This window comes from Eptesicus fuscus, chromosome 11 (assembly GCF_027574615.1).
Source record: "Eptesicus fuscus isolate TK198812 chromosome 11, DD_ASM_mEF_20220401, whole genome shotgun sequence".
Lineage (NCBI taxonomy): Eukaryota > Metazoa > Chordata > Mammalia > Chiroptera > Vespertilionidae > Eptesicus > Eptesicus fuscus.
The window spans coordinates 59,614,958-59,756,863 of record NC_072483.1 but is presented as its reverse complement, the minus strand read 5'-3'; the positions used below and the strand labels follow the sequence as shown (position 1 = coordinate 59,756,863).

General features: G+C 48.2%; 2 protein-coding genes and 1 long non-coding RNA gene across 6 annotated transcripts; 2 read left to right on the top strand and 1 right to left on the bottom strand.

The window, feature by feature from the left end:
* Positions 1 to 32,115: 32,115 nt before the first annotated feature.
* On the top strand, positions 32,116 to 104,367 carry LRRFIP1 (LRR binding FLII interacting protein 1). 4 transcript variants are annotated; one of them, XM_054723434.1, is made up of 25 exons: positions 32,116 to 32,530; positions 45,855 to 45,941; positions 51,562 to 51,579; positions 54,660 to 54,707; positions 56,242 to 56,286; positions 56,835 to 56,885; positions 58,134 to 58,172; positions 61,867 to 61,926; positions 64,263 to 64,325; positions 66,695 to 66,772; positions 69,191 to 69,256; positions 73,033 to 73,110; positions 79,334 to 79,369; positions 79,743 to 79,868; positions 81,413 to 81,484; positions 83,058 to 83,228; positions 84,119 to 84,211; positions 85,280 to 85,372; positions 86,898 to 86,990; positions 88,545 to 88,686; positions 98,854 to 98,903; positions 100,095 to 100,212; positions 100,858 to 100,937; positions 102,227 to 102,331; positions 103,531 to 104,367. In XM_054723434.1, exons 1-25 carry the CDS (start codon positions 32,465 to 32,467, stop codon positions 103,639 to 103,641), a joined length of 1,989 nt encoding a protein of 662 aa, XP_054579409.1. In that variant the 5' UTR covers positions 32,116 to 32,464; the 3' UTR covers positions 103,642 to 104,367. The 4 variants fall into 4 exon arrangements, with proteins under 4 accessions (XP_054579409.1, XP_054579406.1, XP_054579407.1 ...); XM_054723431.1 differs by lacking the exons at positions 51,562 to 51,579; positions 54,660 to 54,707; positions 58,134 to 58,172; ... (10 more) ...; positions 102,227 to 102,331; positions 103,531 to 104,367 and adding an exon at positions 90,907 to 94,137 and having other exon boundaries at positions 32,259 to 32,530; XM_054723432.1 differs by lacking the exons at positions 51,562 to 51,579; positions 54,660 to 54,707; positions 58,134 to 58,172; ... (11 more) ...; positions 102,227 to 102,331; positions 103,531 to 104,367 and adding an exon at positions 90,907 to 94,137 and having other exon boundaries at positions 32,259 to 32,530.
* Positions 104,368 to 104,992: 625 nt separating this feature from the next.
* LOC129150755 (uncharacterized) lies at positions 104,993 to 108,839 on the bottom strand. The gene is made up of 3 exons (XR_008557498.1): positions 108,795 to 108,839; positions 106,479 to 106,681; positions 104,993 to 105,063 (listed from the first exon to the last, which is right to left on the bottom strand). It is a non-coding gene; the product is annotated as an uncharacterized LOC129150755 (long non-coding RNA).
* A 2,872-nt stretch (positions 108,840 to 111,711) lies between these two features.
* Positions 111,712 to 138,997, top strand: RBM44 (RNA binding motif protein 44). Its single transcript, XM_008138439.3, has 16 exons — positions 111,712 to 111,768; positions 116,118 to 116,207; positions 119,674 to 121,277; positions 121,547 to 121,605; positions 123,428 to 123,604; positions 124,054 to 124,237; positions 124,331 to 124,353; positions 124,471 to 124,555; positions 126,375 to 126,489; positions 127,584 to 127,712; positions 131,245 to 131,324; positions 131,452 to 131,522; positions 132,364 to 132,652; positions 134,994 to 135,142; positions 135,280 to 135,421; positions 138,518 to 138,997. Exons 2-15 carry the CDS (start codon positions 116,135 to 116,137, stop codon positions 135,401 to 135,403), a joined length of 3,162 nt encoding a protein of 1,053 aa, XP_008136661.2. The 5' UTR covers positions 111,712 to 111,768; positions 116,118 to 116,134; the 3' UTR covers positions 135,404 to 135,421; positions 138,518 to 138,997.
* The last annotated feature ends 2,909 nt before the right edge of the window (positions 138,998 to 141,906 follow it).

Sequence of the window (141,906 nt, the reverse complement as noted above, 5' to 3'; positions counted from 1 at the left end):
GTGTTTCCACCACTTCTTGGCCTGGGGAGTGAATGAACAGTTGCACCTAAAGAAACCAGGAGATTAGCGTTCATTATACTTTCACCTCCGTCACATAACTGTCCATTTTTCTACCCTTATCCTTGTGTCCTTTCATTTTTATTGCTCACTTTCTCTATGGCATCCCTTAGGCATGTGGAGGTTTCAGGTTGACACTCAGAGGTGGGATATCCATGTTGACTGAACAGCTGGTGTGACTCCTCCCTGGACGCCCTAAGACACTGCGTTAAGTCACCCCAGATACACTGAGAGCCGTTGCAGCCATGCAGGCTGGCAGGACCTCCTATGGGGACAGAATGCTGTCCCTGTGCCAGGTGTCAGGGCAGCCAATGGCCCGAGTGCTGTCGAGCACCTGAAAGGTGGCTAGTGCACCTGGGGAACTGCATTTTAAATTTCACTTGATTTTAATTCATTTACATTTAAAGAGCCACCTATGGCAGCGGCCCCCAGTGAGACAGCACAGCTTCAGAGCAGTGATAAACTCTTGGTTGACTATGTTGTCATAGAGGCACAGCCTATAACACGGAATTGTTATTGAGTCCCATGGGGCTGAATGTCACTCACCACCTGGCGTAGAAGGGGAGTGACCTGATGACCCGGGTGGCCGCCGGAACTGACCAGCATGGGAAACGTGCGGGTTAATGCAGGGAACTCCACCCGCCTTTTTAAGTTGTGTGGCCATAGGCATGTGAACGTGTCCAAATCTCCTTCCTTTGTCTGTAAAAGAGGAATATTCGAGGTGGGGGGTGGTCATAGCCAGGCTGCCTGGCACCTGTGGCTGTTCTCTCTAGCAGGAGAGGCAGTGCTGCTTGAAGGGTCAGCATGTGCCCCGGGGACAGGGGTGACACTCAGTCATCAGATGAGGGCTGAGAGGAGGGAAAAGAGAGCTGGCTGATGGAATTGGGGGGAAATACTAAAAACAAGAAAAAGAGAGAGGTCTAAAGGAACGATGTGAGGAAATTACCAGGAGGTCTGTGCCTGTGAGGAGGGGTACAGACCACCACTGGGTAAAGGAGCTCAGAGTCGAAGCACGGAGTGCCGCGTGTGGGCCACGTGTGGGCATTGCGTGGCAGACCTGTGGACCGGCTTCTTCCCTGTCACCGAGAAGAAGGGCCCTCTGTCTTCAATGCAACTTTTGCTTCTTGGTCTTGAACTTAAGACTCAATAGCGAGATGCCACCAGGTTTTTCGAGCTGTTGTCATGGCCAGGCCTGGGTGCCAGCCTGCGGTCGACTCCTGGGGGTCTCGATGGGCCTGCCTGCCCTCTCAGAGCGACCACACGGCCTGCCCGGCTTTAACCCGGGCCTGGAGCCCACACCAGAGTGAAGCGGCCACAGGGCTGTGGTGAGTGGTGGCCGCGAAGTCTCCCGACTCTGCACTTCATCTCCCGGGTTTTCCTCCTCCTCTTCTCTGCCGGTTTCCGAGCCTCACGTGCTGGACATTCGGGCCGAATAACTCTCCGATGTGGAGCTGTCCTGTCCTCTTTAGGGCATTTAACAGCATCCGGCTTCTACCCCCAGGAGTGACAACCGAAATGATCTCCAGACAGTGACAAACACCCAGGGCAGATGGCCATGGAGGACACTGCCCTGCGTGTCTGTCACTGTATGTGTTTGCGCCACTGGCCTCAGCTACCCACGCTGCGTCCTTTACACGAAGCGCCTGTCGGGTGCACGGCTGTCCTCCAGGAGGCCAGAAAGTGGGGCTGACCAAGCCACGTTCTCCCTCCTGGACTCTCCCCCCCAGGGGAGAGGAAACCTCCTGGAAGAGAGTGGGAGGGCTGAGTGCCTAGAAAGCTCAGGTGGGGCAGGGTTAGGGAAGCTGTGCCCTCTCAGGAAGCTGGGCATCAGCTGCCAGTGGGATTGCACTCTGCTGTGCCAAGTTGATGGCGGGTGGAGTGAGGAGAGGGTACAGAGGGGTGAATTGCAGGCACAGCAGTAACTTCTTGCTGCCTCTATGGACGAAGGTGCAGGTGGGTGAGAGGGGGTCTTTGAGTGACATCCTGTGGGGCCAGTGGCTCCTTTCTGCCTGTTGGAGACCCCCATTTCCCGGTGATCCTGTGCATGCCGGAGGCCAGCGGGTCGGCTGGGCCGGGAGCAGTGTGGAGACACACGTCTTTCTCTCCTGGAAAAGGCCGAGGCCCCGGGCGCAGGTGTGCTCCAGGGACAGCAGGCCAGGGTGGCATCCCTGTGGCTGCTGCTGGACAGCTGCTGAGGGCCGCCTCCACCCTGGGTCAGCAGCCATGGGGTTGCCTTCCGAGCCAGCGGGGTCACGTCTCCACGCTGCTCATGGGCTCTGCCTGATCCCTGCGGCCTGCACAGCAGGGAGTGGGCAGGAGACCAGGGAAGAGACAGTATTGTCAGGCTGCCTGGCCACTAAGCTAGGTGCTTCCACCCGGCCCTACCACCTTCCGGTAACCCTGAGGTGGCATTTCCATCGGCGCCCACTGGGCCAGAGAGGGCAGTAGCCTGGGAAGGGGCCAGGAAGTGATGCTTCTGTTCGTTTAAAAATCCCCGAAGCGCAGGGAGCCCCCCATCACTCAGTAAGTGCCAGGGTGTAACCGAGCTCCCTCCCAGCTTCACCTCCTCCCTGGAAGCCCAGGTGTGCTGCTGGAGGAGGGGTAAGGGAGCCCCCCTCTCAGCCTCACTAGTGCGGGGGGTGGGAACTGGTGGCCCATTAATACCCAGATCCCCTCCCCCCAGGGAGGCCCACCACCCAGATCGGAGGGCCTGGGTGTTGGACAAACTAAAAGACCAGCGACAGCACATTCACGGGATTAACAGTGCCCCCATATCTCCTGCCAGGCACGCTGCATGTTGCTTTTGCCATTCACAGCTGAACTTCTTAAAATAGCTGGCCGGAGCCCAGGACGCCTGTGCTGTAAGCGTGGCCTCTCTCCCTTCCTCCTGTTCCTGGTGACAGAGCCTGAAAACCAGCCATGTCCATGGGCTCGGCCCCATCCCCGAGGCCTCCATCCCTTCCCCGGCCCCCTGGCCCCAGGCTGCAGGATGAGACAGGAAGTGGCTACAACCACATGAATGTCCTGTCGCGATCCCCTGGGGGTGCAGACGTCCGGCCTCCATCTCCCTGTGAGTCTGAGGAGGAAAGCACCCCAGACGGCACCCCTCTCATTCACTGAGAATCCAGCTTCCGGATTCCTTCTGGTTTAGCACATCTGTTGTACTTGGATTTTCGGTTTTCGGGAGCAGTGTCACCATTTTAATGTATCTTTTCATTCCTAACCCCTGTTCTCTAACCAGCACGTGCAGTTAATGGGCTGCACTGGGCCAGGTGGGGGAGGGGCGCCGCAGGGGCCTGCTGTTCCATGTGGTTTAGTAGAGACAGAGTGACAGGCAAGAAGCATAACATGACTTAACCAGACACTGTATAGTGATAACTAATTCTGCTCATACCGTTTCCATGCAGCACTTAGATTTTTAAATTATTTCAGAAAAGGATACGCCCGGCCCTCAGGAGGGCTTCGCGCCCCGTCTTCGGTGGCGGGCAGCTTCCTTCTGGGCCCTCGGCAGGTTCATGCAGAGGAGTCATTTCTCCAAGAGACACACAGCGCAGGCCAAAGTGGGGTCACTGTGCCACTGAGCCATTATTTTGAGTTAGTAAAGCTATTGTAATCATCGTGACCTGCATGTCTTTTTCCACACGAACAACTGTAAACCTACGTTGTCCTCCCGGTATAAGCGGGCCCAGCTCTGCCACTGACCGGATCCTCCGCTGTCTCACAGCTTCGGTCTCTCACCTGTGGAGTGAGGAGAGCTTTGGCGGGGGCGGGCAGGGGGAGACTCGGGAGATGACACATGTCGGCTGCCGAGTTCTGGCCTCTCCGGTGAGGGCTCAGTCCCCTCGGGCCTCGCCTGGCCTCCTGGACGCCTCCCTGCCCACCTGTCTCCCACCCCGGCCGGAGATGGGCTTCCTTCACAGGCGTCCCCGGCTCTCCTGTCACACCTGTCACTGGGATGCTGTTCCTTCTCCCCGTCAGACCCTGCTGTCTGGCCGCACCAGCCCCGTCTCCGGGGGCCCGTACCTCCATGCGGGTCCCTGAGCGCCTCCTGTGGGATGAAGGTGGTGAGCACAGTGGGAATTCCCCTGCAGCATGGTGACCAGCATCTTCTCGTTAATATGAAAACCTGTGAATGTGGGGTTTCCTCCCAAGTAGCTTAACCTCCCTTTGTCAGAATTCACGTATGAATCGCGTGTCCCTCATCCTGAATCCTGATGCCCTTGCTGGCCGTCACAGGATCAGGAGACAGAATCGTCTGTCCTCGGATCGAAGACCCCGTCAGGGTTCATCAGCAAGAGGCCAGCACCACCCAGAAAGCACACTTGTCCCCGATGTCACACTGGTCGCTGCGTTAGGGGCTTTGAAACGTTGTCTCCTGGCATGATAGGATGCTTTTAGAATGGGGAACAGCATTGTGGGAAACTGCAAAACCAGTAAAATCAAACTTGCCTCCTAACTCCCAAGACGCGAGATATTTTGCACACCCTTAAGATCATCTTTAGAGTCCGATGGAGCCATTGCCATGTGGAGGGCCAGATGGGACTCTGGTCAGAGACTGGGTCCGGGCCCAGTGTCCCACTTGCTGGCTCTGCCACCTGGGACAAGCCAGGTGGCCTCTCTGAGCCTCGGTGCTCCCACCATAACATGGAGGTGAGGCGTGGTTGTGAGGACTCGATGAGGGGTTGAAGCATGATGCTTAGAACGGGGAACTCCTGCCAGTCATCGGGGCGTCCGGGCTCCTCACACACACTCTCAGGAACCTCGCAGGGTGCCGTTGTGGCCACGACCCACGGGTGTATTGTGGCCACCTGCCTGCCGAGGACTAGGAGACAGAGGCCTGGCTCCAGCCCAGCCCCAGCCCAGCCCCAGCCCCAGCCGCCTACCTGGGGGAGTGCAGGGCTGGAGCAGGGTCCCAGGGACGAGTCCTGCTCCGTGTTGACCTTCTGAACGAAAGAGGGATACACCTGCTTCATAGAGTTCACGTGAGGCCCAAAGGAGAAAGCATTTGAGATCGTGCCCACCAACCCTAAAGAGCTTTGCAGATATGAGAAAGCAGTGGTATTATGGACAGAAAAGGGTAAAATAAGTTCCAGACACCCACAGAATCCCAGCCGTTTGCAGCTGCTCCGGGTCGGCGAGGCCGGGCTCCCCGCCCGATGGCTGTGCGTCTTCTTTAGGAAAGGCAGCCTCTGTGTCTCTTGATGGTGACGTTGCTCCCTTCTCACATGGGAGGAGGAAGCAGGTGCGGGCCCGGCGTGTCTGTCAGGAACGGTAGGAGGAAGGGGTGTGGAGGGAGGCCCAGGAGCCATGGCCCCCTCCAGGCTTTCAGGCCCGTGTGGAGGTGAGGACGGAGTAGACTAGAGGCACCATGGATCCCCACAGGCTGGTCAGGGCTGGGCCTCCGGGGGCAGACACGGGGCCTTCCCCAGCCTTCCCCATCCTTCACGGACACCCTCTGCCTCTGATTCCCTGCCTCTGCCCCTGTGTGAGGCCACGTGGTGCAGGACGGCGATGCGTAGTGCAAGGCCCCGTCTCATGAGAACAGCTCCTCATATTTGCACATGTCGGGTCCCATCACTCACAAAAGGACGTCACTGAATCGAGCACTTTGAAGAGCAGTGGGAGCCCAGGCTCTCAGCCTCTATTGGACTTTGCCGTAGACAGCACCCCTGGGAGCACAGAGGCGAAGGGTGGTGTGATGCTGATATTCCCGAAGGCAGCAGCCCGGCTCTCCCGGCCCACCTGCCTTCGATGAGCCGATGCCGTTGGTGATTCTGTTGTTTAAATGGTTGAATTGTTTGTGCCCGGCCTGTGGCACTGTGGCACAGCAGCCCACGCGGACAGGACAGGTGGGTGCCATACTCCCGCGTCCACAGTGGGAAGGTCACAGAAAGGAGAGGGGACATGCCTGACGGGTCTGTTGGTCCGTCCTTGACTACTCACAGTCGTGCTTTACACACATAACACTTCGTAAGGTCCCGTTGGTGAAGGTTCCTGGCAGTGACAGCTTCACTATAAGTCTGCCCAGTTATTCTCCGTGGCCATCGGGCTGCCCCGGATTTGCCTTTTTCCCATTTGAATTCTCGCTTTAGTGCGGATCCTGGAAAGCCGCTGCGGGGCCATGATGGGATGGCCAGCGCCCCAGGCACCGGGCCTGAAACAGCAAACGCTGCCCGCAGGTCGGAGAGGAGGGGCTCAGGGGAGGGGCTCATCACAGCCTCCGGGGGACCTGCCCGGCAGCAGCATCTTCTCAGGGCTTCCCCGTCACAGCCTGGTCAGGGGCCAGGGTGACCTGCTGCCTGGTTTTCAGCGCTCCTGCCCTGAAATGGCACATCGTTCCAGGCACAGACGGCAGGGAGGATGCTGGGCAGGCTCCTGGGGTGGATGTGAAGGCCTTCGTGCCGAGTAGAAAAAGGATGAAGACTCCGCAACCTGTGCAGGGCTGGCAGGAGGAGGTGCCCTTACCCCGGATGGCGGATGGCGTGTGGCCGGTGGGGGAGCAGGGGCTGGATTCCACCCTGTTAGCCCCAGGGCTGGGTCTGCACGCCCACGGTGGCCCTGGTCCTGAAGGGAAGAGGGGTGCGGGAGGTGGGGGGAGACTTGCTTCCCATCCCCCGGCCAGCTGTGGCTGTAACTGTCCCAGAGGCTGGCCTGGCTGTGTCTCCCCTGAGACCGGGTAACGTCCCTCCCTGACGCCTCCGTGGGGACTTTCCTGAGAAGTTGGGCCGTTCTTGGAGCAGGAGCCAGCTTTGCTTGCGACGTTTCCCGACCTGGAGGAAGCACTTTCTCTTTTCTTTGATGCTCAGACAGACAAGTGCTGCCTCTCACCGCCGGCCGCCGGCAGCCGCACTAAACCTGGGGCTGAGTCTGAGTCTGGTGCACGGCCGCCGCCTCGCTTGGCCGTCTGTCTTTGGTTCTGATGTCACGCTTGTCTGTTCCCATGTTACGGTTTGTTTGAGGGACTCGCTGCTTTTCCATGAGCTGTGGGCGGAGGCCCTCGAATGTCCCCGGGGGACATGGCACTGAGGAACCGACCGGGAGGCCAGAAATAGCCATGGCTGCCCCCTCGCCTTCCCGGCAGCTGCCGGCCCTCCTGACCCCCGGGCCTCCTCTCTCCCTGCGAGGAGGTGGTTCTTTTCTGAAATGATGTGGCCGCACGTCAGAGGTGTTTCGTTCCAGTGTCCAGAGTGGCCGTTGCTGCCCGTATAACGGACACCCACAGCTCAGAAGGCCCAAGGCTCCAGTTCACCTCATAGGATGTTTGCTCTCTGAACTTGGAAAGTGACGGAACCTCAGCTTTTCTCTGCCTCTCTTGCCTTTGGGTAGCGAGTTGAAACCCCTTTTCTGAGAAACCCCCGCGCACCCTCATTTCCCCCGCCCAAGCAGTCCAGACGGGGGCCGGCGGGGGCGGATCCAAGCCTCATGGTCCAGAGAGGGTTCCTCAAAGCAGGGAATGATGACGGGGTTCCATGGAAAAAAGAAACCCCTGAAATCTAGCAATTTATTACCTGTTACCTCATTTTCTCAAATTCCCGAAAGACTCACAGCTTTTCAGGATTTTCTCTCTTATTCCCTTCTGGGTATATATTGTGGTGAGCTGTGTCGTTCAGGCTGCCCCTGAGGAATCCTCAAAGCAGGCGTCATGCTGACCCAGGGGTCAGGGGAGGAAGAGTGGGAGTTGGTGTTTAATGGAAACAGAGTTTCTATTGGGGAAGCTGAGAAGTTCTGGAGATGGATGGTGATGATGGTTGTACAACAGCATGAATGTACTTAATGCCACTTAACTGTACACTTAAAGATGTTAAATTTTATGTTATGTATATTTTACCACAAAAAAAAAATGGTAGGGGAGAAGGGACTGGACTGCAGGTGCGCAGTGGGGGTGTGAGTGCCAGAGGGGAGGTGGGGATGAGACCGTGGGGACCAGCAAGAAGTAAAAGAAAAAACAGAAAATGCGGGAGCTATTCTGCAGAGGAGTTTGGCTCTATAGAGGACCGAGAATACATAGGAAATGTTTCAAGGCTAAGAAGAGGAAGCTTGCTTTTGGCCATTTCTCCATGGTGACCTCAGAGGCAACAAAAAACTCCAGTCAGGAAGCTCTGGCTACAGCGTCGCTTTTAGGCGGGGCCTCGGGTGCCGCGGGGAGGCTCTGCAGCGCCCACCACACCAAGCGGATGACCCGAAGCAGATACCTTTGGCGTGATGGCAGCGCTCTAAAATTAGATGTGGCGATGGTTGCACTTCACCGTCAATTTACTAAAAATCCTTGAGTGGTACACTTAAAGTGGATGCATTTTATGGTGTGTAAATTACACCTCAGTAAAACTGTTAACACACACACACACACACACACACACACACACAACTGTGCTTCCCTGGAATCTGTGCTTGTCCCTTACACAGAGGCCCTGCCTGCTGCCCGCTGTCCCCATTTCACCAGGAGAGGAGCGTGGTCACGGGGAGTGGGCTGCGCCTCCCGTATCTGCCGTCTGTCTGGGCCCTTCACAGTGTAGAACTGGAGAGCGTTCTAATCTAGACGTGGTGACCTCATCGGAGGCAACTAAGTGGCCCAGCGAGTCTCGGCTCTACTTCTGGGCACCCATGATGAAGACTTCCCCGCAGGTGGGGGCCATCGAACTGATGCCAGCCGGTGACAGCTCCCTCAGCCGCAGCCATTCACTGGCCCTTGGACTGGGCAGCCCTTGAGGAGTCTTGGAGGGTGGGCCCTGCCTTCTCCAGCCCCGTCTGTCACTTGGGACAGACGTCAGCCCAAGCAGCAACAGAGGGTCAGCAGATAGGAACTTGGCAGAGCCGTCCCGCAAATAGCTCGGAGCCCTGCCTTCTGTTTCAGAGCCATTCATCACCTCACCCCTGTCTGTCTGTCACAGCCCTGCTGCCATGAGGACATGCCCACCGGGGTGCTTATTGTTGGGGAGGCATGCAGGCCTCCGTGATGGGACAGAGAGCAGCTGTTCCCACCCGGGTTCCGGCTCCATAAAGGGTACATATTAAGCAGCCTCACTGAGCTGTCTGCTCAGATCAAACAGGGACGGTTGCTAAGTGCGCTCCTAGATTAATAGCATCAACTCAAATGATCAAAATAACTTAGAACAGCTAGGGGTATTAGAGATTATTTATCTCCACCCCATTTCCTTTACTTGAAAATGAAATTCAGAGGCCCCCCCCATGGTGCACCCAAGGATAACACCAACTTAGGGTCCTGACCCAGGCGGGAGCCCACATTCCTGGTAGCCCCGGGCAGGACTGATTCCTTTACATCGGGCCCAGTGCCCCCGGGTCACTGTATTTAAAGGCTTCAGGGAGGGTGTTCTTGCCGTTCTGTGGTTCTGTAGCGTCAACAGGCCTGTCTGTTAGGGAGGAGATCATTTTCCACATTCGACATGAAAGCAACCTGACAATCTTGGGAAATCCATGAATGACTGTGACTCAAGCTGGAAGCAAAGTCTTAATCTAGAATGAAATTAATTTAGATGAAACTCTCTCAGCCTAAATAGTGCATGGAGTTCTTATCCACATAATTTTTTAAAATTCACATGATGCTTTATTTTAGTGTATTTTATTTTTTATTAAAATGTTTTAATGTTTCTGAGGTATTTGGTTGGTTTCAGTGTTTACAAGTGTCTTAAAATGTCAAAACTGTCTGGCACATACAGAACACTTGTTTGTTTGTTTTTTTATTGTTGATTTCAGAGAGGAAGGGAGAGAGAGTTAGAAACATTAATAAGAATCATTGATCAGCTGCCTCCTGCACGCCCCCTACTGGAGATCAAGCCTGCAACCGGGGCATGTGCTCTTGACCAGAATCAAACCTGGGACCCTTCAGTCCGCAGGCGAGGCTCCATCCACTGAGCCAAACCAGCAAGGGCCAGACCATGTTCTAACGCTAGTTTTTCTTTCACACTGTGAACCACTAATTTGAAAGCAGCACATGGTGGCCTCCCCCTCAAGGGTCCCTCAGTCTGAGAGGCTCAGGGCCGTGGGTGTGGCTCATACATCTCAGTCATTTTAAAAAGCATTTTTTTTTAATGTATAAGTCTACATAGGAACTACTCTTCTAGGGCATAACCATCAAAACTAATTGTTGAAATTGCAGTTGCATAACAAGAGGTTACAGTGATGTTGGTTTATTTTTTATTTGAGAGGACTCAGCCTCCGTCATGTTTTCATGGAGAGAATTTTTATGTTTAAAAGGAATATGGATGTTTGCAATTTTTCTAAGATGCTGAAATCATGGTGACATAGATGACTAAAATCTACACTGTTGAGCGCTAAATGGCATTTCGTTGATTCGTAAATTAACTACTAATCTGCCATCTTTGAAACCAGTGGGAGCACGTGGGCAGGTGGGCCAAGCCCACTAATGAAGGAAGCTGATCTGCTTGCTGGACACACAGCACATCTTTCACTGCATGATGTGATCTGAAAAACCACTGCGAGCAAGCCAGGAGCTCAGCAAGGTGGCCTCGTGTACGCTCAGAACCAGTGGCCTCCATATGTTCATGCCCTAACCAGTTAGAAGATAAAATGGAAGAAATGCCCCATTTTTAATAACTGCAAAATACATAAAATACCAGGAATAAGGTTAATAAGGAGTGCAGTTTATGTGAAGCAAACTTTAAAACAGTACATAGAGACACCAAAGATTTCAACAGCGGGAAGGGCATACCATGTTCTTGGATAGGGTGACTTAACATTATAAAAATACCAAGCCTCCTGACATTAGCCTACACAATGCAAGCCCCAGTAAAAAGAGCAAAACGATTTATTTTGGTACTAGACCACTTGTTTCTAAATTTTATATGGAAAAATTGACAAGCAATAATAACCAGGAAATTCCAAAAAGGGCAAATTAATGGGGGTGGGGGGTGAGGCACTGTGCCCAGGGACAGCTGCAGGAAGAAAGACGACAGCGTTCTCCTGTTAGCTCTGTCCACCACCTGCCCCAGGCACCTGTGCAGCCCAGAATAGGAGTCACCCAGATCCCTTTGGGAAAATGTAAGATGTGGCCGCAGACGGTGTGCCTCGGGTGACACATGACAGCGTGTTTGCGTTGGTTTCTGAGGCCGCCATGATAAACTGCCACATACCAGGTGGCCTAAAACAACAGAAATGCACTTATTCTCTCAGAGTTCTGGAGTCCGGAAGTCCAAAATCAAGGTGTCGGCATGGTGGTTCCTTCAGGAGGCGCTGAGGAAGGCTGTGCCTTGCCTCTCTCCTCGCTCCTGGTGGTCCCCCAAAACCTTCCGTGTCTTCATGGAGCGTTCTCTCTGTGTCTCTCTCCACACTTCTCTCTTCTTAGAAGGACACGGGTCATCGGACGATGGCCCACCCTACTGTGGTGTGACCTCAGACCAGCTTGAGTGCATCTGCAAAGAGGCCACTTCCAGATAAGGCCGGTGCGCAGGCTCTGGGTGGGCGTGGAGTTCTGGAGGACAGGGTCCAGCCTGCTCCCGTGTTAAGCGTCACGTGTGTGGATTCATTTTTCAGGGTTGGAATGTGTGGCACGTGTCATGTGCTCTTAAGCCCCTTTTTCAGGTCCAGCTACAAAACGATTTTTTTTTCCTTTCTCTTGTACTTGAAGATGTGTAACGGTATGTCGTAAACTGACCTGAAATATGTGTTTGTTCTGCAGCAAAATCCGTGAATAATGCCTTATAACTAGGGCAGTTCATGCTCCCATTCTCTATCTGGCTATTTATAGTGGGACCTATTTTTCTCTGGGTCAGAGTGCATTGGTTAGCATTAACAAGCAGAACTTGTTTAACAAAAAGGACTCAACAATGCTAAAGATTGTGGCCCTTCTGCGGATCAAGGAGCGGCATGACTTCCAGGCTCCCGATGACGAGGCTTGGGGAGGACCGTGCCATGTCCTGGTGCCGCTTATTGAGACTGGGGAGCTGGTGGGGAAGGCGGGGAGGGGAACAGGGAGAGTTGAGTCTCATTCTGGAAGTGTTGCCAGGGCAGGGAGTCCCCAGGCTGCGGAGGGAGGTGGGCAGTGTCGCATGCAGCAGAAAGACCCCAAGGGACTCAAGTAGAGAAGCCCCTGGAGCCTTGGGGACGGGAGGCCCCTGGTGGCTCAGCCTGAGCAGTTTCAGTGCCGTCGTGGAGGTGGAGGTGGAGGGACCACATAGACTGAAAGGACAGTGGGCTGGGGAAGGGCCCCAGGTTGGGGCTGGGCTCACGGCAGAGACCATGGCTCTCTCGGATGTGGTTCCATTTGCTCGTGTGCATCGTCTGGCTGCCACAGCTCTTGCTGATCGCTGCTGTCGGGGCTCCATGCTGCTGCTGACTCCCAGGAGCAGGTACGATTGTTGTTCCCTGAGCTCGGGAAGCACCTGGTATCCAACCTGTTTGCTATTTCGGGCAGCATCTCAGGCCACCTCCTGTGGGACACCTTGGCTCCGCCGTCCCAGCAAGACCACTTCAAGACGAGAAGGCTGTTCTGGGAGCCAAAATCCTTGTTAAAGGATGACTGGAATTTACCGAGTACTTGTTACATGCCAGGCCTTTTGCTTTCATCTTCCCAATACTACTCTGAAATGGGTGTGTGTGTGTGGCGGGGGAAGGGGGGAGCTAACAGACTCAGGGGTCACTGGCTGGAAAGTAAGGGGCTGAGCCTGCCTTGGACACCAGGCACCCGGATGCCAGGGTCAGACGCTCCCCCTAACGACACTCCCGTGGGAGCTGGCACCTGAGGCCCAGGGGCAAGGAGAGGAGGCAGTGGGCTCCGGGGCTTGGATGCCTCCTTTGGAAGAAGCAAGTGATACTCTGCGTGGGGGCAGAAGCTCCAAGGAGACAGGGCTTTATTCTACATGAAAAGGAACTTTCCAGAAAGGAACGCTGCTCTAAAATGGACTTCCTCTTGAAGGTGTGAGGGTCTGGTCTCTGGAGGTGTGTTTTGCTGCCTTCTTTGAAATTTTCTGCTTGAATGTTTAAAGTTTGAGCAAATATCATTTTACGTAAGTCATTCCAAATGTCCGCGATGGCTGGGTGGTGTTCTCTCTACGTTTGTCAGCCTATGTACTCCTCCCCCGTCCCCTCTGCTGTAGTGATCTGGGGACAGACCCCTGTTTAGTCATCTGCGTGCGTCTGTGGATGTCGCTGGAAGGGGACCGGCCGGGCTCCAGGCTGAGAGCGCCGGGGAGCCTGGCGCAGACGGACGTCCGCCTCCTCGCCTAGTTTTCCAGTGCATCGCGGAGCTTCATGGCCAGGAACCTCGTTCAGGAAGCTGACCTGGGGTTTTCTCTGGAAGCTGACCAACCGCTCCAGGCTTACGGCCGCCCAGGCCACTGTGCTGGGTCTGATGGTGACGTTTCTCACCTTAAAGCGTGTTAATGATTTGAATGATTCATGACACATTTAAATGAGCTTCTTCCTCTCCTGGAAGTAGCCCGCTTCTCTGCTTGCGGAATAAACCGTTTACTGAATCAACCGTTTACTCAGGCCCTGTGGCCCTTCTGCGGAACCAGGGAGGGCGTGGCTTCCAGCTCCCGAAGTTGACAAGACTGAAGTCTCAGTTTCTTACCCATGTTAAGGTAAAAGACAATAGTAATTTATATTTTAAAAAATGCTGATTTTCTCATTGACTGGAGTGAATTGTTCTCCTGATGTCTTTATATCTTAAAATAACTTAAGGAGCCTGAGATTTTGAACAAAACGTATATAAATGAAATAACGTGTAAACCTTCAAAACATAGGGATCCCAGCTCCCCCAGCTTTTAATTGGAAAGCCAGCCCGGATTGGCATCTGAGCTTCACATGAGGATGATTTGGTTCCCAGAAGTAGCTACAAGCCAAATATCTTCATTTAGTGCTTTGTTTATTATCAGCACAATATTTGTTTTTTAAATATATATTTTTAATATTTTTATTGATTTCAGAAAGGAAGGGAGAGGGAGAGAGAGATAGAAACATCAATGTTGAGAGAGACTCATTGATCAGCTGCCTCCTGCACGCCCCCTACTGGGGATCGAGCCCGAAACCCCGGGCGTGTGCCCTCCTGGTTCACTGGTCGGGCTCAGCACAACATGTAAAGTGGGATTTTTATTCTGAGGAACTCGCTTCCTGCCGTGGCGCTTCCAGGAGGCACTGCAGCCGTGAGCCGCGCTCTCCATAAACTTGGTTAACTGGGAGGCTGGACACACGGAACAGCGTCGCTGTGGGTTTGTGGAGGCTGAGACATTCTCTGCCGGGCTGGGCCGGGCCGGCTCGGGGAGGACGCAGAAGCCCCCAGCCTGGGGGTTGAGGCGCGTGATGCACCCCATGCTCGGAGCAGGACAGCCGCTCTTCATTGTTCAAAGGACCTCAGACTGTGGTCAGCACTGGCGTCCTTTGGGGCAGGGGCTTCATTTGCGGGGCTGCCTCTGACAGTCTTTGGATGGTAAATGCCGGGAGTTCCCATGACAACTCAGTCCTGCTCCAGTGACCCCTTACCCCGTGTGTCTTTGGTTCAAGCCACCCAGGAGCCCACAGCCTCCCGTGGAGATGCCTCGGGGTTCCAGCCACACCACCGACGAGCCACACGACTTGGGGCAGGCTATTGCGCCTTCTTGTGACTCAATATCCTTACTTGAAAAAGGGCTCTAACCCACAGGCTCGTGGTAAGAATTAAACAGTGTCCGGACCTGGCGCTGGCTGCAGAGCCTGGCGCAGGGTCGAGCAGGTGCTGGTCTGCACTTGAAGCCGGCCGTTCCAGGAGCAGCGCATCACCGTAGCTCCTGGTTCAGGTTGCTTTTCCAGCTGTTAGGCAGTCCCACCTGCTGGGTATTTTATCCTCTCTGAGCCCCGCTTCTCAGGCAAAATGTGAATGTGAAAGCATGAGCGGGTGGGGAACCTGGTGCTTGCCTCCAGGTGGCTCTCCTGAGCGGTAGTGTCAGTCACACTCGCCTCGTGTTGTCCTTCCCACCACAGGTGAGGTACTGTGATTAGTCTTAGCCTTTCTCAGTTGGATAGCGAAAAACTGGTGGCTCTTTCTTTCTTTTTTTAATACTCACCCGAGGCTATGTTTTTATTGATTCTAGCGAGAGAGGAACAGAGAAACATGAATGTGAGAGAGAAACCTCATTGCCTCCCATACATGCCCCAACCAGGGACTGAACCCACAAATCCAAGTATGTGACCTGACTGGGAATCGACCCCGCGCCCTTTAGGTGTATGGGATGACACTCCAACCAACTGAGCCACCTGGCCAGGGCTGATTCTTACGTTTTGAAGTTCTTTTTCAAATTGTGGAAACATATCTTGGAGTGTTAGCATTTATTTTTTTCAGTGACTGATGGATAACACATTAAGCCCTTTCATAGCTGTTGTAAGTATTTCTCTCATCGCCTCACCTGGAGCCTGTGCCCCTGAAATAGGTCCTCCACACTTTGTCTTCTAAGATGTGGAAGCCAGCCGCGTGTTGAGCAGATGAAGGAGAGTTGGAAGCTGGAGTTAGTGCGACCACATTGATGACTGAACCCTGGGTAAACCCTCAAACACATTCCACTCTTCCAAAAACAACAACAGATCATCTCCTTAAACGTGGACTGGCTGAAATAGTCGCCAGCGAGCAGAAGCCCACCGGCTGCCTTCACTGCCACCCCGTGTGAGGCGTGTTCATCCCACATGCAGCCTCGCAGTCACTGCCCTGAGTCAGCCCGAGTCAACTCCTGGCAGAGGTGAGGAGCGTCTGGACAGATCTGAATATGAGACAATGAGTCGTCTAACGAAGCCCAGCTGGGAGGAGTAGGCTTCCTGTGTTCTTGGACATTTGACAACTGGGGGTGGATGGTTAGCACTCTGGAAGGGAAAAGTAACGCATACTCTGAGGACTATTTGCCAGTTGGGTTTTGCACAGAGGAAAGGAGAAAGCCTGAAATGGCCCAGTAAGAGCGACTGGCTATAACCCAGCTGGCAGGGCGGAGGGGGGATTGTGGATGGAGGCGGGAGGGCTGGGGGCCGGACTCCAGGGCCAGGTGTAGAAGAGCTGGTGGACACTTCGGGGGACCTGGGCCTCTACCCTATTCTCAGCGGGGTGCTTTCAAAGGGTTCACACAGAGGCCTCACCTTGTCCCCTCCCTCTCACTCCTTGTTTCCCTGGTTTCTATCTGTGCTCCCCTCATCTGGCATGGTGTGGGGATATTTCTATTTTATGTCATGGTACTTATCTATATAATAAAAGGGTAATATGCTAATTAGACCAGGTCGACCGGAAATCCTCCAGTCATCCAGTCCTCCTTCCAGCCACAGTGGTGGGGGCCGAGGCAGAGGCGATTAGGGGCGATCAGGCAGGCAGGCAGAGGTGGTTAGGGGCAATCAGGCAGGCAGGCAGAGGGGTTAGGGGCAATCAGGCAGGCAGGCAGGTGAGCGGTTAGGAGCCAGTGGTCCCGGATTGCAAGAGGGATGTCCGACTGCCAGTTTAGATTGGAGAGGGTCCCGGATTGGAGAGGGTGCAGGCCGGGCTGAGGGACCCTCCTGCCCCCATGCATGAATTTCGTGCACCGGGCCTCTAGTCACAATTATAAGTAATTACTTATTGTACAATTATGTAACATCAGTCTCCTTCTGGAAGGTATGCTCACCCCTTGTTCACTGTTACACCTGTAGTAGGCATGTGGCAGGCGCTCAATCCTAGTTTGTTGATTGGATGAATGAATGAATGAAGAATGAATGAATGAGATTACACTGGCAGCAATAAGGGGACTGGGGGGGGTGACTATTAGGGATCATTCTAATAATTCTGAGGAGACATGCGGCCTAATAGTAGTCAGTGCTGAGGGGGTGCCCTGAGGTGCTATTAAGAGAGGATGTCAGCCCTAGCCGGTGTGGCTCAGTGGATAGAGCGTCAGACCAAGGACTGAAGGGTCCCGGGTTCAATTCCGGTCATAGGTTGGTTGCAGGCTCAATCCCTAACTCTAGTCAGGGCACATGCGGGAGGCAACCAATGAATGTATCTCTCTCACATCGGTCTCTCTCTCCCCCTCTTTCTCTCTCTTTCTCCCCCTCCCTCCCTCCCTTCCACTCTAAAAATTAATGGAAAAAAATGTCCTCAAGTGAGAACTGACCAAAAAAAAAAAAGAAAGAGACATTGACTAGATGGAGAGCTGAGGGGAGGGGAGGAGGGACGTTGTCTGAGAAGAGGGCCAGCCGCGGCACGGACGGCGTTGGCTGAAGCCAAGGCCCTGTGCTGCGCACCCTGCCACATTGTCTGATCGGGTCCTTACAGCAACACCTCCGGCTCTTACTGTGCTTGCCCGTCCCTCACAGCTCACAGATGAGGGTGGGGAGGCACAGATGTTATAACCTTGGGAGGAAGTACAGGAGACAGACTCTAGGGGGCGACTGGAGTTGTGTTGGATTTGTGGCGGAGGAGATGCCTTTGGGAATTCCGGGCAGAGATGTGCTGGAGGTGGGCGGAAGCTCGGAGAGGCCAGGATTAGAAATATAGCTGCAGGGCTCAGGGATGCATAGGTCATGGTCAAAGTGGTGGGTCTGACAGAGCCCAGGGAGCTCTGAAGATCACCCAGGGACCCTCACTTATGCCCCCGTGAGTATGGGGCCAGCGTGTGTGATGCCTATTTTCTGTGACATTTGGAATAGACCAAATATGATCCATGCAGGAGTGTCTGTTAATTCCGTTAAATGAGAGGTCTGTGCAAAGGCAGGGCCTTGGGTTAGATTTCCAGCACTCCCTGGACTTGGATAGGAAAAAAAGCAGCATTATCACCAATTATGAATGTGGGCCAGAAACTGCAGTGGGGTTAGAGTATGTGCGACTTTGTCACCGATAGAAACCCCAGGTGTTTTCACGACACGTCACAGTGGTTGTGGACAGCTGGGGACATCACTGTGTCGGTGTCACAGCAGGTGTGAGGCCTTGCCTAATGCATGAATAAAGACACATGTGCTGGTTCTAAGCTGGTGCCTCTCCAGGCCCTCCCGTCGTGCCCAGCCCTGAGATGCCCGGGCCGGAGCTGGGCACACCTCCTCTCAGCTGGCTGAGCCAGCAGGCACAGGGGAGGCGGTGATGGGGAGTGAGGGGAAAGAGCCTGCCCCTCCCTGTCTGCTTCCTGTTTCTGGAAGCATCACCCCAGCAACGCTCCTCGCCCCGGCAGCTGCAGCTGGTTCTGTTTCTAGTGTTTTCCATGCACTCAGAAACCATCTCCATCCTGCAGCCTGTCAGAGCTGTACCCCTCTCCCCCCGCCAGGTACAACAACCCAGCCCTGGGTGTTCCCACATTTGCCACCTCTGTGTCTCCTGAGTCCCCTTTGCCTTCTCAGCCATCCAGCCCGTGTAGTGGGTCCCTGTATTAAATTACTTCCGTTGCCCGGCCTGTGTGGCTCATGGTTGAGCCTCCACCTATGAACTAGGAGGTCACAGTTGGATTCCCGGTCATGGCATGTGTCTGGGTTTCGGGCTCAATCCCCAGTAGGAGGCATGCAGGATGCGGCCAATCAATGATGCTCTCTCATCATTGATGTTTCTGTCTCTCTTTCCCTCTCTCTTCTCTCTCTGAAATCAATAAAAACATACAAATAAATTAATAACTTACGTTAACATAACTGGTGCACTATCTTTTTCCCTGACTGGTCTCTGATGGATACAGTATATCACGATTTAAAGATGTATCTTGATAATGTGTGTCAGAATGATCCATTTCCTCTGTAACCCTGTGTACTTTGTTTTAAGCACTTAAAGATGTTATTCTGAGACTGGCCACAGGCTTTCCCAGCCTGCAGGGACACCTGTCCTATGAAAGTGGGGAAGAACTCAGAGTGGTCTCCCACGGAACTGCAGTGCCCCCCGCCCCCGTTAGCTTACAAAGCCCCCAGGAACACAAAACAAAAAGGTCATTGTTTTGCATTCATCCTTCCTTTCTTTTCAAATAAATGAACTTGGTGTTATTTCCTCCCCTTTAAAAATAGTACTTGCTCATTGAAAAAATATTGGAAAACAGAAAGGAAAATGGTTTTATCTATAACTTTATTATGATATAAAGACAACCATGGCTCTGTTTTGATGTATTTCCTTAGAATCCTGGCTGTTGTTATTTTTCATATATATAATTGGGGGCGGGGTGGTACATGTGTGCTCATGTACACTTACATGGTCATAAGCATGTGCGTTCTATTACATACTTGCTATAAACACTGTCTTTGTAGCTGGACAGGGTGCCATAAAGTTGATATCCCAAGGCTGACTTGGCCATTTTCTTATGATGGATGTAAAATTTTAATAATAAATTATTTTCATATTGTGGTAAAATATGTCTAACGTTACATCTACCATTTAACCATTTCTAGGTGTACACTGAGTGGCATTAAGGACATTCACATTGTTCTGCAGCCATCACCACCATCCACCTCTAGAATGCTTTTATATTCTCAAATTGAAGCTTTGTCCCCATTAAACCACAAGTCCCCATTCCCTCCTGCCCCAGCCCCTGGCGGTCACCATTCTACTTTCTGGCTCCATGAATTTGGTTAACGTATGTTTTTACTATTGTGTGTTGCTTTTCCAATAAAAGTTCATGGTAAAATGACTTACATGTATATACTAAATGCAAGCAGTGTTTGTCTGATTGCCTGCCTGCCTTCTTTCTTTAAAAAAAAATAAATAAATAACTTAGCCACTGCCAGCATAGAAAGCCACCTTGCCATTCCTCATTCTTATTTTTCTGAAGCTATCTGAAAATTCATGTAGGGTCAGGATGGCTAAAATCTTTCCATTTCTGTGGATTTCAATACAGATTGCCCATGGGAAGGAGATGGTTTTTAAACAGAGATGTGCTCTGCTCTGGTCAAATTCTCTGAAGATTTCTTTCCACGCCGGCTTTCTAATCTACCGTGTGGCCAGTCTCATGCGGAGACTGTCAGAGCTCACACCATCTCACTTCTGTTTTCTGGGGAAAACTCCACGCTGGTTTTCTCTTCCTCCTTTTGTGATTTTGCATAAACAAATGAGTAAATTGGATTTTTGTTAATTATTTTTTAATTGTGGTAAAAAGCACATATCATTAAATTCGCCATTTTTAAGTTGTGTAACTGTCACCACCCTTGTATCCATAGTTCTTTCCATCTTCCCAAACTGAAACGCTGTGCCCATTAAACACTAACTCCCCACTCCCCAGCCCCTGGCCACCGTCCTTCCACTTTCTGTCTGTATGAATTTGGCAGTTCTAGGTATCTCGTGCACATGGGATCATATAGTATCTGTCCTTTGGGTCTGGCTTCTTTTGCTTTCAGCACTTTTCCAAGGTTTCTCCCACATTGTGGTAAGTGTCAGGATGTCCTTCCTTTTTTAAAGCCCAGTAATATTCCATTGTATGGGTAGGCCACATTGTTATTCATTCATCTGTGGATGGACACTTTGGGTTGCTTCCACTTATAAAAGACTAAATTGTTTTCTGCATTTAATATTAATTATTAGACTTTTTAATGTGAATTAACATACTGATTACACGGGTACTAAAGTCCCTTTTTAACATTTTGATGCTGTGAAGCCAACCTGAAACCTGTACCCTAGGCTCCTTGGAAATGCTTACTTGTGGCCACCAGGGGGCAGTAGTTGAAATGTGAACACCTTCCCCAAGATCTATGTTTCCCTGATTTCTCCTGCTTCTCTCTGCCCACACCCCTTTGCCTTCTTCCAGAGATAAAGATGCTAAAAGGCAGAGTTCGTTCTACTATATTTTATTCTAAATGTAGGTCGAATATTTTAAATAATCATAGAACACAAGAGCTCAAAGCTTTGAATAGTTTTGTCTTTTTGATATTCTCTTAGTTGTTTCACTCTGGGCAGAAAATTTCTTCTTTTTCAAAAAACTATGCCATAGGAGAGTCTCTTCACCCCAAAAAGGAAGTTCTTGAGCTTCTATTGCCCAATACCATTCTTTGAAGACACAGCCATACCTCCTTATCTGGCAGGAGAAGTTCAAGTTCAGCCATCTAGATCATAACTCAACCAGGAAGTGACTGGGCCTGAAAGAAAGTAATTGTCACAAAGTTCGGGCCTCTTGTGCTAGAAAAGTAATAGGATCACTCCTACTAGAGCCTCGTGACTTAGACTTCCAGTTAGTATTTCAGTCGTGTGGGTCTAACGAGTTTATCTAGTCTCCTACACCAGGGTGCACAGAGCATGCTGTGGGTTCTGAGCTGCACAGAGGGAGGGTCAAATACAGCCTTGGGGGTGGGGCAGGAAGGCAGATAGGGAGGGGCTGGTTGGGACAAAAGTTAGCTCCCATGTCTCTTTGTAAGTGATGACTGGATGCATTAGCTTTAGATTAAACTCTCCTCAAACTGTTTTGTAAGAATGTGCATTCTTTTTTTAAAAAAAATGTTTTTATTGATTTTAGAAAGGAAGAGAGAGAGAGAGAGAGAGAGAGAAACATCAATGTGTTAGAGAAACATTGATTAGTTGCCTCCTGTACGTACCCCGACCGAGAACGGAATCCGTTGCCTGGGTATGTGCCCTGACCGGGAAAGGAACCAGCGACCTTTCCATGCATAGGACGATGCTCCAACCTCCTGAGCCCACTAACCAGGGCAAAAATGTGCATCTATAGACCACACATCTTCGCTACCCTTACAGCCAGCATGGTACTTATTCAAACGCTGATTACGAATAATCACTCACGTAACCCTATAAACTCTATGAACTTAGGGCTACTATTACTCACATGAGGAAGCTGAGACAGAGAGACGGGGTGTGCACCTGTCCAAGGCCAACAGCCAGGGTCAGGCAGAGGCTGTGCTGGCCCCAGACCCTGAGCTCAGTGTTCTTCCCTCTCTCCCTGCAGAAAACAATTGTATTCTAACACTAACAATAATTAACGCTCACTGACTTCCGTCCTATTCCTTCTCCAGGCCTCTGTGCTTGTTTATGTTTCATTGATCAAAATTAGATTCCAGCGCATAGGCGAGAGCGTCTTGTTCTGAGACTTGCCATTGGTTTCCTCTCAGGTGCCGTGTGTGGCGACCGACAGGAGGTTCTCTTTACAGGCCGTTGTGATGCTATTGAACATCCACCAAGCCCGTCCTGCCCTGGGTTATCACCGTGCAAGCACTCGCTCGCAAGCTGCTATGTCCCGTTCTTTCCCTAATTGCAGGGTATCCAGCGGAAGAAGATGGTAGGCCAGGCCCCTGTAACGGTATAATAATGGGAGTTCTGCTGCTCAGACGGGACAGCGAATCAGCACTGTAACTCCTGGAAAGTAGATAAAATGTGCGGCTACTTGCAGATGAGGTGCATGTCGAATCCAAAAATCCATCTCAAACTGCGAGTTCAGTAAAATACTTTGTAACGAGTGATATAAACAAAAATCCACAGCATTCCCATATCCCCCCATGATGGGTGTTGTTGTTTTAGTTAATAACAGCAAGAAGGTAAAATTCCATTCAAAGGAGCATTTAGGAATAAAGAAATAAGCAGGACCCCTTGAAAGTAATATAGTGTTACAGTTGTATAATATCAACTGCAAATGAAAAAGTAAAAAGATTAAAGGCATTTTCTTTCCTTAAAATAAAAAGAGAGAGAAGCAGGACCTCTATGAAGGAAACTAACAATGTACTGAAGGGCACATCCGGTTAAAAAATGGAGACAGAGCTTCCTCATTTCTGAATGAGAAGGCCCACTGTTGAAAGGATGTTACTTCATCCCCAAATAACTTGTAAATATAATGTAACTCAAATAAAATCCCAGTTGAGGGGAGAAGGCTGGTTCAGAGTTTACCAAGTAAACTCTAAAGTTAATCTGGAAGAATAAATAGTGAGACCAGCCAAGGAGGTTCTGGAAAAGAATAATGAGGGTGGTTTTCAACCTTTTCTGTAGCCTGCAGATTTCTCTGTTCAAACAAAAGCTTAGCTCCCTGTTCAGATACTGCCAGCGGGTCCTTTACTGCTTCCGGAATAAAGTTCAAGCTCCTTAACCTGAGTAGTACCTGTCTGTTTTTTAAAGAGCATTCTGACAAGATCTAAGGGTGTTCTGAAAAGCAATTAAATTCCCACACTTCCATCTTGTAAACAGAGCAGCTCTTTGTTTCTGCGTTTCCTTCCAGTCTTTGTGTGCGTAGGTTTTCACATAATCACAGTCAGAATGTAGTTGTCGGAGGACAAAACACCACACGCTTGGCTTTGGGAGTAGCAAGGGGGCAAAGCCAAAACTCTGGGCTTGAAGGTAGGCAGCTGCCCGGGAGAGGGCAAAGCTCCCCGAGCACCCCAAAAAATGCTGATGAAAGCCGTAAACCTAATCCAAGCTAATTAAGTGACGCCAGACTGCCTACGGCTTCCCAGAACCTGTATGTAAACTGTAATCCCAGAGTCCCTCATTTTGCAGGAATCGTAATCTGTGCTTTAGAATAACCCTGCAGGCTCGGTGAGGGCACCTCTTCATGCCAGACTGGGCTCCCATGTCACTGCCGTCCTGCGGGAAGCACAGGAAGCTGGAAGGGCCCCGGGAGTGCCCAGAACTACCAGCTAGGAAGTGTCAGAGCGGGGATTCCATGTAGATTTCCTCCCAAACCTCCGCTCTGGAGGGGTGAGGGCTTTGTGCAGCGGCCCCATTCTCAGTGTGGACCCTGCAGGTGGCCTCCAGTGATCAGGTCTCTGATCTTGTTGCTTACAGCCCACCTCTGCGATCACACACTCAGCCATGACATAACCTTGTAGCCCCTCAGCTCAGCTCCCTTCCCACCCTGTGGCCCCTTCCTATCCCTGAGGCTGGGGTGCCCGCCTTCCTGCTCTGCCTGACCCCTGACCGCAGTAACTCGGGGGCTCGGAGTTCTTAGATGCACTTGGGAGTTCTTCCGGAGTGAAAACTCGGGCCACCGAGATTAGATGATGTGTTGAAGTATTTCCACCTTGACCACCATCTCCGTGCATGTTTAGCTATGGGTTTGCATGACTTACCTGTACCAGCTGGTAAGTCAACCTGCTTGTGCAATGTGGGCACGTGGATAAAGGTGCAAGTCCCTGTAGACCAGGGGTCCTCCATGGGGACCATTGTGCCTCCCAGGGGACCGTTGGCAGTGTCTGGAGAGACGGGTTGTCATGACGAGGGTGGAGCATGCTGCTGGCACCGAGTGTGTGAGAACAGGCTGCTGTGGCTCAGAACAGGCGTCACAGCAAAGAATTATTGGCCCAAGAAGTCAGCAGTGCGAGGTTAAGAAACCTGCTCTGTGTTTGTATTAGAGTTTCCCTATAAAGTCTAATCCCACATTTAACAGGGGTGCTCCGTGGCAGTGGGGATAGGAGGACGGGCTCCAATGCCGTCTGAGTAGCTCAAGTCGGACCCCCTGGTGAGGAGAAGCCCTTGGAAAACTGTAGTGGGCTCGGGGCCACACCCCCCATGAGTCGAAGGCGGGTCCGAGCTGCTTGGCGAGGTCGAGTAAAAAGGTGCGTTTACTGGACCTCTCTGCTGGTACTCGGAGATGACGTGGTCAGAGTGGCTATTTGATCTCCAGTTATTCCAGAATTTCCACTCTCAGGCCAAACATGTCTCTCCAGACTGCCATTCTTCACTCGTCCTCAAACTTCCCTTGAAGATCATCTAAAATCTTCATTTTTCAAAGGTGAGGCTTTTATATTCTCCTCTAACGTCTTCTGCAAAGGTATCGATTTGTTCATACAACTGTTAATGGAGAAGGTGAACGACAGACCGCTCGTAATCTGGCCTCGAATGGTTGCTGACTTTTCTCTGAACTGTATCTCAGGGACTAGACTGCAGAGGGAAACCCCTCACACTGGGGTGTGGGCCTGTGTTGTTAGCTCTGTGCTAAAGGGTGTGGCAGTTGTTTTTTTCCCCTTTAGGAAAATTCCTTTTCTTAGAAAGAGGGCTATAGGGATGCTGTTGTCGGACTTGCACCCCATGGGAAGGAGGTTGCTCGCTCCTGGTGTCTTTGTCCCAGAGTCAGCTCGTCTTCAAGTCCAGCTGCTCAGCAAGAGTGCCTGGTTTTTTAAGCCTCGGAATTCATCATCAGTGCCTTTTGCTTTCCCTGTTTGCTATGGGGACCGCTGAAATTCAGATCACAAGGCCCTGTGTCCCCCACACTTCCTTTCTGTGAATGGCAGCTGTCAGTCACACCAGTAGACATGGACTTTCCAGCTAGCCGGGCGAAGGTCTGCGTCGGAGAGCTGTCTGTCCCAGAGCACTGCACTCACAGGCAGGCTTACTGAGGCCCCAGCCAAACGAGTGGGTGTTGCTTTCTTTTTTTAATCATTATTTTCTATTCCATTTGTTTCTCTCTTCTCAGTGGGGTGCCCCGTTGGCTGGTGAATACAGTCGTTGAGAATAAAGCCGGCTTTCCCAAGTCACTATCCATTCGGATCAAAGTCATCTTAAATGGACTGTTCTGAGGGCGTCTGTAGGTTGTTCTCTTTGGATGGTAGCTCATTTGGGGGACTTTTCAGAGTGCTCCTGTATGACTGAGAAATACAGAGTGCGTTTTAGTTGTTTTGTTCTCAGTAGTTTCAGAACATCATCAGCTGACACTCGCAGCGCACTGTGTTCGTGAGAGACTGACCTGGTTGGCCTGAGAGATGCCCTCAGGGGCGTTTGTGGCCGGTTCCTCCGTGACGATATATGGGGGATGTTTCTGTGATCGCTCTGGCCAGGCTTTAAGGACCCCAGTTCCGAGGGCCGGATTGGCAAACTGGGTACATTTGTTCTCCAGGTTGCTATGGACTCATTCCTGGACCCTTTAGGAGGTGAACTGAATTCCAGAGTAAAATCTATCAGAAATTGTTCTACATGTGGGTCCGATTTTACCCCATGGCCACATTATTGGGCTTGCTGGAACTCCACAGAAGGGTTCTGCTCAGGTTCTGAAAACTGTTCCCGGGCTGGGTCTGAGGCAGCTCTGTGACGGGTCCTTCCATTTCTGTTCCGCCTGCTGGTCATCCTCCCTCAGCTCCGGGCCACAGTCCCTGCTACAGACGGCACTTCTCATCGTCTGTCCTCTTCTGCCCACTTTGGCTTTCTCATCTCCATCTAGCTCAGAATCCTGGGAGTCCATCCACGCCCCCACCCTGCTCCTGCCGCCCCGTAGTCACGGGCCCCCCTCGGGCCCTTCCCACCCCCGCCTCACTGTTTCCTCTCTCCTTGGACTCCTACTTCTCAACCGCCAAGCAGGCGCCCCTGGGTCTTTCCCATCCTTACAAACAGACGGACAAATGAGCAAACCTCCATGCACCTCAAAGCCCTCCCCGAAGCCTGCCTTCCTCTCGGGCTGCAATCTACCATGTCGTTGAAAATGTTTCTTTGTAGAATTTTAACAGCAGAACGCAATAGCCCAGGCTTTTCTGGCTGCAAACTCAGCGCTGGCTCTTCACTTCACCTGCATTGTTCAGCTCCCTTGCTCACACCAGCCTCCGGGAACGTGGGTGAGAGCTGGCTGCCAGGAGACACCTCTGTTTTCTGTTTCTCTAACCATCCTGTCTGTCTTGGCTTGTTCCTGACATACCTCTTACTCAATAAATGTCGGCATCCAAGCCTCCTTCTCCTCCAGGCATGCTACCATTTTCATCATCATCTTACACCAGTCTGTGTTTCTGGGTAAAGTGCCCAGGACACCTGCACCCTGCTTTCTGCCACCAGCTCGGATTCAGTCCAATGAAAACTTCCATTCTTCACCTTCCTTAAAAAGTCCAAAGGGAGTTTCTTTTAAATCTGGATGAAGAAGTGTGGTGAGTTGCTGGGAGCTGAGTAGTCATTCCTGAAGACGTGCCACTTTTATTTATTTTTGTTTTTTTATTGAGAGAGAGGAAGGGAGAGGGACAGGGAGAGGGACAGGGGGAGAGAGAGAGGGAGAGAGAGAGGGAGAGAGAGAGAGAGAGAGAGAGAGAGAGAGAGAGAGAGAGAGAAGAGCGAGAAAGAAACATCTATGTGAGAACCAAACATCAACCGGCTGCCTCCTGCACGCCCCCACTAGGGATCGAGCCCACAACCTGGGCATGTGCCCTGACCGAGATTCAAACCGGCAACCTTTCAGTGCACAGGATGACATCCAACCAACTGAGCCACACTGGCCAGAGCAAGGCGTGCCCTTTTTAAAACAGAGCTTCCATTCCCAGTTGCTACAAAAATATGAAATAGTTGCGATTGATGAGAGTTAATGACGACCTACCGAAGTCCTCATTTTATTAGGAGAATCATCCATCCACCATCATATATGGAGTGGTGAGAACGTGCCCCCATACCGGAAGAGCCTCCTCATAGTCTGGGAGGAGGGGAGAGGGAGCACAGGTCATGGCCGCCCTAAGGATGAAGCCTGTGTGACATCCCAGCACAGGGGCGGGCTCAGTTAGTAGGAGCTGTAGAATGCTAGAAGCAAGCTCACTGTGCTTTTTAGCCACTCCTGCTCCCGGATGCTCTGTCCATGGAGGCGGTCAGGATCCTGGCCCAAGGATCAAGTTCACTGTGGGCCTGAGCTGGGCCAGCTCACCATGGTGTATAGCTTTCTCTGCAGACAGCGCCCCCATCCGACGTACCTACCAACGGCTCAGGTCTTCCTGGGTGTGGGCATTGCTTTGCCAAAGCCCTTGGTCCAGGCTAAGCTCAGGGAGGTGGCTAAGGACACTCCCAAGCCTGTCTGTTGACTGTTCCCAGTGAGGACCCCTGGCTGGCTGGGAGGGGGGAGGGACAGTTCTGTGTCAGACCGTGTCCTGGATGCTAAGCCCTTAGGGCCATGAGTGGGAACCTGGGTTAAAAGCCTGGCTTCATTCTTCCCACACGTGTCTGTGACAAGTTAGACAACTTCTGTGAGCCTCCCTGTATGGGTGAAGTGCTTTGTAAACTGGGGTGCAGTGTGCGTCTGGGTGATCATTTCATGAACATCTTTATAATAAAGAGTGGTTTTATTGTTTAATATATTTTTTTATTGATTTCAGAGAGGAAGGAAGAGGGAAGAGAGAGATAGAAACATCAATGACGAGAGAGAATCATTGATCGGCTGCCTCCTGCATGCCCCCCAACTGGGGATCGAGCCTGAAACCCAGGCATGTGCTCTTGACCGGAATGGAACCCAGGACCCTTCAGTCCACAGGCCAACGCTCTATCCACTGAGCCAAACCGGCTAGGGCAAGGAGTGTTTTTTCATACCAGTCAAAGGTTCCACTTAAAGTAATAATGTAACTGTCTGCAGAAGTAATAAAGTAATAATGTTACTGTTTGTAATATAGATAAGTTTATTCTGCTGTCATCAACATGGCTAGTGATTCATGGAAAACAGATGTCCCGGCTGTGATTTAGAAAAATGGTTTTGTGTCAGTTATCTGACTCATGGGGAGGTGGGGAGCCGCTCTGCCGGAGGACCTCTCAGAGGGTTTGTCTCTGTAGCTCTAGCACTTAGAACCAAACCACAGCAGGAGGCGAAGCTAGTGAACCTAGCAACCGACCAGCACCATGGAGACCAGTCAACCCAGCTTGGGTGTGGCCCCAAATTGGTTAAATGTTCTGGCATTTGCTGGTTAGCTAGGAGTCTCATGTTCCCAGAACAAAATGAGACCATTCTATTATTTTGTTCTTTTCTCAGGAAAGAAATAAAGTTTTGTACATCAGAGAACTGCTTTTTTTTTTAGATTTAGGACCTTTAATTTTGGTTGAGAAGGCACAAGCACGGAGGCTTTTAGGAATGCTTAAGACAGCCAGAGCTTCCCCCACACCTCAGGGGCCCTCTTAGCAGAGTCCCTGGGCTGAAATAGCGACTGTGTGTGAACAGGTCATTAACTGCTTGGCAGTGGAAGGGGCCGAAATTCAGAGTCCACCTGTTAGAAGTGGCATACTGACCAAAAGGAGACAAAACTGAACCCGTGGCATTGACCTCGAAGCTCTTTATGAAGAGACCCCAGGACCACGCTGGCGCGGTCCAGCTGGGTGGTCACCTTCTTGCTAAACACCCCTCCGGGCCATGCTGCTCACACCACACCGGGTTCTGTTGACCTTCTGAGGATGGAAACCCAGGGCTTCTTGTCTGGTTTCTTCTCACCTGATCCTCTCAGGTGGTTTTAGTTTTGTTTTCTTCAAGGTCAAGTGTTCATGTTATTCTGCCAAGATGCCTCCAGAGCTGTGAGAACTGGGATGAAAATGTTGTGCCCCTCCCTGATTCTCACGCAACACCATGTCCATTTGCACAGCCACGCCCCTTCCTTTGGCTTTCTAGTGGATTTCCCCAAGAAACCAAATTTGTGGGTTCCACCAGTCACTCATTAATCATCCTCACAAGTGGCCTTGCTATCAGTTAAAAATAAAAAGGAAAGGCTTGCCCTAGAAGGGGGCTTCAATGAGGGGCCCCCTTTTCATTAGAGAACTGTTTATATCAAAATTAACAGAAGGCAACTAGGCCCTCCCCACTTTATTCTTGGGGGCTGGGGTCTAAATAATAAACCCAAGAAGCGTGAGTTCAGCACTCCACCCATCATATAGACTGACATTGGTCCTAAGGTTTGAGACTCAGCCACGGCACAGGAATGGCTGGGCTAAAACACGTCAGATGTGGCAGCTTCCTGACTAGAACAGCGACTTTCAACCCATGTGCCACAAGAATTTTTAAAACCTATTTATCAAGGGTTTACCTATTTTCCCTTAGACTGTCAAATAAAAAAGTGACAACAGCCAACACAACAATAGCTGTCCGGTGCGAACGAATCAGTATTATACCTATTTTTTTGGTCAGATCGGCAAAAAAAAAAAAAAAAATAGTATTTTTTTTGTTGTGCCAAAGAAATTTAGTAATTAGTTTATGTGTGCCATGAGATGAAAAAGGTAGAAAATCGCTGGTCTAGAAGCAGGTTAGAATAGCAGTTTTCCCTAATATGCTACACTCAATGGAGTAAGACATCTCTTGTGCACCGACTATTATTGTTGTATTGTTATTGTATTGCTGGTAGTTTGTTCCTGGAACTGAAATTAGTCAGCTAGTTTCCGCAGCTCCTGTGGGGGCTCTGGGTTTGTTTTCCTCCCTGGGCTGCCCAGTCTGTCCTGGTCATGCCATTTGAGCCCAGGGTTGCCAGCTTCCTTCCTGCTGTGGAGTAAGGCCTGGGCGCCTTGGGTGGGGACTTCCTGGGAGCAGAGGGAAGAGAGTGGGCTCAGAGGCAGCAAGGCAGGCGATGGTGTGCATGTGTGTGGGTCTCTCGTCCTCCATATACCGCGGGCACTGGGGCATGTTTCAGATGAGACTGGAGATGCAGGGCAAGAGACTGGAGATGCAGGGCAAGGTAACTTGCTCAGCATCCCATAGTAAGGATCAGAGCCAGAAACTGGGCCAGATGGCTTCATTCCAGAGCCACTTAGCCCCTTCCCTCCGTGGCCCCCTGGGGTTGGGGGGGTGCAAAGCAGTTTTCCTCAGGAACAGCCGGCAGGTAGACGGGGCCTGCTCCATGAGCCCTGCTCTGGGACGTGTGGTCACAGGGTTTGGGTGGCATGTAGCTCTAACGTTTGCCTGTCTCGGTGGGAATATTCACACCAGTCTCCAAGAAGGCAGCTCCCTTAATGGCTGGCTATCATTCTCATCTGCAGAGTTGTTCCTCTACTAAAATTCAAATTGCTTTTTGCGATCAATTCCCCAAGTCCGATAGTTGTTCATGGAGAGCCGTGTAGAATTATTTTCTCCAATTCATTTAATTTCGTAGAGCCAAGAATTGTAATCCATGAATATATTTAAAAGTGTCAGAGCAAGGAAATCAGGTAATAAAAGGCATTTCAATCTCTTTAAAATTCATTTTTATGGGCCCCAGGATGCTACCCATCAAAGCTTGGCGCTGTTCACCTTAAGCAAGGTTGAAACCTGCGGAGTTTCTCCCACAGCGGCCACTCTGGGCCTTTACTCCGCCTCTTTTCTGTCGCCCCCACCCCTCCTAGGTTAGGCCCTCCGGTCCCGAAGAGCCTCCTCTGCCCCCCAGCCCTTCCTTCCCGAGCTCCTCCCCCAGAAGCCAAGGCACGTGCGCGGGGGCGCCCTGTACACAGTGGGAAGGTGAGTGGGAAGGTCATGCTCTAACGTGTTACCCAGAACTAGGTGGGGCAGGGAGTGGGAAATTGGGTGGTTGTAACATTTAAATGTGAATTTGTGGTCTCAATAATTCTGGAGCGGCCTTTTCAGAGAATTAGGCCAACCGACTCTGTAGGAAGTTCCCGTTTGGAGGCGGGGAGGTGGTTTTTCCGAGATGGGCTTTCAAACACGTGTCCCCGGGGCATGGGCCGGCAGGGGCATCCCAGGCGCCGCGGGCTCCGGGCGTGGCCAGAACAGGTAGACATTCTGGTGAATGTGAGCATTTCCTGTGGCTCCTGCCCGAGCCTGGCGAGGACTCGCGCTGCTTTGTCTGCAGGACTTTTAAAGAAGGAGCAGCGCGCGTTCTGCGTTCTGCGGCGGGAGGGCCGCGTGCTGGGAGGTTGGGTTCCAGACCCTGCACTGGGACGACTCCTCCCCACGCCCTCCCGGCCGGGCTCCTGCCCCGCAGGCCCTCCCGGCCAGACCCCAGACCACACGGCCCCGCCTCTGAGCCTCCGGATCCGCGCCGAACCGCTGGCTCCGCGTTCTTGGCCGCCCACGGCTTGCCGACAGGGAGGCGGGCGAGGGCGCACCGGCCCGGGATGCTTGCTCTCACCCCCGCGGGCCGCGCGCTTTTGTTGTCCTGGAAGCCGGCCCCTTTCGGGGTGACGCGTTAACGGGGCTCCCCGGCCGGCAGGTGCTGCAGGGCTCGGGCTGAGGTCGCCAGGTCCGTAGAAGCTCACTTTGGCCTGAGTTTGGAGGACGTCGCGGGGTGTAGCCCGCAGGACTGTAGCCCGCGGGAGCCGGCGGCGCGGAGTGCGGGGACTGGAATTGGGGGTACGGAGGCAGCTCGCCCCGCCCCCGCGCAGGCCCCGCCCCCCGCAGGCCCCAAGCGGAACCCTGCCCCGCGCGGTCCCTCACCCCGCCAGCTTTCTTTTCCCACAGCCTCTCAACTTGCCCTCCCCGCGCCTGTGGGCGGGGCCGGCTGGGGTCCTTTTTGCCCCCGCCCCCCCCGCCCCGCCTTCCGGTGGAGGCCACCGTGATTGATAACCGCGCAGCTGGGACGCGGGGAGGGGCGCGCACAAAGGACGGGGCGGGCAGGTTGAGCGGTGGAGGTGGAGCGCAGATGGGGGCGGGGCCGTCGGGGGCGGGGCGCGAGGGGAAGGCCGCTCCTCTGCCCCGGGGGCCCCCACCCGGGCCGGGGCCACCTGCGTCACGCCCATGCGGCCGCGCCCGAGCCGGGAAGCGGGGAGGGCGCCTCCGCCTCGGGAAGGGCGAGTCCGGTGCCGTCGCGGGGCTGTCCGTGGGCTGGAGCCGCCGCCCTCGGGATGCAGCTGAGCTGAGAGCCTGCGCCCGCGGACCCGAGAGCCCGCGTTCGCTGAGCGTCTTTCCTGGCGGTGAGGGGCGGTGGACTGGCAGCCGGCAGGATGACCAACCCGGCGGCCACGCAGAACAAGGAAATCGACTGTCTGAGTCCAGAAGCTCAGAGGCTGGTAAGAGGAAAACGCGTTTGGAAACTTCCGCTTCTGACTGCGAGCGTTTGGTCCTTGTTGTCGTCTAAGGTCCAGGGCAGTGGGCACCTTTGGCTGCACTGCTGTGGGGTGGGCTCCGCCTGGCCGGGGTCCCCTGAAATGAAGGCCCCCACGCGAGGATGTGCGGGTGGGAGCGGCCTGCTCTCCGTTCGCTTCGTTCCGCTCCTCCTGCGTGGAGAGCAGGTTTCATTGGACGGCGCCCCTCCCCAGGACGAAAGGACCTTGTGACCGGTTCTGCCAGCTGTGTGGCTGGGCGGAGGCCTGAGACCCGCGCTCTGTCTAGACTCTATAGACTCTAGTGTCTAGAGGGTCCCTCCAAGCTGGTAGTTTGGTATTTTACAAAATACAGCGCTAGAAACTGGTGTCCAGAGCCGGGGCCCTGGCCCTGGGGCTGGAGCCATCTGTGTCTGGGCGGTTCTGAGCACTTATCCTGCTCTGGACCTGCGACCCGAACAGGACTTCTCCACCTCCCCCAAGGACCCCATCCCCAGATAGACTCTGGCTGGTCTCCTGGGGTCTGGGGTCTGGACAGGACCCTGCAGGAATTCAGTTATCTGGCTTAACACTCATGGATGTGGGGTATTTGGGTTAAAATTGGGCTGGGGTGAGGTGGGGAAGGTTCGTAATTACCCACTGCCCCATGGCTTGTGGTTGGTCCTGAATATCTAAAGGTGAGAGGATGCACTTTGGAAAAGAAACATGTTAGGATGTTTGAAGTTTATACTACAGAGAACTTGAGCCCAAAACAATGACTCCTTCACCAGGTAGGAATTAATCACCTGCTGGGTGTTTGTGGGGATTCAAAATGAAAAGACTGCCCTTACCTTGAAGGAGTTCCCCAGTAGGTAAGCACCAGAGAAGTGCACACTTGGGAGTTAACTTCCTTGCTGAGGATGGTCAGGTGGGTTCTTAGTGCCCATTTTACTGTGCTGCTTCTGTGACCTCACCTAAAGCTGCCGCCGAGGGCCAGACCTTCGCCGCTGGTTCCTACCCCTTAACCCCGTCGGTTTCTAGGGGCCTGGGAACCTGCAGAGAGACCCTGGAATCCCCGTCAGGGAAGGGCCCTTGGAGAAGGAAGGGCGGAATGCTGCTAGAGGCCGGCGTTCCCGATGAGCCATTTAGGCAAGCCTTAGATGGCCAGGACGGGCGATGTTAATCCTGGGCGAGATTCTGGCTCAGAGGAAGGAACTCTGGGTGGGGACTTTTTGTAGAAGAAAAGAGTAAACGTAGAGAAGGAGGATGTGAGGAAGGGAGGGACCTGTCCATCAGAGGAACGAGTAGAAATAACACCTGGCTTCCGATCACTGCCTGAAAAGTCTCCTTAACCCTTCATGTAACATAACCCTTGATTGGGTCTGGCTGAGACGCCTGCTTCATAGAAATAGGGGAGAGGGGAGTCTGGACCGGGCCCTGAGTGAGAAGGTGCTCCATCCTCACTGGCCCACCATCCCCAGCCCCCTCTCCCCCCCCTCCCTCCCCCCCCCCTGCCCCCGTCCCCGCATCCAGCCACGTTCAGTCCGTGTGCTGCAAGACATTTTGAAACATGCAATACCTGTTTGATCAGGGGCACTGACCTGTTCTCCCTTAGATTATCAAATTTAAAAACAACAACAGTCCATACAACAATAGCCGTCCAGTGTGCATGAATCAAAAGCATACTTACATTTTTTTGTCAGATTGGCAGAAAATATATATTTTGGTGAGCCGCCAAAATTTTAGTAATTAATAAGTGCTGTGCCATGAGGTGGAAAAGGTTGAAAATCGTTGCCCTACCAATTCCAGGATCCAGTAAGTTCTGAAAACCAAAAGTTGTTGCTTTTTTTGGGTAAGTTTGTGGCAGGATTCATTTGGCAGTGAGACCTGCCCTGGCTGGTGGGCGACTTTTCAGTCTTTACCTCTGCGTGTGAACACGTCCATACTTCTCTCTGCAGCCCCTTTAACGGACTTGGTTAAAGGGTGTAACTCAGGACTGTGGCAGAATATATGGTGGCCGCATCTTACAGCCTTTCTAGTTGAAGTCTGACACATACCTGGTCCCGGGATTTCCGATAAGCAATTGTGACCCTGTGTGAAGGTTGTTTTTAGTAAATAGTAGCCAACACTCTTGGAGAGTGAGGTGGGGAGCCTTAGAAGGGAGTCTCCCCGCAGCCACCCTGGAGGCACTGTTCCGGCTGGAGGCCTCTGGGCTTCCATACTGTTTGTTTGGTTCCGGTTGTGTTCTCCATTAAGTGACCCTGTTGTCCTGGGAACTGGGGTCTGCAGTGGGGAAGGAGGGCTGGGGGCCACCCCAGTGTCAGAGGAGAGCCAGGGTTGGCAGGAGGAAGCAGAATTGCCAAGCTCCACCTCACCTGGCAAAGGAAACAGCAGGACGAGGGCAGGAGCCCAGCTCCTTCGTGATCGTCGGTGCCAGCCGTGGGAGGGGCAGTGTGGAAACCACGCACTTCTCTCACTTTTGTAACTTCCCATGTTTGAGAGGGGTTGTGTCACCTCTGGTGGCTTTCCACTTCCTGACTAGCATGAACTGACAAACATCAGTCCTGTCCGGAGAGAGGCTGTCCGGGTAGAGCGTGGGCACAGCCTCCCGAGCCCCATCTCACGTAGGTACCTGTGCCAGGGTCCCTACCTGAGTGGGAGTGTTGACGAAGGCGGGGACGAAGGCGGTGCCCTGGGGGCCGGAGATTTTTGAGTCCTGAGATCCCATGGTTTGTTTTAGATGGGGCACTTCCTCAAGCAGTCAAATTATAGAAACTCTAAGTTAGGTCTTTTCTCACATAGTAAGAGTGTCCCACGAGGGCAAAGATGAAGACTAAATTTCCCTTTTTCTTTAAGAGTTAGTTTCTGTGCAGCCAGAAATAATGTCACCGAGCGGAAGCCTCCTTAGTAAAAAAATTTTTAAACCCTGCAGTCTAAACTGCCACTTATGCTGAGCACAGGAAATCCAGTTATTTATAGTTGCAACACTGTTTTCTCTCGAAGCTGATTGGACTATTACCTATTGGAGTGAGGTCCTTATCTCGTTTGTACAGGTCTGTGAGGTTGCCGTTGGTATGATGTGTTTGCTCCTCAAAAGGCAATGTTCGAGAGGAATGCCTTATCCCTGAAAATTGGGCTGTGTGACTCAGAGAGGAAGCGTGTATGACTAGTTACTCACATGCCAGTTTCCAAAATCTCCGTTCGTGTTTACGAATGTTGATCCTGGAGGCCCGGGGCCCGTAGGTGTGAATTACTAACCTGTGAGGGAATACGCCGGGTATATCCTGCTGTAAGTTGGTTGTGGGGTTAGGCAGGAGAGAGTTTTTATTGCCTCACTGTTTTAACTCTATAGGGTTCTCTTTTTTGAATAAAGACACTTATTTTTATGGAATGGATTTACTAGGACTTTCATTATTCAAACTATCTAGATAAACTTAAGTAAATTAACTTCTTTCTCCTACGTTAAACAAAGGATTACTTTGACTACATCCAAAATTTAATCATTCACAATTGCCAGGCATATGACCGCAGACCAACACTGAAGTCCCCACCCCCCAGCCCAGCTCCAAAACAAATGAACCAAAACAAACCAGAACCCCACACACAGGTGTGTATTCAGGTGTGTGTTCCGAGACTCATTCATTCGTGGGGGCCAGGAGGGAGGGCAGCGTTTCAGTGGTTTCCTCCTTAAGGCTATAACTTCGCTTTAAAGCCATTTTGCCTTGAATCTGAAGAACAACTACTTTGTAATAGACACCTAATGTATCTTAAATGACTGTAGTGAGGATTTACTTTAAATTTTAACCCAAATCTTTCATTTCTATGTTAGTGGGGTAGAGCTTATGAAAGCAGCATCCTTTCTGATCCTCGCATCTTTTTTCTCATCTGTGGTACCTGGGTGTGTAGCCTTCCTGTCTCTGCTGCCCTTAACCCTGAGCTGAGCTGAGCTGAGCTGAGCTCACTGCTGGGTCTGCAGCTGTGGTACTAGTCACTGTAGGTAGCATTTCCCAATCCCCTCCCCCTCCCCCCGTGTCTGCCTTGCCAAGTGTTTCCTGTGGCGCCTTCCCCAGTCCTGGCCACCGCCTCATGAGGCTTGGTGATCTCCACTTGCAGATAAAGAGGAAACGGAAAGGTCAGGGGACTTTCCCAAGTCCCCACAGCTAGCAGGCAGGGGGCCCTCCGACGGAGCTGGTGCTGATAGCTGTCACCACTGTGTACAGCGCGTCAGGCAGGGTCTCAGGCCGGAGGCTGCCATGGGCTTCTCTGCAGCTCCCGGCCTCACACGCAGGATCGGGGCCGGAGGGCTTCTTTTTCCCGACAGGGCCCTTCAGATCCCAGCCCTTGCTTCTGAGTGCATATCGAGACCTCTTCATTGTAGCAAATGCTTCATTTCTATTTCTGGGAGTTTTCAAAACTTTTCAAAACAAAAGAACACTCGATGGACTGCAGTTTTCTAAATAAGGAAGAGAATACTAGTAACGGGAGCGCGGCAGACATTTCTCCTTTTTCCAGTTTGTGTGCTGGACTAACTTTGTCACTATCAGTCACTGTGTCAGCCCTCACAGGAACCCCGGGAGCTGAGCCTTTTCCCGAGTGGCTCCTCCCTAACCCCATGCCACCCAGACAGGCCCCTGGAGGGTGGAAATGATGGCTTCTCGTTCTTCCCTGGCGGGTTCCGGGACTGGCATTGGACACAGGGAAGGCTGTCAGTAGTTGTGTCCGGCTTAACAGAGGAAAGCGTGGTGCTGTGAGAGTCCGCCTTATTCTGAGAGGGAATATGCTTTGTGACACCTTGAAGGGGTGGGGTCTGCAGGGAAGACCCTGTGTGGAGCAGGGAGCAGGGAACGAGAAGGGGGAGGAGCCCAGATGCCTGGGCTGCAGGGAACCTGTCACCTGGAGAGCCACACAGGTGGGCGGGCTCCTCTCACCTGTCAGCCGCATGCTTGGTGATGGGTGGCCGTCATGCTCTTGTTGGTAGTTCCAGCAGCTCTTGTTGAAACTGTTGAAGGAAATGTGAACACACTCTTCTCAGAAAAAAATATTTCACATGTGTTCACAGCAAGAGGAGGAAGTGATTTTCATGGAGGGTAAAGTGATCAAGCGTCTCTACCCACCCTCAGGACTGTGCTGAAAGTTCCGAGTCATTGCACTCGATAAAGTAACATGAATAATTTTGTTCCTGGTTAATATAAGTTTGTTATTTTGGTATGTAGGGTACTTTTAAGAAGTTTGTTATTCTGAAACTTTTAAGAAGTTCATTATTCTGAGATTCCCAGTGGCACCATGGGGAGAGGTTGACAATGCTTGACCCCTGGTGTGGAGATGACCTTTCAGAGGCGACGGAAGCACCTCGAGGTGCCCAGCCCTAAAATGAGGGCTGATGTTGGGAAGGGACGCAGTTAGTCCGAGCTCATGTCATTGGTCAGGGGTAGAGCCCAGACTGGTGGCTCTGTCTTGAGACGCCCTCTGGACCGTCTCCCTCTGTGGAAACTCCAGGGGAGACCGAGAGGATGCAGTCTGGACAAAGGTGGCACCCATTGCTTCTTGGGCTGTTTGTCCAGGTCCCCCAGGAGCAGAGGGTGGGGTACCAGCTCCTCGGGGCCCAGGCCCAGTCACGATCAGCTTGGCGAGATAAAGGCCTGAGTTGCTTTCGATGGAAACATAGTGTTAAACTTCAACGAGTTAAACTTTAGTCTTTAACTTTGTGTCCTTCATTTCTTCAAGTAAAAATGATAAGTTGTGTCATGTTTATTTTGTGGCTTACTCACTGGCCTCCAGATCTGTGCCCTGAACCTGTGGCCACGCTGTTTGAACAGGTGTGGCCGAGCACCAGAGGTCCGGCCTCCGTTCCATTCCAGGTTTAAAGCTGTAGTTCGCGGCCCTGTCGGACCCCATGCCTCTTTTTTTATTACACATTTTTTAACATCTTCATTATGAACCTGAAATGAAATTCATTGATGGTAACATCTACCAGCATATATAATATCATGTTAATAGAATGTTTCACTAAACATTAAAAAGAAGCAAAAGGAAGGTAAGTTGCAACCCTGGAATGTGAATGCCAATGCCTAAATGCTGGTGCAGCCTTCAGATACATCCTAGCTGCAGAATGCAGACTGATACAGACACTCTGTCCTCACACCCAAACAGCTACCGGTGACTTGACATCCCAAAATTATGACTAACTCTTAGGAAAGTTCTGAACAAAATCAAGTGTAATCTTCCCTTGCTTTCCTGCTGATTGCATTCCCGGGATAGTCGATGCACGTTAAAACTGTGCAGAACACATTTTGAGTTTATGTGTAAGTTGGAATCAGTTTGTCGATCTGAAAGTGATCAAGTGCTGCTTCTGTCTGCCTGATGGCCAGTGGGAAAGGCCCTCGTTGTGCAGCCTGTCTCTGCAGGCTGGTGCCTTGCCCCTAAATGCCATTAGTACCCCCTCCAATCACTGTGAACCCCCCCCCCCCCAAACACACCACTATTTCCAAAATACTCTCTTAGAGTGGGCACTCTCCCCATGACAACTGTGCCTTCCCTTTGTGGCCATGGTCATAAATAGAGGCCCCCTCAGTGGCGGAACTTACTGTAGCTGCCTAAGCGAGGGTTTGGGGAAGATGAGGTTTTGAGACTGCAGTAAAATGCACGGTGGCAGCCCAGAGACATGGTGGGCGGTGGATACCTGGTACGAGGCCAGCGCCGGTCGCCGTTGGGGCGCTGCCGGCTTGGCGAGTTCCTGTTCACACGGGTGCAGGGGAACACTCATCGCCCAGTCCACTTGGTTGCTTTGAATAACATTATTTTTAGACTCTACTGCATGTGAGGGGCTGGGGGTTTACATAGAAAACAAAAGTTGGTGGCTGTTTCCTCTTCCCGTAGCAAAGGCAGCTCAGGAAAGGGCTCTGTCACAGCACTGTCTGCCCCGGGCTGGGAACGTGCCCCGCACTGTAAGTCCCTTAACGCGGGCCTGCACGTGTGATCTCCGGGGTCTCAGGCTCGCCCCGTTGGGACCTGTGTTCCTTTGTCACTACAGGGAGGAATCACATACGGACAGAAGTCCCCTGCTTGTTTCTGGAACAAAAGAGGTTTTGTCACCACTTCAGGCACAATATTCCTCTCACGTAGACAGGAGTGAACTTTAAATGCATCCTTAAGCTTCTCCTGGGAGATTGTAAACTGTAGCTATGGCATGTGGCCTGACAGGAATTCTGCTTGTTTATCAGAACTCTCCAACCTGGAGGCCAAAGTGGATGCGTATGGTCAGTATTAAGGCTTCATCGAATGCCGTGCAGATAACAAACTGCTCGTCTCTCTCAGCCCCACGCGGCATCATTTCCACTTGACATCTGAGGCAGCACACCAGGGAGGTGGCCGTCATTGAGTCCCGCGTGGGTGTCCAGGCCCAGTCCTCTCTCTCTTGATCCAGGTGGTGGTCTTCATGTGTGCCGACAGTTCCCTCCCAAACAGCTCCTGGAATGCCAGCGCCCAGCATCGCAGGGCCTTGCGGCCATGCGCACGCCAGTCACGTGCTGTGGGTGTCCCCGGGCTCTGCAGGGTGGGGAGCTGGCTTCCCCAGCTGTCATCGTGCTGCCTGTCCTGACCCCAAGGCTTTCTCAGGGCGGAGGAGATGGCGAAAGCACGTCTCAGCCCATTTCTGAAGAGTCGCCAAAGCTGAGGCTCATGAACCCCTCCATCTTCCACGTAGCACGTGAGCCCTGGGTAGCTACAGAGTCCAGAGCAGAGTGAGAGCTGGCTCTCTGACTGCGGGTGCGGTGCCGTAGGATGTAAATTCCGCACTGTGAGAGTCCCAGGGAAGCTCCGAAGCTCAGGACAAGTAGAGCCAGAGCCAGGAGTCCCTGACGAGGTGCGGGGCTCGCAAGGACGGAGCGAGTCTGCCTCCTGCCCTCACCTCTGTCCTCTGAGAGCCAGGACTCCTGGCCCACCGTGTCTCTGCTCTCTGAGGAGCAGCATGGGGGGCATCTGGGTAAACGGGTCGAGCCACAGGAGGGACACAGACGTCCCTGCGCAGGGTGCTGGGCAGCACTTCCTACCACTTACAAACCCTCCAGCACAGGCAGGAAGACGGTGTGACGGCAGCCACGTGCGAGCTCAGCGAGGGCACGGCACGCCTCTGCCGGGGTTCTCCCTGCGTCCTGGCCAGTTGCTTCTCTGTCTGGTTCTGCCCGGCCTCAGTCCCCAGCGGAGTCGGGCTCTCGCAGCTCCCTGACCCCGGAAAGGAGCAGCCCTCTCCTTCGGAGGAAGCTGTTATCTCTGGAATTCCTGGCTCGGAGCAGGCCTGTCGGAGCGCTGGCGGGACAGATGACAGATGTGCTTCTGATTGTTTATCCTGAGGCCTTTGTGTCCTGTTCCAGGGAAACCCACTTCCGCGCTGCGGTTGGGTTAGACCTGCAGGTCATCAACCCGTCTCTAAGGTGATGCCTGCTGTGCCGTGATTTCCCTGCAGAGCTCTGCAGCCTTGGCCCAGCCTGGCCCGGTCTGAGCCACACCAGAGGACAGGTCATAGGGAGCAGTGTCTCTCTCCCCAGCCAGCTTGTGCATCCCCTGGCCAGTCCCCTGGCCGATCGCATCTGTGGCCTCAGCTGGCCACTTGGAGGGCTGGCCTGAGAGACCCTGGCCGGGAGGGCTGGGCTGAGGCTTCGATCTGGGCTTCTCTGTGCACCGTTAGCATCCCTCACACCATCGTGTCAGAGTGCTGTCATATTTGTCTGTGGTCCAGTAAAATGTAAAAGTGGAACTTTGGAGTCAAAGGTTCCCATTTTTAGAATTATAGTGAGGCAGCTTAGGTGATAAATGGTGTCTTCTTATCCCAAAACCCAGGTCGATAAAGCTCTGCTGACTGGATTCCAGGCCAGGCCAGGAGGATCCTTGGGGGAGGGGCTGGCCGTGTCCCCTGTGTGGGGGATGGAACTCTGGCATTCCCGCCATTCCCAGCCGCACTGTGGGCGTGCCTGAGAGAGCCAGGGAGCCTGGATCTCCTCAGGGGAGCCCTGGCTGGTCAGTGCCTCCATCAGAGCAAAGAGGGGGCCTGGGTTTTCTTGGGTGCGGAGCACAACACTGCACGCTGTAGCAGCAGAACCCCGGCCACCTTCCAGCGGCAGTGAGCATGGTTTTGGTTTGGGGCACCTTCATTTTCTTCCTTCCTCTCCCCTTCACCCCCTCCCTCCTTCTGTCATCCCTACCCCCTCTTCCCTTCCAGGGCATCCCCCCCCCCCCCCCCCCCACTTGCTTGCTTGCTTGCTTGCTTCCTTCCTTCCTTCCAAAAATGTTGCTATTTATTTGAGAACTGTCAGACAACCAGACGTAATTGGGATGACAGAAAGCAGAGGTCCCCACACTTGAGCGGGGGCATGTGGAAGCCCAGATGGCTGCCTCCCCCCAGGTTCTGACTCAGGGGGCCCGGGTGGGGCCTCAGGTGCTGCATCTCCGAGGGGTCCCCGTGAGGCCCCTGCCCTGGGAAGGACACTGTGACAGCCATTGATTTAAAGAGCCCACGTCCCACCTCCAGCCCCAACAACCGTCCCCTTACAGCCATGTGGACCCCACCGTCCCCACCCAGGTCATGTTAAGGCAAATCTGAGCAAAACCATAGCATTTCATCCTCAATATCTGAATGTGTATCTCAACAAGGATGGTATTGGGCAGAGGAGGGAGGGTTCAGGGCCCAGACCTCAGGCTGAGGCGACGAGCTGCGGGCTTGTGGCCACTGCCTGCAAACAGGGGAGAGAGCGGCCTGGGACCCTGGGGCCACGCAACAGGCCCCGGTCGGGAGCTGCTGGGGACCAGAGCCTGGAGAGCCAGCAGAGGTCGGAGAACGAGCTTGGGAGAAGTCATCAAGGGAGCGGCCAGCACACTCCCACTGACGGCTGGCTGGGGGGTGTCACGGTCCTGTGTCTAAACTGTTTTTTTACACCCCGAGCAGTTTATACTTTGTCTCCTAAATTCCACAGATCCGTGTGCTTTCCTCCATTCGTGTCATCTCCCTTGAGATTGGGGGCTGGGGGCAGGTAACAGGGAGGCCATACCCCAACTCCAAAACCCCAGGGCCTTGGAGGTGGGAGGTGTGTCCAGGTTTTGGTGAGCATCCTATGCATGCGCCTCAGGGTGGTGGCCGGGTGGGGTTCTTCTCCAGGGTTGTCTGGCCTCTGGGACCACGTGGGTCTCTTTGGGACCGGGGGCCCCTGACCTCCCGCAGTGGCCTCACAGCTGTGCCTCATCCTTGGCCTGCGGTCCAGCCAGCCCCGCCCGCTCATGTTCACGGGCTCGTCCGTCCGCCTGCCCAAAAGCAGCCTCTTCTCACTTGCTGGGCTTCCCGCTGCCCTCCCCGCCCCTGTTCCTGCAGCCAGAGAGATCTTTCTAAGTCAGAAGTCAGGCCCTGCTGTGTCCCCGCTTAAAAGCCTTCAGTGGTTCTACATTCCTTCAAGCTAAGGTTCCAGATACAGGAGCTGAGGGTTGGGCCTGGACCCCGCCCTCGGGACTTCCCGCCCAGCCACAGGCCCTCGTCCCACACTCCCCGGCCCTGGCTCTCTCCGCTTTGCTCCCCGGGGTCTGGCTTAGGGCCTCTGTCCCCCAGGAAGCCCTCCTGACACTAGCGTTGGGGTAAGTTCCCTCTCCCCTCTCCCCTCCCCCCCCCACTGTAGCACTTGGCACTTGTTCACGGTCACCAATTGCTTCGTCTGCATCCCAAGACTTCCAAACCGCACCTTGAAGGTCCTTCCCGGGCCCTGGGCAGTGCGGTGAGTTCCTGTGGCCGGGCTGGTGACCTGGGCTGGTGACCTGGGCTGGTGACGGCTGGTGAGTGGTGGCCCCTGCAAGCGAAGTACAGAAAGTGAAAGTAGCATTTGGCTGTGACCTCAGCGTGCAAGTGTGTGTTGTACACAAGTGTCGACGGTGATGGATTTGCCCTGCACCGAGGAAGCGCTGGCCCCGAGGCCCGCTGGCCCCTGAACCGCCGTCAGCAATTGGAGGGCGGGGCCGGGCTCAGGCGACTGGAGGGGATGAATTTGGGTTTGCATGTCACCGTGGCGGACCGTTGCCATCTTGTATTTTGTTCATGTAAAGACTCGCTCATATCAGATATATTCTCACGTGAGTGATCGTTATCTCCTGTGCTCCGTTTCATGTTCTTGGCAATGTCAGCATCTTTGGATGAACCGTGCGGTGAGGACTCCCGCGTTTTTCTTGGAGGCATCTCAGGCTGGCGTTGGGGTTATTCTGCTGATAATAGCCTCATGCTGGCGAAGTTGCCTGTGCACGGGTTTTGTGCTGAAGGGCTGACCCGCAGGGGCCTCGGGTCCTCAGCCAGCGGCCCACAAGCATGATCCTTACCTCCTGCATCCTGAGTGCTTTGCTGTCCACGTATGAGTCATGTGGGTGCTGCATAGGGGGGCGATGGCCAGGATTTGAAATTGCATGGAACTGCACATTTATCTCCTTTCTAAATTATAATCTGTGGGCCAAGTTAATCTGTCTTTGGGGTTGGCTGGCTGTGTCCTTCTAAGGAATTTATTCTATAGCTTGGTTTTGTTCATGTGGTTCCTTTATCAGCCAAGCTCATGTCCTTCAGTCGGGGGTTGTCCTCAGGGACGGGACAGACTTGTCGGGCCGGACGTGAGGACCAGAGGCGACGGCGGACCGTGGCGGAAGCCCTTTGCTGGGTAGCTGGGGTCTGTTGGGACATCCCCGCACTCCTGTCTCCCTCTGCCCGCTCGCACAGCCCCTTCCTCTTTCTTACATTCCACCCCCCTTCTTCCTCCATGCCCTCCCTTCTCTTTCCCAGCCCCACCCACCCAGCTGGTGGGCTGTGGCCGCCTGGTCTGAGCCAGTGTAGACACTGAGCCCACAGGCTGCTGGGCGGCGGCCGCCCTCCGTGCGAACGTCCTCCTCTCGCTGGCCGGTCCATGGGGCTGGAGGAAGCACGTAGCCAGTGCCAGTCTAATGGGCCTTCCCTGCCCTCCCCTCCGGCGCTGCCCCTCACACAGTGTTCAGAAAATTGAAAACGGCAGTGAGGAATCCACGTGCTGACACAGCAGTGGTTCTGACACCTTGATTTGAAGGAACCACATGAACAAGCCAGTCAGCCACTGACAGCTCAGCTGTGTGGTCAGTTTTGCTCTTAGATGGGAATTTAGAAAGAAGATGAACTTAATTCCCTACAAGCCTGGGATGGGGTGATGGATTCCCACCGTCCAGACATGAGCCTGCCAGGCGGGAGCCCACCGTTGGGGAGACCCTGTGTGACTCGACACTCGGCCACCTCACTGCTCGCTGGCCCACCAACCACCCCGGAAGCCTGGTGCCATCCCCAATGGCCCCGTTTTAAGGTTCTTCAGGGGACAGTGGGACGGCTGAAAAATGTGTCTACAGCTCTGGTGGGAGAATTCTGAGGGTAGCCCCGAAAATTAAGTGGATGGAAGGTGGAATGTATTTGACACCAGGGGACCTGGACCCTGACACATTGTGCCACTCGCCTCCTGAATAGTGGGTGAGCATGAGGTTGCGCAGCCTGAAGCAGCGTTCAGGTGCCAAGCTCGCCGGCACTGGTTGGCAGAGTACGGAAAAACAGCCACAAGCTGAAAGATAGATTCCTCTTTAACGTAACACTTCCAACAGCTCTGGTCTTGGTCTTGAGAAAAGATGGCTTCCCAGCACTGCAGGTGTTGAAGGGGAAGCTGAGGGCAGCAGGGTTATAGAGAGGTGACCGAACAGGAGTTCTGGAAATCTGGGTCAGAGTCCCAGCCCCGTGCCCTCGGACATGCCTGGCAGCCTCTCCCAGCCTCCACTTCCTGCTCTGTAAAGGGAGGGATTGAACCAGTGACCCGTGGTCCCATCCTGCTCACATGTTTCGCTTCATGCATTAGTCTGTTGTATCTTCAAAGGAAGGCAGACTGCCCAGGCCTGCCACCTATGGGCTGGGTGACCTTGGGCAAGTTACTCACCTTCTCTGTGCCTTAGTCCCCTCATCTATAACCTGGTGACGTTAACAGTATCTACCTAATAGCGCTATCGGTGACAGTAACTGCTTAATAGAGCTATGCGAGGAGCACATGGCTAATATAACGGAAGCCCTTAGCATAGAGCCCACGGCATTTGGTAAGGGCTCCATAAATGGCAGCAGTCATTATTACTTGTAACTGCCACGACCCTTGGCCCTTTTAACTCTTACGAGTCTGCGATGGCATTCCCGTAGATTTGTTAACCTCTGAACAAGGTTTTCTTTCAGTAGCATCCTTGTTACCCAGGTACTTGGAAGGGGCCACTGGTCTGTGTTCTAACACAATTTCCGGGTGTGTTTCAGGCGGAGGCCAGGCTGGCAGCGAAGCGTGCGGCCCGCGCGGAGGCCCGAGAGATCAGGATGAAGGAGCTGGAGCGGCAGCAGAAGGAGGTAATGCCGACCTCTTCTTGGTTCTTTTCACGGGCGATTTAATGTTAGGTAGAGTGTGTGAGTCAGAGGCACCTGTCCATCCGACACAGCTCATGAGCAGAACGCACTTGTGCCTGTGACTTCTGTTCAAGGTCAGGCCAGGGAGGGTGCATAGCACAGATGCCAAACGTGCCTGTCCCCGAGGCCCGGCCTGCGGGATCCGGACTGAGCCACTTGCTTGCAGACTAGTAGGTCCACCCAGCCTGGCTTTCTGGCTCTGCACTTCAGGGTCTTACTTCTGAGAGAATCCCGGTCCTCTGAATTAAAAATAAGAAAGAAGAACAGACGATTATGTTTTTATACTAAACTGTTTTGTTTAAAAATGTTTCCCCTGTGGTTTTACACTTTCTTTAAATTATATCTTTATTGTTGAAAGTATTATGTAAGTCCCCTTCCCCGCGCCCCCCCCATTAACCCCCTTATAGCCCTTCCGCAGTGCCCACCCCAGGCCTTCACCACCCTGTTGTCTGTGCCCATAGGTTATGCATGGATTCGTACAGACTTCCCACCACCACCCCTTCCCCGGCTTTACACCTTTTAATAGGTTTCATGAAGCCTGAAGGCCCAGTGCAGTACAGAGCACAGAGTAAACGCCATGGATGCATAGCCAGGGAAGAAACGGCCGCCCTGGGAGAGTGGAGAGTGATGTGTTTACACACCTGTGAAAGGTGTTTGCTACTTATTTTCCTAATCTCGAGCTGGAGCCAGAAGTCATGTGGACAGCTGAGGGCTCTCTACCTGGCAGTGAGAGCTCTGAGCTTTTCCAGGGCTTTCCCATGACCTTGAGGTTATGGGGGAATGAGGGTCCCTCGCTGTGGGACCCTGTGCTCCTGTGGGCCACGCCCTTGGAGACCGTCCGCCCCAGGCCCCACCGAAGGCTCTGCTTCTTCAGAACATTTGAACGTAGTGTGTTGGAAAGAGCCGGCCAGCTGCCTTCCCCAGGGCTGGTTCGCATACACAGTCTTGCTTGGTTCGCTCAGGCACATTGTAAAAGTCCAGCCGATGTTTTAAAACTTGTGAGATTTCAGGGGAAAAAAAAATCTAGATTTCCAGTTTCTCTTAAAACCATTGCAGATTCTGCCACTTTCCTGTAGGGTGAGGCTCCAGACAGGGGTGACTCAGGGTCGCTCTCTGCCTGAGGGGTCTGTCACTCCCTGTGGAGGTGTGTCCCTGGGGGAGGGTCATGGCCAGAGGTGAATATGGGGAGGAAAACCATCCTTGTGGTTGGAGGAATAGGTAGAAGGTCATTAGAAACTCCAGCCCGGAGAGGTCCGGGTGAGAGGCCACCCCGCACAGCGTTGTTGGGAAGTGACTGTGTTGTAGGTGGTACTTGTGCTGTGTTTCTGTGTGAATATGGGCTAAACAAGTGTTTGCAAGTAGGTTCCCCTCCTTGTTGGAAATACGAATACAGTTGGAAGCAGTTCTGGTGTTCGTGCTGTAGAATTAACTGAGGACTTCAATTGTTTGTACTTTTTTCTCCTAATTCACCCGAAGAAGCGCGGGTTTAGCATTTTTCTCAGTGCCCTGCCCCCTAGAATTGCATTCATCATTTTTAAATTGGAGATAATGATTCGGACTTTGAAACTTCCTGAGGCCCGATGATTCTCTGGAAGCACCTTCCTGTCCGTTATCTTGGTTGAGGGCAAGGACTGGAACCTGATTAGTACCTGCCCACGAACTGGGGGTGGGGGAGGGGGAGGGGGTGTGTAAGCCTGACCTGAAGTGACTCTTGAGGTTCATGCAAAGAAGCATTTTCAAATCCGAAGTTAACTGTTTGGGCTGGGACGTGGAGACAGGAGCAGGTCTTGTTTAGCAGGCCCTCGTCACATCCTGAGAGAGTGTCACCCGAGCTTAGGAGCCGTCCTGACACCAGCAGCCTCTGCCCACTCGGACGGACTCAGGTATACATCGCAGTCTTTGGACGCCGCCCAATAGGATAGCCTGAACTAGAAGAACTGGATGTTTTAAATGACAAGTTGCTTTTTCAAACCACCTGGTGTCAGTGTCCCTTTAAATACTTCTGTTCATTCAGTAGACACTTGCAGGCCCCCTGGGAGCCCCTCCCCTCTGCTTTGGAAATCGGAATGGCAGCAGGGGGTCAGGGCGCTCCCTGGGTGGGCAGTGGTCATCTGGGCAGAGGGCCTCAGAGGTCAGGGTGCCCACACAGTGGGCAGAGGCCCATTCTCAGGATGCATCACCATTTGCAGAGGCAGGTGCCAGCACCAGGAGCCTCCCACCCTCTCGGTGGCTAATGGTTTTGATCGGCTTTTCCAGTTGCTCCAGTAGTTCCCAGTCCTTTTCATATCCAAGGTCTTAAAAGAGCTCTAAGAAGAATTTGCCCCAAGTTTTTGTTGCTGTGCCAGGTTTTGCCACGGTGATTGAGTTTCAACACGGGATCTCCCCTCCTCCCTGAACTGTCCCCTGAGCTCTGTTGTTGGGGCTGAACCAACAGCTCAGGAGAGAGGGGACAGTGAGTCTTCGGGGTGTGACCTTGGTGTTCGTGGTGGTGTTAGTCATCAATTTTATAGCTTTTCTCACATGTAAGAGAAAGTGACTTTCACCAAGTATACAGTGTAACATTTGTACAAAATCAAGATGAAAATGAGTTACAATGTATGTCAGGCATGTCAAACTCGTGGCCGGCGGGCCGCATGTCTTGGCCCACCAGCCGCAAGTTTGACATGCTTGTGTGCGTACATATCTGTCTTCCCAATTATACATTTAGATAAAGTACATCCTCTCCTTATTTACAGACAGAGTTAATTTAAATGTGCACTTGATAACCTAAGCAGGTTTTTTGCAAAGTTCTTGATTTAGAGAATAAAAATGAAGTGGAATTAAGCCAAGAAACCATGTGTTTGAATGGCCTCCTTTAAACACCCAGCCCTGTTTCTTTGTTTGAGTCAAAGGAAGTCATCTTCTGTTTCATTTTAATTCTACAGCCTAAGACAACCCCAGCTGTTAAGTCCCGGCCCTTTAATTTTGGAAATGCGAAAGGGGCCTCGGTGGCTGTCACACAGGGCCGGGCACCCCGAGGACAGCAGGGGCTGGCACCTGAGCGTTTACAGGGCCCAGGACCCGTGAAGCCTGGCCTGCCCTCGGGTGTTTGGTACCTGCTAAGGATCTGGGGCTTTGCAGAGAAAAGCTGATTAAAGCCTGGGAAACCCGGTTAAAAACGCCGCCGTTGCCTCCCTCGGTCATACACACACGTCTCATTGGGTCAGTAGGTGGCATTGCGATTTGAAATTCCTCATCGTAACGGTGTGTTTCACTCCCATTGTAAAGACAGCAGTGGTTCACAGGGGCCAGAGGTTTTTGTGATGATTCAAGTTCATGGGCCGTCTCACACGAAGGCAGTCTGGTAATTTGAGTCCTCTCAGCACTCAGCTCCCCAGCAGAGATGCCCGAGACATGGGACAGGGTTTCCACGTGGGATTGAGCTGTGGGAGGAGAGGGAGGGGAGCGTGGCCTCCCTGTGAGGAAACACCTTAGGTCACGTCACTTTTTATCTGTCCCGTGTGCATCGTGTGTCTGTCCGTGCTCACACTCCTCACGGACAGGCAGGGACACTGTGAAGACGCCTCCTCTGCTGAACTTGAACTCCCAGTGGGGTCAGGTTGCAGGCCTGGGGACCGGCCCCCACGCTGTGAGTGGTCGGGTTGTGCAGTGACAACCAGGGTGTGTTCAGGGGGAAGCGGAGACAGGGACTTGGGTCAGCACAGCCCGTGGGGACCCTGCATGAAGGCAGCCGAGAGCAGGAAAGCCCGGTGGCACCTGGCAGGTGAGCACAGAGCCAGGCAGGGGTGCAGGTGGGGTGGAGGCCCGGCTCCATCCTGGGGTTCGTGGCCATCACATGAGCCCAGCAGCTCTGACTTACACAGGCGACAACTTTGCTCTCATGCATGCAGGGTCTTCGAGGTAGGAAAGCACCGCACTGAAAGTGTACATTTGAAATAAAACAGATGTGTCTTTTACTACTAGTCCCAGAGACCTGGGTAGGGCAGAGGGGAATGGCAGGGCCATCCCGGAGCCCCTGCCGTGTGGCAGTGCTGGGCTGGGGACTGTCCCTCACAGTCTGTGAGGGGGAGTCCGAGTCTTATTGGCAGGTGAGGAAGCCAGGCCTTGGAGAGGTGGATGGTTTTACCCACAGCCAAGAAAATAGCCCAGGTTTCGATCTAGATCTGAAAAAGCTGCAAAGCTTGCAGTCTCCGCAGTACACCCTCTGCCTCAGAATGAGTGTGTGCTCAGCAGTGAAAGCAAACAGAAACCGAGGGCCGCGTCGGCAGGTTAACCGTGGGATGAAGTTGGCTGTGAGCGTGCTGGCACTCGAAGCAGAGGGGCCGGGGTGAGCTGCACAGTCCTAGTCGTTTCACAAGTGGAAGCGCACCTTGCAAAACAAGTTTTTCTCTTGGTGCTGAACCGAAGGAACAGTGTAATCCACACAAAATAGGCAGTTTTATTAACAAGAGTTTCACAGAGAACATGGAAGCAGTAGCTGCTCACCTGCTGTTTCTCGATCTGACCACGTCCGGGAGTGAGGAGCGACGGGTGTGCCTGTGTGCACCCTCCATCACGGGTCTCGTCACCAGTTCAGATGTGGGGGGGGGGGGACTGACTTCCTTGGCTTCGCTTTGGGGCTGTTTAAGTGTTATGAGGATTCACTAAGGAAGGAGATATGTAGATATTCTTTGGGAAATCCAAGTGAACCTTTTGTTTCCCGAGAGAACCTACACTAATAGGAAAACGGTGGTGATACGATGACCAGGTGATACGATGACCAGGGTGCACCTGACTTGATAAGCAGTTTGTTGGGGATACTGTGTTTGAAATAGTCATCATGTGGAGCGTACACACCTGTGCTCGCCCATGTCACACTGGAAATGCCAGCTTTCCAGGCCTACAGCTGGGCAGTGCCTTGAACAATGCCTGACTCCGTCCGTGTGTCGTGGGCTGAGTGAGTGAGTGAAGCAGGTATCTCTTACCTAGTGATTCCTACAAGATTAGAGAAACCTCTGAAGCAAACTGCTGTGTCAACGTATGATAATAAGCTTTTCAAAAATGTATTTCAGTTCTATTCTAGGGCCACTCTGCCTAGCTGGAGATTTTCTGGTGTTCTGTCTGTATCCATAGGAGGGAGGACAGGAGAGCACCGTTCTTTACGGGTTGTGGGTTTGACCCCCTTCGCTCTCTAATCAGGTTTCTGTACTTTTTTGTTACACTTTTATCACTGTGAGAAGAAATTTTAAATTGAGGACGAAGTCCTTTGTCCCATTCGTGGTAACAGGTTACAGACTTCTGCCTTAGAATAATGCCAGGATTCTCATGGAGACTCAGGTGAGCATGCTGTGTTCTACTGATATATCTATAACGAATGTCAGATAAAGTTATGAAATGACCAGTTCTTTCAATGAGACTTCAAACGTTTTTTAATTCATACTTTACCAATTAGTCACAGTCCCCCCCTCCCCCAATGTACCTTTATTCATATATCTAGGTACTTGTAAAACCTTTCTGTCTGATGTATCTACTTTTTAAATTGGATTTTATATTTCTCTTCTTATTTCTCTTGCCTTCTTTGTAGATCTATCAGGTCCAAAAGGTAGGCTCTCCGTTCTTGGTTTTCTGTTTGCATGCACTGGCTTTCTCTTGCCAAGGGCCTGCGCCTTTCACAAATAACACCTTTCGCTGAAAATACATAGAAGTCCTTACTGCTTCCCTCGCTGCTTTGTGCGTGAAGCGACTTGAACAGGATGCTTAAGTCCCCACCTCTGTCTCTGCGAAGAGCAACTTTCCCTGGATGCATGTGTGTGTGCTGAATGCTTTCCTCACCTTCGTTTTTCTCAAAAGTCAGAAAACTGTTTCTTTGAGGGGGAAAAAAATGAATTCTAGGACAGAATTAAATCACATTTCAGAAGGTACATTGGGAAATCCTTTGAAATCAGGTATTTAAAGGGAAAGATTATCCTTCCATATAATTTTATTAGAAAACGTTAAAAATGTCAGTACACATTGCCATATGTTAAGAGATTATTACCGTACTATTAAAAATCCTGAGTAGAAAAGAAAATGATGACATAACAAGACAATTCTGTAGCTTCCTGTCAGCCTGCCTCTGTCCCTGACATTGAGAGTGCTGTTTCCCAGTGTTTTGTAGAAGCAGCTGAGGTTCAGAACTACATGCACTGAGCAGGCCAGACACGGAAATTAAAGAGAAAAACACCAGGTGCGTGACGCCCGATTCAGCAGGAATGAAGGGAGCAGTGAGAGGTTCCTGAGAGTTTATAGAACATGTACACAGTCTCCCCGTAAATGGGTTTCGTTTGTTACATATGACACCTATAGTAGTTTCTTCTTATACACTTACTCACTTTCTAGGTAAAGAACAACTATGTTTTTCTTTTAGAGCAGCTAATAATTACATTTAACTTCAAAGGTTAGGACGTGCGGGCCCTTTCGACACACTGTTTACAAGGCTGTCCTTGAGTTCCTTCACTAACTACAGCCCTGAAATGCCTTCCTGTCCTGCCCCATCCCCGTCTGCATCAGCACCACCGGGAAGAGGGTAAAGAAATCAGTTAAGTAGGCTCCAGCACCTGTGTGTACTTGGTTAGCTTTTGTAGGGTCTGAGAATTACAATGTGGACTGGAGCTAGAGCCAGTCACACGTATAGTCTCGGGGCAAAGGCGGCAGGTGACAGGAAAGCCGGAACCCTGGCTGTAACTGACAGAGCAGGCATGACTGTCCTCATACCTACACAAGAGACTGTCGGCTAATCGCCACTTGGATTCATTCATTCGCTACTCGTCCGAGATTGCTATTGTTTTCTTCTCACTCACCCACCAGTTAGAACTTTGCCAGAATGGGAATTTGTGTGCAGAGTGAAACGAGTCCTCAGCGCAAAAGCAGAGACACATTCGTATAATAAAGATGGGTCCGAGGGCACGACAAGGACGAGGACAGGGAGGCAGTGGGTGTCTCTCCAGCCCATTTGGCTGCTTTGAGTGACGGTTTCTCTTCTGTGGAGTCACAGCTATTTCTGAAAGCCAAGCACCTTTTGCGTTAGCCTGGCTCTCCCTTCCCCGCATGGCTCACCGGCTAGTCCTGCTAGCTCACAGTGAAGTGCGGTGTGCTGCCTGCTAGCAGTGCCAGGGCAACTAGCAACTGCACTTGCTGTTGGCTTCTGGGGTCTCCCCCCTCCACGGATGACACGGAGACAGCGAGAGTTACGGCCGCTGTTTATAAGGCTGAGGCCACCCATGAACTAGATGGAAGGTTTTGAATACTGGTTCTTGTTTTTATCATGAAAAGAGCAATAGATAGTGTGCAGGACTTGATATAGTATTGGCAAAAAGAATAATGGGAAAACTGATAATAGGGACTACTTTTGGGATTTAAATAATATTTTGTGAACTTATATAGGCCCTTCTCCTTTTTAAAAACCCATTTTCTATCTTTATAATTAAGCCATAAGATACAGGAGGTCAATGGCATTACATTATACTTACCTGGAATCCAACAGTGAGAGTTGGGCTAATATTAATTGAATGCAAAATAGCTTTAAGCTGTTGAATTTTACTTAATTTGATGTTAAAACATGACTGGGAATTGTTTAATTGTATTTCCTGTCTCGATTTATAGTCTAAGGCACATCACTCATAGAAAAAGATTTGGCTCATGTACTTTTGATACTGCAGTTTTGTACTGGTTGAGTTTTTGAGGTGTTGCTAAATTCTCCCTCCCGATTTTTCCTCTTCCAATTCTCTACTTACACCACCTCTAAGAGAAAGGGGCAAGGCCATTGGGGATCTTAAATCTGGCCGCCCTTCGAAAGAAACGGAGACGGAACCCACTGTAGCAGCATCAGGTGGTGGTCCCTGTAAAAGAACCCCAGCAGTGCATTTTACCTCTCACACCTATTGTTTACCCTTCTGATCAGAAGGTTTTACTGTGTGAAGAGGAGAACCACGTCTGTGTTACAGAGTGTGGTTGGTTGTTCCCTGATATTCTCATTGGAAATTCAGGGCGAAGAGAGGAGTAAAACCCCGTTCCTTGAACTTTACCTGGGGTCCCCCTGCCTTTGGGATTGCTGTATTTAGTAACAGGCATGGCCCGTCTGAATCTGCTTTTCTAGCTTGGGCCGCCGTAGTTTGGACCAGCCAGGTGGAAACATGGAGGCATTCGCTAAAGAAAATCAGAACGTAACTTGCAAACATTATCTGTTCCCAGTACAGAGGCCTCCCCCTCCGTAGCTATAAAGACACCCAAAGTTTGTAAGTTCAGCGTGGGTATCAGAGAGCAGGAACAAGTGCGCCAGAAATCGGGGGGCGATCACAGTTGCCCCCTTTCTGCTACATTTTCTCATTCCCGTTGTGGCGACACAGGACTGCTGTCGGCCTCCGCCCCTCGGAACCAGTACGGGGGCTCCAAGTGCTGTGGCTCAGTGTCCATCCTGGTCTCCAGGCCCCCGGGCCCCAGGAGTGCATCGTCCTGGCTCCCCGGGCTTGCAGGTGGGAGCGGGGTGGGCGGGGTGTGTCCCAGGCTCCGCTGCCTCACTGCTTTGTCTTGGCGTGTTCCCCTCACCGTGTGGCTGGGGCAGCAGCTTGGGAATGCATGTCACCGCAGCTCCCTGTGCATGTACCATTTCCCTTCTTGCCTAATTGTCTTTCCCTTCTGTCCTAGAAATATTATGGGCTGTATACGAAATGGGGTGACATCGAGCAGTGGATGGTAGGCCTTGGATACGATTTTAAGAAACTTGCATGGTTTATAATTTGATTGTTACACAGTTTAATTACATAAATAGATTCCTGTTGCACCATAATTTAATACCCAGAGGTTTCCTGCCATTTCTCCTGCGTCTGGCCTGGTTGTTTACATCCCGACGGAGGCCTGAGTAGGAGGGCCCTGGCCAGGCCTTTGGTCTGGTCTGTGCAGCTGACTCCTGGAGTCTCCAGGCCAGTGTTTGTGGAGGTCGATGCCCCCCTGACCTCCTGGGGCAGAGTGCTGTCCACTAGGGGCACTCGGGCCGGGGGTGTGTCCCAGGCATGAGGACTCACCCATTTCCATCCTGCCTCCCGGGCTCCAGTTGGAACCCAGAAGCCACATTATGCTCCATTTCCTTCTCTCACTATTGTCGTCGGCTGCCCCGTCACCCTCATTCCAACCTTTACCTGCCTTCAATGTTTGCCCCGCCCCCACCTCACCCGATATTCCCACTGAAATCCCTGTTCTTTGGCAGAAAAAATTCCTGTACCTTCTCACCATTTCCTAGAATAGCTTCTCTATCCTCCTATGTCAGTTGAGAGCTAGCTCGCCCCTATCCTGTCCTTACGGCCCTCCCAGGAGGGTGTGGGTGGCCCCCTGCCCACTGGGTGCTGTCCGTGGTCCCGAGAGGACATGGCTTCTCCTGTCATTCATCCATGCACCTGAGTGCGCCCCCTCCTCCTGTCCTTGTCACATACCTTTAGCACTTGAGGATCTGGCCAGTGTGGAAATGTCCTGCTAAATACTAGTATCCCTGATACATAAAATAATCTAAGGAAACGTAAAATTTCTTCCTAACATCATAGGTTTCTGCATAAAATACGAAAGGCAGTTCTGGAAATATAAGGAGCACACACTTCCACTGTTTAAAAACACGATGAACTACAACCTTCACAGTGTGTGAGCCATCATTTTAGGCTTATGTGGCACAGGCAGCTGTACTTGTCTCCAGTCTCAGGACACCGTGGAAAGGTGTCGTTGGTTTCTGTACCACCGAGAAAGAGAAAAGCTGCTAGTTACCGTGGTGAGCAGCTCCTATGATGCAGTGTGCTGGCTTCAGGGATGTCCCGGTGTGGAAACTGCATCTGTGAACGCACAGAACACACCAGAGAGCATTCGTCCTTATGGGCTCTTTCATGGACATGGTTTCTCTTCTGACCCCAAGGGGAGGAGAGCAAGGTTCTGAATGTAAGAAAAAAAAGCGAGTGCGTTGAAATGGACCAGACTTTAGAGGTTAGAAAAAAATTAGGACTTGGCTTCTCCTCCACCACACACTTGTTTTGAAAGCCGAAATGAAATATGCCAATTATTTACGTGTTTAAATACCCCCCGTTAGAAGAAAACATTTCTCGCCGGCAATTTTAAGTGAAGCCTTTAAGCAAAGGCAAAGGAAACGTTAGCCATTCACATCAGGAATACTGTGCGGAGACACAGCTGGACTGTCCAAGCCTCCCCGTGTCTGTCTCTAACCTGCACGCTCTCTCCTTTGCTCCGGTAGGAAGACAGTGAGCGCTGCTCGCGCAGATCCAGAAGGAACACCTCGGTTAGTACTGCGTTCATTCGTTACTTAGGCGTTAGGATGGAAATCTGATTTGTATTTTTAGTGATTCATCTATATGTTACCTCAGTGATGTTTATTAAAGAAGTTAATACTGATATTATTACCTAAACAAAGACTATGAACTCAACTTTTAGCATTTTGACCTAACTTTGGGGAGGGGAGAGTGTTTGAGAAATGTCTGAGTATTACTATATTCATGACGGTTTTAATGCTGCTTTTGCTAATGAATACCCACGAACACTTCACAAAATAATGTGCATCGAGGCTATGTCTTGTAGACTCCAGTGAAGTAAATAACAGCACTTTAATAAAATTAATTGAAAGCCGTATTATCTGGAAACAGCCTGCTGTAAACAGATGTGCACAAAGCCCGAGCTGGCTTGGACCTCGGCTCGGCGCTGAGCTTTTCGGAGGCTGCCAGTCGGCCCCACTGCTGTGGTGTCCGGCCAGCCGCCTCCCGTCGACAGCTGGCGTGGGCTTCTTTGTGTAGCATTGTCACTTCATGCCTATTTCATCCTTTCTCTCACTAGGCTTCTGATGAAGATGAGCGCATGTCAGTGGGTAGTCGCGGAAGCCTGAGGGTCAGTAACCTGAATGCTTGCGTCTGCATGGTTCAGTTATGTCCCAAGTCCTTTGCTTTTCATCCCTGCATTCACACGTCCCACTCCTTATCCCTTGTAGTCTTGTAGTCAATATCCAGCTGACAAGGCACTTATTTAAAATCTATGCAGTGCGGGTGCTTCCTGGTTGCTGTGGGAAGACTACACCAGCAGTGAGGGGCATAAGCATAGGCACTTGGGTTGTGTCTTTCTCCAAGAGTGGAGGTCACAGTGTTTTTGTACGTCTGTCCACATCACGAAACCGCCACATCCTGGTGCAGTTGGCTGCGCGTGGCTGGTGGGATAAAGGCGAGTGTGAAGGCGCAGGCTGCCAGTTGTGTGCTATTTGCACACATGCTCCCCGACCGAATCTGAATCTCAGGTTCAGTAACTGTCAGTGAAAGTCATTCTCCGGGCTGTTTCTGCGGAGATCCTCAGGAGCTGCGGAGGCTGCCCGGTGGGAAGTGGGGCCGACTGGACCCCTGGGGCTGCGTCTGCTCGCCTTCAGGAAACACTCCTTTCCTCAGCCTGGTGAAATCTCTTCATCACTGTCGCTTAGTGGCTGATAAACACAACAACATATTTTCCTTGAACTTTGCAAAAATATTCATAATTACATTTGAAAAAGTTGTGTGCTTTGGGAAGTAAAGTAGGGAAACTGTTTTTAAGGCATTTCATTAATTTGCAAGTGCCAGTTTAGTTTACCAAAGGGCTAAAACTGCCCCTCACTGCTGGTGGTCATTAGGGCTCCATGCAGCCGCCATGTGTGACTTAAGGACCATAGAGAGCAGAAGGCTCGTTTTTTAAGTCACCATGGCAACCAAATCAATGTCACACCCAGACTTCTTCCAGGGCACTGAAAATGCCTTTGGTTCAGCTGTTATAACAGTAAATTGTGAAGGTGCTACACTGTTTCATTTCTTTGCAGGTGCCAGAGGCAGAATTTAGAGGAGGAGTAAAATTGCTCTAACTGCTTCAGATTTTAGGAATTATAGCAACATCTGCCATGGAAGTTCTCTTTAACATTATGGGATTTATGGTAGCTATCAGTCTAACGTAATTCCTTTTGCAAATACAGGAGCTCCTAGAAAGCATGATAAAAATACAATTTTGTTAAGACGTCCAGTATTGCCTGTTTTCTGTTTTTTTGTTACGTCTTACTTGGCTTTTTAACTGGTTCTTGGTACCTCTCTTTTCTGCTGTTTTCCTGGTCCATCCTTACTCTGGCAGTCACAGCCTGACCTGGACTCTGGGGGTCCCTACGGCTGGGTGAGATGTTTGGATGACTTGCTGTGTGATCCTAATGGTGTCGTGTAACAGATAATAACGGGCGGTGTCCTCACTAACCTCATGGATGTTTGAAAAAAAGCCGAGTGCATCTTTGTTAGAAAAGACACACATGCCACCCACCGGTCTCGACCTGGGGGCCGCGGGCCAGAGGCGGGTGCTTGGTCTTCTCCCTGGAGCCTCCTGGGCGCCCTCTGACCCACCTGGTCAGGCTCTGGGCCCAGACTGGCATGCGCACACTGTGCCAGCAGCTCTGGATCCCAAGGGAAAAGATGGTATCTTGCCTTCAAGGAACTCAAATCAGATCAAGAACTGTAGTTCCTTTAAAATATTAAGTTTAAGGTCATTTTATCTCATAAAGTCCATTGTTTTCTAATCTGTATCCATTCAGATTAAACATACAACTGGGCTCCCTTGCCAGAAAGACCCCAGTTCCAGCAACAAAACGAAGACTATCAGTTCAAATTCAAAAGTTTTCTCTTGTATCTACCCAGGAGTTTCTGTGCTGTCTGCTTTCTGCAGCCCGTAAGCGCGAACTGCACGGAAGAAAATCTCATCTCACCAGAAAGTGCTCTGGGCATGAACGTGGCTCGGTACTGCGGTCATGAGAGCGGGTTGCAGACCCTTCACTTAGGGAACTTTTCTAGAAGCATTTGTGCTTTATTCATTCTATTGCATTTCCAAATTATTTAGCAAATACCTGTGTTTAAAAATAGGTATTTTTACCTTTAAGTTGACAATTAATAATGCCATCCACCCGCCTAGGACCCCGGACCCCTGGAGCCTTCTGGTGGGGCTGCTGTCTCCACATAAGGGCAGGAGAACCCCGGGGGAGGGTTGCCAAGGAGATGCTCGGTCCAGCCCGGCCTCAGCCTCGAGGTCCAGCCACTGGGACCTGCTGTGGACAGTGGGAGGCGAGAAGCACCTCAGTAGGTTGAGAAAGCGCTCTTCCCAGCGTCCCCCGGGCCACCTTCCACAGGGACACTGGCGTCGAGAGCATTTCTGTGGCACTGCCGTTCTCGCCCCCCTCTGTTCTTTAATCATTAAATGTATTGGCGACACATTTCTAGATTTTTAGCCTTTTTATTTCCAACTGAAAGTGAATTCCATTTGGGGCCGTCCCAGTGGCACGGAAGTGTGTGTGTGAGTGATAGTCGGGAACACCTTCTGGCGCTCACGTTCATTTTCAGTTTCACTCCTTTTTACAACCTAATTCCGAGCATCGGGGAGTGCATTTTGCCTTTCTTCTTTTGTTCCCCATCGCTCGTGCCCTTGAAGGTGAGCCGTCTTTTGCCTCATTAGAAACATACTCTCACATTGTTCATCAGAAAAGCTAACAGTTGAGTCTCGCGTGGGCAAGTGTGAAGTTCGCAGGTGGAAGTTCGTGGGTGCGTTGCGAGCACTGGGCGGTGGTTGTGCACTTCCTGACTAATCACGAGTCACGAGTTAGAGCCATGGGTTCTGATGAAGCTTTAATTCTTGTGTCTTATTTTTCCTCTTTTAGAAAATGCTAACTTATGCATGTCCAGTGCTCTCTCTGATAGCAGTGTGTCCCCGTGTCTCTGCATGTGAGACTCACCTGGGGAGCTCATTAAAATGCATGTTCCCGGGCCCCTGGGTTCCGATTTCCTAGGTCAGGGCCCACGGTCCTCAGAGGCAGGCCAGGTGACTCAGTGCAGGCGGACTGTACAGCCGGAGTGCGGAAAACGATTCCATACAACAGGCTGGTTGGACATCAGAGGTCTGACTTAACGAAGTTCTGTCTGTGGACTTTTTATTCTGACGTTCTAGTTAATTTTCAGCTCTCTTGACCCTACCACGGCACATAAAGCAGCCCCACCCATCCACATACAACACATAAAACCACCTGGAGGAGCACTGCTGGTGTCTTTCAGAAGGCACAGGTCTCTGTCACTATAGAGATGTGGTTAAGAGCCCATAGATTTGGGAATATGTCCTAGGAATATATCCCCCATGAGTGAATTCTCTTCCACCAGAAAAGGGTGAGTGTTCCCCCAAAGCCCTCAAACTAAGAGTTCCCTGCGTAGTCGTGAAAGGCCAAAAGAAAAATGGTGATGGATGAGAGAGGACCACTCCCCCAGCCCCCACCCACCCTCTGCTCCGTGCTGCTGGCCGTTACAAAAGAAAGCTCTGTCTACAGCAGCCCGCGCTTCCTGGGCAGCAGTGGAAATGCAGTGTTTACATGTGAAACGTTTTTATTCCTCACTCATGATAGTAAAGTAAAGGTTACCCAGAGTGGATCCATGTTAGCCTTCATTGTTACATTTTCCCCAGAAACTAGTTTTTAAACAGCAGGAGAATGCGCCTGAGGTCTGAAATATTCAAGTCCGTGACACGGGTTTCCGGATCACATACTCTTTGTTAGTTGAGAGAAGAAATTAGACTGAGTAAAATTCCTGCCCATCTCTAAACATCTTTTCTATCAAACTTATTTCAGAAAGTTTAATATCTCCCCCAGAGTTTTCAAATTGATTTCTACATACTGTAATCTAGAAACTTCAAGTTGGTCTGTTGTTGTTATTTTTTAGCTGTATCAGAAGTAAATACATACTTTTATAGTCAAGGTTCCGTGAATCTGATTTTTAATCTGTCCGGAAATTCATTTACTTATTCTGCATTAACGTTGTGGCTGCAAAATATGGGCGACCATCTCCCGTCCCATTTTAACCAGTTTGATCCTCACGGCGGCCTGGGAAAGTATACATTACTATGCACAATTCCGCAGCCCAGGAATGGGGGAGGGGGGGCGGTTCCGGGATTAAATAACTTAAGGTCACGTGACAGAGCTTCTGCTTGGAATTTGGACTCGTGTCCGTGACCCCTGATATCTCCTGCCTTTCTTGCCTGCTGTGTGCCCTGCCCCTCCTTTCTCTGTCACCAGAGCTGGTTATGTCTTTGTCACTTGACAGCTGTTGATCAGCCGACATGTCCTTGTAGATGAATAAGCGCAGTTTAGAAAGCCCAGCACGGTGGGTTAGAGAAACTTGAACTGGGAGCAGAGAAGTGAAGAGGCAGGCAATACTGAACTTGATCACTGCTCTCATTTTTCTGGAGGACAAATTATGAAATCATGAAATATGTCCTCAGATTTTATTTTGGGGGGAAAAAATAGGAAGACTGGATGAATGAAAAACGAATGTAGAGGATGTATCCTACTGTTTTTCCATGACGAACGTTTACATTTCATTATAGATTGAATAGAAGCTGTATCTGAATTTCTGAGTAAAACTTCATAATGGGCCACGATTATCAGGGACTTACCCCGACCCAGAACTGAACACTGACTGGCTCAGGCCGAACCATGACCCCCCTTGCCTGGCAGGCAGGCTTCTTGCACGCTGGGATTTCCGCAGCATGGCCATCAAGCTGGAAACAAGAAGAAACTGCCCACGGGCTTCGTCCATAGGAGGGATTTTGCCTTAAGTCTCAGATGCCCTGTAGTTACAAGTGACACTGAGTGGACTTTCCTGGGGTGCAGAGGAGCAGATGGGAGACGGGAGGCATTCGGGGTCATGCTGGGACTTGGGCTTTCCTGGACTCTCATTCATCCGCTCCCCTTATACCTGGTTGATTCTTCCTTGCTGATCTGTACCTGTCTATAATCTGCCTTCATTTGTATGCTGATGTCACTTTCTTCTTTTCTTCATTGAAACAGACAAATGGTTACGATGGAGAGTTATACGGATCACAGCCCCCGAGCAGAAGATCTGGCAGGGTTAGTACAGTACATTTGCATGGCACAGAATTCAAACAGGTTGCTGCGAAGCTTTTAAAAAATATTGCTCAATCTAGCTGCTTTTGTTTCTGTGTTACAGTGGTTCTCTTTTTTTACCGCCCCAGCACATGACAGAATGAGAGCTAATGTTTTTCAACTAGTAAACAGTCTTAGAATGTTAGTATTCTGACATTCTAAGTGGTAGTGTAAGAGATTCATATTGATAAGAATCCCTAGGTTTAAAAGATCTAGAACTAAAGATTAGCTCTTTCATTATTTTATGGCCCTGTATGTGTATAATGTGTATATTATGTATGTTCAGCTTTCAAATATACTGAAATTTGACATTTCCAGCCTTCCACGTTTCTAGTTTGTAATTTTAAGGATGGGCAGAGCCTGTGTTTTCCTGGATACCAGCGTTGGAATGCTCACGGTGCAGGGTTGGAGGCAGAAGGGAGTCATCCTCTGTAGGTGGGGGGGCGGGAGGGGAGAAGAAGGAAGGGACCAAGCAGGAGTGTGGGAGAGGAGCCGGGGAGGCCTGGGCATTTATCAGGGAGGTCCCTGTGGATTTCAAAAGGCTAAATTGCCTACATTTTTCATTGTTTCATGACCTGCTGCAGATCTGTTATACATTAAATTGTGTAAACTCTTCCTGTACTTAATGTTTGCTTCACTTTCTTTTTTGTAATAATACATTTTACTAGTTGTGTAACATAGTATTTCTTTAAATTTATCTTAATTATATTAAGCTATGTCATAAAAATACTTAAATTCTACGGTCAGGTTTCAAAGGGGTCACCCAACCCCACCTTAGCTTTCTGAGACGGCTGATCGGGTTTTCCCCTCCTGCCTGTTAAGGGTTGCATACACTTCTGTCTTTGTACGCTTTTCCCCTTCCAGGCTAAGAAAAAGGTCCTCCCGCTTACAGGCTGCCTCCCTGCTTACGTTGCCCTTTGCACAGACCTCCTTTGGACTCCCTCCAGTCCTGTTACGTATTTCTTTACGTTTCTGTCCACTCTGGGACACGGCACTGGCACACCATGGTGTCCTGCAGCCTGTGCCCTGATGGCCCTCGGGACAAGAGCCACAAGGGGCTCTGATGGCCCCAGTCTGCCCGTCGGGGTTGTATCGACTAGTCTGCAGCTTTCCACCCTCAATGCATTGCTTCACCTTAATTGATCACAAAGTCTATTGTGGAGAGTTGGAAATTGCTGTAGAAGCTCTTTAGTCTAACTTCTACCCAACATCACCTCTTCTCTAGAACATCCCACCCGTGTAGTTGCCACTTTTTGTGACAGGACAAGGGACGTCAGGCTCTGTGTTCTACAAATGCAGCCAAATATTTTAATCTCTGGTTTTTATGTTATTGGAATAAAAGTATGCTTTATGAGTTATTCAGATTTTAAGTAATGCCTCTAGAAATACAAAAGAACTTGATTGTAAAACTGTGCGCCACAGAGTAAAATTGGATATAAAGCTGATTTAATAAATAATCAAGAAGTATAATGATTGAAGAACCAAATAGCCTACATCTAATGCAGCAAGCAGCATGGCTAGGCAGATCTGGGAATGAACCCGACAGCCTGAGGATGAGCTTGGAGAAAGGCTGGGTGGGGTTGGGAAGCTTTCTAGATGTGGGGAATACCAGTGTGGGAAGAAGTAAAAAGACCAGGCTGAAGTAGGAGTTTGGAAACAGTGTTTCCTCTACAGGGAACTCAGTCTCCATAGGGGTACCGCTTCATTGTTTTGATCCCCACCTCATGCCTGCATTTGTAGCATTTACAGTCGCCTCCCCATCTAAATTCTGGGATGGTTTCAGGAGTTTTTAGAGTATATATCCAGTAAAACCACAATCACGGCTGTAGGCCAGTTGCTTTCTGTGGATAGTGGTTCTCGGATGGAAAGGGTGGCTCTCTCAGGCTTAGCGGGAGCCCTCGGGTATGCTGGCCTGAAGGAAGATTGCAGAATTTGCATCAATGGAGTTTTGGGTAGCTAAGAAGGTATGTAATACTGTAAGTCTAGACCAGCAGGTGATAGACTATCCATCATAAGATTTAGTATGGAATTGTAAATAAGACTAGAGGTAGGAAATTGTGAAAAACAGTAATAGTGAAACTACAGGCATCACAGAGACGTCAACACTGGAACATGAACGATAGCTCAGAACCTCTAGTTGCTAAGAATTTCTGCAGTGGCAGGTCTCCATCCTCCCTCGGATGGAGGGCTAACGTGGTGTGGTTGTGTACTCTGTATTTGCCTTTGACCGGGACAGGCGGGGCTTTGGGGACGACGGTAAGGAACTGTGCCTCACTTACAATGTCTTCTTTGGTGCCCAGAACTCCACCTACAGCGGTGACGGCAGATCCTCTACCGTGTCCTCATCCAGAGAGGAGAAGTTGGTTGGTTTCCATTTAAATCTTTCACATCCTCTCTCCAGAAACTACAGGTTCTGTAGCATGCAACCTCGTGTGTGTGTGTGTGTGTGTGTGTGTGTGTGAACTCAGCTCTTTTCTCTCTTAACATCTACTTTACAGATTTTCATTTGGATGGATTATAAAGTCAGTTGTTGAGCAGTAATTAGTATGATATGTGTAATTCAGATGAATTGTGCTGGTCAGCTGGGTACAATGAAAGGAAGTATTTATGTGGCTGTTTGGTAGTTAGAATTCATCAGAAGGAAACAAAAAAAATAAGAAAAGCTTGAACGTCTCTCCTTGAAAGTCCCCGGAAACACAATTAGTGTTAGAGTGCATGCAAACTTGGTGGCATGGAAATCAAATCCAAATCCACAAGTGTGCACAGCAGAGTGCCTTCCCACGGATGTGCATCCATTTTGATAGGCAAATAGCTCTCAATAATTGAAGGGCCCTGGGAGGTAAGGCTTGCTTGTCCTAAGTGAGGTTCGTGTTCACAGCAAACACGGAGCTCGTGTAGGAAGGAGGGTCACAAACGTTAGCATTTGCTTCTGGAACAGAAGACAGACCCGCCTGCCCGACACGCCTGTGCAGCCAGGAAGTGTCATCGCTAAGAAGTGTGCTCACCCTTAAGGCGTAAACCGAGGGGGAAAGATAGAAAAAGGGGGAAGTAACCAGGTGGAGCCACAGGAGTCTGTCCCCTCGCCTCTGTCAGGCCTGGTCCCCTCCTACTTCCTGCTTTTGCCTGGGGTTGGGGGGGGGGGGGGCGGAGGCAGACATTGCTGGCAGCCCCATCAGCTTGCTCACCCACTTTCCAAACGCCCACCGCTGCCTCCCGGCCCCTGTAGTAATCAACACTCCAGCCTCACTCAGGGCTTCTGTACCCTCTTCCCCCGAGAGTTTTGAGTGAGCTGTAAGCAGCAACGTATGGGTGGGTTTTAACACCTTTTTGAGTGTTAAACTACTGATGGGGTTTAACACTTTAAGAGTTTTGTGGGTATTCTGTGCATTTTCTTAACTCCGGGCATTTTTGCTATTACAAAGAGCACTTTGTCCTTCAGAAAACTTCCTGCTCACTTTCCGAGCGGAGATACTTGCTCTCAAATAGAAGGTGGTGGTAGGGACCCCGTGCCCACCAGTGAATTGTTCACCACGTGTCTGACTCACTTACATTCACGTAAGAGAAATCACCGCATCCCCGGGTTAAAGCCACAATGAGAGCTGGCCATTTGGAAGCGTCAGGCTCGTCGGCACTTCCCTCGGGCATGTGTCCCAGCATCACGCTGCCCGACACCTGTCACTCGCCCGCCCTCGCAATCTCCCCGCCCGTTGCCGGGCTTTTTGAATTTTACTTAAATCTAGTAGCAGGAAGGTGTCAGTGCAGGATGTAGCCCTGGAGACTTCTCTAAGGAGCATCTCCTGCTGTTTATGTCGGAGCAAACCCTGCACTGGACTGTGCGGTGTCCGGAGGGGGCTGCGGGCGCTTTCTCCCACTTGGCGACGTGGCCCCTGTGCTTTCAGCCCCTGGAACAAGTCTCCGCATTTGTGTTAAATATCAGGCGGTTTCTGCCTGTCCAGCCCAGAATTCCACTTGCCCGCTCAGGTCATTTTGGTGCCGCTTGCTCAAGGCGTAGGCGGGGCAGGCACGAGTTCCGGGCCTTGGAGGGGTGGCGAGCATCTTAAGGTGCCCCCCAGCTGCCTGAACGGAACCTCTCCACCTTCAGGGGCAGCCCTGTTCTTTTCTGGTTGGAGCACAGAAACGGAGCCAAGAGCTGCCTCTCCCAGGGTCCTTTCGTTTGGGTAAAACATTTTATTTGGGGAAATTACTAACTTATAGAGTAGTGTCCCCCAGCAATATCCTAGACCCTTGGCCTCAGAATTACAGCGCTGACTTCGCCGCGTCTGCAGTGAGTTGTGGACGCCCGCTTTGTGCGAATTCCCAGGAGGCCACGCCAAAGGCCGTTTCCAATGAAATGTTCTGCTACAGAAAAGGAAGGTTGATAGCTCCGCAAATTCTTGGTTCTGAGCTTTTCCCACCAAACTTTACAAATCAGAACTCCAGTGACAAAGACGTTCAGCACCCCTGTGGTCTTGCTGCCGCTGAAAAATAATGAAATCTGGTTTTGCTTGTGTGCAGACTCAGAAGTCCCCATGTGGCCCCCACCGTAGTTTGTCCATTAACGGGGCCGTCTTTATTTCCTTCTGATCGTCCTTCTGTCTCCCGCCCCCGGCAGGGCCTGCCTGTTACCGATTTTGTTGTGAAAGGTGGTTTTGTGTGAATGTACAATACGATGTGCCTTTGAGATGAAAAGAAGCCGCAGCCTCGTCCCCTCCGCTGTGTTCTCTGATTGCAGGGGCCGTCCTGCTCGGACCTCGGCCTTCCCCGCGGCGGCCTTGCGCCCCAAGTCCTGTTCGCCCAGAGTGGAAGCCGGGTCTGTCTCCCCCTTCTCACGCCCCTGCTTCCTCCTCCTCCTTCCCTGTGTGTCATTCACGGCGGAGAAAACGTGTGGACACTTCACCCTCTTCCGTGTGCACTCCGAGGAGCAGAGCCCAGCAGTGGTTTTCATTGCTTCACTGACTTGCTAAGACTTTTCTCAACTGTTAAAAGCATCATCGCACATAACTTCAGGCCTTATATAGAAAAAGGGGATTCAGGAAGAAGGAGGCTCTAGCAAATGGCTCTTTTCAAAAGCTCAGGGCCCCCAAATTGGTCTCCTGGGTCCCTCCTCCTCTTCCAGCAATTGTTCCCCATTTGGGGTTTCATTTGTTTTTTAAAAAATATTTTTCTCTGGTTGCTGTGTCCAGGAAGCAATTTGGAAGGCTTTGGGGGCATGATCGGCCTCCTCCGTCTCTGAGGAGGGGGGACAGCCCTGTTGCTTTGGCTCACGCTCCCCTCGCTTCCTGTTTGCACCGGCCCGCCTGCGGGTCAGCGGGTGCTGGGCCTGTGAGCTGCAGGGAGGCCCTGTCAGAGCTCCAAGTAGGGACCCAGTCATGGAGGCTGAATTGTCCTCTCCTTGTATTGTCCTCTCCCCCACGTCGCTGAGTGACTCACCCCTGGTCATGCACATTCCAGGACTGGCCCGGTGGCCCTGTGCTGCGGGCTTTCCATGGCCTGTGCCTGGAAATGAGTCACGATGCTATTCTGGGGCTCAGTCTGCGGCCACACCAGCCTTCACGTCCCATCACACCCTGCAGGGCTCTTGGCTGGCCAGCAGCCGCAGGCCGACAGCTCCCTGTGTGTCGTGAAGGCTGCTCCCGGCACCCTTTGCTAGAAATAAATGCACTGCTGCTCCCTCTCCCTGCGTGGACGTGTGTGGATTAACACTCCTCCGTGCTTTCTTAACCTGGGGTTTGACTGCGGGTTTGGTTGCTCTTGTGGGTGTTGTTTACCTTGTCACCATTCTGCCTCATCCCCTCACGCCTTCTTCCAGGAATACCTGGAAAGAAATGTCTAGAAAATAGTCATATTTCAAAGATGCTGGGGAAGTATAGTGTTTTAAAGTTAACAATCATCTTGCATTTCTCTTGCCTGTGAACTTGTGTTTGTATCTCTCAGATATACTGAAAACATCGACTTTTTCTTCTAACCGTTGCACAACACTTTGGCTGCCGTGCTAACTAAGAGTGTCTGATTACCTGGCTTGGGATTTGTTGCCCTTTTTTGTCAAGACTTTTAAACATGCCATTTACTTCCATCCTCCAGCCCTCCTGTCTGCACAGCGCTGCCCGGCCAGCGGGGAGTTACCGGGTGCGTGTGCTCGCCCCCCCTCCAGGCCCCTCTGCCCGCCCCCGTCGTGACCCCACTGCGCGTGCACGCCCCACCCCGCAAACCTGCGTCTGTCAGCAGCCCCGCTGGGAGTGACCTGCCAGTGACGTGGAGCTCGCACCTGCATGGTGTCTGTCACCTTTGGCCAGATCTGGGTTTTACTCTCCCCACAGCTGACAGTAACCGTCACCCGCTCAGTCCCCAGGAGGCAGTGTTTGTCTCGCCTTTTTGGGCAGGAATGGAGCAAGGCAACGTTCACTTAATTCATTGGCAGAAAGAAAGGTGGCTTTTTATTGCTTTGGTGTAACATTAACGGGTATTAATCCTTTGTGTGCTGTATTACTGGGGAAATTTCCAGTATTAAATACAAGGTACTTAGGTGAGTGGGAAACTTAAATATTCAAAGTGGCTATGCTAAGTGGTTAATAACTTCCTGAATCCCCATCAGATTGCACACGTGTGAGTTAGACACGTCACCGGCTGAGCAAACCAGCTGTGTCAGGGGAAACGGGAGGTGGGAGGCCCTTTGAGCTGGGCCAAGGCTGACATGGCCGTTCACGGTATTGTCAACTCCTGTTACCTCGGTGTTTCATTACATGGGGTTTTCATGTTAATCAGATACTCTGTTTTCTAGTTCACACGTTTTAAATAATTATAAAAATCAAACTGCAATTAATGTCCTATTTTATTCCAAAGCCACTTCATGTTAGAGTCATTTTCTAAGTGCCGGGTACAAGGATGCCGTGACAGAGGTCAGGATATTTGAATGATTTGCTCAGCTAAATCTGGGCTAACAGGTTTTCACTCAGCGAGGTGTCTTTTTCAGAGTCATAGATTGAAAGCACCTGCTGGTGTCGGCAACAGCTAATCATCTCTCCCTTGGACTTTGCAATCCCTGCCCTGCTCCCCAGCACTTGCCCTGGGACGGTGGCCGTGAGCCCTCCCCACACGCCTTCCCTCTCGGTGTCCTTCAGGACGCGCTCCCGGCTTGTGCCGGTCTGCCTTGGCTTGTGTTGCGGAGTTTTCTGGGTGCGGGGCGGGCGAGAGGAAGGCGCCCTGTCCTCAAGGTCTGTTTTTGCCGCAGGCGTCTGTGTGCGGTGCCGGCAGTCTCGGTGGGGCTCAGCGAGGAAGCGCCTCTGGTTCCTACGCTGTAAGGCGCTGTCTGTGTTCCCAGAGCGTCCTCCCATCTGCTGCATGACCTGGGTGGCTCGCCCGGCACCGGTCCAGCCCCGGGGATAGCTGGCCTAGGTCACAGGGAGGAAGGAATGTCTTGTCTCAATTTCCCTCGCACGAAGGGGCCTGGATAATGGGAATCACGAAGCCTGTGGGTGTTAGTTCAGTGTCCTCACTCGTTACAGTCACAGGGAGGAGACTGGCCCGGACTGAGCTTCATCAGCTCTTCCCTGCCACAGGCAGACAGTGCGTAAGCAGTGAAGGAGTCGGTCTTAGGAGGAGGAAAAGGAGAATCAGACAGGCACCCGTTATTTCCACCTCTGGATCATCGAGGACGATGAACACATTCAAAGACTCAGAACATTACACATATGCCATTTCCTCATTTTATTTTGCCTTCCCACCTCTTCAAAGGATTGGAAATGGTATTTCAATCAAGGTGTGGTAGTTGTACATGAAATACTTGTTGAATGAAAAAACTGGGCGAGTGAACGAGTGGGTGATGGAGGTAAGCAAATAGAGAAACGAACCGTTAGTCCGTGGAAGCGAGGGAGCTAGTGAGCCTCTCCCAGGACCAGTGGAAACCGAGCATCAGCCCTCCCCAACCCTCCCCACGGTCAGCAATTCTGCATCCCGGGGCACCCCCACAAAGTCCCATAAAAATGCGCCACGCCCCACGTGCAATAGAATAGTTTCCTAAGAAATACTTGAAAGTGTTTTTCTAATTTTGCTTTCCTAAATGATTGGCTACTTCATAAATTAGTCAAATAATCCAATTTTATGATTTTTTTATATTTCTCCAATCATCATGAATATTCAGAGATTCTTACAAAGTAACCAGTATAACCTACAGTTTTCTTTAGAATGTGATTTTATGAATATTATATCTAATAATTGAATAACAGCATTAGTTTTTGTTGACATCTAATTAAACATTTACCAATTTTATATTGCATAGCATTTTTCATGTAGTGGAGCCCGCTTTCCGCAGTTCTTAGATATTTGTGTAGGCCGTTACAAAGTTCATAAAGCTAATGGGTGAGATAGCTTTAGGTCATTTGTGATGGATAAATGCCACTAAGTGATTTTCTTTTATCAGAAAAGAGACAGCATACTCATTCTTTAAGAGAATGAGACTTCCCCAAGAGCTAAGTGTCCTGTGGCCCAGGTAGAACTTCTGGTGTCTGGTGGGAACGTGTGCCATAGATTCTCTTTAAATGCCGCCTCTGTAGCTGGACTTTTCTGGAGTAGCTGATCTTGGCCTTCAGAGGCAGTAGCTCCTGTATGTCCAGCCTCCGGTAGGACTCGCCCCCGGGGAAGGGCCTTTCCTGGAGTGAAGGAAATGAAAGGCCTTCTCGTCCTGGCAGCACGGGTCCCTAAAATAGGGCCGCATGTCCCTGGTATCACGCCATGCAGACAATTAAAGAGAATCAGAAGAAATTCTTTCCCCGCCGAAGAGTGCACGCCCACGCAGGAGGAGCTCAGCACGCATTGGTTTCAATTGAATAAGTTGAACCCTGGGGTCAAACTTCTCGGAAGAGATCTTGGGGCGTCAGCTCTCTTCTCAGCAGCAAAGCCGCTGGCTGAGTGGGAGGAAGGTTCAGGAGCTCCCACGCCATCTCTCCAGCCTCACGGTCCCTCTCCACGTGGACAGGGGCCCCCTTTCAGGATGGGGCTTCGCAGAGCTCCCCCAGGCTCTCTGCCCAGAGAGTAGCTGTGGCCACTGATAAATACACACATCTTGTGAGCAAGCTCGGGGTCCATCCTCTCCAGAGCCCCAAGAGGGCCCTCAGAGCCCAGGCTGTCCCCAGCCTGCCCGGGACAGCCTTGCTCTAGGAGGACCCCTCTCGCCTCCATTCTCCCAAGACGTCAGCCTCCACCACCAGAAGTGTTTACAGCTAAGTGACTTCATTATCATGAGATTGAATGACTGGTTCTGGAAAGTAGAGCTGTTTTGCTTGAAAACCTTGCTGCTTTACGCCCTGCTTGCCATTATGAAGCTGTGTGCGTGGTGCAGGAAGGACGCGTGGCTGTGTGTGAAGTGGCTCTCTGTTGTTTGACACGCCGGGCAGTGATCAGGAACCGTGGGCGTTGTTTCTAGCAGAAGAGTGAGAGGCAGGCGGGGAAATGCCCACCGTGCATCCTCCCTTAGCCCTCGGTGCCTCGTGTGGTCAGGGTCCTTCCTTCCCGTCACAGATGACAGGCTGAGTCACTTTTCCAAAGTCTCATGGCCAACAGCAGATGGAGCCTGGACTGAACTCAGATCTTTCCAACTTTCCTCAGCCCCACGTGAATCACACTGACTCCCCAACACAAGCAGCTCCGGGGCAGCACGCGGACCATCGCGATACGGACTTGAAACGTCTTTGCAGGATCAGGGCAGGTGGGAGGATGGGAGACAGTTTCTGCCTAGGAGTTGGGGAAACTTGGGTCGGCAGTAAGCTCAGACACTCTGCCTTACCCCTGCACCCTGAACCAGGATGCGGGTGACAGGAACTGGCGGGACTTGTCTGCTGGAGGAAGTCTCCTCTCTCACATCCGCAAACCCAAAGGCGACGTCTTCTGCCTTAAGGTTGCGGGTTAGGTGTTTTCCTTTATTTTGCACAGTAAAGCTCCAAGAGGAGGCTAGAGATGCTGCTGTACATCTCTCGTATGTCCCGTATGGCCATGGTTCTTACATCCATCGTCTGTGCAGCTGAGACAAGGTCTTGCCTGTGAGCGTGACTGTGAGTGTGAGTAAGTAAAGGAATGGATGGGGAGAGGATGGGTCTGGGAAACCAGCTCCTCTTGACCAAGGCTGTTTATAGTCTCAGATTGAAATTTTTCATTCAACAAGTATTTTTGAGTGCACGCTGCATGCCAGGCCTTACCTGGTCACTGGGACTCAGAATGAGGTCAATGCAGTCCTCACCCTCAGGGAATCACATCTGCTGGGAAAACAGGCCCATGAAGAGCTGGTGTTTAAGAGGACAATGGCGAGCACCCCAGCGCTCTGGCCCCTGTAGTGTGCGTGGGGTAACGCCTGCGGGTGTCCCAGGGGTGCCCTGTGTCTGTGTCGGGAAGCGCCCCCTGCAGGGCTGCTCCTCTGGCCGTGCCAAGCCTGCTGGACGCCCGTGATCCCACCCTGCCGTGCTCGAGAGGAAAGTAAGGATTAAAAAGCAACAGCAGCAAGGAAACGTGAAACGTATCTAGGATGAGGACCAACATGACCACAAATCAAAGTTAAGAGGGTGTGGCTCCCAGATAAGTTGCTGGCGTTTTCCTTTCCTGGGAGAGAGTTTAGGTAGGGGGACAGACAGATCGATGCCTGTCTTTTGTCTGAACCTTAACTCTTACTTTGCTTCCACTTGGGAAGAGGGTAGCGAAGCCAACATTCCCCTTGCCCAGCGCCAGGCCCGGGTCTGCTCCCCGCGCTCCGTGCGGGTCCGGGAGGCGGCTCACGTTCTGACGTCCTTTCCACAGCAGTGAGGCGGCCCTCTGTGCACCCACCAGGCGCGACTCCACGCCAAGTCCAGCAGAGGCTTTGTGTCACTTCCTCCTTCCTAGCCAAGCGTTGTGTGTTCTTCTGATGTGATGACTAATGTTTTTCATTCTTATTGGGAAGCCTTTTCCATGCTCACCTCTCTCCTCTGCATTGCACGGGGCTGCCTCTCAGCTAACAGAGCCCTGGGCGGGGCCTCTGTCCTCCATGCATCTCTGCTAACCTGTCCCTTTCTCTCTGTCTGCCTGCGGCCCACCGGGCTGTGCGCACAGCCCTCGGAGCACAGCGGCCACCTCAACTCCAGCTCCCGCGCCTCCTCCAGAGCCAGCTCGGCGCGGGCCAGCCCAGTGGTGAGTGTGCCTGTCTGCTGCCTCTCTCCCTTCCTCACCTGTCTGTCCTCTGTCCGCCTCCACAAGCCTGGACGCAGGAGAAAGTCTCAGGGCTGCTCCTTAATCTATTATGTCTAAGTACAAACACAAGTGGGGGGTGGGGGTGTGCGCGTGCTACCCAGTTTGGAATATTACTATTCCGTGATCCCGGAATTGCATTGCAGTTTCTAAAGGACCAGGTAAGGGCTATTTAAACAGCGGGGCTGGAAGATGGATCTTACTGGGAAGAGGGAGCTTTGAACAGTGGGAGGAGTGTAGTCATGTGCATCAATGTGTTGTTTTTTTATGATTTAAAAACGGGAAGGATTGACTTAACATTCTGTTTGACATGTTATTTGTTGTTCGACCCGGGCAGTTTTAAACACGCAGTGTGGGCCTGACGGTCCATGACATCCCTAGCTGTGCTCGGTCCCCACCAACCCACCACCACCCGGGGTCTCAACCTCTTCAGTGTGTGCGAAACCACAGAATGCACTCCTGTTGCTCACTCGGCATGGAATGACCCGTGTTTTGCTTTGGGAAATAAGGGGCCCTACTATCTAGTCCCCATCTTTCGAGTGTCATTACGTGTTTCCCGGAGTCTTTGGAATATTAGGCACTTTCACCTCATCGGATGCTTTGTATGTGGCTGCTACACATTCTTTGAACAATAAGGGATTTACAGGGTGGTTTTGCCCCGGGGACTCCTGGGGAGGGGGGAGGCTGGCAGTGACCAGAGGAGGGGTGTTCAGTGAGCAGGAGCAGGGCCACAGTGAACCCTGGTCACAGGAAAGAAAGCTGGGGAGCGTGAGTCCGTGTAGGCCGTGCTCCTGGCAATCCGAGAGGAGGCCTGGAGCTGAGCTCTCTCCATAGCCCATGAGCGCTGGTGGCTTGTACGTTCTTTAAATTAGATGCAGTCTTTCAAAGTCACGAGGGTCCCTACCAGATGCAGATGTCAGCTGCTTCTGGGGAAGCAGACAGAGGGACCCTGGAGACTGGGCTCATATTGCTGATTGGGGTGGGTGGGCGGCCTTGGTGCTCACCTCCCTGGGTCCTGCCTCCGTGCCGGTCATCTCTGGGCTGGAAAAGGTGTGTTCCTGGTAGTGGAGAAATGTCCCTCTCCACCGTTTACCCGCGGGGGTGAGAAAACAGCAGATGGGCCAAGGCGGTGGGTGTTAGAATGGAAGATGTCCCCAGCGTGGGCTGCAGACACCACCTCTGTGCACGTGTCCCCTGCCCACCCACCCTCACCGCCACTGGAGCCTCCCACCCCACCCCATCCTGGAGACCAGCGTGAGGGGACCAGGAGAAGCCCCGTCCTGAATGCACTCACTGGGCGGTAAGGACACCCCTCAAAGCCAGGTGCTCATCACTCACCAGGACCCATCGGGCAGGAAGAGCGAGATACTCAGCTATTCAAGATCGTGTAACTTCCGTTTTTAAAATCTGGCAAATCTGCTTCTTATGGATGTTGCGAAATGACCAAAGGGCACTATTTTCAAACTCAAATTCCTGCTGACGGAGGCCAGCACACCTGCCGGCCTCCAGGGCGAGCCTCCTCCCAGCTCGGCTGTTCCCTAGGTTTTCACACATCAACTCATCTATGTGAAACCTTCCAACTCCTTGGAAGAAACATTCTCCATGGAGGTCAATGGCAAGCCAACCCTCCTTTTGGAAAGAAGTATTCACAGTTGACCAGCGAAGTCTGTGGCTCCACTTGCAAAGGGCCCTGGCCCCTGGCACACGGAATTGTAAAACCTGTGATTATCTGACCTTCACGTTTATTCAGGCATTGTGATGACACCACAGAATAACGGGCTCCCCCTGGTCAGACTGAAGAGACTGAAATCAGATACAGATTTCTTTGTCAGAAGCCTCTAAATTGTGACAGATTTACTCCCATAACACGGGTTTAGCGGATGACCAGAAGCAGAGGGGAGCGTGAAATGTGGCCGGTGTCCCTGGGGTCTGGTGGGACCCAGTGAGGCCCCCAACCTTGGGAGCTGGGGGGGGCGGGGGGCGGGGGGCGGGTTGCAGCTTCTTCTGCAGGTGCCATCAGGGAACGAAGCACAGTGGGTGGAGGGCCCTCACAGTTCTCAATCTCTTTAACTGAGGGTCTAGCTGAGGAGATTTCAGACTGCTCTGGCCCCTTCCGCCAGTTCCAAAACTCACGGCTGGGCGACCAGTTGTTTCTTGGGAGGGACTGTGCAGTGACATTGTTTCTGTGACCAAGTTGCCCATTCAGGGTCCGGGGTGCTGGCTGGGGGTTGGGTGAAGGGGACACCATGAGGAAAAGTCCTTTGTGCCTGGCCCCTGTGTCTGTGCTGGGGTCTCTCTGGGCCCACAGACTGTACTCTGTGTCTAGGGAGGTAGGCAGGCAGATGGTGTATGGAGACCCTGAAATTTTACACCTCACCAGATGCTGTGGTTAAGTGAGTCTACATAGTAAACTCATTTATAGGATGTTAGAAGGCTGGAGTTAAATATTTAATGTACTACTTTAAGCATTTGTTTTTCAAATTTAAAATTTCACAGAAGTATATTTAGAAGTGACTCTTCCCAGTAGATTTTTAACAGCTGTTTTTGTATGCACCCAGTTGTGGCTGAAATCCTGCTGTACGTAGTTCCTAAACCTGTTACCCTGAGGTGGTCACACGGACCTGAAATGTTTAGTATTGCTCAGGCAATGAAAGTCATGAATGCAATAAGCTGCAAGATATGTGGTCGCTGTCACCCTTCCACGAATGAGGACGCTGGTGTCCGCAGACGTCCCATGCTGGTGTGGCCTGGCGTGTCCCTGGCCTCACTGTGCTCATGTCCACACCATGTTGTCGGGTTCCGTTCATCCCCCTGGGCAGCAGCCACCACACTGTTCATCTCTTTTGTCTCTTTGTATATTATTTCCAGAGATAAAATGCTGTGCTTTGTGTCAAAATTAAACACACCATCTGGGTTACGTCTTTGGGGGAGAGAGGAAGGGAGTGCTTTATTAAAGTGGGTGCAGCTGCCTGACAGCTTGGCACACTGCCATCTAGTGGGAGCCCCGGGCACTGCAACAGCCTCATGCTGCTCTGTCCATTCCCAAGGGGCTCCAGGTACTTGTGTCTCAGGAAGGCGGGCAAATACCACCTGTCCCTTGTCACTCAGAAGGCAGACAGAACACATTTACTCTACTATGTAGAATAGAGAGGGGCAGCAACAGTTAGGCACAGACTGGCTATAACTTTCCTTGAGAGCGTCATTTTTCTGCATACATGGTCTCTATGAAAAACATTCTGAGTCCGTTACATATTTGAGAGCAGAGGCTTTTTAAAAACTATTTTAAACTTGTTTTAGAATTAAAGAGAAAACAATGATTTTAGGGTTTTTTGTCTTCCTCATTTGTTTTTTGCGAACTACAAACACAATGTGTGCGTTTTTGGTACAGGTGAAATGATGCAGGGCAGAGCTGGCCTGAAGTCCCCGTGTGACCAATACTTTTGCTCTGTGTGTACACATATATATGATGTCATTTTATGGGGACAGATACCTTTGTAGGTGAAGGTAAGATTTCTGGGGCTTCACGTAGCTACACAATCTTTATTGCTGATGACCAGTCAGAAACGCTACCATTTAAACCTCGAAGCTACGAAGCAGCGGGCTTCTCCAGATAGCTTGACGGTCTATTAAATGGGCCCTTCTTCTTCCACCTAAGAGTTAAGTCACTCTCTTTATTTTCATCTCATTACTATTTGTTCTGCCAATTCGCTTATTTTGGGGATTGAAGGCCTTGGGCCCAGCTGGTTTAATGAATTGATTTCCAGCAGACCAGGTGCTTGACAGTTAGCTTCTCCTTGGTTGTTTGAAATGTTTTTCTTTATTGTTGAAAGTATTACAGATGTCCCCTTTGTTTGTTTTTCCCATTGACCCCCTCCACCCCGCCCCGCCCCTCCCAGGCCTTCACCACTCTATTGTCTGTGTCCACGTATGCGCATAAGTTCCCCAATTAATCACTGCCCACCCACACCCCCACCCCCGCCCCCACCTTTCCTCTGAAATTCGTCAGTCTTTTGAAATTTTCAGGAATGTTATTCCCAACTGGAGAGAAGACCCAGCCTTGAAGGGCTAAAGTCATCACAGCTCAGAGCATGGGTGCAGGGTGGTGAGGTAGAACCCTCTCGATCGAGGCCACCTCGATTCCCAGAACATCTCGTCAGGCCGATGTGGCACGCACATCTGAAAAAATAACAGCTCTAGGTGTGCATTCTTACACGTACAGGTGGTGTGGCACGCAGCCGGAGCGTCAGAGCTCCGTAATGGGATGTAACTGCCAAATTGAGGAGTGAAAAGAGCCCTACGGGTGAGAGTTCTGGAAAGCTCCCACGAGACACCGTTTTGCCCTGTTCTCTGGAGGACAGCCGGCTGTGGGCACAGGAAGGAGAGTTCTCCGGCACAGGGAGCGCCAGGATCCGAAGCCCCACCCAAGGGCGTGAGGCCAGCCTGCCCTCAGTATAGCCCCCTGGCCCGAGGGACGTGGTCCCTGCTCTTGTTTTCCCTCCTGCTCTTTGGACACTAAGGAGACTCAGAGGAGAGGAGAGTTGCTCCTGGAGGCCCAGGTGTGGGTGGGCAGGTGAGAACAGGTGTTCTGGGAGCCAGGCCCCCGGTTGAACTTGGCCATTCTGAGCTGAGAACTGGTTTGGAATTGCCTCCTTTTGGAAAGACCGAGTATGTTGTCAGGTTTCACTCACCCCCTTGGTTGGTGATTAGCTGTCACACTTTGCTGTGTCATTTTACCGGTCTGTTCAGGCATTCTCCTCTCAGAGAGCAAGTTGAGGTGCAAGTTTGGAGGAGAGAAGGTGGCAGGTGACATGCCTTCTTGGTGGGGGACAGGCTCATGAGGGCCTGCAGCCCAGCGTGGGCCCAGGGCGCACACAAGACGGGAAGTGGTCACCTTTGCAGGGCATCACTGACCAGGCAGCACCTGCACCTGAATGCTGCCCCACGGACAGTGTCACTGTCACAGTTCACGTCATTACGCTCCGTGGGGAGGTCTCAGCCTGCAGTCTGGACCGGCTGTGGGACACGCGTGCAGAGGTCCGAAAGTCCCAGGCCACCGACGAGGCTGACTGGCTCAGGTGTGCTCTGCACTCATCAGTTCGTCGCAGTGGGTCCCAGGCCTCGAATGGAAGCAGCTCTGAGCTACCGGAGGCAGATGGGAGACACGATGGGGAAGGCGTGATGAGTGGCGGCTTCCCCCAGGGAGTTTGGAGACGGCTGAGCACAGGGTTTCCTCATCCTCTGTGGCCTTCCAGTGGGCGATGGAGAGGAGCCCTCCGTGTACCAAAAAAAGGGAAAAAGGAAAAGAAACGTTTCTTTTGTTGAGCAGAGAAAGAAGTCGTGCCATTGTCAGCGTGGTGGCCCCATCCCTGAGACCTCTCGAGGCGAAGGGTGGCCGGGTCGCTGTTCATGCAGCCGCGTGGCTGCTCTCGTCCCGTCCCACCGGGACGCCTACCTGCCGAAGGGAGAAGACGGGCCTCAGAACCACATGCAAACAGCAAAGCTGAGAAAAGGCAAATGCTTGGGGCCCCACTTTTCACCTGGCAAAGTCTCCCGTACCTTCAGCCCCCTCACCCCCATGCCCCCAACCAGCGTCCCACGTCGGGCACTCATCCCCAGATGTTTGAACCAGAGGTTCACATTGACCCAGTCACTCACGAGAAGTAGAAAAGGTTACAGTCGGCTCGCTGCTTTCCCTTGCTTCAGAGGCCACGTTCTGTGAGAGTGGAAATTAACACTCCGTGGCTGCCCCTCCGAGCCCAGGACCCCCTGTGTTCTCGCTGTCTAATCGCAGTGGCTGCAGAGGGTAGACAGGTGTGGGGTGTGGTCCCTCCTGTGTGGACACAGACCTCCACACGAGCTGCGGAATCGGAAAGTAAACCGGTTCAGCCGAGTTCGTGAGCAAGCTCCTCCCCGTGGGCCTTTCTGCGATCACTGTGTGGTTTCGGCGTCATTACGTTCCTGTGGAAACTATAAAAGTTGAGGAGCCTGGCTCTGAGCTGCGGTGGGCACACGTGTCTGTGTCGCCTGGCAGAGGCATATCGGAGGGTCTCATGGGCAAAGTGGTTTTTAAACTACAAAGGAAACTATTGTGTTAGCATCATCTGACCCTGCATCTCAATTACCCATTTAATGCTTATGTTTAATATTTGTGCATTTTCCTCTCTAGGTTGAAGAGAGACCAGAAAAAGATTTCACTGAGAAGGTGAGGAATTTCTATAAGCCTTTATGTTATGTCATTAATGAACCTAGTGGGTCCCAAAATTTATGGGTAAAACTAACAAGAAAATATGTGAGTGAACAGGACAGTGTGTGGGCCACCAGCCAGCGTCACAACCTTTGGGGGAAGGGTCCCCGGGAGTCACTTCCAGTTTGCGCGTTAAACCCTCAGAACAGTGACGGACGGCAGGGTGAATGCACATCCCCAGGCCCCCCCGTGTGGAGCTGTCTGTATTGGCTTCCAAGCCCACGGAAGATGTTCCGAGTGGGAACCTGAATTCAAGTGAAGGTCCCTACAGCAGGCGTGCAGGTCATTTGGGTTTTGTCTAAAATTGTGTCTGATTCTTGCCATGCTCTAGGGGTCTCGTAACCTGCCTGGCCTGTCTGCAGCCACACTGGCCTCGCTGGGTGGCACCTCCTCCCGGAGGGGGAGCGGGGACACCTCCATCTCCATCGACACGGAGGCATCCATTAGGGAGATCAAGGTAACGCTCTCTGCCTACTAATGACCCTTTATTCAAATCTGTCTCCAAGGGGAAAAAAGATTTAATTCCTAAAGTGCCAGATATTTCTTCTCAGTCCTGTCTCCGCTGCCTCCCATACACAGGTGTTCAGGTAACCCCAAGACCCAGCACAGACCTGGTCTCCCCAGGAGGTTGTCCCTGCCTGCCCCGCCCACCAGGGCCCACTGCACCCGGGCCCCTGCTCCCCCTCAGCTCTGGGGCACACCTGTGCCAGCACTCACCACGCCGCACAGAGGTGCTGGGCCACTCTGTCCACCTGCCCTCTGCCCGTTCCTTCTCTCTGTCGCACACCTTCAGGAGACCGCACCAGGCTGTTTGAGTGGCTTTTTCTCCTCCCGCTGGGATGTGGACACTGTTCTCTGTACCATCCTCACCCCTGGGTGTGAGTTGGGAATGCGGTGCTGTTGTTAAAGTAGCTGCATCCGAAAGGAGCCCATGCAGAGGGCAGTGTGTCCTCCGAGAGCTTCCTAATAATTAAAACTGCATGAAAGAGAACCAGCTGCCACGGCTTTCTGAGCCGCTGGCGGCCCATTCGCCAGGGAGGCCAGAGAAGAGGTTAAGTATCCGCGGGGGAGGGCCAGTTCCCTCGAAGGTGCCTGGCGACTCCTGTGCTTCAGAAGAGTGGTTTTTTACTGTTCTTCCTCGCGTCCCCTGGGCCATCCCCGGGCCGCCTGCAGCTCTGTTCGCTCCTGTACTCCAGTGATGTAGTTGCTGTTTGCTGCCATCGGATTTGTCTCTGCCCCTAGGTTGTGGCATCAGTCATTTGTTCAACAAGTGCTTATGGAGCGTCGGGCTCCCACGGATGCCAGGCACAGGGATGTGGTGGTGAAGGGGCGGGGCAGAGTGGGATGGGCGCCGTGATGCACGGCACAGCTGTGCCGACCTCTGCCTCTGGTGTCGTCCTGTATCCAGCAGAGGAGAACTCTAGGAGCTTGAGGGAGCCCTTAACCACAAGGAGTATTTCTTGTTCCATTTTCTGAAGCTCTTTTGCCTGTTTTACAAAATTATGCAAATATATCATGTGAGATAGACCTCAATTTTATAAATTCTTGTGAAAATATCATGAGACACACCTAAATTTTAATCTTGGTAACATGGAAATTTCTTTTCTTTTTCTCCAACACTTAAAAAAAACAACAACAATGAAGAAGGGCCTAGCTGGTGTGGCTCATGGTTGAGCATCGACCCAGGAACTAAGAGGCCCCTGGTTCGATTCCCGGTCAGGGCACATGCCCGGATTGTGGGCTCGATCCCCAGTAGGGGCCGTGCAGGAGGCAGCCAATCGATGTCTCTCTCTCATCAATGTTTCCATCTCTCTATTCCTCTCCCTTCCTCGCTCTCTAAAATCAATGAAAACATATTGGGGAGGGGGTGGGGGAGAAGGAGGAAGTCACTGCTCAGACTGTTAGAGGAGGCCGCCCAGAAGCGGGAAGCTCTCGCCTCTGTCTCTGTGGTCTTGTCCACCTCTCCCTTGACATCACTTGCCTTTCTTGCCATCCCCCCAGGAGCTCAGTGAGTTAAAGGACCAGATTCAGGATGTGGAAGGCAAATATATGCAGGGGCTGAAAGAGATGAAGGTACCAGTGGATGGAGTGTGGGCTGATGACATTAACCTAACTTAACCTAAAACCATCCTCAGGGAGACATTCCAAGCGCTGCTAACCCTACTGACGCCCCAGACTCCAAATGCTACATGATGTGTGCACGCAGCATGTCTTTGTGCAGCCTTTGAACCGAGAAAAAGCTACTAACACGTTTGTTGATTCATGTCTTGTCCTCACGCAGCCCCCCTCCCTGGCCTGAAAACCAGGAGCTACCAGACAGGCGAAGAAGGGTTTTTTGTTTTCTTCGCTTTCCATAGCGGTTACATGCACACACCGCCTTACTTCACCTGCCTCGCCACACATCTGATGTCTGCAGTAACACAGTCCCTGTGGCCATGCTCCGAAACACCAAGTCATTTGCATGTTGTAACACTGTACTGATGGGAGCAGTGTCTGAATGCACCTCGAGCTGGGTTTATTTGAGTATTAGGGTGTGGAATCACGCTGTTGTTCCAACCAGGACATTTAGTTGTCATTCCTGGAACAGTCGGGGCCTGTGCCCTGTCTTTATTAGGCAGCCAATGGCAGACCATGATCTAGCAATAGATGGTAAACCTGTCACTCCCCCGAGCTCCCCCAGAAAGTACCCCCCAGTATCACAGGGGCATCAGAGCAGAGGTGACAATCACACAACTAATCACTTTCATATTTGTCACCTCTTTTCAAAAAGAAAAATTAAGACCCTGGCCTTTAACTCATGAAAAGGAAGCCAGTGAGGCAGCCCAGGAACCACTGGTCCCACCCAAAATCGTTGCCCTGGTTTGCGAGTGCAGGTGAGACCAGCACTGGCCCCTGACAGCCGACCCGGCAGCGCCACCCTTCGTTAGCTGTAGGTGGCTTGTACCCGGGCACTCTGCTCTCGCTTCCTTCCGAAGTCGCCTTCCCCTGTTCTCTGTTTTGGGATCTGAATGCCACTGTGCTCTCTGGGTGGCCTGCCCTCTGAGGGCGGAGCCACGGGAGGGCCTTGCGTACTCTTTCCCCGGGCCCTGGGCGGTCCTTTCCGGGGCCCACCCACTGAGGCCTGTGTGCCTGGTGTAGTTTTCCTGTGGGCTGAGAATCTGAAGTTCCATTTCATCCTTTCCTGGTTCGTGGGTACAGACAGGGATCTCTGGTAGCTCGAGGCAGGGGTTTGCTTCTCTCAGAGAAGCTGGCGCGGTCCCCAGTTTTCGCCACGTAACTTGAACGATTACTTCGGAAACCTGTAGAACAGCCTGACCCACTCCAGGCAGCTACTGCCTCGTGGGGTTGGGACTCACTGCCTGTGACCAGACCCTCTCCATCGGGCGTCTCCCTGGTCCTGTGACTGTGTAAACCATCTTCATCCCTGGGCACAGTTAATAACTAACTTCCTGAGTGACGAGAATTTGATTACATTGAAAAGGAGGAATTTCTGTGCGTTTGAAATTGCCGTGTGTTTCCTGTTTTGATTCATTTGCTCTAAGAAAGTCAAAATTTAGGGCTGAGCTGCTTGTTTTTAAGAATGCTGAACTGACCTTTGTTTTTGTTTTCTTACTATAATTTCAACAATATGTCCTGGCTTCTGCAGGACTCGCTAGCAGAAGTGGAAGAGAAGTATAAGAAGGCGATGGTTTCCAACGCCCAGCTGGACAATGAGAAGATGAACTACATGTACCAGGTCGATACCCTGAAGGACACGCTGCTGGAGCTGGAAGAACAGCTGGCGGAGTCTAGGCGGCAGTATGAGGAGAAAAGCAAAGTAAGCTTCCGTGTAGTGAAGAACGGTAGAGTAGATACGTAAATGCATGTACTTGGTATATGGTGTGTACATATGTGGGTGTGGGGGGTGTTTTCCAGGTTCCATAAAAGTCTGAGCTTTCTTTTTAATAATTTTTTTTTTTTTTTTAGTTTTTATGCATGTATGTGTGTTTATTTTTTTAATGATTTTAGAGAGAGAGGATGGGAGAGGGAGAGAGAGAAACATCAATGAGAGAAACATCAATTGGCTGTCTCCTGTACGCCCCCTACTGGGGATCAAGCCCACAACCTAGGCATGTGCCCTACTGGGAATCAAACAGAGCACAGAGAGCCATGTTGCCAGGTCTCTGGAGTGAGTCTCGTAGAGGGGAGCGTCTGGGGGGGGGTTGCGGCCAAGCTCTTCTGCTGCCCCCACCTTTTCTGTTTGGTCCCTGGAGGACAGAGTCGGTCAGCCTCTGTTAAAGAGATAGGCTGACCGAAGGAGGCATATTTAGCCCCCTTTTTAACCCAAAGGGTAGTCCCTGTCATATTTTAAAGTTAGGGATATTTTTAGTATAAATCCTTTGCAAAGCTGGGTCCTCACTGGGGCCCTCAGCACAGCCAGCTCCATGGACGACAGCAGTCACCCTCACGGGGACCCTTCCTAGGGTCCCCTAGAGAGGAGCCAGGAAACGCTGTCAGTTCCATCAACTTCTCTAATTTTACAGTAAACCACAGGGTGTCTTCTAGAAAGTCCAGAGAAATGGGTTCATGGTGTTAAAAAGGCCTTGGACCCTGTGCTAACGTGGTCCCAGGTCATTCGTCCCAAGGCAGAGGTAAATCGAGGGGGCGTGAACCCGACCAATGGGAAACCGTGACTCCCCCGCCTGATGCCCTGCTCCTCGTCCGCAGGAATTCGAGCGGGAGAAGCACACCCACAGCCTGCTGCAGTTTCAGTTCGCCCAAGTGAAAGCCGCCCTGCAGCAGAGAGAGGAGATGCTCGAGGTGGGTAGCTGCTCCCCATTCTGCTTTTCCTGTGTGACTTGGGAGCATTTTGTTGGTTCATTACTAACGCCACGGGTTTTCTGGAAAACCGAGGGCTTAGGCTGATTCTCCGTGCCTCGTTGATGGAGTCCTGTTCCTTTCATTCCTGGGTGGTCCTTTGAGGAGGTGGGGCAGACAGAATAATGCCTGCGTCCTAATCCTGGGACCTGTGAAAACGTTGCCTTCCACGGCAGAGGGGGCCTTGTGGTGGGAGATTATCCTAGGTTTTCTGGTGTGTCACAGGGTCCTTACAGAAGGGAGGCAGGAAGGTCAAAGGCAGAAGTAGGGGGTGACATGAGGAGGGGCCCTGAGCCAAGGAATTGGGAGCCTCTAGAAGCTAAAAGAAGGGAGGAAGTGGGTTCTCTCCTGGAGCCTCCAGAAAAGAACCCAGGCCTGCCCACCCTGTGGCCTCAGCCTGTAAGACTCATTTTGGACTTCTGAGCTGCAGCACTGTTAGAATACATTTTTAATATATTTCGTATTGTTTTCAGAGAGAGAGAGAGAGAGAGAGGGAGAGAGAGAGAAACATCAATGATGAGAGAGCATCATTGATTGCCTGCCTCCTGCACTCCCCCTACTGGGAATAGAGCCAGCAACCCTGGCATGTGCCCTGACTGGGAATCGAACCGTGACCTCCTAGTTCATAGGCCGGCGCTAAACCACTGAGCCACGCTGGCCGGGCCATTTGTGTTATTTGAAGCCACTGAATTTGTGCTAATTTGTTACAGTGCCAATAGGAAACATACAGGGTTGATATTTACCTTTTTAGTTCGATCAGAACTTTAGTGCCTCTCAGTAAGAAATTCCCCCAGACGGGTTTCTTCCTGCGCTTTGGGATGCTGGGAGTAGAACCCAGAGCCCTGCTGGCCTTCGAGAATGAGCTCAGGATTAGCGAGAAGCTGCCTCTGCGTCCCTCTGTTTGCTGGCTCCTGGCAACTCTCCGACTCACCGACTCTGCGCAGGTCCACACTGGGATTACTTTCTGTTTAACCCTTTATCTGTCTCTTCCTCTCTGTTCCTGTTCTTCAGGAAATCCGACAGCTGCAGCAGAAACAGGCGAGTTATATCAGGGAGATTTCTGATCTTCAGGAGACGATAGAGTGGAAAGACAAAAAGATAGGGGTAGGGCTCTCAAATCTTTGAAAATCTGTTCAAACAAGCTGTCTGCTTAGCAAATGTGTTGCTTTTAGGATCGTTGGTGTGCTTGGATGTGTATGCATGCAGCCCCACGTGATGCAAACTCAGTCATGCAGCGAATACGAACTCGCCCAAATTGGTAGTAACTCCGGGTTGGAAGTTGGCTTCCCACGTGAACAGTCTCGCTTTCTCAGCATGAGCCGGCTCTGCCTGCCCGTCCAGCTGCCAGGGACTGACGGACGGACGGAGACACTCCATGAGGGGGCACTCGGGCACTCTCGTGTGCGAATTTCCCGCTCGTCTTAGGGCTTTTTCTCAAGGGGTCTGAGGAAGCTGTAAGGTGGCAAGTGCTTAAAATCTCCTCAGAGAGTCCTCAGACCCTCTCCCTCCCCAAAAACAGAACAGCAGCCCACCTGCCTGTAGGTGTGACGAGGGGGGAGGACAGGACCACTCGCAGCACCTGCTGTGCTTCCTGGCAGCAGCTCCGGAACGTAGTGGCCCATCATACCACAGAGGTCTGGTGACGGTCCCCCCATACTAGAGCAAGTCATCAGAGCGTTGACAGTGTGATGCCACGCTTGTCTTCACTCGGATACACTCATCCACACGTACTCAGGGTTCTGTGCACGTGCACATGTGCACGCATGCATGTGTTTGTTTGCTTCAGGACCACTTTGTGTTTGTCTGTGCCAACAGTCACCGTGAATCCAGGTAGAAAAATAGTCTCAATTGCTAAAATGCAGGGTGTCCCAAAAAAATGTATATGCACTTTGAATGGTTATTAAATAAGTGTTTTTCAACATACAGTTCATTTTCAAAATTGAAAAGAATCTACAGAAATGAATATTTTTTATCAACTCCTGTTTTCAAACTGGTCCAGGCACTGCTGACAAGGCAAAGCAATGGAATCGCAAATGTCAAGAATCATTTCATTTGGTCTTTGTGTGCCTTCAGTTCGTCGACTGCTGCCAGTTTGGTACCATAAGCTTTATCATTAATGTATCCCCATTGAAAAAAAGGTCTAGTGTCACTTTAGGACCAATTTTCTTTGTTAAAAGCTTAGTCTGTCTTCACCCATTATTTCAAATCAGTGAAACCTGAAAATTCAGTGTTGTCAGCTCTTAAAGTGTATATATATTTTGGGGGACACCTGATAGTTGTCACTGGGGATTCGTCAGCATTTCCTCCTCTTCTGTATTTACGCCTCATTTAAAGGCCACCGGGCCTCTGATAGTTCTCTGACACGGCTGTGAAACCGGACTGAGCTAAACACGATGCAGATGCAGCCCTCCGGTGCCTCCGTTCAGGAGCATGGGCAGCAGCGTTGCTCGGCTGTCGTAAACTGGAGGAGAGTTTGTTGCTGGCATTTTGTTTGTATCTTTGAGCATGTGATATCTAACGCCCTGACTGTAGCGTTTTACAGAGTAGAAGCTTCTTTCTTCCTTACTCTGCTTTTGACATCACCTGCTTACCTGTGTGAATTTCTCTCTTTGCTCCGCTGCACACTCAGGCCTTAGAGAGGCAGAAAGAGTTCTTTGATTCCATCAGGAGTGAACGAGATGATCTTAGAGAAGAAGTAGTCGTGCTGAAAGAGGAACTAAAGGTATGAAGCCCAAGATCAGCTAAAAGAGAAAGTCCCGGTGACCACGGCGAGTGCTGGGATTCTCAGGAAGGAATGTGTGTGTGTTTGCCAGCGTTAATTCCTTTTATGTCATTGATTTTCATTCTGTTACCAATGCAAATCTGAGGTTAACTGACACCAAAGAGACATGTAAAGCGAGTCCAGGTTCTATGGGGTCTGTCCATGGCCAGATGTTCACAAGCATATCTGAGCTCGAAAGCAACTCAGGAACTCAGCAACTCAGGTTTCCAGGAACTTTTTTATCTACTGTCTCAGTACTTCCCATGATCATTAATAAGTTCTCCAGGGCCCTACCTAAAGTTAGAGGGTGCGTTTGTTTGTTATATCAAAGGCTCAACTGTAGGGACTTCTCTAGCTGAACATAGTGTGGGCTAGGCTCATGCCATTTATACTTTGAGGCCCACTGGCTTGCAGGAAAGTCATGTTCTATCTGGGCCGTGTCCAGGGGTCTTCAGCTGCTGTCTGGACACCGAATAAAAACACCCAGCATGCAGCAGTGGGGTCAGAGCTCTGGATGGGCTGTGAGCGCTGGAGGGGGCAGTGTTGAGGCAGGGCACGGCCATGGGCTAATTCTCGCATAGTCAAAGGTAGCTGCTATATCCAAGGCTCAAGGCCAGAGCAGTGAACCAGAAGGCGCGGGCTTGAGCTTAGGTTCAGCAGGGGGTTCCCCCAGGGCTGTGAGTGCAGTGTTGGGGATTCCTCCCAGGACACGAGGGAGCTGGGGCAGCAGAGAGGGTGGGGGGGTCATCCATGGTCAAGGGAGATCCTGGAGTCGTGAGGCACAGCTGGCTTTAAAGTGTTTCACTATGGAGTGAGCGGGAGTTAAATTTCTTTTTGTTTATTGACTTTAAAGAGAGGGAGGGAGAGAAAGAGAGAGGACAGCAAGAGAGAAACATTGATCGGTTGCCTCCTGCACCATCTCACAACAAACCTGCAACCTGGGCATGTGCCCTGACTGGGAACCAAACCCTGCACCTTGTGTGTGTGCGCACGCTCAGGACAACACTCCAACCAACCGAGCCACACCGGCCACGGCGAGTTACATTTCTTTTTAATATGCCAAACATTCTAGCCACTTCCTAATTCCTTCCTTAGCTTAAATGTCATCACTCCTTTCAGAACATGTACACATTTCTTTCTTTTTCTCCGTATCTCTTCGTAAAGAACCCAATCGGGGTTTTAAAAGTCAGGTTCACCTTACCATGACTTGCTCGATGCTTCCTGTGGTGGCAGCCTGCAGGCGTCACCTCCAGTTTAAAAGGGCTCCCGCTGAAAGCGCCCGGTCACCCCACATCAGGACACGGGCGGGGGCCTGCGGAAGGACCAGCCCTTGCAGGAGAGTCCGGATCTGTGTGTTGATAGAATAGCCACGAGGGTGGTGCCCAGCTCTTCTTGACTCTGTGAAATTTTCCTCGACTTCAGGAAAAATAGCTTCTTCTGAAATTATTATTAATAAAGTAGAGTTTAAGCTAACATCACTCAGTGAGTATTACGACGAGCCTGTTTTTGTTCCAGAAACACGGAATAATCCTAAATTCAGAAACGGCTACCAATGGAGAAACTCCAGACACCCTAAATAGTGTTGGATACCCAGGTCCTACCAAGATGACAAAAGAAGAGCTGAATGCCCTCAAGGCGACGGGGGACGGGACCCTCGGTAAGTCCTTGTTTTCCTGTGGCTCCTGTCACCTCCAGGCAGCACTGGCTCACCCTCACTGCATTGTCAGGGTCGAAGCAGTCATCACTGCCCATTAACAGTCACACCGCATGCCACCTGTCCTGTCTCGTCATGGAGTTCCTTGCGCACGATGTGATCACCCACGCGTGTTGTCTGGCGTGCACCTCTGATCAGTGCTCCCCATCCATGGCTGGGGATACATTTCTCTTGCTTCTCAGAGCTGCCACATGAGACTGTGATCACAAGGAAAATAGTCTCAAAATTAAGTGACACTTTTGATAGCGCTACTTGGCTTTCCTCAGATATGTGCCAAGGGTGGCTTTTTAACTTACTCTCTTACGGAATTGTCCAAAGGGGGAAATAGCAGAGGCTGTAAATCAAGTTAGTCAACCATTTTTGCAAGCCAACATGGCACATCCTTCGAGATGCTCTGAGGGGATAAGGTGTCTGTGGACAACAAGTGGAGGCTGTGACAGAGGACATCTTGGTTGCCATTCTCAGTGTAGCACTTGAGAGGGACAGACTGCCCTGGTGGCGAGGGAGAGGGACAGGGACCCTGGTGGCGAGGGGGAGGGACAGGGGCCCTGGTGGCCAGTATGGTGTTCTTTACCAGTGAGAATTGGATATTTCTGCCCCTTTGTCAGAGGTGACGTTTCCATGTATGTCACATTTTTGCTTCTGAAAGAATGTAAGCTGGGATTCCAGTAGATTGTAGGAATATCTGAAAGGCTCACCGATTAATATTTGTCATAATAATTGGCCTGGGGATAATGCTTCAGAATCATGTGCGGCCTCACTGGTCACCTGAGTGTCCCAGGTTTAGAGTGCGGCCAGAGTGGGGTCAGGCCATGACTGTTGTTTCCATTCGGAACCTTTCATCTTACTCCTTTTATTTATGGAAATGCAGAACCCTCGGGGCTTGCTTCCCAGGGAGTGCCTCACTATATGACACTGAAGGAATACACAGCTCTTTTAGTTGTGTAAAGGTTGCTAAAAGAACATAAGTTGGTTAATGTCCACCATACCTTTGTACTAGCTAGCTGAGCAGTTAGGAATTTGATCATGCTGCTCTTGTTCAAATACACATTTTGCAAGTCTTGGATAATCATTGTGAAACAGACACTTAAAGAACCAGAAATACCAGTTTTATAAGTGTCTCCAAAAGTTCTTTAATCACTATCAGTAAAGAATTGTGGGCACTTCCCTATATATGTCTATTTTTAACTTACATACATATAAGGTTTCATTAATATAAAATGTACATTATAAAACAAGCACTGGTAGAAATCTTCAAAGGGTAAAGCAAAACTAACCCTAAACGGAAGTCCTACCACTTTCCCCATTTTCCCCGGGTCAGCGCACCCACCGTGGAGACCGCTGGGTCATGAAATTGTCAAGCTTTGACCTTCAGTGACGTGCTATCTTATATGCTGCGGTTCTGTTTGTTTGAAGAATCCAAAGTATAACTTCATTCCAAAGCAGTGACATGTTTGTTAATGCATATTTTTAATAGATGAGTCATTTATTATTTAAGTGGTCATCCTAATGTAAGAGTTTGCCTCCCGCTGGGACTCCCTGTCCCTTAGGGAACGGGGTGAAGGTGTGTAGGGCATAGGCCACTTTCTCAGGAGACAGTGGTTAGGTGGAGGAGAGTGGGTTTCTTTTTACCTTGTCTGAGCTATTGCAAAAGTATCTTCCTCAAGATTGACCTTGAGGCTGAGTTTTTAAGACAAACGGAATGTTCCTTTTAAAACTGATTGGAAGCTGCCTTTAGGGCCGTGGGATCCGCAGTGCAGTTTGAGAGCTGACAATGTGTGAGTTGTCAGACGTGCCTTTGGGAATGAGCATGGGGAACACCAGCCTGAAGTCCTTAAAACCCATCATTTTGGATTGTTCGGCTGCCTGATCCAGAGCTCTTTCTAGTTGTTAAAACTTCACTTCACCTTTGAAAATCAGTTCACACAAGAGGGCACCAGCAGCCACTCGCCGTGAGGTGGTGGCATGGCCTTGGCCGGTGGCTGTGGGCGGGTGCGGTGGCTGCTTCGTGGCACAGAGCTGGCGGGCTTCTGTTCCGGGTGACTCTGTGCTGACTCTCTCGAGGAGTGGGGCTGGGTGGGGATGAGAACTTGTGTTTACCTTGTCATGTATATTAAGTGGTCACATCATGGGGTCCCTTCAATTTTCTCAATGGTCTTTTAGGAAAAGCCACTGCAGTGGAGGTGAAAAATGAAATTGTGGAGAATGTGGGGAAAAGAGAAATCTTGCAAAATACTGAGCAGGAACAGCACAAAGAGGACCCCGTAGAGGATTGTGTGGACACTGAGGTCTTGCCTCCTGGTGACAGTGCCGAGGACCGGAAAACCTCTGAAGACAGTGCCCCCTCCCTAGGAACATTAGCTACAAATGAGGGACAGGTTCAAAGCTCAGGGCTAGAGAGCACGTCCTTCCTTGAACATGCAGAGCAGGTTGAGTCCAGGGAGCTCACAAGCACCCCAGATGCTAGGACTGGGGCTCCCCTTGAGCAGTCTAAGAGCTCAAGTGAACCAGGTGGTGAAACCCCGGGTCCTGCAATTGGGCAGGGCAGCTGGAATGCCTTGGATATAAAAAACCAAAGTGAAGAAGCTACAGAAAAACAGGAACAAGAAGAGCAAGATTTTCAGACCAGTTTGGGAGAGGTTAACACAAAACCACACCAGGAACCTGCTCCTGTGCAAATACCTGAAGTTGAAAAGGTGAGCAGCTCCGAGGGTGCGGTGGAGGCAGGACTAGCTGGATTGGAGGAGCAAGAGGGCACAGTGGCCTCATGTCCTCCAAGTTATAGCAATGACACAGTGAGTCATGACACATGTGCGGTCGATGTCCCCAGGGAGTTGGGCCCAAGGTTAGAGAAAGAGCTCACCAACCAGGAAGGGGCTGAACCCAGGGAGGTCCCAGTTCTGAGCACGGGAGCAGGGGGGGAGCACAGTGAGGAAGAGGACGAGGGGAGGGGGTTCCTGAGTGAGAAACCAGTCCAGACAGAAGTCCCGGCCAGTCCCTCTTCTCCAGCAGCCAGTGCTCAGGAGGCAGCAGGTGCACATACAGTAAAGGCCAAGAGAGAACCCAGTGAAGAAAAGAACGACCCACAGGGAGAGGGATTGGATTCATCCCAAAAGAAGACGAAAAACAAGAAAAAGAAAAACAAGAAGAAAAAGTCACCGGCACCTGTAGAAACCCCTCAGGATGTTAAGAAAGAGTTAACATTTCAGAACCCAGATCTAAGTGAAGTTAAGGAAGAAAAGCAGGTAAAATCTCCTGATGAAAAATCAGGTGTGGAAACACAAAATGAGGTCACTGGAAATCACAAACAGAACATTGTGGCCGGAAGCAGTGAAAACCTGGGCTTGCCAGAAGACCCTAAGACGGAGTTGGTTGGAAAACTGAACCACGAAGATGGTGATGTCAACACCGAGGTGGGGAAAGGAAGAGCTGATGGAGAACCATTACTGTTTGAAGGTGATACCACTCAGGCCTCAGGCTCCAGAGCCAGTGCTGAGGGGTCAGAGGAAGGAGCTGTAAAAGCTAACGCTGAAGGAGCTGGTGCTGCTCCCAGCCGTCCCCCAGAGAACGAAGAGGTGCCTGGCAGCGCCCGGCTCGGAAATGAAAGTCCTTCCGAGGACATTAATGCTGCCTCTCAAACAGAAGGCACAGAGGGCTGTGTGATGTCCGAGTTTCCAAGCCAGGAGGTCAGAAAGGTTTTAGGTAGCATTAGTCTAGAAAACGATGACTCGGCACCAGCAAGAGAGTCAGGGGACTCCCATTCAGAGTGCAAAGAAGAGACGAGGGGCAGAAGCGAGAAGGACAAAAGCAAAGAAGACTGCGCGTTGTCATAGGTTGAGGCTTGCTTGTCAGGCGGAGTCAGAGAGGGGCCAGGACGGCACAGTGAGTCCAAGCAACAGACTCTTGTCCGTTACCTCCGCTGGTGAAATGTTCTAGATGGAGGTAGACATGTATGACAATCTGCCACCACGTTATCTACTACTCTAAGTTATAGACTGTTACTTGTAGATTTATATTTTATTAGGGTTATCACCCAGATTAAGACACATTTGTTATCATGTAAGTTTTAACTGAGAGCATTCCAGTAGTATCAAACAATAACATACACTGTTTATATTTCTGCTTATAATCAAAATAAACATAGTTCATGCCTGCCTTAGGCCAATATGAATGTGGATATTCTTGACCAAATATATCAGCATCTAATTGAAATGACCAGATAGCATTCTACGATTCCTACATTATGAGTAAATTAATTTGTCTCATTCAAATATATGTGCTTTCATATTTGCTTTTGATATGTACATGATAACCTGCATGGTATTTTATTTAAAAAGGAGATAAATGGCCAAACATCATGTAGGTCCCTGAGTGATAAGATTTGCACCTTAGGACAATAGCTCATCATTTTAGGGATAATGAACATCTTAAAGTCCTGGGAGTTCTTACTTGCCTTTACCTCATCTAAAGATTTTATCTCAGCTAATGCTTTAGAGTTCATTGTTCATGATACCTGAGTTTATTTTATAGATTTTTTCTCTTTTTTAAAAAAAAATTTAATACATTTTAATTAAAGAAGTTAAGTGGGAGGGAGGGACGGAGTGGGGGGAGAGAGAGAGAGAGAAACATCGATGTGAAAGAGACACATCGATTGGTTGCCTCCTGCACACACCCCGACCAGGGCGGGGGATCAAACTTGCAACCCAGGTACGTGCCCTTGACCAGTAATCGAACCTGCACCCTTTGGTTCGATGGCTGACATTCTAACCACTGAGCAACACTGGCCAGGGCTTATTTTATAGATTTTGACTTCACCTCATGCCAATTATGTATCCAAGTCATTTTACACAAAGATTTTTTTAAATTATTTTCTGGAAGAGACTTATGTTGAAATTGCATTTTCTATACAATATTAGGGTGGGAAGAATCATTTCTAAAATTTTTTAACCTTAAAATTACTTCTCTTTCTGTTTGTCTAATCATTATTCAGAAGACCAATAGAAAAGAGTACTGTTCTTCAGCAAACTGCTAATTAGACTATGACAGGATATTTTCAATAGCTGAATCACTTTTGGTATTTTGGTATAAATGTTTGCATTTGTTGTGTCTCCGTATAGTCTTATTGGAAAATTCTTGTTCTGGTCTTGTTGAACAAAATATATATTTCCTATATAAAAGAGAATTTTTTAAAATAATTGTAACATGAAATTGAAAAATAATTGTAAGATATTAAAACCACAAGGGAATGAACATTATGAATGCTGTTAACACTTTATGACTTCATCGTACTGTTACAAGATATAATTGAGTGCAAAGAAGACCAAAGCCTCAATAAAATGTGAGGCAAACTTGTTATCATGTATTTGAAATAAAGACATTTTTCTAGTTTTACAAGCCTGTGTTCCACTCTTTTGGCTCCTTGGATTCTGACCTTGGCTGCTATTGTACCTAATTCACCTGTGAGGTTGTGCCCACTTCCAAGTTACTGATTCCCTGTCAGGGTCCCGCTGAGCACCCTTTGCCAGTAAGGACTGAACTTCTCTCCCGGCATCTAGCGTCTCAGCTCTCCCTGTGACGGGCACACATCTGCAGCTGGCCCTCCTCCCTCTCAATAGCGCGTCGAGGCAGCACTGTCTTTTTAGTTTTGCAAAGCGCCGTGTCCACCCCCGGTGTTCTATAAACAAGAACCAACAACAATACCCGCTGGCCCCGCGGCCACCAGGGACCCCAGCCCTGAGCGCCCAGTGCCACCCTGGCCCGGACCGGCCACAAGACGGGGGCAGAGGATCTCGGCATCTAGACGGGCTGAAGTTGCGTCATCTGGGGAGGACCACGGAGATCTTCCCCCGCAGCCTCGCCTGGGAGCTGTGGCTCTGAGGAGAAAGACCTCCGTTCCATGGGCCAGGACTTAGCGCGCTTTGAAGAGTGTGGTGAGAACGGCAGGTAAACGTTGACTTTCTGCATAAGGGTCCCGAGTGGAGGGTGATGGGGCTGCCAGAAGCCCATGGGTGCCTATGAACAGAAAAGCCTGAGGCTTGCTGGAGAATCAAGTCCAAGGGCGGCAGAGGAGTTGACAGGGTTTTAGCTGATGTCTCTAACTTCGGCAAAGCTGCTTTCACACTGGAATGCACCCTCTGGGGCCGAACTCACTAAGTGTGAGATCGTTAAGCCACGTTACGCTCTTTCCTCCCTCACCCAGGTTATTCAACAGCACACCTACGGACACTAGGGTAAATCTCCCATCCCTCCAGCCAGCCAGCAGTCTCCCTTAGTCTCATGTTTCCTGAGTAAACGTTGTTCATCACTTCATACAGGAAAGGCCCTGTGCAGTGAACAAGCAGATAGGACCCAGCTCCGAGTGGCAGTGGACAGCTGAGAATTAGGACAGAAGCACCAAAGAAGAGAAGGACTCTGAAGAGCCAAACCATTTCCTGGTCACCTGAGTCTACATTGTGAGCATCAGTTCCTCTGCTCCAAGTGTGAGATGACGGTGTAGCCCAGCACAGTAACTGGTGCTCACAACGGAGGCCCTTAAATGACGAAGGAAGGGTTACCTTAGGTCTGTTAGGTTGAGCAAGGCACAGGGTATTCCCAGCAACCTGGGAACATTTCAGTGTCGAAAGATTCAGACTCGGAAAAGAATCCAGGCACATCCTGCCAAGCACATCCCCAGGGGAACCTAGACCACAGAGGTTCCGCCATAGCACAGAGCAGAGGGGCACATGGATCACATCGAAAAGCTGGGATATTTCTCGGCCTGAAGCAGAATGTAGCTACTGTATGTAGAAGTAAATCTTCCTTCAGAAGTATAATAAAGTGCCAGTATGGGTGCATGTAAAGAAAAGGGAACGGTACCAGAGATTTGAATTATAGGTTGCTATTTTATAATATATGAAGGTTGGGAAGTAGTAAAGGTTGTGAGAGGTTTTAGGAATGAGATGGATGGCATTGACTACTTTCTATAATGTTAGTATTTCCAGTTAATGACCTGATCATTTACATTCCCACTGTCACGAGGACCTGGAATGCTCTTTCTCGGGGGTTAGATAGTTTGGGATTTCTGTTTTCTGTCAATAGACTCCCACCCCAGGAGAGCACCTTACCTAGCATGCCACCGTGAACGCCCCAGTAAGATTTACTCCCAAGCATCCAGGCTCCAGAAGGAAAAAAGGGGTGTGTGTGTGTGTGTGTGTGTGTGTGTGTGTGTGTTCATGTGTGCTTGCTTGTTCAGTGTGATGATCATCCATAGGGAAAACTTTGTCTTTTAGGAGAAAAACCCTTCCTCTCTTTCCCTTTCACCCTGTCCACTGTCCCTCTTACATCAAAGACTTAACATTTTTCCAGATGTGAATGGCTTCCGCTGTTCAGTGGAACGGAAGCCAGCGGGGCTGGTGTGGACAGTTCCCATCTGTGCGGACCTCCTGGGCCCTGTAAACAGGAGAAAGAAGAATTGTCCTTAGCAACCTGTTTGCCTTTGACAGTAAGGAGGAGGTATTGTCCTGGCCTGGGGGCCTGGCCCAGGGAGGACGAAACAGACCCTGTGAAACTGACCATATGATCAAGCTCGGTCCTGTGAGGAGGGAGGGGGGAAAGCAGGCGCGTAGAGGTTTCTTGAGAGACCACAGTCAGCACTGGAAAGAGTGACTACTTGGTGATGTGGCTGTGACTAGTTGTGGACCTTGCTGTACCCCAGGCGAGTGAGGTAACAAGGTGAGGCCACAGGAACAAGTGACCAGAAGGGCTCAGAGAATTCCAATGCTCTTTCGGCTGCCCAGGGACTGGCTCTAAGGCCTTAATTAGCTTGTTGTTTCTCAAGTGCATACCAGAAAAGTTGTTGGAATTTAGTATAAAAACCAGATTTTTTAGAAGTGTAATCCTGACCAGTATTACTAAAATACTTTTAATGGCCACTCATTTTAACTTCCCACTATGAAAGAAAACCCTACATTTGAGTCATTGTGACTTCCAATTCTTTATGCCTTGTTTCTGAAAACTGCAAGTCCAAGGTCTATAAATGGGTATTTGTTTGAAAATCGGGTGTTAGAGAGCAATGATGAGCAGTGCTATTAGGGTAGTAATAGGTTTGCAATATTCTTGTTAAGAATTACAATAAGCATACCATTGATGTAACACCATTCACTCAACGATTTAGATTGTTGGTTTTTAAAGCTATTTTTTTTAAATATATTTTATTGATTTTTTACAGAGAGGATAGATAGTTAGAAACATCAATGAGAGAGAAACATCAATCAGCTGCCTCCTGTACACCCCCTACTGGGGATGTGTCTGAAACCAAGGTACATGCCCTTGACTAGAATCGAACCTGGGACCCTTGAGTCCGCAGGCTGATGCTCTATCCACTGAGCCAAACCAGTTAGGGCGGTTTTTAAAGCTATTTTAAAAAGTACTCATTTCCTTCATATCAAATAATTTTGCTTCTTGTTGTTTCCATTATCTTAAAACTATTTTGTTTTCATCTTAATTCTGCTTTAAAATTTCTTTCTTAAAAATTCCACATCTCCCTATTTTGCATATTCTCATCATGAGACTTAAGGTTAGAGGATCCTTATTTTTTTCCTTAAGACTATTATTACAATTTAACATTTGTTTTTTATTTGCTATCTAAGGTATTTGAAGTCTCCTAATAGAAAAATAATAAAATTGTATAATATATGAGCTTCAAGACCACTTTCTGATATATCCAGAGTTTCTTATGATGCCCGGGATTTTGTATATAGGAATATAAAATAGATAAGATAAAATTAAAAGTGATCTTGAATAAGAGATCTGGGTTTAAAACTATAAAATTTTTTCAGTGTTGGGTGGGGTGGGTTTATAGAAGGAAAAGAATGGATCATCCCTCAGAAGCAATTTGAATGTGGGTAAATCAAAATGGAGTTCAAAAGGATCATGAAATTATCTTGTACTTAACATTTTCTGGAGTTTATTTTGTTACTGTGCCTTCCAAAATAACAACTTGGGGTGTTTGGACAAACAATTAGAGTGAGCATGTAACTTGGGTTAGAGTGTGGCTACATGACTTTTAAAAGAAAACAGGTGCATTTTATATGAATTGTTTCCATTTCACGTGGCTGATCTAAAGCAGGCAGTGTGAGAACGCTGGTCCCTCCGGTACAGGACTCTCCGGCCAGGAGTCCGGGCCCAGCTCTGAGGTCTGAGTTTAGGTTTGGAAAAGCAGTGCAGTGATGCAGTTAGGGGCGAGGCCCTGAGGCTGGGTGGCGAGGCCTCGGGAGGTTTCTTAGTTGTTCTGGGCCTTGGGTCTTAGGATGGAATAACAGAGCTGCCCGCAGGGCTCCATGGGTGAGAGAGGCTGGTGGCCGTGCCTGGCACAGAGTGGGTGCACCACACACGAGCATCGCTCTCTCATCACGTCACCCCAGCTCTCCTTGAGGCTGGTGTAGGATTTGGCCCAAAACCCCACACCCCCTGCAGGCTGTGGTTCCCCCCTGCACTGAACACTGCATTCAGGGAGATGTTTAGGGAGAATTCTGGGTGCTTATGTATATGCATCCTGATATATCTGGGGTGGGAGGAAGGACAGAAACCTAATTATTCCTGCGTTCTTCCTCAAAAGAATAAAAGTGTTTGACAAGTGGGTTAGCACATATGTAGTCAGCAAACTATGATTCGTAGTCATAGTCAAAACTCCAGCCTGGGTGAGCCTATGAGAGAAATACCTCTGGGGGTACACTCAGGAAGTGTGGGCTAATGAAAACGCCGGTGATGTGTCGTGGTGATGCTCAGTGTGTTTGTACCTTGCTAATGATGTTAAACCATGAAGCCTGTGAGATCTTGTGTTGCAGTGTGGTTTGGCCCTAGAGCCCTTGCATGCTAACCCCAAGTAGAAGATTAGCCCATTTGCATGCGGCCGGACGCTGACGAGACAAGCATGTGCTGGGAGGTTGACCACCTCAACCTCCCGAGGCTGAACTCCTCCCCCGTCCTGTGTGTGGCCTCATTCGCTGTGGTACGTGTTTAATACCTTCATCATCGGTTTCACTAACCTGAGTGCTCATTCTCCCATGTAGCCATCTGCTGAAGGTGCAGTCCACAGAGCCCCCTAAACCTGTGTCTTTCTGATTTCTTCAGACATTAGGTTGAAAAAGCTTGTTGACGAACGGGAGTGCTTACTGGAACAGGTAACAACCTATTTATTGCTTTACGAGTTGTCTAGTTGGGGCACCTGAAACCAGGAACCTTCCCATCCTTCCTGCTTGCTTTGTCAGGACCCCTAACACATCGTGCTTGAAAATAACGATCAATCCAGCTGGGGCTCTTGAAATTTTTATCCGTCTGAAGTCATAGGAGGTTTAGAGAGGAGGTCTCAGAGAGCCACGGCCATGTGCTGGGTTGAGGAGGCAGCACACAAATCACTGCCTAACATTACTCGTCTGGTGGGGACTCAGTTTCAGCACTTCTGTGCCTAGGAGGCTCCAGGTGGCCCTCCCTGGCTCCTTAGTGAATAAAGCAGAGCTTAATAGCACCCTGAATTGCTAACACTTAGACAAACATTTAAACTACTAGAGGCCCGGTGCACGAAATTCGTGCACTCGGGGTTGGGGGGGAGTCCCTCAGCCCGGCCTGCTCCCTCTCTGAGTCCAGGAGCCCTCGGGGGATGTCTTAACTGACAGCTTAGGCCCGCTTCCTATGAGGAGCGGGCCTAAGACAACAGTCGGACATCCTTAGCACTGCCATGGAAGCGGGAGAGGCTCCTGCCACCGCCACTGCACTCACTAGCCATGAGCCTGGCTTCTGCTGAGTGGTGCTCCCCCTGAGGGAGCACACTGACCACCCGGGGGCAGCTCCTGCGTTGAGTGTCTGCCCCCGGGTGGTCACTGCACATCATAGTGACCAGTCGTTCCGCCATTCGGTCAATTTGCATATTAGCCTTTTATTGTATAGGATTTTATGTACAATCTCCTCCTGAATTCAAGAGGAACGTCAGCCTTCGAACAACTTCTCACCAAGTTACAAAATAGTCCATTCCTGAAATTGTAAATATGGTGGCATTTTCATTCATTATACTTAGTTTCTGAGAAGAGCACTAACTGGCAGAAGTTACTTTATTTATTTATTTGTGTTGGTTCCTTTATTAAAGGGGAGAGACTCCCTTTCTCCTCATGGATTGTAACCTTTTTCTGCATTTCTCTGGGGCTTATCTATGTAACCTCAGTCTCGTTGGCATCCATGTGAAATAGCCGCAAGGCAACATCCAGTTCTATCTATGGGTTTTCTCCTTTACCTGCTCCTTCCTTTGACAGGCTCTAGGCTCAGCTTTTCTGTCTGATTGGAATAGAGGAATTAACATCCTTTCTCGGTGGGTGTTTCAGATTAAGAAACTCAAAGGGCAGCTGGGAGAAAGACAGAAGAATGGCAAGCTAGACATGCTGCGCCCTGAGGACGCTGTCTTAGAGAACGGGACAGACGTGCACGTGATGGACCTACAAAGTAAATGTCGACCCTTGTGCGGGGGTAACCACTCTGACGTGTGGAATGTTGGCGTGCTTGTTTGGGAGGGGAGAAACCGCCATGGCGAGGAAAGCCCAGTGTTCCCCACACCCCCCAGAAGCCCTGATTACAAAAGCAGAGACGTTTCTCAGTAAGATAGAACAGGACGGGCAGGTGGGCGAGGTGAGGATGTTTCTGTGTGAGCCTGAGAAGCAGAACAGGTGCCCCAAATCGTGCACAGCGAGTCCACCATAGGATGTGCTGCAGGAAATCACTTACTGTGCTGGATACAGCCGCCTTTTGGCCTGCTGATTGCATGGAAAGTTGGAAGGAATTTTTCATGCCAATAAACTAGGAAGGGGTTGAAGGGGATACAATTAGGCCCAGTCTCTCCCCACTCTCTTCCCCCACCACTTCTTTGTCTTCTTTGCTCACAGGTGCACTCTCTCCTGGGCACTTTACCAGCCTGGGTCCATGGAGAGAGCGCCCTCCTGCCTCAGCTCAGGACGGCTGGGGGGCCACAGGCCAGGACTTAACACATTTATAAGGCGATGAGGAAGTAAGGGCTTGATTCCCAGTAACTATTGTTTCAACATTTTAAAAGCCCAAGAGCTTAACAAATTTTCCTTCTTTTTCAACCTTTAGGGGATGCCAACAGACAGATCAGCGACCTCAAATTTAAACTTGCAAAATCTGAGCAAGAGATAACTGCACTAGAACAAAATGTACGTGCACGCTCCAGCAGTAACGGGCACCTACACCGATGTGTGCAGGCCTCGCCCCGAAAGGCTGAGGACAAAAAGCAGCAGACATTTTTAGAACCAAAAATAAAGATCCTCAATGTATTTCCTACAAAGAGAGAACTTAGGGGAAAAATAGGTCATTATTGGGATTTGAGTTGTGAAATCGATACTGACCCTTTGTAAAAGATGGTTAGCTGTAGGATGTAACTAATGTAGCCAGGGAGGTTTTCTTTTTTCTTTAAAAATAATTTCTAAAAATAATTTAATTTTTTTTTTAATGCTTCCTTCAGGGATGCCCTCTCACCTGGTTCCTTTCTCTCTCCCAGCCGGGCCGGCTCTCTCTGGTCCCTCGATGTGAGCACTCATGCGTCTAGCACAGTGGTCGGCAAACTCGTTAGTCAACAGAGCCAAATATCAACAGTACAACGATTGAAATTTCTTTTGAGAGCCGAAAACAGACTTCTGCGCATGAGCCACGAAGTTTCAATCGCACTGTACATGCGCCCCCGCACGTGGTATTTTGTGGAAGAGCCACACTCAAGGGGCCAAAGAGCCACATGTGGCTCGCAAGCCGCAGTTTGCCGACCACTGGTCTAGCATGTTGGGCAAGTTTGGGCGAGCTGTGTCCGAACCCAAGGGAGAGGTAACAGCAGGCACTCTTCCCCACTCCATTGTGTGCATGTGGGTGGAACTTTCTGGAGTTTTTATAGGGACAGAGTGAGGAGAGCACATGGAAAGTGATGAGTTTTATGAAGCGTGCTTTGATCTCAGAATGGAAGCCTCCGGGAGGTGGTGCAATGCCACCCCAAATCCTCCTTCTCTCACTTCTGTCTCAGTTCTTGCCTTTCCTCCTCCCTCTCTTGCCTTCTCACCCCACTCCCTGGGAGAGATCAGACTGGAGCAGAGGGCCTGATGGAGTCTTTGCTTCCCAGCCCTGTTCTGCTTGGACCAGCCCATTTTCCTGCAGATTAGTCCTGTAAAAGGAGACGATGGCGGCAGGGTATCAGCACTTATGGGAGCCATGCTTTTGGACTAGGGCCAGAGAAGAAATGAGTCCCTAATAGGGGTCAGTCCTGGGTTGCTCAAAAATAAGAACAAATAGCTTGCTTGACTAGAACCTATTTAATAGTCAAGAAGGCTTGGTCGTAATTCTTTGCATGGTGTACTCTCCCGTTTTATTAAATTACATCCTTTGATCTCAAATGTAATAAAGCAATTGGAGAAAGAAAACAGGCCAATCCATTTTGCAGCTGGTTTTTCCTTCCTCTTAGGTAATAAGGTTAGAGAGTCAAGTATCACGTTATAAATCAGCTGCTGAAAATGCAGAAAAAATAGAAGATGAACTGAAGGCTGAAAAACGGAAACTCCAAAGAGAGGTAACGGCTCTGGGCTGTTTGTAAGAAAAGAATGGGTAACAATATTCTAGTTGGGCAAGCAGAGGACTTACGTGGGGGGATCAGCCACTGGGTTACTCACTGTCTCATCACGAGATGGGAGCTCAGTCTGATTTCCTACAGTTTCACTCTAATGTGTTACGTGTGGGTTGTTATTTATTCTGCTTGGGATGTGTGCATTTCTTGGCTCTGTTAAGTCTTTTCTCTCAATTTTGGAAATTTTTTAACCATAATCTCCTTATGTCATTCCCGATCCCTGGCGTCTCCACTTTCCCTCTGGGACTCCCGTAAGAGATCAGACCTTTTCATTGCAACCTCCTGTGTACCCACTAAAGGCTGCCTCGTCTCCTTACCTCTCTCTGTTGCCTGCTGTATAGTTTTTGCAGGGATCTCCCAGTTCACCCCCCTTTGTTTTTTTAGTGTGTTCATTCCTGACACTTTCCGGTTGTGTGGTCATGCATGCTCTCTTTCCTAATTGTGTCCTTACTCTCTAAAGATTCCTGCACAGCTGTTCTGTTTTGCACACCTGGCGACTGAAACCTGTTCAGTCTTTGGGAGTCTGATTCGTGCTTTTTTGCTTCTGCTGACTCCAGTGTTTTGTCCCTTCATGTGTTTGGTGTTTGGTGAGGTTACACTGGATTTTAATTTGTAGGAACACTCCAGACCTGCCTTGGAATTTCCTAAAAAGAAAGCTTGTAAGGCAGTGGGGTTTAACCTGTCCCACGACCCGAGCCCCGAGCCCCCATCTTAGAAGCAGAACCACAGATTGTTCCAGGCTCTGTGGCCCCCGCTCCCGGGCATCACCAGTTGGCCTTGCACATTCCTGCTTTGGTTTCTGCCTGCAGAAGCCTTGCCCCTGGCTGCGCAGGGCTGCGGAGACCACCTCCTCTGGCGGGCCTGGGTCAGCTCCTGTCTGTTTGCCTTTTGTGACACCATGATCCCCAAGTTTGTTCCATGCCTGGGGTCTAGTTGTTTCAGAGGAGAAAGTTGCTCATGAGGCCAGGATCCTGAGCCTATTTAAATTAAAAAACGTGCATTCACACGCATGTGAGTATGGATGTTGGGATCTCAGTGGGTCCAGGTTAAACTGTGTTCCCGGTAGGACTGTGGTCTTGGTAATCCTATTTATTATGTTTGGAGGAAGCCAGAGCCTCAAAGTTGCCTCTCCTCCTTGTTCCCAGCTCCGCTCCGCACTGGACAAAACCGAAGAGCTGGAGGTGAGCAATGGCCACTTAGTGAAGCGTCTGGAAAAAATGAAAGCCAATAGGAGTGCGCTCTTATCCCAGCAGTAAGCGCCAGCCCCGCACGGGAGCCTGGCTGGGCGTGGAGAGCATCGACACGCAGGCTTTTCTCCGTTCCTGTTCCTGTCTGGGAGCTGCTGTTTTTCCTGCTTCTGAGAGGACACCCGAGGACTCAGCCGCAGGAGCCCCAGCAGCCTCGATGCCTCCGTCCGCAGACCCGCAGATCCCTACCCAGCTGGGCGCCACCCACAACCTGCAGGTCATTTGATAAGCACACTGGGCCCGTGGGGGTCAGTACCCGACAGCACGGCAGCTTCTTCATGCCATTTAAAATGGTCATCTGAGTAAAGATTAAAGTGGGACTTGAGTTTTCTTTTCATGTGTCTTGCTGAAAATAAGGGGAAATGTTACGGTTGAGACTTCCTTTCATGGCAGAATCTGCGATTGGAGCGGTTTCAGTAGTATCTCTTAGTCTATGCTTTTCACACACGAACACTGTGGAACCACAAGCCATTACCAAGCGAAACTCTTTCACTAGAAACAAGGGAGTGGTCTAGACGTAAAAGTGACCTTAAGAAGACTCTTTACAGGCAACAAATGAAGCTTTTCTAAGGGATTTTTGCATCCGTTCAATCATAAGAGTACTTTTTTCCAGGGAATTCGGCAATAGCTTACTGAAAATGATAGCTTTTCATTTGCATTATTTAATCCTTATATTTGGAATTGAAGTTGTTAACTTCTTTTAAAGAATGTACTATTAGAAAAATTAAAAAATGAAAGGTTGAAAGACTTTAGATTGTGCCTTTTTTTCCCATTGAGAAAGATATTTAACTATTTTATATTAATTGTTCTGTATGTTTGAGCTCAACCTTTTTATTTTTAAAACATATAAATTCATTTTTCTTTCCCTATTTAAAAAAAAAAGGTATATTCACAGTGAATAAGAATAGTGGGGGTGGGGATGGACTCCTCCAAGAATGTCAACACTAAAATTTTTTAAAATAAAAATTAAAAAAAATAAGAATAGTGCACCTGTAAGAATCAGTGTTCTTAGGATAAAAAGTAAATGGAAGAAGTCATAGACCAGAGTGGAGATAACTATGATATCTTCAAGGACAGAAGTAGACAAAGTTTGGCTACTTGTTGATTTTTAGTGACTCTTTATATATGTTGTTTTTCAAACAAAGCTGGTTAAGTAGGACAGCTTGTCAGAATATTAGCAAGTACAAACCAAGAAATACATACCATCCAACTGTATCTGGTGTTGGCACTTGGAGAACGCTGGGTAGGGGACATGAACTGGGTGTATAAAGTTGAGAATACGCTCACGACATAGTGCTAGAGATCACCTGGGTGCATCCCCAGCACTCACCGTGTGGATCCGGGATACAGGCTGCTCGCAGCTAGGTGGGAGAGAAGTGTCTTCTTATGCCAAGGACACTTTACAGTTCAGATCTCCTTCTTCTCAGTATTCTATAGGTAAAATCATCAATCACTAATACACATCAGTGCCCACAGACCCTCTATAGCTACTACATAGTCAAAACCGATGCTTTTACACAGAAACCTACTCTTCACTGCTTCCATGGAAACCGCAACTCTCCACAACAGTGTGGTTTTATATTTCCCTATGATTTGTCAGAGCAGATCTTACAATGATTGGCTTCAAAAGATTTCTAAGTTTGGCCCTAGCCAATTTGGCTCAGTGATTAGAGCATCTGCCCTCAGATAAAGGGTCACAGGTTGGATTCCAGTCAAGGGCACGTACCTCCATTGCAGGTTCAAGGCAACCAATCTTCAATGTCTCTCTTTCACATCAATGTTTCTCTGTGTGTGTGTCTCCCCCGCCCTTCCACTCTCTCTAAAAAAAAATCAATGGAGAAAAATATCCTCTGGTGAGGATTAACGACAAAAAAAGATTTCTAAGTCTGAAATTCTGCGCAATGAGCATTATGCATTCCAAGTTCTTTCAAGAATACAGTGGATTTAGTCAGGGTCCTGCCCAACAACAGAAACCTCCCAGTAATTTGAACAGGGGATGGAACACAAAGAACGATTGACCTCTAATAACTAAGAATGAAAAGGGGAGAAGATCCAAGGAAGGGACAAACTACGATGGAGATCTGATTGGAGGTGCCGCCCACTGGGGGTGCCAGGGGCTGACGCCAGCAGGCAGGAGCCCTGGGCCAGGATGGGCGCAAATGAGGCTGGAAGCGGCACCACCACACTGCACACCACAGGTGCCAAGTGAACGAGGAGGAAGGAACCAGGAAGGGGGCCCTGCTCCCTGCAGTCCCTGCAGCCCCCGCTCTGACCGCATTGGGCCAGAATGTAAAGTAACGCGCTCAAAAGGAGAGAGAGGTGTCTACTTCATTGTCTTATCCTTAAGGGTCCTTCCACAGTATCTTCATATAAACAAGTTGAACCAGTCAGACATCCACATAGCTCACAGAGGATACTGATAACAGCAAACACTTTTATATCACTTAGCCATGCCTGGCACCTAGACTCTTTTATGTTTTCACTCACTTGGTTTCCATGAACATGGTAAGAGGTAGATGCTGCTATCAAATCCATGCAGCAGGTGAGGAAACCAGAGCGGGGAAGCGAACTGGCCGGAAGTCCCACAGCGGCAGAATCGCCACTTATGCTTGCCTCACCAGCCCTGGGAAGGCAGCCTTTCTTTCCCAAGCCGGTGGCTCCAAAGAAGTCAAACCTCCAGTCTCTACCTCACACCAGTCCTTACAGAAACAGCGAATCCCTGTTACACACCCAACTTTTCCATTTATTTTGCAATAAAACTTTCCCTAATAGATGTAGCTATTGGAAACTTGTTGCTGGCTTTTTCATCCCTGTAACCCAGCTTTTCTCAACCTCGTGCTACTAACCTCCTGGGCCAGGTCATTCTTGGTTGCTGGGCGGCTGTCCTGTGCCCCTTGGGGTGTTGAGCAGCATCCCTGGCCTCTACCCACCAGATGCCAGTGGCTGCCACCCCACATTGTGACAAAAGTGTCTCCAAACATTGCCAGATGTCCACGTGGAGTTGGGGCTGGGGTGTGGAAGCGCCCCCAGTGTGAACCACTGCTCAATCCTGAATTAGAAGAATGAGAAGAAAAGTGGTTGGAACCCAGACCAGGGTGACTGTTACATGTTCCTGATTGTTTTCATTTTTAGAAACAAATGGCATTTAAAACATAAAGCAACCCACTCAAAAGGCATCATAAATGGATGCTAAGAATTGCAATGAGATTATATTTTCCATTGTGTTTTAGATTTCCTATTTTAATAGTCCAAAATGTAAACTAAAAAAATCAAAGCTACTGTTGATATTATTGAATTTATATGTTATTCGTTGGTGCCAATGGCTTTCTGCTCTGGCAGCGCTGAGCTCTCAGGGAATACCAGCTGAATGCCTGCCTTAGGGGGCTGTGGTTCTGTGGACCAGAACGGCCACACAGAGGCAGTGAGTCGTGTGGGTGGGGAAGCACCAGCTGTCAGCCAGGTGGAGCCAGCCAGTTTCAAATTTTCAAACTGGGGTGCAAGCATTGGCTGTTGTGTTTCTCCAGATGGCCCAGGTGGGATGTGGCACATGTGTGCATGTGCCTGTCTGGGTATTTGAAGGTGACAGAGCTGCTGTCTACTGATCTGCTGGCTTCCTGCACCTGCAGCCACAGGCAGGGAACACCTGATCCCCACCCTGGCATGGGAGATACCTGGGGATTTAGAGGACCCCAGCTCAGTGGTCGGGGGTTCTGCCCTGTTCCCAGAAGCTCCAGGACTAGATTGCCACCCAGCTCCCAATCTTTCAAGGACCCCACAGTTAGCCCCAAACCCCAGGCCCATTCTTGTCACTTGGATGACACTGCCTGTCCACTGGCTGGTGTGTATCTCTGTATGGCTGGTCCCCAACTCCCCTTGCTTGCTCATCTCCCCTCTCTGCCAGAATAGCCCCCATCACCACTTGCCGGTGGCTCCTACCTGGTCCCCAAGGGCACTAAATGCTAAGCAGGCCCCACTCATCCTGAGTGGAATTCCACTGACCATGGTTAGGTTTGTCTCCCTTTACAATTGCCCGTCCCCATGGGTGGCATGGGAACAAGAATGCCACAGACTTGAGCAAAGAGTCTTCAACTAGAAATATTTGAATTTTACATTAATACTCCCTATATCCCAAGAGGTTCCAATCCCGTATTTAGGATAATGAGGAAAGAGGGGGTCTTTAGGTCTGTGTTCATCCCTCACTGCTGGCCTTCTGGGTCCACCTCCACCCCTGGCACTCACTGAGTCCCACCAGCTCTGCCTTCCCAGGACAGCGCCCACGTACGGCTCTCTGCGGCTTGAGTAAGTCGTATTCCCATTCCCAAGTCAGGTATGCTGGGATCTTCCACTGCATGAGCTTTTCTCTTTGTAATTAAACAACCGCGTGTTGGCCCAGGGCAAGGCCACCTTTGCTCCCTGCGTGGATTTCCTTCACCTGCCTCAGACAGCATGGCATTTTGTAGATACTAAGAACAGTTGTTCTTCAACCACCACGATTTTGCTAAATGTGGTTAAGATAGTGTGGTTTAATATTTCCGTGTCAAAAGCGTGTAATCCACTCTCTTAACAACCTAGGTCTAATTTGATTCAGATGCTGTAAAAGAATAAGACAATTGCTGCTCCCTCCTCCGGTGGACAGTGTGGGCCATCTAGGGGAGTGAAAAGAGGTGTCTGCCTTCTGTATAAATAAAAGATCAGGCCCAGAAAAAATTGCCTGAAAATCAAGATGTAGCACAGTTGAGATTTAGCAAAGTGAAACTCGGGAGAAGGCAAGTGTAAATACATTAATATCACAGCAGTAAGAGCAAGTGTAAAGACAAAATCTGTGGGGAAAGCTGACTTAGTCCTGCTACATCTCCTCTCAGAAAAGGGAGCTGCTGTGGCAGCGACAGCTCCAAATGCTGAGGCAAGAAAACATGTAATTGCCTAAGCAGGCTTCTCATACCTGGAAGCCTCTTCTGTGTTAGAAGCAGATGTCTGCTCCTTTTATTAATTTAAAATTCAAATTTAAAAAGTACATTTAATACTGTTTTTACCCTGAACATCTAGTATGTGTGTATGCTTGTGTGTTTCCATAATCTTATCAAGAACTACTTTGCAAGTTTTCTGGAAGATGACCTCTCTGGAGTTTATGATAATTTACTAAACATTGATTCAGGACTTACTCAAGCACTGGGGATGCAACGGTCCTATTCCAATGAAGAATGGAGACAATGAACCTATAAATAGTAAGTAAATAACATTCCAGACCACGAAAATGATGAAACCAAGTAATGGAATAGAGTGAGTGTGAGTGTGGTCAGGTGTGTATAGGTGTGGGGAGGTTGCTGCTTGAGCCGAGTGGTCAGAGAAGGCTTCACGGAATAGGTGACATTTAAACTAAAACCTGAAGGGTGAAAAAGTCCTGACCATTTGACTATCGAGAGTATCACTGTCCAATAGAAACATAATATGAGCCACATACATAACTTAAATTTTTTGTCTTCTATTTCGAAGAGTTTCAAGCACTCACCAGTGATTCATCACCTTTACTAGTACATCTGTGTAGGAATGATTTTAACAATGGTATCCATGACCCTTTTTGTAGAGACTGCTTCAGAAGACTGAGCACAACAATTTCCAAGTTGCATCTAAGCATTGGACCTCGAATTCAAACAGCCCCTATTGCTACCACTCTGCTCCACTGTGAGGTCAGTGGACATGTCCATCTTGTTCAGCACCAGGTGTCCAATGCTAAGAACAGTGTCTGCTCCACAGCACAGAAGAAATTGGTAGCTTATGTCCAGCTGGCATGGCTCAGCAGTTCAGTGTCGACCTATGAACCAGGAGGTCACACTTCAATTCCTGGTCAGGGCACATGTCCGGGTTGCGGGCTCAATCTCCAGTGTGGTGCATGCAGGAGGCAGCAGATCAATGATTCTCTTTCATCACTGATGTTTCTATCTGTCTTACCCTCTCCCTTTCTCTCTGAAATCAATAAAAAGAAAAAGAAAAAGAAATGGTATCTTATGTTGCTTCTTCCTTGTTGTGACTACTACTATTACTATGAGTCCAGTATTTCCAAAAGTGTTTTCATGGACCACTAATTCCTAGGCTTCTAAGTAAAAAGAATTCTATAAGCAATCTTTGGTGACACTCGTTAAACAGTCAATGGGTTTACCTATTGAGAATTACATTCATACATAGCCCTCTGGGACCAGGACTCTGCAGAATGCATTCTAAGAAAAACTGTGCTAGCCATAGGCTGGGCAAACGTGTGTGGGCTCCTAGTCTGAGTCCCCTGCTCCCAAGCTTGCCTCCAGATGAGCATCTCACCTGACAGTGCTCTTCAATATATTGACTGTTCATGGTCCAGAGAGTGACAGTCCATTCTTTTCCCACTACAGAAGGCCCTAGAAGTTGCAGGTTTGGGTATGTGAGGCCATAGGTTGACAGCATTGGCAGCTAAATTCCAAAATTACCACTTAAAATTCAAAATGAAAATCTGCAGTCTTTTCAAAAAGCATTCCCTTTCTTCATATTGTCACACTGCCTGTATAATTTTGATAGAAGACACTGTGGAGACGGCAAGTAGCCTCTACCATGTGTCATAGATTTTACAGAGGTACAAGGATAGACAGGTCTCCTTGCCTGGCTCACAGGGTGCCCACTGCTCTGCTCTACGGTATTTCCTTGCTGCATTCCCTGAGAATTCCCAGTGTGTGGCTTCCAGGCCATCAGGCCACGACTGTGCCACACTCTTGCACATCTCAGCCTGTTCCACACCTTAGCCCATGGTGACTTTTGTCTGATGCAGCAGGACTGGACTTTCTTGGATAAAAACTGCCTTAAGCTTTGTGCTCCATGGCCTGCCTGATACACAGCAGGACTTCAGCAGCTGTTTGTTTGTCCGGAGCTCCTGAATAGAGAGGTCCATAAGCAAAGGGCAGCAAAATCCACGTGGGAGAAGATCCCAATCGTATCTCTCTCCATTCAGCTTCCCTCAAACACACAAAGTGAGGCTCTGTGCCAAGTAGTGTAGAGGGGATTTCTATTTCCTTCTTTACATTTTTCTGCATCTTCTATATTAAAACACATATTACTTCAGTAATGTTAAAATATTTGTTATTTTTAAACAAAATGGCCATCTAAGCAAAAATCAATTAATGCAACAAAATTTTCGCAATAAAAAAATACACATTTTTATATGTATATTATATTGATTTCAGAGAGGAAGGGAGAGGGAGAAATAGAAACATCAACGGCGAGTGAATCATTGATCAGCTACCTCCTGCATGCCCCCCACTGGGGATGGAGCCTGCAACCTGCAACCCAGCATGTGCACTGACCTGGGATCATCAAACCGTGACCTCCTGGTTCACAGGTAGATGCTCAACCACTGAGCCGCCAGGGGCAGGGGACCATACACATTTCAAGACAGGATAACAGTGCCTTGTGGAGCCTGGGACAAAAGGGAAAATTAGGAGTACTGACTTGGACATTTTGTTTATCTTGGACTTTTCATTACTTTTGGTTTTTTAAACGACTGCATTAAGATATTATTTATCTTGATAAGTTAGTTTTTTTTGTACCCCTTAAATTTTGCACGGAGGCAAACAAGTGCATCGCTGTCTCGCCCTAGCCCTGGCCCTAATAGCGATATTTTAGAGGAGGGTGGACACAAAGAAGTGACACGTGGTGGAAACCAGGGTGCAGCCAGGCGGTTGTGCGGCCACTGTGTGCAGGCAGACTCCAGAGGGCGCTGGGCCCAATCTAGGGGCGGCACCACCCAGCTTTCTCACCCAGGGGCTTTGCACTGCTGCGCTGTCCAGACAGGGTCTCGGCCTGCAAGGCAGAAAAGGCTTCCAAGGCCGCTCAGCCCGCAGAGGCCATCTTGCGGAACCCTGTTCCCGCCGGGCCGCACTAGCGCAATCGCAGTGCATAATCGCAATTACATTGGCGCCTGCACGCCCGGCCAATTACGCTGCCGCCCTATTTGCGTCAGCCAATGGGAGCGCGCTGAACGTCAGAAAGTGGGCGGGCCTCCAGCGGCTGTTACCCGAAGGGCTGCGCGGCTGCACGCGGAGTGACCGAGGAGGTGGTCGAAAGACTCACGCGGAGCGGCTGGGTCAGCGGCGAAGGCGACAGCGCGGCTCTGAGGTGGTGCAACGGGCGGGCGAGGCGGACCTTGGTTGGGCGAGGGTGAAGGGAACGATGCAGTGAGCGCAGTCGCAGCGGTCCGGGTGGTCAGGGCCGGTCCAGTGAGCGGTGGTGGGAAGGAGGCTTTCGAGGCCTTCTCCAGGGTCCCGGACGGGGAGGCAGGCCAGGTTGGGGGCGGGGTGGCCCCCAGGGTTTGCGCCTTCGCCGGGTGGCCTTGGCGGTCCAGAATCCCCCACCTAGGTGCCTTTATGTTCGGTGCCAAGTGGGTCTCCCATTCTGGCTGCACAGGCACCGGGGCAGACTAGCACCGCACAGAAGTCGTTGAGAGCGGTTTGGGGGCCTAAAACCTGGAAAAGGTGGAGTTCCCCCGTGAGTTTATCGGTGCGTCAACCACAGGCGGGCACAGGAGCCACGGCGAGAAGTGGATGTTAGCTAATTACCTAAACGTGTCCCGAATGCGCAGGTGTGGGAGGCGGTCCCGTGGACGAAGGGTCCTGACCTACTGCCAGGAAGGTTTTCTTAGGAAACGGGAATTGGGCTGAGATCTGAGGTTGAGCAGAAATTACAAGGGGTTGGGGGCAGGGGCGCGGGCAGAGGGCACACCTGGCCAAAGTGACCACGGAGCTCAGGCCTTCAGAGGGCCTTCTAGGCTGTGCTTGGATTTTCATCTTTATCCAAAGGACAGACTCGTTGTTGCTGAGTTCTAAGCAATAGCGTGAAGCGATGAGGTGTGCATTTTGGAAAGATGATTCTGGCCAGGTGGGAGGTCATTGCTCTGACCCGTGTGTGAGTCAGGGCTGAGATAGACAAGCCGTGGTGAGGATGGGGGAGGGAGAGCCCCATGGGCTGGTTCCGGGATTGACAGCACAGCAGGGAATCCTTTGGTAAACAAGAACTGGGAGAACACAATGAAAATGGGTACATGCCTAGGAGTGGAATTGCTGGGTCGTGTGATCAGTCCCTGTTTAACTGTTGGAGGAGCCGCCGGACTGTTTTCCAGAGTGGGAACAGCATTTTTTACCTTCCCCAGCAATGTGTGAGGGTTCCAGTGTCTCCACATAGAGCCAGCCTTCATTTTCCATGTTTGTTTATGTTTTTGTAACCATCCTAGTGGGTGTAAAGGGTATCTCATTGTGGTTTTGATTTGCATTTCACTGAAGAATAACGTGATCTTGTGTGTGTTTATCTTCTTTGGAGAATTGTTGATTCAGTTCCTGTGCTCTTTTTAAAAATAGGGTTGTCTGTCTTTTTGTTGTTGAGTTGTAAGAATTCCTTATATATACTGGATAATAGACCCTTACCAGATATGTGATTTGGGAGTATTTTTGTTACAGTAAAATTTTTACTTTTGTCAATAGTTTTTAACCTTGGCTGTCTATTCGTATGAATCCTGCAACACACTGAATGGAAATTTGAAAGCACAATCCAATATGAGTGAGAATACACCTTGTTAAAATACTTACTGAAGAAAATTTCAAAATGTAAATGCTCTTCTCACTAGTTTATTTTGAAAAATTCTTTAACTTAAATGTTATTTATGCTAAGAAATTGGTTTACTATTACATATAAATAAATTAACAAACATTAAAAATTTTTGTCTTACCTTTTAATCTGATAGGTGTTACTAGATATTACTCACATAAATATTCCTTGGGGTTCTCAATATTTTTAAAAATGCAAAGAGTTCCTAAGTCCAAAAAGCAAGGAAACCGCTGATCTATTCTAATGTCAACTATTTTAATAATATGGCTTTCTTTTAACCTTACTCTTTATCTTAAATATTTACCTAACATTCCTAGAGTAGAATCATAACTGACTTAAGTACAATCCCTTAAGTCAGGACTTAATAACTTCATATTTTTTAATGTGGTAAAGAAGTCCACAAATCCTTTAAATTACATGTGTGTGCATTTTCTCAGAGAAGTAACTATGTGACTTCTATAAAATCTTCAGAAAGTTCAAAACCCCAAAGGTTAATCTGTAGCCAGTATCATGGAAGTAAAAATATTAAAAGGCTATTAGGCCAAATTTTTTTCATTACTAGGGAAATAAAGCTTTTTGAAACATTGAATTGGAAGTTGAATACTTCCATTGCAGATAATTCCTAAGGTTCATAGCTGTATATTTTAATTTGTATGTTATAGGCACTTAGCACTTATTATGTATAAATCTCCATTGCTTCACACACAAAAGCAAAATAATAAAAAAGGCAGAAAAGTATTCATCCTCCTAGGTTCCTAGATCAGTCAGTGCACCCTCAATGATAATGAGTTCACTTTTACACAAGTCTAGTTATCCTGTCTCCTCTCCTTACCTCTCTTTTACTTGGGGACCATTCATACTTGTCCTTGTAACTTGAGATGCTCTATTCTCTTTCCTGTTCCTTCTTAGTCCCCTACATGTGATTTAGCTCCTTAGATGTCATGATGTAGCTTAAATGTTACTTTCTTTGTAAGCTTTCCTTTTACCTTTATCAATGCAACCCTATGTTGTTCACTTATTGTTTACTTAATGTGATATTTGTAGTCCTCTGCAAGCATTTCTCCGGGAGCTTTCTGAAAAAGAATGGGGTTCGTCCTGCCAAGCCCCCCAGCTCAGCAGGTGGGCATCCATAGACCCTCTGGGGATCATGCTCAGAACTCACCGTGGGGCAGGAATGCCACTTCCAGGCCAACCCCAACTGAAGGGCTGTGGCTGCCCCAAGGGCCGCCAACACCCGCAAAAGAAAGACAGCTCCCCAGCAAGAGGGCACTTTCTGGAGGGGTGACCATGGAGCTGGCACTGGGCAGGGCTGGGAGTAATCGGAGGACCTACCGCTCTGACTCCTCCCCTATGTGCCTGCCACACAGCTGGCTCTGGGCACACAGTGGAAGAAGGTAGATTTCCAGACCCTTCTGCCTCCTCGTCCCCCCTCTACTGTGAGCACAGATGTGGGTGCAGAGTCACAGAGGGCTCTTTCTTTATGACAGTACTAGAGGCCTGGTGCATGAAATTCGTGCACTGGGGAATGGGGGTTTCCCTCAGCCCAGCTTGCACCTTTCCAATCTGGGACCCCTCAGGGAATGTCCGACTGCCGGTTTAGGCCCGACCCTCTCACAATCTGGCTCCTAACCACTCGCCTGCCTGATTGCCCCTAAATGCTCCCCTGCCGACCTGATTGACACCTATCTGCTCCCCTGCCAGCCCGATCGCCCCCAAATGCCCTCCCCTGCTGGCCCGATCGCCCCCAACTGCCCTCCCCTGCCGGCCCAATCGCCCCCAACTGCCCTACCCTGCCAGCCCGATCACCCCCAACTGCCGGCCATCTTATGACAATGTGGGAGCGGCCATCTTGTGACGATGTGGGGACGGTCATTTTGTGATGTCGTGGGGGCGGCCATCTTTTGATGGTGTGAGGGTCAATTTGCATATTACCTCTTTATTATATAGGATAGGATCCCTTGCCCCCCCACATCCTCTGTCCAGTTGCCCTAGTCTTGGATCTGCTTCCTCAGAGCAGCCATGGCTGAGCTCCTGGGACAGGATGAGGGGCCTGACAGGCCTTTGCCTCACAGCCCTCACCAGGACGCCCACTGACAGAAGGGCCAGGGTTGTGCTTCGGGGTCGGGGTGATGCCTGCAGACACTTCACCAGGAGCAGCAGTGTTCCCACAGGCTCTGCCCAGGTGCCCTCTAGGGTGGGACCAGGAAGGTCTTTGAGTGAGTGGAGGGAAAGGGTTTCTGCCCACCCAGCATACACTGCACTCCTGATGCCTCCCTGTCCCAGCCTAGGCCTCTGTCCACCACCTGAGCAGGGCTTCACTGGCCTTGCTCAGCAGCACTGGCCCTGACAAACCCCAGGGGTGGCTGCTGAGAGCTCCAGGCCCAGCTCAACTGACTACCTTAGGCTTTCTCATATGGCAGCTGGGTTCAAGGAGCTACTGTCAGTAATTTTTTTAAACACCTGTAGGAAGTATAGTTTATTTCAAATGTACAAGTCAGTGATTTTAATGATGCAACCATCAAATTTTTTGGAACATTTTTAATTCCGCAAGATCTTTTATGCCCATTTACAGCTAACCCTCTTCCTATACCCTACCTTAAAGGGCAGACACTAATCTACTTTCTGTCTATAAATTTGCTTTTTCTGTACATTCATTTATATGGAATCATAAAGTATGTGATATCTTGTCTGACTTCTTTAATGTTCCTTAGAAATTTTGAAAGAATATGTCTTAGGTATTTAGTTTATTATCCCTATTATATTAGAATCTTTGACTGTAATTGTCACTTTGTCAGATTCTTGTTTTTCTAATATATTTTAAATGTAATTCTGAATACAATAATAGTTAAATATTTATACCCTTCTAGTATATACATCTTGAGAGATGCAGGCCACTGTGGGAGTAAAGACAGCTGCTAACAAAGAGTGCCACAATAATGGAGGAAACATCCAGAAAGGTAAGGGACAGACCAGTTGGCTTTATTCTGGGTAGAGAGAGATGCTAAATATAATTGGGCTAGATCGTTCCCACTCCAGTGTTGCTACTTTTTAAACTTTCCTCCCAGTAATGTAAAATTCAGCAAGTTTTAACTTGGCAACCTCACTCCAGTGATTTTTAGAGACTATGGGCAGCCTACACAGGACCTATCAGGGAAATGGAAGATTTAGGGAACAGAAGGTGAACCAGAAGAGAGCCTTTCCATCCAGCCAGGCCTTTGGGAACTGCTGATAGGTACAGTTGTCTTAAGTGGAAAGTGGGCAGGCTGACCTGTGCTACCCAAGTTGAATGTGATTTGACTTCACACAAATCTGAAATTTCTTTTTCTCTGGTAATTGTAGGAGAGAAAATAAGCAATGACAAGAGCATAAAAAGCAAGATAACTAAACTTTATGTGCTTAGGATTATACATGGTTTTAACTATTAAAAGGACTATAGAAAAAAATTTTAAATGCTATTTTAAGTCAGAATAAAAGTAGTGAATTATTCAGCAAAGGAATTAATTAACCATCCATTCTGGAAACAAGTTAGATTCCTACCTTATGCTAGAGAGAAAAAAATCTACATAGTGTAGAAGGACTGTGTTGTACACAGAATAAATTATAGAAGAATGCTATTATTTTCTTTTTAGAAGAATACTTTTATAATCATGTGGTAGGAAAGGCCACAGAGACAAAACCCAGAAGTCAGAGAAGAAAGGACTGATCCATTTAACTAAATAACCTTAATAATCATAGTGTGATATTATAAAAATATAAGCAATACACTAGGGAAAAGTCCCCTTATAAATAAGAAAAAAAAGAATTATTATCCAGAATATATAATGAACATATATACAAATCTCTTAAGAAAAATGCAACCAACCTATCTATATATATAAAAAGCCAGCGACCATAACAGCCATAACAACCTTAACGACCAGTCACTATGACACCCACTGTGGCCAGCTAACTGGCCTGATTGAACTCTCCCACCCCAATCCCCAGTCAAGAGCAGGGCAGCAGGCCAAATGCCCCTTCCCTTCCCCCCATCCAGCCCCACCCCCAATCAACCCACCCCACCATGATAGGCCTGCAGCCGCCCCCCCTCCAGCCCACTCCTGATTGCACCCCTCAGCCAATAGGGGGCGGGGCTGGCCGGCCAACCTCCTGCTGCCCCTCCCCCCTGGCCACACCACCGATGCCCCCACCACCCTGATCAGCCCACAGCCTCTCCCCCTGGCCAGACCTGCCCATGATCACCCCCCCACCCCAATAGGGGGTGGGGCCGGCCAGCCAATCTGCAGCCCCTCCCCCTGCCCGACCCCACACTAGATCAGTCCCCTCACCCTAATCAGGGGCAGGGCTGGCTGGCCAACCACCCATGGCCCCTCCCCCAGGCCACTGGCCCTTGATTGGCACCCACCACCCCATTTGGGGTCGGGGCCAGCTGGCCCACCACCCACAGCCCATCCCCATGGCTGCCCCCAACCCCGATCAGGGGTGGGGCCCTCCAGGCAATTGCCCCTGGCCCTTCCCCCAGCCAGCCCAGCCCTGATCAGGGTGGGCCAGCAAGCCAACCTCCCACCATCTCCTCCTCCCAATAGACCCAGCCCTGATCTGCCTATACTTGCATATAAGGGTTTCTGGTACTGAGAATTAACCAATCAGTCGCCACCTTATGTGATGTGACCAGTAAGATGCAACTCTATTATATGACCTATATGTTTATGGTTCAAGACAGGGCATTCACATTGGATGGCTATTGTTATGTTGGCTGTTGTTACTTTTTTATTTGCCAATCTAAGGGTAAAGAGATCAGTACCCCTGACTAAATAATCAGGTATTGTATGTTTTAAAAATTCTTGCAACACACTGGTTGAAAATTGCTATCTTAGACATTTGAATCTGAGTGTTTTATTACTGACCTCAAACTCCACACGCCTGGAAATGAACTCATTATCTTCTTCTCCCCCCTCTCCCCACCTTTGTTTTTCTCCTTCATCTTCTAAATTAACTATTCTCTAGCTCCAAATATTCCCATTCAACTGCAATACCAAGTTTTAAACCTTATCATTATTTTAGAGCAATGTTTAAGCAGGTGGTGGCCAATTGGTGAGTCATGAAATCAGTTTAGTTGATTGAAATCAGCTTTTTAAAAATAAAATAAAACAAAATAGACCAGCTAATACATTGGACATAGTCAGAGTAGTTACTGTTTTGTAAAATGTTTGTTTCACTTATTCACATATGTATTGTCTACTGGATCTTGATATAAAATGTGTTTCTGATTGTGTTCTTGGGCAATATATATATATATATTTGAAAGCCACTAATCTCTCTCTACCTCATCTACCATTCATAATCAAACACTAAGTCTTGTCAGTTATGGAACTTTTATACCAGCCCCTTCTCCAGCCCCACATCTGCACTCTTGGTCTATCTGGCTCCAGTCTGGCCCTTCAAGTCTTCATAATGTTGCTCGAGGTGTCTAAACTCAATTTCATTCACATGACTGCCCTTTTCAGAAGCTTTCAGTTGTCCTCTGTAGCCTTAGAATAAGAGCCAATCTCCTTAGAACATCATAAAAGGCCTTTTTTCTGTTCACAGCTCCGATCATTCCAGTAGAGCTATTTCACTCCCGACAAAGTGGCTTAATCTTTTCCTGAAAATGCCATAATATTTTACATGCTCACTTTATAGGTGCTGTTCAATTTGCCTAAGATAACTATTGTGTTTCAAAAACACTTTTTAAATGTAAAGTTTTCTCTGAAATTGGCTTCTCTTTTCTTCTCAAGAATTTACCTGCTCATCATCACATCTCTGTCAGCACTGTATTAATTACATTTATGTGTGCTTTTCTTACTTGTGACCCTAAGAAAACCATAAGTATTTGGATACACCACCCATGTCTTTGTTGTTGTTGTTTTACCACTAGGATCTTGACCACTATCTTAGCTGGAGCTACCATAACAAAATACCATAGACTGGGTGGCTTAACCAACAAAGATACTTATTTTTCACAGTTCTGGAGGCTGAAAGTTCAAATCAGGGTACCAGTATGATCAGGTTTTGGTAAGGGCTCTCTTCCTGGTTTGTTAATGGCTGCCTTCTTGCAGTGTCCTCCACACATGGTGGGGAGAAAGAGCAAGCTCTCTGGCACTCATCCAATCTTAAGGAACCCATCCTCATGACCTCATCTAGCCCTGATTACCTCCCAAAGGCCCCATCTCCAGTTACTGTCACAATGGGAATTCAGGCTTTAATGGACAAATTTTGAGGGAGACACAATGTAGTCCATAGTGACAACCACGGGGGATATTTGTCATGGATAATGTAAAAGTATTCCTACATTGGGAAGAGCTTGGATCACATCTGAGTTATTTCTACTGTTGAGATTCTGTAATGTCCCTGCTATTAACATTTTATCCTTTTTTTTTTAATCAGATGAGCCCTCTAATCATAAGAAAGGAAATTTGTCATCTTCCAGTGGTTGTAATGAAGCCAAAGTGACTTTTAGTGATGATGACTGGGATTCCTTGGCACTAGAACAAAGAGCTAATGACAAAGAAATCAGCAATATTGACAAAGTAGATTTACTGGAGCCATCTTTTACTTCGAGTTCAGATACTAACAGAGAGAGTACTCGCTGTCAGTCAAGGGAGTTTGAAGACAGTATTGACTATGTTTTCTTGAATGAAACATACTCTATACTTTATTCAGAGTCAAAACTAAAGAATGAAAGTCTTACTCTTTCAAATTCAGAATTAGGTTCTGAAATACAGAAAAGAGAGGAGGTGTTTTTTGATATTTTAGAACACAAACTTAATAAGATTATTGACTTAGAAAGAATCAAGATTTCAGATGATGATTGTGAAGAAACTGCTGAAGATGTTCAGAAGTACGATACAGATGAAGACTCACAGCAGGAATATCATAGTGCAGAAGAACAAGAATATCTGAGTAACCACTTATCTCTTGATCAAACAAAAACATTAAACATATCTAATTTGGAAGTTGTTGGATTAAGAAATTCAGGTTATGAAGTTAAACATGCTGGCAATCTAGAAGTTAATCACATTGAGTTGGAAAGTTCTAGCATCTCTTTAGATTCAATTGATGATTATGGACAAGAAGATTCACCTCATGTCTCCAAATATCAGAATTCTGTTATGTTAGGAAAATATCATAAACCAAAGCATGAGAAGTGTAAGGATCAAGAGACTAGTTTAATGTATCACACAGTATTTGATGAAATTATACTAAGAAACAGTCCTTCTGAAAGCCAGGAATCTCAGTCTAAGAGTGGTTTTTTTAACCTTCAACAAGCATTGAAAACCAACATTTATACTGGCAAAATTAAATCTCAAGTAACTGAAAGTAAAGATTTTTGTGGAAATGCAACTGTTGAGAACAAAATTTTACACCTTGAAAATCCTAGCACATTACCACAGGAAAAAGCTTTAGAAACATTACTACAACCCTTTAACGATTGTCAAACTTCCTGTACCTCTATTTGTGATGATTCAGTAATTTCTGCCTGTGGACATTCACATTATAAAAGCCTGCCGAGTATTCCTAACTCAGTCCTAGATTTTTCTATTACTCCACCAATGATTGGAGCCAAAGATAATCAGGCAATAAAAGAAGATAGCTCCCTAAAAGTTACTAATGGCAATGTCACAAATAAAATGTGCTTTCATAGTATAGAAGAAACATGTCCCAAATTTACGACAGAGGCAGCTGAGTGCCCAGTCACAGTTAATCAGACGGTGGATGCTAGCACTGATTTCAGGGCTTGTTTCACAAACAGCAGAGGAACAAGTACAAGACCTTCCATAGTATCTACATCTAGCAACACAGACATAACAATGATGAATAAAAAACGCCCTGGTGAATGGCAAAGGGGGAAACAAAGAAGTGTGGGTTGTAATACAGATTGGTCATACGGTCAAGACAATGAAGATACACCAATGGCTGTGACAAAAGGATCGCTGGGAAAACCCCTCTCAGTCGACAGTTTAAAACCTAATGGAAATTTCTTAAATAAGGTAAAACCAATATAATTAATAATAGAATTTTATTTGACTTTATAAAGAGGCAGTGTGTGCTAATGTAAATTGAAGTTTAGCAGAGAATACTGAGGCTTTTGTAAGAAAATGCTAGATAAGGGAACAAGTGGATAGATTGCCACCAAGCCTATCCTTTTCTGGTGGCTGCTATTGCCACATAGTAATTGGGTTTTACATTTTACCAGTTTGGAGCCACAGAACGTGTTTTTGGCATATAGTTCTAATAAGATTTTAAATCATGTTTGCAGGATTCCCTGGAATCAAGAAAAACAACTGCTATTACAGACTTAAAGGAACATCCTGAGAGGTAAGTTAGATATATAAACTTGCAGATACACATGGGGGAAAAAATCAAAATAGTAATTTGCTTTTTGTAGGTTACTCAACCATCCATCTATATATATAAAAGCCTAAGCGACTGTTCGACTGGCTGACCGGTAGCTATGATGCGCACTGATCACCAGGGGGCAGACGCTCAACACAGGAGCTGCCGAACTGTGGTTCTCAGGTGACACACCCGGAACCAGAGAGGAGGGAACCCAATTCTGGATGCATCACCCAAGAACTGCCCTCTCCAATCTTGCAATCCAGGACCCCTTGGGGGATGTCGGAGAGCTGGTTTCAGTGTGATCCCCGCAGGCCAGGCCGAGGGACATCCACCGGTGCACGAATCTGTGCACTGGGCCTCTAGTATAGAATAATAGCTTAAAGGACCTTAAGAGATCATCTGCTTCAGCCATTTGCCTTCATACAAAAAATTCTTCTATAATAATAAAAGCGTAATATGCTAATTAGACCAGACAGCTGAACGATCTCCGGACGTCATTCTGGACATCCTTCTGAACGAAGCTGCCACAGTGGGGGCCAAGACAGAGGCGGTTAGGGATGATCAGGTAGGCAGGCAAGCAATTAGGGGCAATCAGGCAGGCAGGCAGAGTGGTTAGGGGCAATCAGGCAGGCAGGAGAGTGATTAGGAGCCAGCGGTCCCGGATTGCGAGAGGGATGTCCGACTGCTGGTTTAGCGGGATCGGGCCTAAACCGGCAGTCAGACATCCCCCATGGGGTCCCAGATTGTGAGAGGTTGCAGGCCGGGCTGAGGGACCCACCCATCCCATGCACGAATTTTGTGCACTGGGCCTCTGGTACTAAGATAATATAGAATGTGAAAGTTTTATCACTTGCTGAGATTTCAGTCTCAATAATTCCTTTAGAAACTCATGGCATCTTTATTCAACCCAAATCCATACTGATTTAGTTACTCAATTTTCTTTCATTTGATCCCCTGTAGACCAAAACAAAATAGCACCTTTGGAAAATGTCATATATATATGAAGAAGGAAATAGCTACGTTTACTTGGATGCTTTAATCTTGATTTTAATTCATTGTATAATTTACTTTGCACTTATTAGATACCCTTATCATTCAGAACACTGTGGTGAACTAGGAGGTGGGGGTAGGGGAAAGGGAAGTCTCTGAGAAGCCAAATTAGTTTTCATGCTCTGAAGTCATTTACTTTTTACTTCATTCTTCTGAGTTTAATTCGGTATTCAGTCCTATAAAATTAAATAACAGAGTTGGTTTCCTGACAGGAGTATTGAGAAAAGCTAGAAATGGCAACTAGTAGCAAGAACTGTTATCATTCAGAAAATGTAATGCTTTGGGGCTTTTTAATAAAATAACACAAAATATTTGCTTATAATAATGACACTTAATTATTAAGAAAAATGCCGGCTATGTCTGTTTTCTATTAAAAAGGTAACACATTTAGAACAGTTTTCATCCAGAATGCTTATAACTTTTAAAATGTTGTCCAAAGCTTGATTTAGGTTGAAAAACCTATTGATTCTGGATAAAGTCAGCACTTTACTGTGGAATTCTTTTTCATAAAAGGAAGTATGAATGTGAGAATTATTTATTTCCTTGAGTTCTAGAAAGAATATATTTAGCTTTGACTTTTGACATTTCTGCTTTCCGTGGTTGTAATGTATTCCTGTAGCCTTTCCATGTCTGGTAGAAATTGATTTAAACTTGATAGGGAAATGTAAGAACTTAAAAACTGTATCTAGAGGCATGTAATTAACAGAAAAAATATTGGAGATCTTACCTAACCGAGTATTTTATTTTAAAGGGAACCTCAACTTTGGAAAGAGATGGAGAAGAATTTGCCATCAAAGTGCTGTCAGAAAACAATGCAGAGAGCCATCAAAGCAGAGTTGCACCTTTTAAATATTCACTATCAGTTGTGTCATCGCCATTGTAGTGATATCTACAAACTTGTAATGGAAAATAGGGAAGGATTAAATAGGTGATTGTTAAATTTAAATCTGTGTCATCTTAGAAATTTATCACTAGCTTTAAATTCTAGAAAGTTTCTTTAATTTCATTTTTGAAGGGCAAAAGCAGGAGTAGATTTTAAAACATAGTACACTTGAATTTCATGAAGAGACAACAGTGCATGTTGGGATGAGGAATCCAGTAAAAAGATAGATTTGATGTTTCTTATGAAGTCCAAGTACGGACGAAGTAAGTTGCAGGGTTTCACATGACATCCCATCACCTTCTCTCTGGCTTATATAATGGGGATTGCTGATACTGCTTCTATTTTATCTTCTGTGGTTCATTTTGTTTTATTAAACATTTAAAAGAAAATATTTTAAAGATCTGATAGAATTAGAACTAAGTATATAATACAATATTAGTGTTAAATGGATGACTTCAGCCTAAATCAGTTTTGTGAACTTACCTTTTGAACAGGAGTTTATCAACTAATTCTACTAAAAAGGAACTAGGATCAGCACTACTGTCTGTTTTGGGAGACTTAAAAGTTAAATATGTAAGCTTGAAAGAAAAAGTAAACAAGGGTATACCACTGGAAGAGCTGCCCCCTCTGTCAGTAGAATCAAAATTATTATCTACCTTCTCTACTTTTGCTTCCAGGGTATGTATTTATGTCTTAGGAATACAATTTTTACTTTATTTAGACAAAAGATTTTAAACTAAAAGATTTTTCTTCCCTTTTATGTCTTTCCAGCTAATGAAAAAAGAATCACAAGTGTAAGTTAAGGTTTAATTTGATCTTAAAAATTGCTTAATTTCGTTAATTTTAAGTTTTCTATTTTGGTCCTTATTTAGGACATTGACAAATCTTTAATGAAATTTTTATCTGTTTAGCTTTTCAGGAGCAGATTCTGAACCAGATAATCAAAGTACATGTGATGTTGATGTTTCTTCAAGCCTAAAAAAGACACTCTCAGAAGTGAGATTTTTTTTTTTTTTTTTTTTTAGTTCATCAGTGTAAATCTGTGATTTTATGGCTTAAGTGAAGTAAACTATAATTTGCAGAAGTTCTCACATCCTTCTTTTCATTTAACTGGCTTACTTTGTGTACTGCTATTTGAAGGATATCACTGATTAGAAGGAACATATGTCCTAATCAAACAGATGTCAACAGTATATGTTGAGAGGATGACCATATAATTTATCATTATACCAGGAGATTTGATGATGAAACATAGTGATGTTCATATGACAAGATACAAACCTGGACTGTCTCAGGCAAACCATGACTTAGGCCCACCATTATGTTGACCCAGTGTGATAAAAACTAATATCTTAGAGAATTTGTTTCTTGAGGTAGAGTAAAATAGTATGTCATTCATTTTACACAGGGCAAAGTTTTCATTCTTCCTTTATTGAAATGGATATAATTTTAATATGCTTTTCATAGGTTTCCTTGACCTCTCTTGGTCCCAAGGAAATGTTCGTCACTGCACAAATTGTGAAGTGCTATAGAATCATAAATTAGATTCCATTATCAAGTGAGTCAGTGTGGTAGGATAGCTGATTTTTTTACTTTCTGACTTTGGTTTTAACCCTGAGGTTATATTATATGGGTAGTCTTATATAATAAGATACATTCTAAAGCCAAAAGTGAATACTTAATTGATTTATATTCCTTTCTATTAACATAAGTGATTAAAAGTAAATTACTTTAGCAATTTATTCCACTGTTGTACTCAAACCCATTATACCAAAGAATTAACAGATCTAAAAACAGATTTTGATATTCTCACATTTCTTATGTAGTTTACTTAACTTGTTTATTTCATGATATAAAATGTTCTGGAGAGGTTTTGTTTCATCATTTGTAATGGTAGCAGTGGTATAATCTCATTTGGGGAAGAATGATAAATTATTTTTAAAACTACAAGATGTAGGTAGATATAATTTTTATAATCTAAGCTTTGGCTGTAAAACAGTATCTTTAAAAAATGTGGGGTTTTTTGTTTTATAGAGGGATAGAGAGATAGAAGCATCAATCAGCTGCCTCCTGCACGCCCCCTACTGGGGGTTGAGCCAGAAAACGGGGCATGTGCCCTGACTGGGAATCGACCCTGTAAACTCCAATCTGTGAACTCTTGGTCATGGGTCGATGTTCAACCACTAAGCCACACCAACTGGGCAATAAAACAATATTTTAAGTTGTGACCATATTTTAATATCTATCTCATTAAATTGACAGGTTATGCCTGAAAGCCAGTGTAGTTTAGTGTGTCTAAATTTTAGTTACTTATGTACCATCTTCACAATTTTCCATAGCCGTATATTGCCTGTAATATTACTTGCTTTGTGTTCTTCTTTAAACAGTTCTCCTTTTTAGATAAACTTATGTAAAGAGTAACTTATTTACTATTATATTTGGGAAAGAAACATTACTTCCCATAGATATAAGCCACATTAAATACATAATTTAAATGTTAATATGGAAAATACTTATATGTATACCTTCAAAAATCATCTGAATTACTTTGAGAGTGTGTATGCCACACTTTGCTAAATAATGGTAGTGTTAGCATATAGTCACTATACACAGACTGGGGTCATTCAAATCCTAATTCTCATTAACTGTATGACGTTCAGTTTGCTCACCTGCAAAATGTAAGTGGAGAATGATTTTGCTTTCAGCGCCTTCATTGTTGTGAGGGCTAAGGCCAGTGAAGAGAGTGCCACCACATAGTAAGAGCACCATAACTATTAGTTCTTATTTTCATTGTTTTTATTATTTTAATTCTCAGATGTCTTTATTATCTGACAATAGTCATCCTAAACAAGGTACATCACCCAAGGAAGATGGTTTAAAAAATGGTGATATAGATGGATACTTTAGTCAACTGAAACTAGATGATAAAGGTCAGTATAAAATGTATTGTCTTGTGTCATTGCTGGAAAAAAATAAGGTTTAAAATGTCCCTAGTGCCCATTCATTAAATCAAAATAAATATTCTTAATTGACTGAAGGGTGTCATTCTGATTATGAATGGTAAGTATGTTCTTTTTGCATGTACTTGGCATCTTTAAGGTTACTTAATACTACCTATAATAATAAAAGTGTAATATGCTAATTAGACTGGATGTCATTCCGGATGACCTTCCGGATGAAGCCATGGCAGTGGAGGCCGAGGCAGAGGCGGCTGCTGTGGCGGGGGCCAAGCAAGCCCCTTGCACAAATTTCGTGCATTGGGCCTCTAGTATCTGATAATGCCAAATAATGATATAGGCTTTTATTCTTCTGGTTCATGACTTACAATCTAAATATTCTTCTGTCCAATTTGTATTCCTGCAAATTGTGTAATTTTTTTGTTTTGTTTTCTATGAAAAAAAGATAATCATTCCAAAAAGAACACTAATTCTATTTTTAAAGAAATAAAGAGCTGCAGTACTGTTTAATACCTTTTTAAAGACATTTATTGTTAGTCTGTGTAGAGAGATGATACAAATCTCTTTAATAAAGAATAATTAAAAAATCAGAAAAACAAGACTAGAGATTGGTGTTCATTAAAGGAAAACTGGGAAGCAAATCACTCAGACTGAAAAGTACTTTTTATTTAGGGACTACTGAAATCCCTTCTCAGAGAATACCCCCCACCCCCATCCTCACCTGAGAATATGCTTCCATTGATTCTAGAGGGGGAGAGAGAGAGAAACATCAATCTGTGGCCTCCGTACGCACCTCAACCGGGGATTGAACCGGAAACCTGCGTATGTGCCCTGACTGGGAATCGAACTCACAACCTTTTGGTGTATAGGACAATGCTCCAACCACCTGAGCCACCCAGCCAGGGCCCTTCTCAGAGAATATGCTTGGTTCTCTTATTTTTCTAATACTTATTTTTATACTTAAAACTAGTAATTGTCATCATGCTGGTTTATTCTGAGAAGCGTTTAGGTAACTTCTCAGAGGGCAAACCTACCTCATTCATAGCTATTTGTGTTCAATTTCTCAGATTCCAAACATTATCAAGAAACAAGTGAAGACTGGTTTGATGCTAAAGAGAGCCTGACAGGAGTTGACTGCTCAGGAATACAAGAAAATCAAATAGAACAAGACAAATGGGATCCAAACTTTATATCGGGTTGGTTCTTAACAGTTTACTAAGAAATCCTAACCTAGCTCATTTTATTTATTTAATCTTTATTGTTAAAGTATTATATATATCCCCTTTTTCCCCCCATTGACCCTCTCCAACCACCTCCCCCCCCAGGCCTTCACCACCCCATTGTCTGTGTCCATGGGCCATGCATATATTCATACAAGTTAACCTAGCTCATTTTTAAAATGGTACTTATTGTCTTCTGTTATTGGGGGAGGGGGGGCGCGGGGGGACTATGCTGTTTTAAAATTTTATTCCAGTTTGTGGATTTTCTTTATAAATATAAAAAGTGAGAAAATTAGCCATTTGGAGGTCATTACCCTTTCAGAAAACTGTCTGCTAAAAGCTTAAATCCGCCCTGGACAGTGTTTCTCAGTGGTTGGAGCGTCAGCTCATGAACTGATGGGTTGAGGGTTTGATTTCTGGTCAAGGGCATGTACCTCAGTTGCAGATTCAGTTCCCAGCCCCTGTTGGGACATGTGTGGGAGGCAACCAATTGATGTGTCTCTCACATCAATGTTTCTCTCTCCCTCCTTCCACCACTCCCACTCTCCTTCTTCCTCTTCCCTTCCCCTTCCATCCCTTCCACTCTCTCAAAAAAAAAAAAGCAATGGAAAAAATACCTTCTGGTGAGGATTAAAAAAAAAAATCAAGTAATATATCAATAAGTGAACAACAAATCAATCTTTCAAAAAAATAAGTAAACATTTTTTTAAGTATGAGAAAATTTAAATTACCTGAAGTGTCTCCAACCTACAATAATCACTATTAATATTCTTTACCATTCTTTTATGTATTTTATGCATATATTTAATACACATATATAGTTTTAAATAAATGGCATTATATAATCTAGTTTTATTATAATTACTTTTTTTCCTTGCATTTTTCTCCATATCACCTACCACATACTGTGTATTCTTCTTAATATATTGACTGCCTTCCCACACTCACACATGAGGCCAAGAATTGTTTATGCTTTGTCCACTGCCTAACCTGAGTGCCCATTGGGTATCTAGTAGATATATTGTATTACTAGTATAAGGGGAGGTGTTGGGTATGATGTACATCTCCTGATTCCTATTCACTTACCTTTTCTGTTCTCCCTTCTCACCCTAATGTAAAAATCTATACTAATAATAGCCTAGGTCAGTGGTCGGCAAACTCATTAGTCAACAGAGCCAAATATCAACAGTACAACGATTGAAATTTCTTTTTGAGAGCCAAATTTTTTAAACTTCTTCTAACGCCACTTCTTCAAAATAGACTCGCCCAGGCCGTGGTATTTTGTGGAAGAGCCACACTCAAGGGGCCAAAGAGCCACATGTGGCTCGTGAGCCACCGTTTGCCGACCACGGGCCTAGGTGGTTGTCATGCCATCATGCATCACGCCCTAACGTTGTCACAAGATGGCTATCACAAGATGGCCGCATGCACAGCAGAGGCGGGGCCTGGTGGAGGAAGCAGGTGGCGGCAGGGGAGGGCAGTTGGGGGGCAATCAGGCCAGCAGGGGAGCGGTTAGGGGGTGATCAGGTTGGCAGGCAGAAGCGGTTAGGGGCAATCAAGGAAGCAGGCAGACAAGCGTTTAGGAGCCAGCGGTCCTGGATTGTGAGAGGGATATCTGATGAGAGGGATATCTGACCGGCAGTCGGACATCCCCTGAGGGGTCCCAGATTAGAGAGGGTGCAGGCTGGGCTGAGGGACCCCGTCCTTCCCTTCTCCCCCTCCCCCCCCACACGAATTTCATGCACTGGGCCTCCAGTCTAAATTATAAAGGTAAATAATTAGTTTCACTATTTTCTCTATACAGCAGATTATAAACCAAAGAAATTATCAAGTTAAGTTAATAAAGAAGAGTAGGTATTATTGCAGAGATGAAGGATTCTACCTGAATTCTAGCACCACCACTGACTAGATTTGTGACCTAAACTTCTAAGACTTCAGTAACCTCATCTAGCAAATGGAAATGATAACAGTTGTACCTCACAGGGTGCTTGGAGCATTACATGAGATGATACATAGAAAATGCTTGGTATAGTGCCTGGATATGGGAAACACTTGATAAGGGCTAGACTCTTATTATATAATGAAGAAAATAAAAATTGTAATTATCCCATTATAAAAATTATAAAACATGAATAAAAACTACTTTAAGAATTCATTCAACATATATTTATTGTGTACCTCTCTATGTTCCAAGTATACGTTTTGGTAGTAGCTTGAAAGAATCTCAACTTAGTGAATCCTTTTTTATTTCAGACCAGGTTCTCTAAAAATACAGACTGAAAATGCAGTCTAAGACTTTTGAATAATCTATAATCCTAGTATTTGTGGTTTCTAAAATAGTGCTATCTAAAGCAAGTTCTTTGACACAGAGACACGCACACACACCCCCCATTCTTATGTGCCATTACTATTACCTCAGCTATATACCAGCTGATGGTATTGTCTGACTTAAAGGTTTTCTTGGTGTGGTTTTCCCCAGCAAAGTCATGTGAGTCAGGAAAGCCCTGGCCAGCATTAGGGTGGGCTAGGATCCTGTGTGCATTCCACGTCTTAGCACTTCTCTGAGCAGAGACAAGTGAAGACACTGTCTTCATTCTGGTGTAATTAATTACTGTTAACTTATTGATCCATTTTTGAGCTTCCAAGAGACTTAATGAATCCAATCTCTTTATTTTTAAGATGATATGATTAATGCCCTGAAATGTTAAAACTTTTCTCCAGGCTCTTGGTCTTCAGTCTAGTGCTGATATTTGCTAATTATGACTTTACTAGAGGCCCAGTACATGAAATTTGTGCATGGGAGGGGGGGGGTCCCTCACCCTGGCCTGCACCCTTTCCAATCTGGGACCCCTCGGGGGATGTCTGACTGCCAGGATCGGGCCTAAACTGGCAGTCGAACATCCCTCTCGCAATCCGGGACCACTAGCTCCTAATGGCTCGCCTGCCTGCCTGCCTGATCGCCCCTAACCCCTCTGCCTGCCTGCCTGATCGCGCCCCCCCTCCCCCAGGCCCTTCGCAGCTGCCCCCCACAGCCACTGCAGCTTTGTCCAGAAGGTTGTCCAGAAGACGTCTGCCCTAATTAGCATATTACCCTTTTATTAGTGTAGATAATCAGTGTTATGAAAATCTATATATATATATAAAAGCCTAAGCGACTGGCATACCGGTAGCTATGACTACCAGGGGGCAAGCGCTCAACGCAGGAGCTGCCGAGCTGGGGTGACTTGGCAGCTGTGGTTCTCAGGTGAAGCACCCAGAACCAGAGAGGAGGGAGCCCGATTCCAGGGTGTGTCACCTGAGAACCGCCCTCTCGCAATCCAGGACCCCTTGGGAGATGTCGGAGAGCCAGTTTCAGCCCGAACCCAGCAGGCCAGGGTGAGGGACCCCCACCAGTGCACAAATCGGTGCACCGGGCCTCTTGTAAAAAAAAAAATGAACAATTTTCACTTAAATATATTGACATAATAATGGTTATCTTCTATTTTGCGTTATGTTTTTCTATAAGCAGAAATTAAGAATGCTGAACCCTTACAAAGAGATAAAGGTTATTTGGTACATGTTGGTGGTCTCTGCCCTTCCGTATCTGAGGTATGCTAGGATTTATTTTTTGAGCTTTATTTTCAAATTTATTTTGAAAATATTTTGAACATCAAAAATGTTCATATTTTGATTGTTGTTTTCTACCTTTCACAAACTTTTATTTCTCTTCTTTTAGGCTGATTTAAGGTCTCATTTTCAGAAATATCAAGTTTCTGAAATTTCAATTTATGATTCTTCTAATTACAGGTATATTTTCTAAATTCAGTAAGTGTGCATTTGCTAAGTGTCTGCTGTGTGCTAGAGGCTCTGTACTAGACATTAACCAAGTGGTGATAGTCAGGGCCATTCCAGTAGAGCTTCCCCAACTCCAGTAAAGGGACACACGTGGACAAGCAGCTGCAATCATTAACTGGTGCTGCTCTTCATCAGGTCTTTTTCATGGTACTTTTCACCTTGTTACTAACACATAGCAGTTTCTGGATGTGTGCACTTGATCTTGTTTCACAGTGGCAGTGGAGTGCTTTAGTCAAGAGAGAGGGCTCCACAGCTCTGTGGCTGGGTTCAGTTCCCAGCTCCATCAATACTTCCTGCATAAATTTGGACAAATTATTTAATCTTTCTGTACCCCAGGCTCTTTATAAAGTAAGAATAATAACTCCAGTACCTTCATTGCTCTGAAACTGTTTTTAGTTAAATAAATAAAACAGTAAGAATAAAGCATGGCATGTAGCAGGTGCTCAGAAAACTGTACCTTTATTATTTTTATTATAATTCTTAATCAATATTTTTATATTTTTAGGTAGATAACTATACCATGTGCATATAACCACATATATGTTGCCACTTTCTGTTTCGTGACATTGCCAGAACATTCAAAAGTATCAAATACTAATGCGAGAGCTCAGTAGAAATACTTTTACTGTTTTATCACTAAACATGAAAGCTGTTCATTTCAGACATTAAAACTTTATCAATTAAGAAAGGATCCTATTTGTAGTCGAGGTTGAAATTTATTAAAAATAGGTGTTTAATTTTGTCTTAAATGGAGTCACTTAAGATGTGCTTCTTTTCTGCTTTTATATTTTAGATATGCATCTCTTGCTTTAAAAAAAAACAATGATGCAAAGTCTGCTGCGAAAGAAATGAATGGGATAGAAATAAATGGGAAACCAGTTAATGTGCGACTTGTTAAAAGTCCTGGAGAATGTACATCGCCACTTTCCTCCAAAAGTGGAAGGAGAATTAGTTTGAATAATTTGGAGAAAAGCACCAACAAAGAAATCAACTCAGCTTCCTCTGCTCCTAGATTGCCCAGAACTAGACCAAGGCAGCTGGGATCTGAGCAAGACAGTGAATTTTTCCATTTTGACCAAGAGGTTAGTTTTATTTTTATTTATTTTTTTATTTTTTAAAATATATTTTATTGATTTTTTTTACAGAGAGGAATGTGAGAGGGATAGAGAGTTAGAAACATCGATTAGCTGCCTCCTGCACACCACCTACGGGGGATGTGCCCGCAACCAAGGTACATGCCCTTGACCAGAATCGAACCCGGGACCCTTGAGTCCGCAGGCCGACGCTCTATCCACTGAGCCAAACCAGTTAGGGCCAAGAGATTGGTTTTAAATGGTCTTTGTGTGTGCCACATTGAAGTGGCTGTGTAGAACAAATGACCCTAAAACTATCAGTCTTAAAGTGGGAATGAGAAAGTCAGTCTGAATGATTTTTAACTGTGGATCCACCCTAACTTGCTTTTATACAACTCCAGTTCCCCTGAGGGGAAATGTAGATCTTTGCTGACCTAGCTACAGAAAAACTTGTTTCCCTTTAATTTTAACTAGGTTCTTGGACAGTCTTTTATCTCTTTATTTGTGGACCATACTACATCATTCTTTTTAACACAACTAACCTTATCTCATACTTCTTAGAACCATATAATGTAATCATTTAATTATATATGCCCTCATCTTTAAACACTACAAGGGAAGTGATAAAGTTGCCTCAGTCATTCTTCTTTCTCCCAAACAAGTAGTTTATATATAGTGTCTTGATTTCTTTGTTTCTTTTCTTCATCTGACTTTAGCAAAATGCCTGGCATCACTTAGGCATTCCATCGTTGTTTTTATTTTATTTTACATACAGTAAAATCAATTTTGTTTGGTGTCTATGTGTTTGCACAATTGCATATAGACACGGTGGTTACATGTCTATATGCATTTGTGCAAACACACAGACACCAAACAAGATATTCAAGATACAGAATAGTCCATTCCAAAACACTCTCTTGTGCTCCTTTCTGTTTCCTCTTGCTATGTTTTTGCCTTTTTCAGAATGCCATACCAATGGAATAGTATGTGGCCTTATTAGTTTGGCTTCTTCCACTTACCTTAGTGCATTTGAGATAGATGTATGTTATGTGTATATCAGCAGTTCATTCCTGCTCATATTTTGACCATTTTTATTGGGTTGTTTATTTTCTTATTACTGAGTGCTGATTTTTTTAATATTCTGAATATAAATTCTTTATCAGCTGGATATGTGATTTGCAAGTACTTCTATCTGTACTTTGTCTTTTCATTTGTTTAATAGTATCTTTATCAGAACAAGAGTTTTTAATTTTGATGAAGTACCATTTATTTGGGTTTTTTTCTTTATTAATTTGTGCTTTTAGTATTGGATCTAAGAAACCCATCTCAGAAAGATTTTGAGTGAATTTTTATGTAATGTGTAAGATATGAATTGAGGTCATTTTTTTCTTTGTTTTTGTTTTACGTATGGAAGTGTTCTAGCATCATTGTTGAAAAAGGCTATCCTATCACCATTGAATTATCTTTGCACTTTTGTTAAAAATCAATTGATCATACCTGTATGAGTCTATTTCTAGACTGACTATTCTCCTCCGTGGATCTGTTTTTCTGTCTTCACCAATACTACACTATCTTGATGATTGTAGCTTTATTGTAAGCCTTGATATCAAGTAGAATGAGTCTTCCAGCTTTGTTCATTTTCAAAATTGTTTTGCCTATTCTAGTCTCTGACCTTCTGTATAAATTTCATAATTCAACTTGTCAATCTCTACCAAAAACTCCTACTTTGATTTTTACTGATATGGAGTCTATAGATAAGAGCAGATCCCTTTTTAGTAAGTGGATGAAAGAAATATTTGTTGGATAAGACAAAGGCATCTCTTCTAACTATGTCCTTTATTCCATCCTTTCCATAACTTTATTCTTGGAGTTACCCCAATTCTTTTCTGTACTATTAGTGATTCCATTTCCTCTTGCAGACTTTTCTTGCTACTCAGGAGTCATCCAGAACTCTTCCTATCCTGGCAAGATTTTCACTTGACTTTTTATTCTTTTGAAGTTACCCTTCCTATTTGCCCTGTGTTTTTACTGTCAAACTGGGATGAGGAATCCCAGTTGAGAAAGACTGGTTAGACATAGCTTCAGATACTTGATCACTGCTATAAGAAAATGGGTTTGCCATTTTTTTAATACATGACCCTGAGCACAGCTCAAGAAAATCTACTTAGTATAAATAATCCCAAATCAAAGTCTCTTAAAATTTTTGATTTTACAACTTGAAATTATTATCATTACTATTATAATTTTACTATTTTAATCGTAATTTTAAATTTTGTTTTAATTAAATAATCTGGATTATCTCTATGTAATGGTTACTGATTGTAGGGAAACTTTTAAAATGCTTATTTAGGGTGTCAAGAAGAAGAATTGTAAACATATTGAATCTACTAAATTATTACCTGATACACCTATTCGATTCATACCTCCAAATACATTGAACCTGCGTAGCTTTACCAAGATCATGAAGAGACTTGCTGAACTACATCCAGACGTTAGCAGGTAATGACCACAATTATATTTTGGCTGGCTGTAAAACTTGAATGTGAAAATGTAGTTTATTTCAATAACAGCTGTATTTGGAATGCACAAATGCTTTGGAAATGACAAATGCTCGTGTATGTTTTCTTTTTACACAGAGACCATATTATAGAAGCTCTTCAGGAAGTACGAATAAATCATAAAGGTTTCCTGAATGGCTTATCTATTAATACTATTGTGGATATGACTTCGTCTGTTTTGAAAAACTCTGCTTCCAGTTAGAAATAAAAGAAGCAAAAGGTAAGTCAATCATATCTTTTATATTTAACCATTACTTCAAATTTTAAGTTACTGGTTTCATTTTTCCAAATGAAAAGAATATTATTTTTTAAATAATATTATAAAATAAAAAATATACTGTATTAGCATTATTTTTTTTCTTTCATGTATTAGCATTATTAATGCAAAACCAGTTACCCCAGAGTTCAGTGACTTAATGTTTATCATCTCATTGTTTGCAAATCAGGATTCAGAAATGGCGTGGCTGGGTGGTTTTAGCGTAGGGACACTCCTGAGTTGCAGTCATGATGCTGGTCTGGGCTTCAGTCATCTGGAGGCTTGACGGAGACTGTAGGATCTGCTCACTTGCATGGCTGTTGAGGAGTCCCCTGTACCACCCGCTAGGCTCGGTGATTCACTAGTAGGATAACTCACATTATTCAGTACATAGTTATACTCAAGGCTGTGATTTATGACAGTGAAAGATACAAAGCTAAATACACGAAGGGGGAAGGGCTGATAGGGTAATGTCTGGAGGAAACCAGGCACAAGCTTCCAAGAATTCTTTCCCAGTGGAGTCACACAAGATGTGCTTATTTCCTCCAGTAGGGAGTTAGGACAGCACACATGCAGTGTCCACCAGGAAAGCTCACTAAAGGCTCAGTGCTCAGTGTTTCTATTGGGGGCTGGTCACATAGGTACCCACTGCTTGGCACGTACCAAAGCTCTAGACTCTGAGAAGGGAAGTAACTGTTCAGTATAAACCACATTGCTTATACAGTGCTGGCATAGTGGGCCACTCCCTTCTGGGATCAATGGGAGCCCTCTTCAAATCCAAGTTCCTAGACACCAGCCAATGGCCAACTTTGCAAGCAGGTCTTTCTGAGGACAGCAGTCTCAGGCCCACTGTGTTACCTCTTCTTTTCCACACATGTACCAGTTGTTAAGTACAAAGGCATGTAATCTTTGGGATAATTAATTTAAAAGAACAATTTTGAAAAGCATATAGAAAATTATGTTGAGCCTCCCTCCCCAAACTCTTCCCAGGTTTCACCGTGAGTTCTCTGTCCCTTTGACTTTCCTATCTATTTATACATAAAGTTTACCCACAAAATGTCAGTTTTTCAATAGAATCATGAATTACCCCAGCAGTTAAACCCAGTTAGCATTTGTGGGGGCCTTTGGGAGCCAGGATCTATTAGTGTGAAAAAGCGCAGGTGCCCCAGAAAGAGAGCCCCCCCCTCCCCATCCCAGCATGCACAGTGGAAACAGGAGACAGCACTTGCAAGGCAGGGGGTCCCAACCAATGCCTTGCTTATGAAGCTCATTTGAGCTGCTGTCCCAGCAGCCTCAGGTGAGAAGCCTGCTGGCAGCGCTGGCTGGGAGGTGTATCCCAGCTCCCTGCTCACCTGGGGGCAGGGCCAGTCCCCAAAGTGCCCATCCAGGTCTCCAGTCCCTATTCAGGGAAGAGAGTGAGGCATCTCTGCAGAGTTTTCATTAGCCTCCGCTGCCCCTGGCCTGGGCTTAAGTCACCCAGAGTGGCGAGGGCGGGCAGGGCTGGGATAGGACAAAGAAAAAAAGGATGTTGGGTCTTCACATACAAAAACTTAACTCAAAATGGGTCAAGACCTAAACATAAAGAGCTAAAACTATAAAACTCTTAGAAGAAAACAGAGGAAACACCTCACAACATTGAATTTGGCAATGATTTATTGGATATTACATAAAAACAGACAAGAAAAAGATAAATTTGACTTCATAATTTTTCTGTATCAAAGAACACTATCAAACAGCATAAAAAGGCAGCCCACAGTTTGAGAGAAAATATTTATAAATTACCTATCTGATAAGGGTTAATATCCAGAATTATATAAAGAACACCTACAACTCAACAAAAACAACCCAGTTAAAAATGGGCAAAGAATTTAAATAGATATTTCTCCAAAGAATATATGCAAATGGCCAATAAGTACAAGAAAATGTACTTGTCACTAATCATTAGGGAAATGCAATCAAAACTGCAATGAAAAAAACATTTCACACCCTTTAGGCTGGTTATTATTTTAAAAAATAAAAAGTATTGGTCAGGATCTGGAGAAATTGAAAACTGCATTGCCAGTTGGAATATAAAATAGTGTAGCCACTGGGGAAAATGAAATGGCCATTTGTCACATTAAACATAGAATTACTATATGATTCAGCATTTCCACTTCTGAGTACATACCCAGAAAAACTGAGGAAGCAGAGATTCAGATGTTTGTATACCTAAGTAGCTAAAAAGTAGTTGTGGATAATTATTCCACTTATATGAGGTACCTAGAGTAGTCAAATTAATAGAGATAGAAAGTAGAATGGTGGATGCCAGGAGTTGGGGGGAGGGTGAGAATGGAGTATTTTTTAATGGGTATTTTTACAAATTATTTATCTGATAAAGGTTAATATCCAGAATTATACAAATAATTTCAGTGTAGGAGAGTGAAAAGGTTCTGGAGATGGTGGTGATGATTGTACAACTTAAGTGATTTTCTGTGGAAGACATTGCTACATTTTTACCACAATGGCAATCCAGAGTCTGAATAGTTCTCTGTAGATATATCTGTTGGCCTATTTCTGTTATTGATCTAGTAAGAGAATTTAGTGATATAGAATCAAGGTATAGAACATGGGTCCTCAAACTTTTTAAACAGGGGACCAGTTCACTGTCCCTCAGACCATTGGAGGGCTGGACTATAGTTTAAAAAAAACTATGAACAAATTCCTATGCACACTGCACATATCTTATTTTGAAGTAAAAAAACAAAACGGCAAAAACACCCGCATCGGGCCGTAGTTTGAGGACGCCTGGTATAGAATTTAATGGTAAATGAGTGTGTGTGTGTGTGTGTGTGTGTGTGTACCTATATAAATGTGTGTGTGTATACAGTATCTGTATGTGTGTATACACACGTACACACACACACACACACACACACATACACATATATGATAAATGAGTTTAATGACAGTGTTTGGTTTAGTAGTAGAGTGTACTAATAACTATACACTTGTCTGGATGTTGGATTTGGCATCATCAACACATTTTATGGCTGATTTCTTTCTTCTTTTCTTGACCTATAGAATTTCCTTGGAAAGCATGAGTTTCCTCCTACAGAAAATGTTCTACAGCACTTAAGAAAAAATTGTGGTAATAGTAAGATGATGTGATTAAATAGGCTTGATAAGTGGACTTTGGAATATGTGTATTTTTAAGCTTCCAAAATAATTACTGATGATACATGTAGTACATTTTTATGACTTCATTGTAAAACATTTAGATTTGTTTTCCCTGTTTTCACCAGAAAGAGTGAACCCAGTCATGCTTTGGTAAAATACTTAAATGTTTTTTTATTCTATTTTTAAAAATTTGTATTGAAGTTGCCAACATAATCACGAATGGTGGCAATAGTATTTCAAAGTCAATGTAGCTGTTTCATCACCCAGATTTAAAGCCCTTAAATTTAAATGGTCACCATATTGCTTGCATTCATTTGGTAATAATTCATTTAGTAATAAGTTCTTTCCTATTAGGTTAGAGTGTAAATTAGAACCATTTTCAAAGTCCAGTTGTTGTCTTGTTTTATAACAGAAAATTCTTTAATTTCTTTTTTAAAGTAACATACTGTTCAAAGTTGCAGTTTTACTAATAGTAAGATGGACATTTAAGTATGTGTTTTCTTCAAATGTTTAAAATATTTAGAGCATTTAATATTTAGTTGGTATCATTTGATTTAAAGGTTACCCATTTAACATTTATGTTTGATGTATTTACATTTAATAAAAGCCAAGTTTACAGTATCACTGCACCTGTAATACTTCCTGCAGGTTTGATGGCATTTTCCAAGTATACTAGTAAATAACCTACCAGTGTTTATGTGGAATATACATGGATGGTATTTCAAAATTTTCCTTTCTACTGGGATTTTTTTTGTTTTGTTTCATATATTAATTTGTCTTTAGTTATTACCAGATCCATCCTAAATTTCTATCAAGAATTGAGTTCCATAATGTAAAAAAATAATTTTAGCCCTGGCCAATGTGGCTCAGTTGGCATCAAAAGGTCACCAGTTTGATTCCTGATCAGGGCACATGCCCAGCTTGCAGTCTCAATGGGAGGCAACCAATCGATGTATCTCTCTCACATCGACATTTCTCTCTCGCTCTCTCTCTTCTCTCTAAAACCAATAAAAACATATTTTAGGAAAAAAATAATTTTAAAACTCTGTTAAATGAAACTTGAGTCTCATTGGTTTCAGCCATACATCAAATTAATAGAATCCTAGAATTGTGGAGATTCCTTCCTACATGTTAAATTGCATGGTTATTTATATTAAAAGGCTACATTCAGAGTTAGCATTGAATAAAGTTGAAACATGGACTAAGACATTATTTTCTACATGGACTAGTGAAGTTCCAGGTAATTTTAACATTATTGCCACAGTGTATGTACCCCCACTTTGGCATTCCCAAGAGAGTTTTGAACTTCTCTCAGATTGTATTATTGGGACATCAAAGAGCACTTTAGCTATATCAACTGGAATATACACATAATTATGTTTAGAGATAACTAGAGACCTAGAACTAAGACTATCACACACACACACAAAGTGAAACTAAAAATTTCCATTTGACTTTGCCTAATGCCAGTGTTAATTCTGGTCAAAGGAGATAATATGTATGACCGAGATGCTCAATACAACAGGTTAGTTTCTTAAATAGTTCTCCAGCCAGTGTTCCGCTATTAGGAAAGAAAGCGCCATAGTGTGTGTATAAGAGAGTTGTGAACTTCAAAAGCACATGAAGAGAGGAACCAAGATGGCGGCAACGTTAAACAACTAAACTGCCGCCTCGCACAACAATTTCAAAAATACAACTAAAAGACAAAGCGTCTACCACCCAGAACCACAGGAAAGCTGGCTGAATGGTAGATTTACAACTAAGAAGGAAAAAGAAAGAACAAACGCGGAAGGGCTGAGGTACGGAGGCTTGTGAATCGGGCTAGTGGCGGGCGATGGGACACGCGGCTTTTTTTCCAACCCGAAGGGAGATAAGCTCCCGATCACTCTGAAATCCAGTTTCTGGGGACGCGCGGGGGACCCAGACACCTACGGGGAGAAGCTGGACTCTCGGCCATCGTGTCGGAAGTGAGAGTGACGTTCTTGCAGAGGTGCGCCCAGCAATGAGTGTTTACTGCGCTGGAGCACGGGACGCAGGGACTTGGAAACGGGAAAGGCAGAAAGGGCAGACTAGCAGCCATTGCTGTTTGCCACGCTCTAGCCTAGTGACGCCCTGAGACCCTGCCCCGCACATTCTACAAACCGGCCCAGGCTCCAAACAGCAGCTTTTGCATATAAATGGCCTGCCCTATGGCAGCTTAACCAAATAAACTGCAGCTCCAGTCAGACTGCTCCAAAACCACTCAAGCAAAAAGGAGAAAACTGCAGTTTTTGCTGTAACTCCTGCTGAGTGGCCTCAGACAGTAGCTGACCTGCACCCCATTGGAGATCCAGAAACGAGGGCATCTAGTGGTCGGTGTGAGACGACACCAGATTTCAACCAGTCGCATAAGGGACACATTCAAGAGGCAGACTCAGTGAGCGCCAAAGCCCTACTGCAACAAGTCCCGGCCCATAAACGTGTCTCCAGCACAGCAATTCTTCCTTTATAGACACAGCAGGTCCTCACAGCCAGTTGGCCTGGAGGTCAATTCCTCCCAGTGACACCAACAACAATCAAGACTTAACTACAACAAGGCTGTACACACAGTCTAAAAAGGGGTGCACCAAGAGTGTACACCTCAGGTAACTGAGAGGCTGACCCGTTGAACCAATAGGACACAAAGCTACCCTACCAACTCAGGGAAGCAGTAAAAATGAAAATGAGGAGGCAAGGAAACAGATCCCAAACAAAAGAAATGGAGGAGAACAAATGACTGGACATAGAGTTCAAAACCATGGTTATAAGGTTTTTCAAGAATTTCATGGAAAAAGCAAATAAATTTAATGAGACCCTCGAGGATATGAAAAAGGTCCAACTAGAAATGAAACACTGACTGAAATAAAAAATATTATACAGAGACCCAGCAGCAGACTAGAGGAACGCAAGAATCAAGTCAAAGGTTTGGAATACAAAGAGGCAAAGGACACGCCTCCAGAAAAGCAAGAAGAGAAGAGAATTCAGAAAGTAGAAGATAGTGTAAGAAGCCTCTGGGACAACTTCAAGTGTACCAGCATCCGAATTTTTGGGGTGCCAGAAGAAGAGAGAGAGCAAGACGCTGAAAACCTATTTGAAGAAATAATGACCGAAAACTTCCCCCACCTGGTGAAAGACATAGACTTACAAGTCCAGGAAGCGCACAGAACCCCAAACAAAAGGAATCCAAAGAGGACCACACCAAGACACATCATAATTAAAATGCCAAGGGCAAAAGACAAAGAGAATCTTACAAGCAGCAAGAGAAAAACAGTTAG

Bases quoted from the DNA above. Each gene is read 5' to 3' on its own strand.
- LRRFIP1 (XM_054723431.1), top strand. From the start codon at position 32,465: ATGACCAACCCGGCGGCCACGCAGAACAAGGAAATCGACTGTCTGAGT. The intron at 56,886-79,333 runs GTCAGTAACCTG...TTTCCTCTCTAG, and splicing joins GTAGTCGCGGAAGCCTGAGG to GTTGAAGAGAGACCAGAAAA. The intron at 81,485-83,057 runs GTACCAGTGGAT...TGGCTTCTGCAG, and splicing joins AGGGGCTGAAAGAGATGAAG to GACTCGCTAGCAGAAGTGGA.
- RBM44 (XM_008138439.3), top strand. From the start codon at position 116,135: ATGCAGGCCACTGTGGGAGTAAAGACAGCTGCTAACAAAGAGTGCCAC. The intron at 124,238-124,330 runs GTATGTATTTAT...ATGTCTTTCCAG, and splicing joins TCTCTACTTTTGCTTCCAGG to CTAATGAAAAAAGAATCACA. The intron at 126,490-127,583 runs GTCAGTATAAAA...TCAATTTCTCAG, and splicing joins ACTGAAACTAGATGATAAAG to ATTCCAAACATTATCAAGAA.